The 144179-nt window shown below is 49.1% G+C and overlaps 1 protein-coding gene and 1 long non-coding RNA gene across 2 annotated transcripts; one reads left to right on the top strand and one right to left on the bottom strand.

The window, feature by feature from the left end:
* Positions 1–1545: 1545 nt before the first annotated feature.
* Positions 1546–3284, bottom strand: LOC122383726. The gene is made up of 2 exons (XR_006256879.1): positions 3228–3284; positions 1546–1613 (listed from the first exon to the last, which is right to left on the bottom strand). It is a non-coding gene; the product is annotated as an uncharacterized LOC122383726 (long non-coding RNA).
* An 894-nt stretch (positions 3285–4178) lies between these two features.
* LOC122383718 (solute carrier family 12 member 9-like) lies at positions 4179–73732 on the top strand. Its single transcript, XM_043370445.1, has 5 exons — positions 4179–4204; positions 7530–7745; positions 7980–8103; positions 67617–67828; positions 69155–73732. The coding sequence occupies exons 1-5, from the start codon at positions 4179–4181 to the stop codon at positions 69336–69338; spliced, it is 762 nt and encodes a 253-aa protein (XP_043226380.1). The 3' UTR covers positions 69339–73732.
* Positions 73733–144179: the final 70447 nt, after the last annotated feature.

The raw sequence follows: 144179 nt of genomic DNA on the forward strand, positions 1-144179 counted from the left end.
GTTTTGCAGGATGATAACTACCGTCTAGGTAATATTGGAATAATATTTATTAGATCTATTATTGAAACAATACATAATATCAATGAAAATACAATCAAACTGCGATTCTTCTACATTGAAATTCAATGCACTCAAGCATAAAACTGAAAAGTGATGTGTACTTGCAGTTCCTCCATTTTTCCTAACGCATCAGCCAAGACTACGAGTGCTGCAGATTTTGCTCACCTGTCTTGTTTATTCAACTACAACCCTGTTCTCAATAAATGAATACTTCGCTGTAACGACATTAGCATTGAAGGAATGGTTGGTGGTAAGCATGGGACAATCACAGTGATTTGTGGTCACACATTTGGACCGTGCTTTGTATGTGAAAAAACAGAAAAAAGGCATTCTAGAAATGTAGCAGAAATTCAAATGCCAGAAACGGACCTGAGGAACGGCGAAGCCTACCGCCCACATAAAACACAGGCTTTCATTATGTCAAAAACAGATGCTGTATTATCTAAAGCGCTGGATTGGGGAACACAAGTGTACCCCCCCCCCCTATAACAAAATGCATTTTTCCACACAGTGGATATCACTAAACATGGCGAGGTGACAGTATATGACACCATACGCGCGACCACATAAAAATGCAGCACGCGCGGACACGGGGCAGGGACGGTGGCACAATATGCCGATACCCAAGAAGACACAAGTCTAGGTCAAAGGTGACAATACTGTGACAGAAATCTTAAAATCAGCCTGGACACAGCTCACTCTTTCATGACCGTTTTTATCGAAAATAGACCAACAAAACACCAAGGCTCCTTCGTCCAAAACTCAAAACTCGACATGCCGCTCCAAAGGCCTTGCAAAACAGCGCACACCAACAACGCATAATAGCCAGCAACGCACACGACAGGATTTTCGAGGCCCGAGTCGTCAGCCGCCGCCGCCGCCGCCACCTCCCGGCAGCTGATTGCTGAGTGCCTTGCTCATTGCCCCACCGGCGCCGATCGTGGCGACCTCTTTACTCTGGCAGAATCGACCCTACCGAGCGGCGACAGCATTCAGAAGCAAAATGACAAATGAATTCACTGCACTTATGTCAGAAAATCGAATGCACATGCCATGGTCACACGCGGTGCCGTCCACGGGGCCGGCAGAAGCTGCACACTGTCACCGAACACCACCTGCACCTTGGACGCAGTATGTGAGGGCTTGGCGGACGCGCGCCGCCTCGCGTGCGGTAAATGCCAATATTGGCATCAAGGCCCGGACACGAGGGAGCACACTCGGCGCAATCAGAGCACACCGTCCGGGGCCGTCAGTGTCGATCTCCTGACCTCACAGAAAGTTGTGCAGCACACAGGTGAACGCCGTCAGTGTGGTGACTGGTGCGCAGCACACCATCCCACGGAAGATCGTCTGTGGGCCGTGGTGCAGATGCTGTCTCTAGGCAGAGTCAACAGTGCAGTGGCAGAAGTTGAACATTCAGCTGCTAGACTCCTTTTCGGGTCAGCAATGCCGTCGAGTTGGCCATCAGGTGGTGTTGCAGAATCATCAGGTACTCTTGATCAGGTACATCAGGTACAGAACCTCTTGACTCATCAGGTAACGCTGTGACTTGTCTGCCAGGCACAGAGGGCGGACATGTCAGAACCATACTTCAAAAACATTTTTAAAAATCATTTTTTAACCAAAAGCTCTGCAAATTAGGAAGCCTGGAATAGGCTATTGCTTAGCATCATAAAAACTACCCAAATACCCAAATCAGGTTAGGCTTGGTTTACCCAAATACCCAAATCAGGTTAGGTTTGGTTTTTACACTTCAGGCTAAAATGAGAACTATCTTAAAATCATTATCCTTGATGTAGCATTGTTGACGCTTTTTGTCTTGCACAATTGGCAATCAGTATTCAGTGACACAGAATTGGAATTTGTGGTTCAGAAACCTAGCATTATTTCACACCTAGCATTTTAAGGCAGTGCTCATTCTTTTTGAAAGCAAGTGTATTTTTTAATATAATTTTCTAGGTAATTCATTTCCTACTGAATATGGTTATGAGACCATTGTTACTAATTTTGGTATTGTTAAGGCAGCTGTAGCATGAGTGGGCATATGCTGTAGAGACTGGAGTGATAAGTGTCACTAGAGGCTTGAGGTTTTTTTAGACATTATGCAGCAGCCTGGGGAGATATGCAGAGGCAAGTCTAGGCACCACCAGAAGGGGGACAAGCAGTCGGCACAACACACAGCGGGCACAAGGGGAGAAGATTGTAAAAACTATTGCCTGGATCCACCTCTGTGGACATCCTCAGGCATGCCTCTGTGGACATCTCCAGGCTGCTGTATGTAAAAAAAGTATCAAGCCTCTAGTGACTTTTTCCACACTGCAGCAAATGCCCGCTTATTCTTGGTCTGCTCTACCTTCCTCCAATTATGAGTTTTGTGTGAAAATGACATTTTTACATTGGTGGAGCTTGTGTGCGCATGGTACACATAAGCCATGCCGGCAGCATTGCTGCAATGAATAGGAAACAGCTCCAGGGCCAAAATACATACCACCTAATACCTTGCCAAAATACATGACATACCTACCACCTACCGTGCATACTGCAATTATTTATGTACTAATAAGCCATGGATTATCATTTGCCATGTGAGCATGCACACACATGCGAACCCAATGCGGATTAAGTTTGGCCTGGGTTGTTTATCCATGATACCAAGGAAAACTCCAGCAGAAACAATAACAAAATTGCAAAGCTACCTGTTTGATTTTGATCATGCTAATTAATGAGCAGCAATATAATATTTTGTTGCTATCAAATATTTCCTTGTGTCGCACGAATAGGTAGGCAAATAGCTGACTGATGGGTAGGCACTTTGTCCTCAAGGGCACTGATACTGAATGTAAACAATGTTCTTGTGACACAACAAGCAAGTTTTCATTACCTCATGAAACTAGTGTCAATTTCAATGTCATTGAAATATTCAATTTTGATGAAAAAATACATATTTACCTATCACAAATAAAAATCATGGGTGATCATGGGCAAGTGCGCCACAAATGACATAAACCCTCCAATATTGTCGAATCAAGCTTAAATTCAAGTCACAACAGCTTCACGACAAGCAAACTACAAGATAATAATCCCTATGCTACTGTGCAACAAATTTAAGGTAGCCACACCAACCAATTTAGGAAAAAAATGCATCACAAATCACCTAAACCACTCACCAAGGACAAAACTGTCATGGCGGCGTCCGCTGCTCGAGAAGAGTCGCCGGCGACTGGCCTGTGACGCGGATCTGACGTCACCAGTTGCTGGCGATTGCCCGGCCGTGGCCCGGCGATCGCCACCGACTTGCTTACGTCATACCTACGTCACACACGATCGTTGGCTGGCGGTCGCTGGCGGTCGCCGGCGACTGCTGCTGTCGCCGGCGACTGAAAAGTTGCTACGTGTGAAAGGGCCATAAGTAGCCACACTAAGATCTCCGTCAGGGTCTACGCCGGCTTCTGAGGATCCCATAACGGAGACCGTGAGGGCCCTCAGCAGTGCCTCTGAGGGTTCACAACCGGCACCTCTGAGAGCCCTACACCAGTGGTTCTAAGGGCCCACAAGGACACCGTCCTACTATGTAGTTGTGGACGGGCTACAGCGGACCGGCCAGTGTAGTGGTTAGAGCCTACAATCGAGGGGCGTCGCCACGGATTTTTGAGTGGGGGGGGAGGGGTCGGGCTCCCGGTCTTCGACTTGATGGGTAGGGGTGTTTTTAGCCACACTCCCGGTTTTCGTCGTGTGTTGAGAAAAACCTCGGCGCGCAGCGGCGGTATATCTTATTGTATATCAATTTGGCATCGGGAATAAAAATCAAGCACAGGTCACCTGAAGTCAGGTCACAATGTCATGTCAAGTTCAGTTTTAATGCCTCTAAAAACTGCAATCTTGTCATTCCTATAGATTATCTCCTTTAAGTCTGAATTTGGTGTAATGAATGGGATTATAAGTGCCAACAGTTCAATGACTCTGACTCTGGGATTCAATGACTCTAGGATTCTACATCTGAGAAGTGAAGTCAGGTCAAATATGTGACCTCACCAATCATCATGATAAGATATGGGATGAAGCACGAATGTCCTCTGTTTTGAACGAATATGCTAAAAAAGCTAGATACTTTTGTAGCCATGGCACCTCGGCTCTTTAGGGACAGGTGCAGCTAACGACCAGTGATGACTCGAATGGTCAGTCATTTGGTCATCTGACACATTTTCGACAACTTTTGACGAATTCGCTGTAGAGCGATGACAGGTTGCCTGGAGTGTGTTCAGCTCAGCAACACAGATCGATCAATATGCAGCAGGTTCTTTTCCGGTCAGATCGACATGACCTTTACCTGATGTCAAATTTTATAGGTAAGTTTTTAAGTTCAAATTGTAAGCCATGCGACGCGTTTCGACGAAACAAACACGATGGTGAATGGTGATAACTTGAATATCATACACATTCTTTGAATCATGGGTTGTCACAGAACAAATGTTTCGGCAAAATCCGTCCGCTTATCTGTTTGGCCTCTGTGGTACACAAGCCATAGACCCGAAGTCAAATCTGAGGCGAAGTTGGCGAAAGAGCTTTAAAAAAGTTATCGAATACGCTTTCTGTGTCGCTGTAGCTCTTATTCGTGTTTTACGGGTCGTTGTTAAAGTAAAGATTTTACCAACGTAACGCTAAGGTATGCTTTCGGCCCCTGATCGAGGTAGAGCTTCGCCGAAAAGCGAGAATGCTGCCCGTGATGAGAGAAAGCCGATGATGCCCAATTTCAAGGTCTTGGCCGGGTCATCTTACGTGAACGCCCAAAAGTAGGGAAAATCGGGACCTGCTAGAACTTTGTGAGCCATAGCTGATATCGGGGTCTCGAGTACGGTTTCGATGTTAGTTTTGAACAACGATGATGACTCCATGCATTTGGGGTAGATCGGGTCGGGTCAGGTCAGGCCGACCAACAGGATTCCTGCCGGCCATCTAGAGTAGGTGACAATCACCACCGATAGCTTCGTAACATGCTACATAACCACCATTTATCAAACCTACTTCTTATGTTCAAACGGGCGCTTAACTCGAAATCAGCTCCAAAAACTATGTACAAGTGTAAGTGGAAGCAAATAAAACTCGAAAAAGTGAACCAAGCTTCGCTTAGCGGTGGCTCTGTCCTTGTGAATCCTTCCCATCAAAAGATTCGGACTAAATTTATAAAAAAGGTTATCTATATTCGAATCAGGTCCAATAAATTTTAGGGTAGGTGTAAAATTGATTAACCCGGCGGCCGCTGGGCCTCCGCGCCACCCGCCGGCCGCTGGGGGGCATATAGTTGCCCCCCCTTACTTCTGCGACGATATCGTCGCAACGCGAAGAGATAGAGAAGCGAAACTTTGCACACGTCTTCCTGAATACCTAGCCGAGGTTGTGTCCAAATGTGGTGTCGATCCCATTTGAAATGGCGTCACAGTGACGTCATAAGTGAAATTATAGATTTGCGACTCTCATATCCCTCACGATACATCAGATATATGGGACCGAATATAAAGGGTCGATTATTGGTCAGAAACTAGATGGAAGTGTAGTTAGATGTTTTAGGATGACAGCAGGTGCTGTCTAGTTCATTTACAGTTGAGTTTCATGCTCAGCGTCATCAGAAACGGTCCATATCGGAAAACGACAAAACTTTATGACGTCACTGTGACGTCATCTTAGGTGCTACAACCACCAAACTTTCCTCAAACATTGCCTAGGTATTCACTTGAAGCTATGTCAAGTTTCACGTTCGTAGCTCATCAGGTTTCGGAGATATTTCACAAAACGTAAAGGGGGGGGGCAACTTTATGCCCCCCCCCCCCCCAGCGGCTCGTGGGTTAACTCGAGGTCACTGGAAGTTTCGTTGCAATATGCTCCTTTTGCGCGTCTTATTGGGAAAGCCCGAGAGGGGTCCACTATCTGACCCCCTTCCCCCTATGCAGGCAGGTCGGACGGTAGCCACTAGCCAGGGCTGAGGCTAGGTAGGTACCTCGTAGTTGCTGATACGTCATCCGACGAATCGACTGCAACCATTATTTTGACAATCAGAGTTCAGACGAACGATTGGGTCAGTTTTGGCGCGCCCACTCCTTTGAGGGATAAAAAGGGACTAGAATAGTGACTACTTTAATATATTGTCATGCTGATGTTCCACGGACTAGGGAGCTCTTGAAGCGATTTTGAATCTGACGTTGTATTTGGTGATGTTACTGACGCCAACTTCACTGACAAGATAGCTCAAACAGGCATACTCAGCATCGTCAAAAGTGGGGGGTCGACCCCCCTCCCGGTTCTCATGAGTGGGGGGTCGCGACCCCTGCGACCCCCCCCCCCCCGTCGGCGACGCCCCTGCTACAATCCTACTAGTAGTTATGGACGGGCTACAGCGGACCGGCCAGTGTAGTGGTCCGGCCGGCCGTTTGCCCGATACAGCCGTGTCCCCACTCACGCTGTCGGTGTGTGTCCGTGTTTGTCCCCACTCACGCTGTCGGTGTGTGTCCATGTGTGTCCCCACTCACGCTGTCGGTGTGTGTCCGTGTGTGTCCCCACTCACGCTGTCGGTGTGTGTCCGTGTTTGTCCCCACTCACGCTGTCGGTGTGTGTCCGTGTGTGTCCCCACTCACGCTGTCGGTGTGTGTCCGTGTGTGTCCCCACTCACGCTGTCGGTGTGTGTCCGTGTGTGTCCCCACTCACGCTGTCGGTGTGTGTCCGTGTGTGTCCCCACTCACGCTGTCGGTGTGTGTCCGTGTGTGTCCCCACTCACGCTGTCGGTGTGTGTCCGTGTGTGTCCCCACCCACGCTGTCGGTGTGTGTGTCCGTGTGTGTCCCCACTCACGCTGTCGGTGTGTGTCCGTGTGTGTCCCCACTCACGCTGTCGGTGTGTGTCCGTGTTTGTCCCCACTCACGCTGTCGGTGTGTGTCCGTGTGTGTCCCCACTCACGCTGTCGGTGTGTGTCCGTGTGTGTCCCCACTCACGCTGTCGGTGTGTGTCCGTGTGTGTCCCCACTCACGCTGTCGGTGTGTGTCCGTGTGTGTCCCCACTCACGCTGTCGGTGTGTGTCCGTGTGTGTCCCCACTCACGCTGTCGGTGTGTGTCCGTGTGTGTCCCCACCCACGCTGTCGGTGTGTGTGTCCGTGTGTGTCCCCACTCACGCTGTCGGTGTGTGTCCGTGTGTGTCCCCACTCACGCTGTCGGTGTGTGTGTCCGTGTTTGTCCCCACTCACGCTGTCGGTGTGTGTCCGTGTATGTCCCCACTCACGCTGTCGGTGTGTGTCCGTGTGTGTCCCCACCCACGCTGTCGGTGTGTGTGTCCGTGTGTGTCCCCACTCACGCTGTCGGTGTGTGTCCGTGTGTGTCCCCACTCACGCTGTCGGTGTGTGTCCGTGTGTGTCCCCACTCACGCTGTCGGTGTGTGTGTCCGTGTGTGTCCCCACTCACGCTGTCGGTGTGTGTCGGTGCGCGGCAGTAGCCGGGAGCTGGACGTGCTGCGCATGTCGGACCTCCAGTCAGCCGCCGACTCGGCGTTCCACCCGGACCGACTGCGCACTGGCGCCGACCAGGACGGGCAGCTGTCCGCCGACGAGTACGTCCAGATGGTCCGGGACCTCATCAAGATGGACAAAAACGTCTGCCTCTGTCGCAACTTCCACAACTTCAACAAGAAGGAGCTGGCGGCCCGGCTGTGAGTAGCGGGCGCTGCTGGCTGGCAGACTCTCCCGGCTCGAACCCTAGTCGAGCGTCAGCGGCACCTCTCGGTATTAGCCGACAGTCACACGCTGTGCCCCTGGTGTTGGAATTTTACACTTAGCAAACGAGCATCGGTTAACGAAACTGTTGGCATTGTAAACTGGGTACTACGAGGTTGATTTGTGATCTTGTTTGGTGACGGCGCTCTTCTGCACTGTGACATCTTCAGGAAACGGCGGGAGCCGGTGCACATCGACGCCTGGCCCGTCAACTTCTTCGACACAGAGGCGCCGTGCACCAGCGACGACGTGACGTCACAGTTCCTGCTGCAACTCTCCACTGTCCTCCTCATGGTCAGTGTATGTGCGTGCGCGTGCGCGTGTACGGCTCTCCAGTAAAACAGTGGTTGGTTTTGCTTTTTAACCCTCGCCCGTATAGGGGGGGGGGGTCGAATGGACCCCCCCATGGTTTTTCGCAAATAACTCGCGTAAAAAGCGGCCGATCGCGACGAAACTTTCAGTACCCTCGCGTTCATCAATTTTACACCAACCCTGAAAATTTCATGACCCTGACCCGAATGATCTTTGACCTGTGACCTACTTTTCGAGACCATGTTTGGCCGGAATCGCGATTCGGCGTATGTCGGCTCGCATTAGCCGCGCGTTTGCAGTCTTTTCGTGGTTTCAAGCGTTCAAACATGTGATATGATGTTGCCCCCATGCATAAGGGTGGGTGTCAAGGTCACCTGAAGGTCAGGTCAGGTCATTGACCTTTGATGACCTCGGTTCACTTTTTCGAGTTTTACATGTTACTAGACCAGTTTTTGGAGCTGAATTCGAATTTAGCAACCATACTAGAGGTACAGGTTTACGCGATAACTGTATGTTTTGATTTATATTATGTTACGGGTGCATTAGTTTGGGTGACTGACTTGTATTTTTAGCTGTATTATTTGGGTGGATTTGGGTAGCTGTTTTTAATTGAACTGTAAGGGATGGTGAAAGTTGCGGGGTGTTCCAGTGTTTTGTATGTTGGGCCCTTTTTGAACTCAACCCTACCCCTACCCTACCTCTACCCTACCCCTACCCTACCCTATCCTACCCTACCCCCTACCTACCCTACCCTACCCTACTACCCTACCCTACCCTACCCTATCCTACCCTACCCTACCTAACTCTACCCTACCTAACTCTACCCTACACTACCCTACCCTGCCCTACCATACCCTACCCTACTACCCTACCCTACCCTACCCTACCCTGCCCTACCATACCCTACCCTACTACCTACCCTACCCTACCCTACCCTAGTCCCTACCCTACCCTACCCTACCCTAGTCCCTACCCTACCCTACCCTACCCTAGTCCCTACCCTACCCTACCCTTACACTACCCTGCCCTAACCTCACCCTACCCTACCCTACCCTACCCTACACTACCCTAACCTACCCTACCCTACCCCTACCCCTACACTACCCTACCCTACACTACACTACACTACCCTACCCTACCCCCTACCCTACCCTACCCTACCCTTACACTACCCTACCCTACCCTACCCTACCCTACCCCTACCCTACCCAACACTACCCTACCCTACCCTACCCTACCCTACCCTACACTACACTACCCTACACTACCACCGACAGTCCAACTTTCAGCTAAATCGGCCCAGAAACGGCTGAGATATTGCAAAATCAAATTAATTTGTATTTACTGGCGAATCTCCTTGGCGAGCGGTGCCTTGTGTCGGCCTTCGTTTTCAAAGGTCAATGACCTGCCGGCTCTGATTATTTCCACTCAGTTTGGCAAGCGAACAACTGAGCCTAAAGCACGTGCCTTCTGCTCGGCACCGGTCGCGGCCGCACCACGTGCACACCGCTGAACCCACACCCTCGAAAATTTAATACGACAATTGAGTGCACGCGTCCGACTTACAGCGAAAATTTCACCCCCGTAGCCCTTACCGTTCCCGAGCAATAGCCTGTTGCCGATTCTAGTGTAAACCCTATGGCACACCACGTGAGCACGCGCCACGGGCGCACCCCTGGCCGCATCGTGCCCAAAATTTAATACGACCTGTTGAATGACGTGACCCACGAGCCGTGAAAATTTCACCCCCCTGCGTCAATCGACGGCTTTGCAATGAGCGTTTTTGGGCGTAACCCCGACGGCGGACTTTTTAGGATTTATAATATAGACTAGAGGTACAGGTTTACGCGATAACTGTATGTTTTGATATGTATGATTAACGGGTGCATTAGTTGGGTGTAGAAACTTGCATTTTTATTGGTATTATTTGTGAAGAACTGGGTAACTGCTTTTAATTGAACTGTAAAGTATGATGGTGATGCATGCGAGTTGTTCGAGCCCTTTGTAAGTTAGGATGTTACTCTATTCAACCCTACCCTACCCTACCCTACCCTACCCTACCCTACCCTACCCTACCCTACCCTACCCTACCCTACCCTACCCCTACACTACCATACCCTACCCTACCCTACCCCTACCCTACCCTACCCTACCCTACCTTACCCTATCCTACCCTACCCCTACCCCTACCCCTACACTACCCTAACCTACCCTACCCTACCCTACCCCTACACTACCCTACCCTACCCCTACCTACCCTACCCTACCTTACCCTACCCTACCTTACCCTACCCTACCCTACCCTACCCTACCCTACCCTACCCTACCCATACACTACCCTACCCTACCCCTACACTACCCTGCCCTACCCCTACACTACCCTACCATTCCCTACCATACCCTACTCTACCCTACCCTACCCCTACCCCTATACTACCCTACCCTACCCTACCCTACCACACTACCCTACCCTACCCTACCCCTACCCTGCCCTACCCTACCCTACCCTACCCTACCCTTACACTATCCTACCCTACCCTACCATATCCTTACCCTACCCTAACCCTACCCCTACACTGCCCTACCCTACCCTACCCCACCCTACCCTACCCCTACACTACCCTACCCTACCCTACCCTACCCTACCCTACCCTACCCCTACACTACCCTACCCTTCCCTACCCTACCCCTACCCCTACCCTACCCTACCCTACCCTACCCTACCATATACTACCACCGACAGTCCAAGTTTCAGCTAAATCGGCCCAGAAACGGCTGAGATATTGCAAAAACAAATTAATTGTATTTACTGGCGAATCCCCCTGGCGAGCGGTGCCCTGTGTCGGCCTTCGTTGTCAAAGGTCAACGACCTGCCGGCTCTGATGCTTTTCACTCAGTTTTTTAAGCGAACAACTGAGCCTAAAGCTCGTGCCCTCTGCTCGGCGCCGGTCGCGATTCTAATGCTAACCCTATGGCGCACATGAGCACGCGCCACGGGTGCACCCCTGGCCGCATCGTGCCCAAAATTTAATACGACCTGTTGAATTACGTGACCCACGAGTCCTGAAAATTTCACCCTCGTGCGTCAATCGACGGCGCCGCAATAGGCGTTTTTGGGAGTAACACCGACTGCGTAACCCCGACGGCGGCGTGGGCGGCGGCGGCGGACTTTTTAAGATTTATAATAGTAGATGAATATTTACGAAGTAGTTTTGGTGCCTTCGTAACATGTTACGAAGCTGTTAGAGGCGGTTGCCACCTACTACGAATACCCTTACTGGTTGACCTGACCTGACCTGACCCGACCTGGCCTAAATGCATGAAGACATCATCTGTGATCAAAACTAACATGATATTCGTGATCAGCACCCCGAAAAACCCCATAGCAGCTACACTTTACGATGTTCTAACAGGTCCCGATTTTCCCGACTTTTGGGTCATTGACCTGACCTGCAAGGTCAACCAATGACCTAGGACCTTAAAATTGGGTATCATCGGCTTCCTCTCGTCACGGGCAACACGCTCGTTTTTCCGCGAAGCTCTAGCTAGATCAGGGGCGAAACGGCAAGGGGGGTCCAAAGGACCCCCCTTATGCGTACGCGGCTGGAAAAACACCAATACGGGCGAGGGTTAAGTTATATCTGGTCTTATATCAAGTGCAAATGCATAAGTATTAACCCGATTTGTGCGTATGCACATTTGCCACGACACTGTGAAATTGCATCGTCGTAAGCCAAATACTTTCTGAGATATTTAGCAAAAACCTCATTTTCTGCCGTTTGGGGCATTCTGGCCGCAGTCTTCCTGGGATCGCCTATGACATCCGTGGTGCCACCTAGTGAGAGGGACGCGGTAACACAGAATCATGAATGAATCGAGCGCGTAGTAAACGGAGCATGAAGGGGAGCACAGAACGGGATAGTGGATAGTGCGTATAGCGGAACAGATGTATTACCTTCACAAACTGTGATATAATATTCGTGATTATGCTAGGACTTACAAAAAGGGAAAGGACACTAGGCCAAGAGAAGGGACGGGTGCCGTCCCGGGGGGATGGTCTTTATCTCGATTTTTTTTTAAACGCGCTGCCGATAGCGAGATAAAAGTTGGCACTCCCGACCTTGGGTCGATAGATAGGATAGGATAGGTTAGATTAGGTCGGATCTTATGACACAAAGCCCTATTTTCAGGCCAGACCAGGTCACTGACCGACATAAGTTAGACTTTGCAAGGTCTTAAAATGCCGCAGCTTCGCAAGCCTCATATGTTGCAGGCACTTTAGAAAATCAGTCATTTGTAAAAAAAGACGGCTGTTTGAAAAATGACTGAACGCAACCAGGCTTTTTTCAAAATGGCTAGCCATTTTACAAAATGACTAGGCATTTTGCAAAATGCCTGACCAGCATGGAACGTAGATCCCACTACAGATACTACATATGGCCAACAGTTTTTGGACGTCTTCCTATACCCTATAGGTAGGTACGTGTTCAGCCTGTAGCTGATCGATTTGAAGCTCTGTGATGACGACAATGCTGAGTAACGACCAGGTTGAGTTGCAGACTCGGCTGTAGCATAAAGCATTGTTTAGTTAACGCTGTAAAAACTCCCAAGTACATCAACGCCGTTCATGTTCTGCCTGAAACTAGACTTAACAAAACCAGCCGGAGACCGGCCCTAGTCAATAGGCAGGCCCGGTTGATGTACAATTACATTTAAACGAATGAGTGTAGTCTTTGTTTGACTGTGCCATTACGGACAGAACTGCATTATGTATTTGGACACTAAAAACACGTTCGAATTTAATTATAATTTCCCACTCCTTCTCTCTCACCCTCACATTTTAAGAAACATCGTCGCTGTCAGTTCTATCCTTTTGGCTGTCAAAGCAGATCAAATCGCCTTGCGCCCGAGAGTTCATCTCCTCAGATATGATGGGCTTTACCACCACATTCTTCCGTGGGCGGTTGCGCTTTTCATCGCAGATCAAGCACGTTGACAGGTACAGGTCTACCAGCTTCTTGGAGATGTTGTGGTACGTTTTACGTAGCTCGAAGATCACTTTATCCCTGCCAGCATGTCCCAATGTTTAGTGGCAGTTTTGTATCACATTGAAAAGTTCTTCCACGGGCACGACACGCTTGCCACCGTCTTTTCTGGCTAATTCCAGGTGTCCCGCGTAGTTGGTCAGCGTCAGGGTCCTGATCCACCGGTAGTGTTTACCCTCACGAGGCTGTTCGCTTCCCTGACTGTAGGTTGATAAAAAGTCTACTATTTCTGTCCGTTCCTGGTTCGTTATGAATTGATGGTTTTTGCCAGCACTTGAGTCTATGATCTCCGCCACCTTACGGTCGAATTCTGGACGCGACATAATGCCGGTCCACGAGGCACTCGCGACACGCATGCGGACGCTCACTCACAGCCCACGGATCAACAAAGAAGCCCAGTGTGGACCACCCCTCCCCTCCTCAGTTGACTGGACAGCGCTCATTGGCTCTAAGGAACTTCAACAAGTCTACCCTAGGCCTAGTCCACGCAATTGTTTACAGTATTATTGTTTAGGTTTTCTTCCCAACTTTTCTTTGGAATAAAAAAGCTCTCTGATCACAATGAATATTAAAGCAATAATTAACAAAACACGATTAATTTTGATCTGTGGCAACAGCTGTGAGTACCTACTTGCATGGTCCCAGTTAAAAATATGAAGCTTCACATCGGGAGAATCATCAGGTCGCTTGGCGTAGGACGAGAGCGTTGGTTTCAGAATACACTAACGCCTAAGTGTGTGGGATCGAATCCTCGCGACCTCTAATGGTTTTACAGATACAGGCCGGCATAGGGCCAGTCGTTTGTTGACGCTCCAGATCGATCATTTTAAATCCAGCAGCGTCGCTGACGTGGGGGTTGGAAATGTCGCGGGCCTGCACTTCTCAAAATAAAGGTAGGTATGGACTTCCCACTGCTGGACTCCTCTGGTCATAATGCTGGACTCCTCGGTCCACCTACACGCTGACGCTACCAAAACGTATATAATTAGGTACTCCGGCTGATGTGGCTCTTGGGTCGTGCAGCAGGAGTCGGAGCACAGCAGACCTGAAAAGTCACGCCGCATTAACTATTTCGACCCCGCAAGTAAACTTCGCTTAATGTGCGCGTGCGCAGCGCCTGGGTGAAATTGCCGACCGCCCCTGTTTTCTTTTTATTATTTACTTTAAGAAAACATCCCACCTTTATGATAGGAAACTAAACTGAGGAAACAGTTTTGTAGCTGAGGTCAAGAAAAAAAAAAACGTTAAAAAAAATCCTTATTAACATGCACCCTGGAGAGGGGTCTGTGAGCTACGCGCCCTGGAAGGTGGGTTGATTCTGCCCCCCCCCCCCCCTCCCCTGCTATCTCGGTACAAACGGCGGCGCGCAGCTCCCCCGTTTGTGAGTTATCCGCGAAAGCTAGCCCCTAGCCTGCTAGAGCTAGCCCAACAGGGGCAATATTTGATACCCCGGTGCTCCGCTTTCGGCTGGGGGACCCGGCGTTGCGCGAACCAGTTATTTTTCCGTGTAGGTAGGTTCGATGCGTTCCTAATGAATGGGCATCACTAAAGAGTACCATTATGTCGACCAGGCCGCGGACACTGATAAATCAGGCTCTGCTTCAAAATGCTCGGATCTGTTTTAAGTGAAACAAGTCACGACAACTTATGAGAGCAATAAAACCAGGTTTGACCAACTGTTTTTTTTTTTCCTCTGGTGACAATGCTCGTGCACTAATTCATCTGCTCTGGTCTTGCACTAATGGAGCATTCACTGCATTTAATAAAGGGATGAGAAGGGTTAGGCCCGGTTACCTGCAGCAGGTGGTCGCGATGGGCCTTCTGCGCGGACCAGGCTGGTCTCCGACAAAGGTGCCGGTACGGGACGCTCCGTGTTCCTGTCAGGATAATCATGACTGGATCCTGGCTGGACCAGGACTGGCTCGGATGATGTGCCGGGCTCGGACTGAGGACAGCACGGCAAGGGGTTGCATGATCAGGATTTCAGATTGTTTCCAATTAACAAATTGAAACTAGAACGCGTACGAAGGCACAACAAACCAACCGATTTTCTGAAAGGCGCAGGGCAGGTGGGCGAAAACGAGGCAATGCCAGTCGTCCGCCGATCCCCAATCCATGTGCCGCGTACATTAGGCATAAACAGAGTCGAAAACTTATGATTACATTAACCCTCGCCCGCATTGGTGTTTTTCCAACCGCGAACGTATAAGGGGGGGTCCGTTGGACCCCCCCCCCCTTGCCGTTTTGCCCCTGATCGAGCTAGAGCTTCGCGGAAAGAAACGAGCGTGTTGCCCGTGACGAGAGGAAGCCGATGATACCCAATTTTAATGTCCTAGGTCATTGGTTGACCTTGCAGGTCAGGTCAATGACCCAAAAGTCGGGAAAATAGGAACTGTTAAAACGTCGTAAAGTGCGGCTGCTATGGTTTTTTCGGGGTGCTGATCAGTGATCACGAATATCATGTTAGTTTTGATCACAGATGATGTCTTCATGCATTTAGTCCAGGTCGGGTCAGGTCAGGTCAGGTTAACCGGTAGGGGTCGTGACGGGTATTCGTAGTACCTACCTGTCATCCGCCTCTGACAGCTTCGTAACATGTTACGAAGGCACCAAAACTACTTCGTAAATGTTTAAATGGTTGCTAAATTCAAATTCAGCTAAAAAAACTGGCCTAGAAACATGTAAAACACGAAAAAGTGAGCCGAGGTCATCAAAGTTCAATGACCTGACCTGACCTTCAGGTGACCTTGACACCCACCCTAATGCATGGGGCCAACATCATATGACATGTTTGAACGCTTGAAACTACGAAAGACTGCAAACGCGAGGCCAATGCGAGCCGACATACGCCGAATCGCGATTCCGGCCAAACATGGTCTCAAAAAGTAGGTCACAGGTCAAAGGTCATTTGGGTCAGGGTCATGAAATTTTCAGGGTAGGTGTATAATTGATTAACGCTTGAGTACCTGCTGAAAGTATCGTCGCGATCAGCCGCTTTTTACGCGAGTTATTCGCGATAAACCAAAGGGGGGGGGGTCCGTTCGACCCCCCTCCCCCCTATAGGGCGAGGGTAAAATATTTAGTTTAGTGGGCTCGAGTCCAGTGGGTTCGTTCAATTTCGGCTTGAGCTCCCTTTACCCGCGACCCGCTGGGGCTCCTAGATTTCTTCGCTATGTTGGGGGTCTTCAAACGCCCTCCTCTCCAGCACAGCGAACGTGTTAACTTGACGAGAATGGGCGAGTTGGTTTCCGACCTTCCGTGTCCTCCGTTACCTTCAAAAAGAAAAGAAAAAAACGGTGTCCCACGAATGCCAGGGGCTCGATTTCGAACGTCCCACAATATAGGTAGGTACCCTGGCTCAAACGCGGCTCGTTAAACACTCACCATCTCTGGTTCAGTGCGTCGCTTCTTGAAGAAGGACGTCAAAGTTTGCTGTTTTCTCATGGTCCGGGCTACAGGTAGCAATAAATAATACACCAGCGCATAAGCATTGCACCTCTGCACCACACGGCCAGCGAGCTCAGTATATTGTAGGTATTTATGCACGGCAATCGTTTGTTTGTGTGAGCGCAGTAAAAATAGGTATCAGGAACTATTTTTCGTCAAGAACATTTTGATCCCACCTGTTGCGTCATCTATGGGGAATTTGACGAATCTCTAATACAGGAATTACTATGATGAGGTCTCTGGTGGTCGTCGATTTCAAACTGGTTTCGAACTTAAACAATGGCAATGAATGGACCCCCATTAGGCATTTGACTCCAGAAACGCACCGATCTCAAATATGCAGCTTAAAAACAGGGCAACGTTGGTCTTTGGTCAACGCTGGCACTGACATCTTCCGACTTTTCTTGCTTGAAAAGTGGGGGGGGGGGGGGGCCACCAACCATTAGTGCCCCCCCCCCCCCCCCCACCATGAAAAGTGGGGGGCCACTGCCCCCCCGTCCCCCCCGTTCCTACACCTATGCAGAGGGTAGGGAGACACAACACTTAACGCTGTATCTGACCTCCGACCTTTCCTCGTGCCCTGGCATGGTGTGTCAGAAGTGGAAATGGCCGATGCGCCGTCTGGCAACCCGGTAGCCCGCCGCCATAGGGAAATCCATGCTTTTTGTCGCTTTTTCGCTCCTTATGAGTCACTTGATATAATAACAGCTTAACTAGGAACGAGACGGATCACTTGGACGTATTGGGGAGCCGAAATTGTTGTTTTGAAGGCAATACCTGGGAACCCCTATCCGCCCAATGCGAGTCTTTAAGAGTCTACATGCTCAAATTAACGTTGAGCGCGGCCGTTTTCGATCGGTTTTCCGCGACCTTCAGGCGAAATCGCCTTATTTATTCAACCAGGGTGGACTAATTCGCTTAACCCTCGCCGGACCTATTGGTTTTCTACATACGCGCCGGCCGAGGGGGGGCGGGTACGACCCCCCTCGCCGTTTCGCCCCTGGTGGAGCTAGCGCGTCGCGGAAAAAAACGAGCGTGTGCGCCGTTACGAGATGCAGAGATTGGTACCCGATTTTAAGGTCCTAGGTCAACCGGTGACCTCTGAGGTCAGGTCAAGTGACCTAAGGTACGGTTCAGTTTTTGGTGAATAACTTCGCAAAAAAACGGCCACAGAGCCGCGATTTTGGCAGCATCGTATTCGCCTCGCTCAGGCGCGTCGAATGATATACTTTTTGTTCGGGTCAGGTCAACTTGGGGTGTTGACCTCAGGTCAAGGTCAGGTCAGCACCCCCAGTCACGAAGTTGGTCGAAAGAGGTCATGTCGCATATCATTCGATTCGGCAGGTCTTCATGAGTTCATTGGTGGCTTTTTTCGACTCGCTAGCTCAATTTGATCGGGAGTTATTGACGAAAAACTAATATGACCTTGATGACGTCATAAATGACGTCACGCAAGGTCAACATTTCAAAAGTGACGCATCTAACCTTGCAAGGAGTGCATCAAATCACGATTCTGTGTGCTTGAGATAGTTGGAGATCGTTCCCGGCGCCAGAATAGCAGTTTTCATTTTTCCCCATGTTGAGGTCACGAAAATGACCTGACCTCATATGACCTTTAGGAAAAATCCGAGATATATAAGTTGTGGCACTCATAATGGATACTAGATCCTGCAAGTTTCATTTCCCTGTGACATCTCCTCTGGCAGTTAGGGCGTTGCGAAGTTGCGACATCTGAAGACCGTGCAGAGGTTCACTTATGACGTCATAGGTCAGTGACCTGACCTGACCCAAAAATGCGGTTGGTGTCAAAAGATGCGGCTTGGATCAAAGGTCAGGTATGCCAAGTTTCAGCTCTCTATCGCCAGCATGTTCGGAGCTATCGCGAAAAAAAAAACTATGGGGGGGCGGCACCCGCCCCCCCCCCCCTCGGCCGGCGAGGGTTAACCCTATTCAGGGCGGGCTCTGAAAGGTTCGACTCTGGGCGGAGGGGGCCTTTTCGGCCCCCCTTCAGATCTCAAAAACTACACATCGCAGCGACAAACGGCAAACGGCGTTTGATAGGTCGTTTAAAGACCTACAACTTTTACATAAAACATTTTCAGGTCAGGTCAATATTGAGGTCACCAGAGGTCATCAACGATAAAATGTTTTGAAATTAGTTACCTATATAACTTTTAAACTAAGAAATATGGAGACATAAAATTAATACATTTTTGTTGCTCTCGTCGAGACAATGCGAAATAAGTATGTGATGACCTTCACAGGTCAATTTAAAATTTGACCCAAGGTCAAGGTCAGGTCATTCATCAATGAGGTTGTGGGGTATGGTCATGCTGCATACCAAACGACGCGCCTTGACCAGGCGAGCAGTTTGGTACCACTTACAAGTCTTTAGCACCATCATGTCGTGATTTATTGACAGAAAAACGATTTATGACGTCACCTGACCTCAGATGACCTTTCCCGGTGCCCCTGTCAATAAGCGGCACCAGAGGATCATCACCGATGAGATAATCTTCCATAATACTGAAAGAATTGGGTGGTTTCGACTCGTTTACACGAAGCAGGAGGCGTTTCAATATTTTCCCATAGGCTTGCAATGTAAAGGTCACGAGTCTGGCCTGACCTCAGGTCACAGATATAAAAATTATGAGATATAAAAATTGCACATACGGGTACCTTACCTAAAACCTGAAGAGAAGAAATTGATCCGTCAAAAACTCTAGCTCTGGCGTGATTGCAAACTTTTCTGAGGTGGGGTCACCAAACCGCCTCTGGTGACCTGACCTGACCTGACCCGGCAACTTTTTTTGTCAAAATGTGCGCAATGAATGTTTAGGAAAAGTCACCGAGTATGAGCTTTCAGTCTTGCGGCGTTTGGCAATGGCACAAGAAAAACCTGAGGGGGGCCTTAAAGGTAGTGTGCCACCTTTGAAAGATTCTCCATTTTATTTTTCCTAGGATAAGAAGCTTCTGTTTTTACCTAATATCGCAAAAAAAAATCAAAAATGGGCCTGAAATAGTGCCTTTTTCGCCAAAAGTTTATCGGTTTTTCGATATGTATAACAACTGTAGTGGGCTCACCTGCGAACAGGCGTCGGCAACAATCGCGAATGCGGCGCACATGTGACAATAAGCAAAGGTCATTATAGAGTTACGACGTACGGGAATGAGTTATCAGCTGTCTAATCGTAGACAACACAATGTCGAGCCTTAAACTGTAAGCCTGTATTGGTATTGTTTCTTTTATTTGGCTGACGAACATTATTTATGGTTTGAAATATGATTTTATGTAAAATAATTGATAGGAAAAAGCCGTCTCTTAAGTTATGACCCCAATTCACCACACGCAAGTGGCAGAAATGACAATGATCAGCTGACGCATTTTTCTTGGCCGAAGTCAGAGCGCGCGGCCCGCACGGTTCGTCGGAAGGTCATCTCAGGCTCAAAAGAAACGGTATATACCATTCGAAAGCTGACGGTGAGCTGAATCCAAAAATGTATTTTTTATCAAAATCGATCGATGGCCTTTTTTGAAAATTGCGTTTTTCTAAAAACTTAATAACCTTTTATTCAACGGGCTGTCCCGGACATTCTTGAAAACATACACATGTATTTTTGAGTTGCAGTGAAAGCTGAACGCCAGAAGAACGATATTTAGCGAAGCAATATTTCCAAACATTAATGTGCGTCTCCCACAGCCGACAATAAGGCGCAATCACACATCTCAGTGTCACGATGGACCAAAGTCAGCCACACAGAAGCGTGAAATGACCCTTATCGACTCGCAGACCCGGCGCTCTCGGCCCGTCTGACCGGCCACGGAAGGAACGTTCGGCTCTCGTTCTACTAAACAAATGTAATATTTGCCACTTTAACTGTCCACATCGCTATTAAAGTTACTCAGGATACCTGGGAAGAAAATTCATTGTTCTGCTTGATTTACAACATGCTTTAATTTACATTTTTCTTATACATGTTTTGTTCCATCCAGCTGCGATCAGTGCCCGCGCAGGGGAAGTGAGCGGGGTTTCACTGTCAGAGGCTGTACTGGTGACAGCTGCTCGGCCGTGCGACCGGTCAAAGGTTACCCTGCCCCGCCGGGCGCTACCCCCACTCCACCCGAGCTGAGGCCGGTGCAGCCTCTGACATTTCAGCGCGGCCAATTTTCCTTATATGGGCATGATACCAAGCTCAATTGAGCAAAGTAGACATGAACAGATGCAAATTAATGCATGATGTGAAGATGACAGAACAATGAATTTTCTTCACAGGTATCCTGAATAGCTTTAATAGCGATGTGGACAGTTAAACTGACAAATTTGACATTTGTTTAGTAGAACGAGAGCCGAACGTTCTTTCCGTGGCCGGTCAGGCGGGCCGAGAGCGCCGGGTCTGCGAGTCGATAAAGGTCATTTCATGCTTCTGTGTGGCTGACTTTGGTCCATCGTGACACTGAGCTGTGTGATTGCGCCTTATTTTCGGCTGTGGGAGACGCATATTAATGTTTGGAAATATTGCTTCGTTAAATATTGTTCTTCTGGCGTTCAGCTTTCACTGGAACTCAAAAATACATGTTTATGTTTTCAAGAATGTCCGGGACAGCCCGTTGAATAAAAGATTATTAAGTTTTTAGAAAAACGCAATTTTCAAAAAAGGCCATCGATCAATTTTGATAAAAAATACGTTTTTGGATTCAGCTCACCGTCAGCTTTCGAATGGTATATATCATTTCTTTTGAGCCTGAGATGACCTTCCGACGAACCGTGCCCGACGCACCACCACCGCACCACAAAGTATGAGCAGAAGCCGCGCCCAAAGCCAGGGCCCCGGTAACGTGAGGTAGCCGAGTCGGGGCAGCGTGCGCTGACCCAAGCCGGGGCCGCAGCTTTGGGCGCGGTCTACCGCATCCCCGCGGGCAGCCCCGGGCTATCACATGACACCGGGAGGACGCGCGGCCCCGGCTTGGGTCAGCGCACGCTGCCCCGACTCGGCTACCTCACGTTACCGGGGCCCTGGCTTTGGGCGCGGTCTACCGCACCACCTAACAGGCGTGTTCGAAACCGCAGGAGATGATGATGAACGGGTTTATCGAAACTTGGTTGGATGAGCATATCGGTAATAGCGATTTCAGTGTGTGCATTTATTGTTCATAGTGGTGTGAAATGTGGTTGGGGTACGACCGACAACCCGTCGGGGCGAATTTCGCACTGGGGTACTCAAATTTTGAAGAATTTAAGACGTTTCCATGAGTTTTGAAGGTATGGATAAGTTCTAAAAATCCGGTTCTCCTTATCTGGGCCATTAACTCCATACGGTCCAGGAAAGCTGGCACACTACCTTTAAAGGACCCCCCCCCCCCCCGCCCGGAATAGGGTTAAAGGTAGTGTGCCAGCTTTCCTGGACCATATGGAGTCAATAACCCGGATAAGGAGAACCGGATTTTTAGAACTTATCCATACTTTGAAAACTCATGGAAACGTCTTAAATTCTTCAAATTTTGAGTACCCCAGTGCGAAATTCGCCCCGACGGGTTGTCGGTCGTACTCCAACCACATTTCACACCACTATGAACAACAAATGCACACTTTGAAATCGCTATTACCGATAGGCTCATCCAATCAAGTTTCGATAAACTCGTTCATCATCATCTCCTGCGCCCTGCGGTTTCGAACACGCCTGTTGGGTGGCTTCTGCTCATACTTTGTGGTGCGATGGTGGTGCGTCGGGCCGCGCGCTCTGACTTCGGCCAAGAAAAATGCGTCAGCTGATCATTGTCATTTCTGCCACTTTTGTGTCGTGAGATGGGGTCATAACTTAAGAGACGGCTGTTTCATATCAAATATATTTTACATTAACTCATATTTCAAACCATAAATTAATGTTCGACAGCCAAATTAAAGAAACAATACCAATACAGGCTTACAGTTTAAGTTCGACATTGTGTTGTCTACGATTGGTCAGCTGATAACTCATTGCCGTACGTCGTAACTCTGTAATGACCTTTGCTTATTGTCACATGTGCGCCGCATTCACGATTGTTGCCGACGCCTGTTTGCAGGTCAGCCCACTACAGTTGTTATACATATCGAAAAACCGATAAACTTTTAGGCAAAAAAGAGCACTACTCCAGGCCCATTTTTTATTTTTTGCGATATTAGGTGAAAACAGAAGCTTCTTGTCCTAGGAAAAATAAAATGGGAAATCATTGGAAGGTGGCACACTCCCTTTAACTAGGAACAAGGCGTTGAAGAGAATTATTCAAGGAATAGAGCTGTGCAAAAATATGTTTTGTATTGTTACAACTGTATCCGCCCTCAAACGATAAATATTGGTACTAGAGATGCCACTTTTGAACCCGCGAACCCGCTTTCTGCGGGTTTTCAAAACCCGCAGGGTTTTTGGCGGGTTCGAGAAGCAAAACTTGTCGTGTGGCGGGTATTTGGCGGTCAGACTTAAAAACCTATAAATTTATTTTTTTAGATGCAGAACACAATGTCAAGTGCATTTGCTCAGGTTAACAATACAATATTCATCAAAACAACTTTTAAAACAGAACCAAATATAAAAATATATCAAGGTAGCACATTTCAAATGCAAAACTGAAAACAACCAGCAATAGCATCCACAGTCTAGCAATGACCAAACCAGGGTTCAAGCAACAAACTACAAAGCATAAGTAAATGCTGATGAAAGCATTCCATAAAACATAAAAGAACCTGAAAGCAAACTTATAGGAAGCTGAACTGAAGTCTATGTGCAGTGTGCACTAGATATACATTATGGAAGAACCCAGACTTAAATGAGATGTTGAAAATCAGAGCAAATGCCACATGTTACTTTATTTGCGTCTGGTCGGCATAAAAAAGAGCTATCAGCTAAACAAAATTTGATGCAATGCAAATTCATTAATTACCCATCCTACTCTATGTTCTGTCCCACCCTATATTACGAAAATAACACCAATTACCCTTACAAAAAAATCAAAATATTGACTGGCATGCGGCCCAAACATAACGCAATACAAAACTGGCGCACTTCCGACATTCTGACAAGGATTGGCATTTGACTGCGTCAATTTTGGTCTCTGAGGCGAAGGAAAGCTGACAATTGATGACGCAATAATAATTTTACAATCAATTTTTCTGTTCTGGTTTTTGAATACCTCAAAATAGCAGTTATCCATGTTACAAAACCACGTAGCTGGTCGCATTTATTTCTTTTGTCTTTTTACTTGTCATTTGTATGCCGAGAGATGACCAGCCGGAGAGCATTACCAAGACCATCTTTAAAATTATTACATTTAATTTAGTATTTACTGTCTCTTTATTTTTTAACAGGTGATTAACTCTGAATTGTAAAACTTAAGCTGTTGTGTAAAATAACTTTATCAGAATGGCACATGAATATGCATTATACAACGGCGTTTTCGCAACAAGTTCGCACTAACTACGGCTGCAATAATTTAGTCGCTGTAACATTCCTTGTTGTTGATCAGCTGTTGGTGACGCTTCTGACGCATGTTTCCAGAAACGCGTGGTTCATTGGTGGCTAGTTGGTTTTTGCTGGGATTTTGCATGATTTGTTTTATGTGTAGATCGACTGGATACTCATTATTCAACGTGTCACTATTCATTTTTAACTGGAAATCGCATATCTTTTTGTATCAACATTCATTTTGATAACAATATCATTCTAGAAGGCAGAAGCCTAATATTGAGAGGGAGCTAGAGTGAAATTTTGATCCTCAGCCAATGCTGAAGGGTAAGGTGAGAGAAAGATTTTACTAACTCTTTTCAGAAAGGAATTTCAAATGTATTGATGCATTATTCATTTTCCACTATCCAGTGTGCACTTCCTGAGGACTTAGCATAGAAATTTCAAGTCCTTACTATTTGTTTGGCTGCCTTTTTCTGCACAGCAATGAAGCAAGTAAGGTTTATATAGCTCTAGCGTTGACCCAGCTGTATTTTTTCTTGCAAAAGCATGTTTTTTAAAATTGCGTTTTTTTTTTGCGGGTTCGGCTCAGCCAAAATCAGCTTGCGGGTAGTTGTGGTTGGGCAAGGGGTAGTTGCGGGGCGGGGCGGGTAATGAAATTGCAAATTTGTGGCATCTCTAATTGGTACCTTACCTTACCTTACCTTACTGTTGGCGGGACTTTGGGAGGCCAGAGGCCTATTGGACCCGTTCTCATCGAGCTCTTTGGATCTCGGTTATTGCTCAAGCTTAGGTGGGAATGTCATAGGTATGATCGGACCAGTGATCATCAAGCCGGTTCTTGAACTCGTTTGCCGATGTCGCCATCACGACGTGGGAAGGCATGGAGTTCCAGTCGTCAAGCGCCCGGACGCTCCAGTGGTGTCTCCGAACTCTTGTCTGTGCTGTCGGGTTTGCTAGCTTCATAGAGTGACCCCTCGTGCATGCAGAGGGAGCCGGCTGGAAGAAGTCGTCCTTTGCCATGTTGAGGTGTCCGTTCATCAGCATGTACACCATGATGACGTCCCCTCTGCGTCGACTGTAGAGGAGGGATGGAAGTTTGAGCTTGCTGAGGCGCTCCTGATACGGAAGGTGACTGATCTCCGCGACCAGACGGGTAGCTCGGCGCTACACTCGCTCCACAAGAAGCTGGTCTTCCTTGTTGAACGGTCCCCAGATGATGTTTCCATACTCCAGGTGGGGGCACATCAACGTCTTGAAAAGAAGGGGCAATGTCGTGAGTCCAGCAGCTCGAAAGAACGCCTGATGATCCCGAGGATCTGGTTAGCCTTCTCGATGGCCGTAGCAGCTTGCTTCCGAAATTTCAACTGCTCATCGACGATGACTCCGAGATCCTTCTCCTCAACAACTTGCGCGACAGGAGCTCCGAGCAGAGAATATTCGTGTCTGGGATTGCCAGCCCCCAGATGCAGGACCTTACATTTCTTCTGGTTGAATGGCAACAGCCAGGTCTTGGACCAGTGTTCGAGGGATTCCAGGTCCAACTGCATCTGGATGCGGCCCTGAATTCCTTCAAGCCAAGGACTCGCGTACAATTTCGCGTCGTCCGCGAAGAGCTTGATGTGGCATTTGACACATTCTGGGAGGTCGTTTACAAAGACAACGAAGAGCGTCGGGCCCAGGACCGAACCTTGTGGGATGCCGCTCCTTACTGAAACAGGAGCAGACCTGGCACCGTTCACAACTACCTGCTGAGTGTGTCCAGTGAGGAAGGCTTTGATCCAGTTCAACAGATTCCCACGAACCCCAAGGCAGTGCAGCTTCTGAAGTAGGCGCTGGTGGGGGCGGAGTGGAACGCCTTTCGGAAGTCGAGGTAGGCGACGTCAACTGACTCCTTGTTTTCAATCATCCGTGTCCAGTCCTCCAGGGATGCGAGCAGTTGGGTGGCACATGATCTTCTTGGGAGAAAACCATGCTGAGCATCATTCAGCTGTCCCGTTTCAGTCAGATGCTGAACAAGGCTGTCCCGGACTATTCCCTCCAGTACCTTTGACAAGACTGATGTCAAGCTAATTAGCCGGTAGTTGGCGGACTCCTGCCTGCTGCTGCTCTTGAAAATAGGGACTACAGAGCCCTTCTTCCACTCGCATGGAAGCTTGCCGCTCTCCAGCGATTTCTTAAACAGCGAACAGATGGGAACGCGCAATGGGATGGCCAGCTCACGAAGGACCCTCGAGGGGATCTCGTAGGGGCCTGGGGAAGTTGAAGTCTTGAGATTGAGGAGCTTCCGCTCAACCATGCAGGGAGTCACCTCGACTCTCTCGAGGAGAGGACCCTCCCACCGGGATGCTAGCCCAGGAACATCCGAGCAGTCTTCACTCGTGAACACACTGGAAAAAGTCTCAGAGACGAGAGCACGGTGGCTTTCTCCATATCAGAGCAGGCTCCTCCTTCAACCGGATTCCACCGGCGGTTTATTAAGTGCGAAAAAAAAAATGATGAACCGTACTCAGCAGAGCAAATGTAACAAGTGAAAGAGTGCGAATCGATGGCGTTACCATTGAATATGGCACAAGGAATGTGGACAGTTAGTAGTGTTAGGGGGACAAAATATTAGATATTAGTGTTAAGGATAGGCATTGGTAACGCCATCAAGGTTTTAAACAGAATACATGGTGCGAAGTTAAATTATACAAATATGAAAAGAAACAACAACAGCAACAACATGATATACTGCATTGCAGATCCGGAATGATCAACGCATATCACCAATAGGACACACACGGTCCATGCAGTTGTTCCTGCCCCAGACAGCCGCCAGGGGGCGCAGTCTGGGCCGCCGTAGCCGTCCCTAGCAGTAGTGGTGTTATTTTCCAAAAAAAATGTCTGACCGATACCGACCGAAACCAAAATTTGGGAAAATTTTCCGACCGAATACCGACCGATAACATCCCAAGCCAAAATTTGACCGAAATTTGACCGAAATTCTATTTGCCATTACTCTACCCCAAAATTGAAATGTTTGGTAAAGTCTGATAAAAAATAATGGGAAATGGCATTTCAGACCAAGTTCAGTCAATTCTTAGCCACTGCAAAATACATTTTGTGCAGTAGAATTTACATTGTTAAGGGTAGAAACACATGGACCTCAGCATTTCACAGATTTGGTTAATTAGAATTGTCAAGAATCTACTGTGGTCTATGTATGTAAGGAAGAACACTCATTCACGTTGCAAAAGCACGATCAATTAGTAAGTCTAATGGTTGGTAATAGGTATGTTCATGACAACATTCCCTAGGAGAAAAGGCAGAATCAAAACACCACAAAACACATCAACACTGCTTGGAAACTGGCATTGAGTCTTGAGATGTGGTCTGAGATACTCTACGAAGAATTTGACACTGAAAATCCATCTGAAAAGGCAGGTATTAGGTAGCTCTGAGCCTGAATTTCGTCCAAAAAATGAAACGAAAATTCATTAAACTGGCACTTTGTCTTATCTTTACAAGAAAACACAATATGCAGACAAAATTAATCCAAAGTGGCGCAAAATAATAGAAAAAACCAAGGATTGACTTTTAAGATCCTCTCTTCCCTAACTTAAGGATGTAAGACGATGACGTAATATTTACTTATATGCCCTTTTGGTTGAATCCTTGAAGGGAAATTATTTTTGTTTTGTAGTGAATTACACTCACAATCTTGATTTTATTAGAATTCAATATCGTGTTGGATCATTTACCTACATCAATGAAATCATTCACGATGCAGCATGTAACAATCCAAAACCTTTTTTGCAGCAACTTAATCAGCTTGTTTAAAGTCTCTGTTATGGCGCATCTGCTTCGAAATCCTTAATAACCTTGTGTTTGGAGATTGGAGATGTGGAAGATTCCAGAAAGTGGACATGGCCCTCTGTAGTTTTTATCCAGATTCCTATGTTTTTATGTTGTGAGATTTCAAACATTTGGTTGGTACCTGCAATATTTAAGGAGAATGTGGAATAGTAGAAGTAGAACACCTGTGAAATGTAAATGTGATCACTGCTAAGTGCTAAGTGCTAACTGTCCATTCTTCAGAAACACATTTCAGTAATTCAAGTTCTTTTTGTCCTGGCATTTTTGATGACTGTATAATGATTTTTGTAGGCAATACTTCTTTGATTACAGGTGATATTTTAACAGTTAGACTGGAATTGAGTTTCAAAATTGCATGTACTTGTGGGGCCAACTGAGTCAAAATCAGCTTGCTTGTAGTTGTGGTTGCACAATGGGTGGCTGCTGCCTGCTGGGTGGGATGGGTACCTACTGAAGTTGCCAAAATGTGGCATCTCTTGTAGCTTTTGGGGAAAATTTTGCAACTCTTTATCATTAACATCCCAATAAATTTCATTTTAACTAGGCAAAAATGGAATACTTTATCTTTTTAAAAATGGTTTCACTGGCAGGGTGACCGAAAGTGTCCGATTTTTTGGGGGCCTGAACGACCGATTACCGAATCGGTCACCATATCTTTTCGGTAACCGATTGACATCACTACCTAGCAGCGTCAACGGCGTCAGCAACCGCCTGAACAATCAGCCCAGGCGTCAGCAGCCGGTGCCTCCGGAGGCCGGCATTCTCCTGCCAGCCGCTGGTGTGTTGTGTGTTTCTGGCGCACGAGCGCACCCGTGCCGCCGCCTCGGCTCGTGCCCGAGGCCTGAGTGCGCCCGTGTTGCCGCCGCCTGCCCCGGTCCGTAGCTGAGTGCGCCCGTGCCGCCGGCAGCTGATTGGGCCCGCCGGACGGCAAGACTAGCGCGGATAGGCAGAGACGACGCACGCCATTACGTTTTGTTTACTTCGTAATTGAACGTCCCGACTCAGGAAAGAGTTCTCGGAATAAATCTCGTTTAACTCATTAAATACAACCCTTTCATTCGAACCGACCGAAACACAACATGGCGCGGTCGGTATTGTGATTAAGTGATTGAGTTTTATAGTATATAGACATGAGTGAGAATGAGAGTGAGGTGCAGACACTGTCGGCCCTGCTGCGGAGGCAGGTCGAGCTATCAGCCCAGCGTGAGGAGCGCCTGGCGAGCATGATGGAGAGCCTGATGTCCAGGGAGCTCTCCACGGGGATGGGAACGGACACGACTACCGACGCGGCGGGGGCTGAGCGAGGCGCTGACGGCCGTTCCACCACCGCCCGCCCAGCCGTCCGCCTGCCGGCTTCGGCGACCCCGGCCCCGTACCTGACCTCTTTAGCCTCACTGCGTGAGTTCACACCGTATGGACGGAGAAGGTGAAGGGCTATTTTCTGCTGACCGGAGCCGGTGAACTACACGTGAAAGGCCAGCGCGCCGCGCTGCTAAGCTTGTTAGACGAAGACTGGCACCGAGTAATCCGTTTCGGGCTCGACCTGACTGAGGACGCGACCCCGGACACCGTCATGAACGCCATGGAGGGTCACCTGCGGAAGCAAAGAAATGTGCTGGTGGACCGCAGAGTTCTACGGGCGCGTGCAGGAGCCGGGCGAACGCTTCGACGAGTTCCTGTACGAAATAAAGGAGCTCGCTTCATTTTGTGACCTCTGCGAGCATTGCAGTGACTCACAGATTCGTGATCGCAACATGGGCGTCACCACCACTAGGGACACTAGGGACATTGTCCCTAGAAGTTTTGAAATCATCGAAAACTACTAGGGATTGTCCCTAGAAGTTTTTGGAGTTCCCTCTACTGGGGACACGCAAAGAACCCGGGACACGATAATGGCGCAACTTGCTGAGCTCTCCGAACACATGTTGTGAACGGTCGCGTCAACATCGCCACGGTAAATAAAAAGGCCCGCGAGCGGTGTGCCTACCCACAGATGTGACGGTGCCCTCCGACCTCCAGGCACGTCCGTGTGGTCGCCGTAAAGCTGGATACGGCAGGCCGGCACTCGACCGAGAAATTGGTCGAGTTTGTTTCCCAGTCACCCGAGGAGACACCCGAGCCGATTCTGGAGGTGCCCAGCATGATTGCTGAAACGAACTCGGCTGGTTACATACAGGTCCAGCTTATAAACCCGACCGATGACGATATGCAGCTGCCCGCTGGTTTCGAGCTGGGGCAGACTCAGCTGTATGAGGGGCTGGTCGCCACAGTCTGCGTGGACCCGGCGGGAGGTCAGGATCAGGGCAGTACTGGGCCGCCGCTCTGGGCCGGCCGCTGGTCAAGCCAACATTTCCTAAATCAATTCCCTCTGGAACATCGGAATGGGGATCGGAGACGGCGGGTAGAGGGGGGAGGCATCAGGGCCATGCCCCCCCCCCCCCCAAGGGAAAATCAGGGGTCATCATATAATTTGCCCCCCCCCCCCACCCAAAAAAAAACAAGCGATGGGGCCCCGGCCCTTATTCGATTGTCACGAGGCCAAAGAAACCCACGCCAGCTATTAACAGCTCCATACCGGTCTTCGAGGGTCCTACACTGACCTCTGAGGGCCATTCCGTGGTGGTCAAGCGCCCACATTGACCGTGGAGGACACGCATTGACCTCTGAGGGCCCACCGCTGGCCTTTAAGAGCCCCTAAGCCGGCCTCAGGGGCCCATCCGGCGTCGTGAGGGCCTCACATCGGCCTTTAGTGGCATTTCTGTCTCTGGGGTACCAAGACTAACCTTACGTGTCCCTGACTCCTGAGGGCCCTGTAGTGGATTTTGAAGACTCGATGCCGGCCTCTAAGGGCCTGCATCGGCCTCTGGGGGCCTATTTTGGCCTTTGGGGCCCTCTGCTGGTCTGTGGGATCTAACGCTGGCTCATACCGGTCTTTTAGGACCCAACACTGACCCCAGATGCCCCAATGCTGGCCTGTAAGGCCCATATTAGCCTCTGAGGGCCCCGCACTGGATTCTGAAGACCCGATGACGGCCTCTAAAGGCCCGCATCAACCTCTGAGGGCCAATCTTGGCTTTTGAGGGCACTCTGCTGGTCTCTGGGGTCCAACGCTGGCCCATGCCGGTCTTTTAGGGCCCTACACTGACCTCTGAGGCCCCATGCTGGCCTGTAAGGGCCAATATTAGCCTCTCAGGGTCCCGCACTGGATTTGGAAGATCCGATACCGGCCCTTTTATGGCCTGCATTGGCCTCTGGGTCACTAAACCGGCCACTGATGGCCCTATTTTGTTCTCTGGGGGCCCAAGACTTGCCTTTGAGCGTCATGTACTGGCCTCTGAGGGCCCACACCGGCCTCTGGGGCCCCATAGCGGCCTTTGAGGCCGGTATGGTAATAATGGGACCCCTGCAAGCTAGCACTGGGCCTCCCGAGGGTCGACAGGGCCTCTTTGCCAAGTTGCCCCCCCCCCCCAAACGCCAAGTCTGCGATCGTCCCTGCATGCATAGGCAGAAGGATGTGGGCACGCGTTTCATGATCGAAGATAATGCCTACTACCGCGTAACTTCTTCATTTTTTTCCAACTAAATATTAATTATTCTATTAATTAATAATTAATTATTAATTAATTAATTATTCTCCCTCGTTTTAAAATTAGAGTGGCCGAAATCCAACGGGGAATGCAGATTTGGGGGTAGGTTGGTATTGGCGACCAGACTCAAGCAAAGGTTTGTGGCGACGCTCTGGAAAAGTGTCCCTAGAAGTTCTGAAACCGTGGTGACGCCACTGGATCGCATTGTCTGTGGTGCGCGTGACGAAGACGCTGTGAGGCGTATGCTTGAGGAGCCCGAGCTAAAGCTGAAACGCGCAGTGGACATTTGTCGCGCGAGTGAAAATTCACGGAGCACATGTCGCGGCAGCGAGGGCTACTCAGTGGCGCGCCTGTCAGCTTACAGGCGGGGTCGCAGCCGGCTACGTGCCGCCCCTGCCGCCGCCGCGACCTCCGACCGGCAGCGGTCGGCCCAGCGCTGCCCGATGTGCGGCCGCCGGCCACACGCCGACCCAGACACGTGCCGCGCCGCCAGCGCCATCTGTCGAGCGTGCGGCGAACTGGGACACTTTGCAGCGGTCTGCTGCCCGGTGCCGTCGGACCACACCGTCGCTGCTCCAGCCGGTGGCACCCCGCCGGGCCGCGTATTCGCCAATTGTATTACACGAATCGGCCCATCAACTAGCGACATCTCTAGTGCGACGTCATAGCCATCCGCCGCGACAATGCATGCATTGAGGCTAGATTTGAGTTGAGACTTTTTTGGAATTGTATATGGCTATTACACATGTATGTGTCGCCGTAGCCGAGTAGTTAGAGTCTCGGTGTGGTGGACGAAAGATCGGTGGATCAAGACCTTGCTTTAGCGGTTCTTTTCTCTTAAAAAGAAGTCGGTCGTAGACGCGCATTTTTGGCCCCTACGTTCGCACGCCAATATCGTACGCCCAATAAATCTCTGACAAGTATTCATCTGATTAAGGAATAAGTTGCAAAAGAACTGCAGTTGCAGTCTATACCTGAACTACCAATTTTGTTACGGCACTGTCGATATTCGTCAAAGTCGGAAAAGCTATTATGAAACACACTCGAATGACAACGGATTCCTGTATTATTTCATGGATCAGATAAGACATGTATAGAGATAAATTGATAACAGCCCGCCGTGAGCATGCAACTTAACAACCAGTCCCAAGTTATCTTCATAAACGTCTAATATAATTTATAAATCTTAAGGGGACTTAGGTATCCCCCTGGCGGCTGAAATGTAAGAGTTATAGTTAGGGCATAGCTCCTATAGATGACGCTCTGACGGCTGGAAACTGATATCTCGTCCCGTGATTACGCTAACAGCTATGCCGAACTTTTTTTGTGCATGGTGATTCTTACACGAAAAGCTATGCTTACCAGCGTGCGATTTTTACTTTTCATCTTAGTTTTCGCTACTTTTAGGTACTTTACCTTGCCAAGTGCCCACCTACTTTCAAAAGGTCAGCGCCGCCCCTGTCAATGCTGCGTGCTATCACCCATTGGCAGTGAGAAATATTAATCAATGAATGGCCATCGTCCAGCACCATTTGTCTTTCCATTGGCTACGTTCGCATAGTATGCACTATGCATTAGTGATGTCAATCACAGAAAATCAGAACACCGCTACAAAACCAAATACAAACAAAGACCATTGGAAAATACCGAAACCGAACCAATCGGTTGGACTGCAAATATCTATCTTATGCAACATATTCATTAGAAGAATGCCTACGTCTGATTTCTTAGGTGCACGCCGTTGCAAATGTATAAAAAACGCACAATGACAGATGACAGATGACAGATGACACGAAAATCGAAGTCGCCGAGTGGATTCGAACCACCTACCTCGGAATCACCAGTCCGATACTCTAACCACTTCGCCACGGCGACAACATGCTCTAGACAGCTTAAATGTCATTAAGTTAAAACCTAGCTTCAATAGACGCCACCAAGGGCGAGGACCGAAAGTATGACGCCACGCTGACGTCACTCAGGAGGCACGCTATTGGTCGGCCGATTCGTGTAATACAATTGGCGAATACGCCGCCGGGCCCCGCCCGCGGCCCGCCGGCGCACAGCGGCCGGCGAGGGCCGCACGGGCGAGATATCCAGCGAGTCATCGCGGACATACATATCAGTGGAGTCTGTACTCGTCCCGCGCCTACAGTCGAGATTCAGCTAATGCACCAGGCCGGGAGCAGCACGCTGAAATGCACGCCGGACACAGGAGCTGAAGCAACGGTCATGGGCGACGCCGTGGCTCGGTCGATCGGCATCGATCTCTCCCGACTGCAGACCGACCACCGGGCCAACTTCACCGCCGTTGGACAGCGCCCGCTCGACTGTCTCGGAGCGTTCGGCGCAGCGCTGAGGCTGGGTGACCGCTCCGCTGACGCTACCGTCTACGTCATCAGCGGACTGACGGGGACACTGCTCAGCTGGTTCGATTCGGTCGCCCTGGGGATCCTGCCGGCGGACTTCCCTGCCCAGATCCCGAACGCGACGCAGCACAAAACAGGTGGTTGACAGGTAGCGACATCTACGATAACCGACACGCCGACGGTGGCGCCCGTGACGGTTGCCGCCGGCAACGCCGCGCCGTCGCCGGCAACGTGCTTGCCGACATGGGAGGAGGACGGCGACCCGTCTGACGAGATAATAGCCGCCCATGCAGCCGCGATCGTGACCCACTACCCCCGAGTATTCAGCGCGGACGGCCCGCTGCGGGTGATGGACGGAGGATCGATGGTAATCGAGCTGCGTGAAGATGCCACTCCAACGGCCGTCACCGCCGCCCGTCCAGTGCCGTACGCCTGGAGAGCGGATATCAAGGCCCAGCTGGACGAACTGCAAGCCCGTGGTGTCATTGCACCAGTGGACTACGCCACCGAGTGGTGCCACCCGATGGTCGCTGTCGCCAAGCGGCCGTCCGGAGTGCGACTGTGTGTCGATCTGACCCGGCTGAACCGGTTTGTAAAGCGGCCTACCTACCCAGTACGGCCTCCGCACGACGCTGTGGCCGACATCCCGGCCGGCAGCCGCTGGATGACGACACTGGACGCTGCCATGGGGTACTTCCAGGTACCGCTCGCCGAACCGTCTCAAGATTTGACGTGTTTCATCACGCCCTGGGGCCGTATGAAATTCCTGCGAGCGCCACAGGGGTGCGTGTCCGCCGGGGATGAATACAATCGGCGCGGTGACACGGCCCTCGGTGATATTCCGAACACGGTGAAGGTGGTGGACGACCTGCTGGCGTACGACGCCACCTACCGGGACCATCTGGCGCACGTCATCGCCGTGGTGCAGCGCTGTGACGAACGCGGTATCACTCTGAACCCCAAGAAATTCGTGTTCGCCAGGCACGAGGTGAACTACTGCGGCTACCGTATCACGCCGGACGGATACACCTCAGATGGGGAGAAGCTTCGAGCCATCGCCGACTTCCCGAGGCCCGAGAACGTGACCGATCTGCGATCGTTCATGGGCCTGACGAACCAGCTCGGTGGCCTGTCATCGGAGCTCGCACACGCCGCCCAGCCGCTTCGAGACCTACTGAAGGCGCGCCATCTCTGGAGCTGGACGGCTCAGCACGAGGCGGCCTTTCTGCAAGTCAAAGCAGTGCTGGCCGCGCCACCCGTGATGGCGTTCTTCGATCCGAGCCTGCCGACCATGCTGCAGACGGACGCCGCCCGGACCAAAGGACTCGGTTTCGCGCTGCTTCAGCGACACGGCGACGACTGGCGGCTCGTGCACTGCGGCTCCCGGTTCCTCATGGACACCGAGTCACGATACGCCGTGGTGGAGATCGAGCTGGCCGCCGTGCTGTGGGCGTGCCGGAAATGTCACATCTACCTCGCCGGCCTGCCGCACTTCACACTGATCGTCGATCATCGGCCGCTGGTGCCGATTCTGAACCAGAAGCAGCTGAGTGAGATCGAAAATCCTCGCCTGCAAAGGATGCGTGAGAAGCTGACGCCATACTCCTTCACTGCCAGCTGGCAGAAAGGATCCGAGCACCAGATACCAGACGCGCTGTCACGCGCTCCAACCAGTGACCCGACCGCCGATGACGAGGCCTCAGAGGAAGCAGAGGACACGCTCCACGCGGCTGTGATCGCAGCCCTGCACGTCGAGCGGCAGATGGAGGACGGTGCGCGCCTGGCGCCGCTCGTAGATCCCAGCCTGGAGAGGATCCGAGCCGCCGCCGACCGCGACCCCGAGTACGAGTTCCTGCGAGAAACAATTCTGCACGGGTTCCCAGAGCACCGGCACGAGGTGCCCCCCGCCGTTCGACCGTACTGGGGTGTGCGGGGCATGCTGGCGCTGGACGGTGGCCTGATCGTGTACGGCCCCCGGCTGGTGATCCCTGCCCGCCTCCGACGAGACATCCTCGACCGCCTACACCAGTCGCACCAGGGCATCGAGAGAACAAAGCGCCGCGCCCGCCTCTGCGTGTACTGGCCGGGTATCGACCGTGACGTCACCAACGTGGTGTCATCCTGCCCGCGCTGCCGGCAGCTGGTGCCGAGCCACGCCAACGAGCCGCTGTGGCGGGAAGACGACCAGCCGAGCCGTGTGTTCGAGTCGGTCTCGGCGGACTATTTTCATGTCGCCGGCCGGCCGTATCTGGTGTATGCAGACCGACTGTCCGGCTGGCCGTACGTGACCATCTGCCCACGGACTGCATCGGCAGAGCATCTGACCCGCGAGCTGCGCGCGCTGTTCGCCCAGACTGGAGTACCGACAGTTCTGCGCACGGACGGCGGACCGCAGTTCACGTCTGGGACTCTGCGCCGCTTCCTGGGCCGCTGGGAGGTGCGACACGACCTGTCGTCCCCACGCTACCCGAGGTCTAACGGCCACGCCGAGGCGGCCGTAAAAACAGTGAAAAAGCTCATCATCACGGCGTCCACTGGCGGCCGGCTGGATGACGAGCAGCTGAGCCGGGGACTGCTGGAGCTAAGGAACACGCCGCGCGCGGACGGACGGTCTCCGGCGCAGGTGCTGTTCGGGCACCCGATCCGGTCGTGTGTGCCGACCCACCACCGTGCGTTCGCGCCCGAGTGGCAGCGCGCTGCTGCTGAGTGTGAGCTGAAGGCCGCTGTGAACCGGGAGGCGGCGACGAGCCGCCATGACGGGACGGCCCGTCCCCTGTCCCAGATGCGCATCGGCAGCCGTGTGGACATCCAAGACAGTGACACCGGCCGCTGGGACCGCCCCGGTGTAGTGGTCGGTGTCGGGCAGCGCCGCACCTACCTGGTGAAGACGGGAAGCGGAAGAGTCCTCTGGCGGAATCGGCGGTTACTCCGTCCCTACCGGCCACTGCTGGAGACTGGAGGGCCACCCGCCGCTTAGCCGCCCCGCGCGGGGCCGCAGATGGCGCAACGCCCGGCGAGTCCGTCCCCGCCGCAAATTCCCAATAATGCTACACGCTACGCACCTCCAGCGCTGAGTGGCTGGTTGTCGCGGGAGATGACGTCATAGCCTGACGCCACGCTCATTGGCGTGCGGGTTATGTGACGTCACATCTATCAGCCAAGCAATAGTTAGACGAGGTGGGGTCTATTCGCTAGTCCAGATACAGGTTAAGGAAACTTACGAGGACAATATACGAGTCTATGCATGAACCACACGCGGACCATGGATAATTACCTTGTTAGTTATCCAAGCGCGGACCTAAGGGGCGAATTAAAGGGGGCAATTGCTGGCGTTTGTTGGGTGCGCTGACTCAATCCATCGTCTGTATAAAGATAGGCCCCTCTTGCACGGAGACTCATCCCGAATTCGCAGTCTCCTTGGACGAATATGTCTATTATCTTGGTAACGTATTTAGATTGAGATTCATATTCGATATTGATGGTCTGCGGAGTGCGGAGTGCGGACCATTTAGAATCACTTGAAAACGATTTTGACTTGTGTCTCCGTGCAAGAGGGGCCTATCTTCCTCCAGACGATAGAGCGAGTCGGTGCGCTGGGTGTTGAATTTGACCGTGATGGTGTTAGACCTGTTAGACTGTAATTCTGAATTCGTGTTGGATTTGTGGGTAGTGTTGTTTCTGCACCTGTGGTGTTCGATGGAAAAGGATGTTTTTTTTTCGGGAAAAAAAAAGAATCTTCAGGCATTTTGAACATCCACGTGAACTGCAAAGATTTGGCTTTGAGATGTAACGTCAAAACCCGAGAAGAGTTTAGAAACTGGCTGGAAATTTGCTGTTCTTCTACCTCAACTTACCTAAACCCAGGGACACCGCCGAACACTATGCATAAACGTTCTATAGCCTTGGTATAAACGGATCAGCTACAGCTGCCGTCAAACTCGTAATTGATGCGAGTGCATCTCGTTCACCTACGTTGCAATAACGTAGCATCTCGCTATTCGGTGTCACTTGTTTGAGGTCATTTGCTTTGTCAAACATCTGGTGCGTAAATCATTCACGACGGATACGCTTACTTGAGCCGTGGTGGAATGTTGGTCCTCAAAACCTGCCACCAGCCGTGCACAGCTCGCCCTACCACCGAGCCAACACTCCAACTCGCACCGCACGAGCAGAGTACATTTCGATTACCATAATGCTGCATGACGCAACAACCTCAGGCTCTTTCGCCGCAACTTCCCTTGCGTCGGGACTCGGATAAACCCGATAAATCGTTCGCAGTGTAGTTGACTAATGACTAAAGCATCAGAGCAGTGGTCTTCGAGCATCGGCCGTGCACATCTCGGAACCCCTCCCATCGGCCGTGCAGATCTCTCTGAGCCGCCTGCCGCCGGCGCCTCCAGAGCCGAGCCCGAGCGGGCCCCCATGCGCATTGCGCATGCCCCGGACGCGAGTGACGACACCGTGACGTCACCCGCCCGGGCTGTGCGTAGCGTGTAGCACTATTGGGAATTTGCGTCCCCGCCACCGTCGGAGCAGCCGCACCGCGGCCGCTGCCCTGATCACGATTTCGGTTTTAAGCGCAGTCACGTGACCAGGTCGGGTCACGTGACTTTTCACTGCGCCGATACACAACATGGTGCGCTTAAAAAGTACTGAATCTACAAAGGCTTTTAAGGTGCTTAGAACCGTTTTTGCCATTCACCGCTTTGACACAACCTCTATAAATATTATAAATCTCATGTCCAACAAGAAACAACTCAAAAGATCGAATATTTTTGTGTGGAAACGATTTGGCATTCAGCCATTATACGTGACGTGAGCGCACTCTAAATTCAACGATTGCGCCGGCAGACGACACGTTTTGACCGCTTTAGGCGCACTTCTTCAAGGGCGCGCTTTGTCTGGACTAAAGTTTTGGTTTTCAGCCTGCTCGCCAGATGTCAGCTTTGTCAACAGCCTCAGATTGGTGCAGTGGCGGTCGCAGGGGGGGGGGGGGGGGGCATCAGGGCCATGCCCTCCCAAAGGCAAATCAGGGGGCCATCATATCATTTCCCCCCCCCCCCCCCCAAACAACCGATGGGCCCCCATGGGCGTATGGGGCCCTGGCCCGTATTCGATTGTCACGAGGCTCGAGAAACCCACGCCAGCTACATATTAGCAGATCCCATACCGGTCTTTGAGGTTCCTTCACTGACCTCTGAGGGCCCTTCAGTGGCGGTCAAGCGCCCACATTGACCTCTGAGGACCCACGGTGACCTCTGAGGGCCCTCCACTGGCCTTTGAGGGCCCTTAAACCGGTCTCAGGGGCCCAACCGGCGCCTGAGGGCCCTACACAGGCTCTGGTGGCCTCATTTATGTCTCAAGACTAGCCTTTAATTGCCTCTGAGGGCCCCGCACTGGATTCTGAAGACCCGATGTCGGCCACTAAGAGCCCGGATCGACCTCTGAGGGCTCCTCTTGGTCTTTGAGGGCCCTCCGCTGGTCTCTGGGGTCCAACGCCGGCCTATGCCGGTCTTTTAGGGCCCCACACTGACCTCTGAGGGTCCTATGCTGGCTTGTAAGGACACATATTAGCCTCTATGGGCCCTGCACTGGATTATGAAGACCCGATGCCGGCCTCTAAGGGCCCGCATCACCTTTGAGGGCCCATCTTTGGCCTTTGAGGCTGCCTCTGGGGTCCAACGCCGACCCATGCCGGTCTTTTAGGGCCCCACGCTAACCTCTGAGGGCCCCATGCTGGCCTGTAAGGACCCACCTTAGCATCTGAGTGCCCAAGTCAGTTCTCTGATGGTCTCAAACTGCCCTTTGCAGGCCCTGTACTGGTGTCTGATGGCCCTAAACTGGCCTCTAAGGGCCCAAACCGGCCTCTAAAGGCTCCACACCGGCCTCTGATGGTCCCATTTCTGTCTCTGGGACCCAAACTGACCCTTATGTGTCTCTGAGGGCCCCGTACTGGCTTCTGAAGGATCGATGCCGGACCCATACCGGTCTTTAAGGGCCTCACACCGACATCTGAGGCCCCACACTAGCCTCTGAGGTGCCCAAAACTGGCCTCTATATGCCCCCAACTGGCCTATGAGGTCTCTACACCAGCAACTGATGGCCCTATTATGTTCTATGGGGGCCCAAGACTTTCCTTTGGGCGTCACGCACTTGCCTCTGAGGGCCCACATCAGCCTCTGGGGCCTTTGAGGCCCTTCGCTGACCCTTGGGTCCAAATCCGGCCTCTGGGGGTCTGACACTGTACTCTAAGGGCCACATTGCAGCCTCTATGCGATAGGTATCGCCGAAGCGTTATCCATGGGCCTATAAGTGTAGGAGCCATGGGTGCAGTGGGTGCAGTTGCACCAACAATAATTCTCCAGTGGGTGCAGACAATGTATTCTGCACCCACGATAATCTGGAATAAAAACCCCTTTTCTCATCAACACTACTTTCGATGCAGCACGACAAATTAAGGATATTTTGCCCACTACTATCCATCTTTCGATGCATTTGCTACTGTGATGGTCTTCATAACTTACATTTGTGCTCAAGTAAAAAATAAGAAACGGAACTCATGTGATTGAACACATACCGATGACCCACTGTCAAAAGTTTTAGCACGATATCTTCGAAAATGGCTAAGTTAGCCGGTTTTACTTTTTGCGGTAGCCGGTAGTCAATTCACAGTTGCGTGAATTATTGACATTACACCTATGCTTCAAAATGAACTTACCTTTTCGACATGGTACACCCTTAAAGCTGGCAATGAGCCTCCGCTCGGATGCCGCTCCCTACCCCCCCCCCCCTTCACCGCCCATGGCTAGATTTCTGCCCCCATGCACTACGCCCGTGGGCCCCTTTAAGCTAGCACCAGGTCCCCCAGGTCAGTGCAGGGGCCCCTTTTCCAAGTTGCCCCCCCCCCCAAACGCCAAGTCTGCGACCGCCCCTGGCATTATGTCCAGTGCGCCCAAATCCGCAAGCCAGTTGTCAAAAAGTAGCGCAATGCGCCTGGAATTGACATGCTGGTGTTGCCAAATTGAAGTTTTCCCTTCATCGGGAGTTGATTTGAAGCGCATTATGTCCAGTGCGCCCAGATCCGCCAGCCAGTCGTCAAAAAATAGCGCAATGCGCCTGCAATTGACATGCTGGTGTTCTGCCCTGGCGCAAAAATTGAATATTGCGCTCGTCGTTGACTTGTGAAATATTTAAAATCAAAGATATTGGCGAAAATATCGAACGGCCAAAGATAAAAATACCATAATCGTGATCCTTGCACTGCAATTAACAAGTTCCAACTCTTCGATTTTTGTTTGGATCAGTTTTTAAGAAATTGAAAAGTCATGATTTCGTGATGAATGCCTAGGTACTTACTATAGATCTCACTTGACCGTGAAGGCCAAGTCGTTCCTCGAAATTTATTTTTGCAAATAATGGATTTTACATAATACCAATTGGTTATAAACGCACATCACATTAAAGAGCGCAAAAAACTGTACATTTCTGTTTTTAACATTCCTTTATACGTTCATTTTTAAAGAAATACAAGTCAAATGAAATTTTTCACGACCACTAAGCACTGATTCGAAAGGGTCGGATCTTGGCGCAAAATTACATCCAAAAGTCGAGTTGTGGAGCAATTCAGCAGTCATTTACAAAACAGCGCAGCCGTGCGCGCCAGCCCCCCGATCGCTTGTCCGTGCGCTGGGGTGGTGTGACCTTTGCTGCATGCTGCATGATCTGATCTGAATCCTGTTGGTGGCTACAAGTTGGCTGCCACGGGCCACCTTTGTCATCTCCAGTCATCTATCATCCTTCCTTCCTTCCGTGTCTGTCAATCTGTATCTTGACTTCATCTGTCCTGTCTTCAAAGAGGTCTAAATACTGTGTCAGTGACAGCAGTTTTGCCACCACTGAGCCTGTATAGTGAAGGGAGATGGCAAGCAAGGTGTCACCTCACTCAACGAGAGCCCGTAAACTCCTTCCCCGGGAGGTAACGGCATCACCTCAGAACCAGAAAAAGGATGTGACAGCTCTTATTGAGACAGCAGTTAAAGCTGCAATACAAAAGGCAGAGGTCTCACTAAGCACTACATTGAAGGATACCTTGAAGACTGCTGTTAGTCAGATGGCAAATACCATCGGAGAACAGCTGGCGTCTGATTTGCGTGATGCACTGCGAAACATCAGTGAAGAAATGGAACGCTTGTCACGAAGGCTCAAAGAATGTGAAGCAAAGCTACAGGAGCAGTCAGCCCCAGTGCCAGCTTCAGCTTCTGTCGAGATTAGACCACCACCATCAAACACCACCATTCAGCGCCAGACGTTTGATATTGACAGGCTGGAGCAGTACTCCCGAAGGGACAACATCCGAATCAGGGGAGTGCCCCAGGATGAAAGAGAGGACACTGACCAGATCATCATTGATCTAGCAAAGGAGTGTGGAGTCGTGATGTCCAAGCAGGACATCAGCACCTCTCACCGGATACAGACAAAAAAGGACACAGGAGGACCGCCACCAATCATAGCAAGGCTGGTTCGAAGGGAAGTAAAGATCAGTCTGATGAGGGCAAAAAGGATCCTGAAAACCAAGCGCAAGAACGTGTATATTGACGAGGACCTCACCCCTCTCAGAGCAAAGATGTACTTCGCTCTACGGAAGGACCCGGATGTCAGCGCAGTCTGGACCATCGACGGACGGATCCACTGCAAAGTGAACGGGAAGGATGAAAAAAATCATCATAGACTCTCCAGTGGACCTCTTCACCATCGGGTGGTCCGACGATAAGGTGAAGCCATTCTACTAGGACATCAGCGACCCCAGGACACCCACATCCCGAGGAAATGAAGTGAAACAAGTAAAATCCCAGACTGTTAATAACACTGATCCCAGCCTTTACAAACAGAGAGTGAAATTCCTCAGTCTCAACGTTAATGGGATCCGTAGTAAACTTAAGTATGGACTGATTGATAACTACGTAATGCTGTTTGACATTATCTGTCTGGTTGAAACAAAATCAGATGAATTCCAATTGAATTGGTTTCCAGGTTATACGGCAGTACCCTTGGAAAACAGATCAAAACACTTCCCTTATGGTGGTGTACATGGTGTGTGTATTCTTTTTAGGACATTGTTTTGTAGACATATCAAAGTTATCACTGGAATGCGTTCTCCATTCGTTCAATGGATTCTCGTTAAGAAAGAGGCTTATGGGAAAGAGTTTATTGTAGGAGGAGCATATTTTCCTCATGAAGGTTCGAAATACGCACAGGAGGAAATGTTTGATGATCTCATGTTTGACCTTACTAACTTAAATGGGAGGTATGAAGCACCCATAATTCTTCTGGGTGATTTCAATGCCAGAACTGGAGTAATTGATGACATTTTGCCAGTCGACAGTGCTCATGTGCCTGGCTTCGCATCTCAGGACACAAATTGCTTCCATTCCTATGAGCACTCGTCCCTCTTAGGAGCTAACATGAATCGTAGTAGTCAGGACCAAGTGTCAAATAGCCATGGCCACCAGCTTATTCAGTGTCTCAGAGCTGCTGACATGAGGATTGTTAATGGCAGATTTGGAAAAGATGCTGGTGTTGGCAGCTACACATGTATGAATGCAAATGGACAAAGTGTCATTGATTATATTATAATGTCAACCTGCCTTCTCCCTGACATATTATCTTTTGAAGTAGATGTACTGGACAAATGTTTATCTGACATTCACTGCCCCCTTAACATGGACATTGCTTTCAAAGACCGAATGCCGGAGAAGAATGCCCATGCCCCTACCTATGACGATATCTTTGAGTCCGACCACAATGTCAGTGACAACCCAGTATTACTTACTTCCTGGAAAAGCGAACTGGCAGGTGCATTTACCGCTGGTTTTAGTAATGATAATATACAGCTTTTAACTGAGGAAATGGACAATGCAATAGACAACATGCAAACACTTTCCAATGCTAGTATAGATGCACTGTCAAACAATATATGTGAAATTTTACTATCACCTGCCAGGACACTTGGAATGTGCAGGCTGAAACAGTGTAACCAATCTGAAGCAAAGTGGCATAAACGTCAATCAAAACATAATGCTAAAATGCAAAAGACAGATAAACCATGGTTCGATGATTTGTGTAAAACCAAGCGCAAGGAATACTTGTCGGCCAAACACAAGTCCAAGCTGAGTAAATGTGACCATGACAGAGTTAATGTGGGTAAACTTGCTAAATCTTACAAAAGACTTATACAGAAAACCAAGCTTAGGTATAATCAGGAGCTGCATGAACTCCTCAAGCACCTGAAACCTCACGACCCTAAGGAATACTGGAATATCCTTAAGAAGCCAGTCCAGAGTAAAGTAAAAGACCACCCTGTTCCACTCCAGGCTCTTATGGCCCACTTCAAAAAGATAAGTTATGATGCTGATGCAGTTGTAAACACTCAGCCAGACCCGCTGACTCTGGTGGACAGCTTCAGCATAAATGAAGCAATAAATGGCCCTTTTGATGAAAAAGAAGTTGCAACGCAGTTGAAAAGGCTTAAAAACAACAAAGCGTGCGGAAACGATGGAATTCGTAATGAGTTCATGAAGTACTCCCCTAACTCGTTTGTAATGTGTGTTACTAAGCTCTTCAATGTGGTACTCGAGTCTGGTCTAGTACCTACAGACTGGACTGTTGGGGTAATCAAACCTCTTTTCAAGGGAAAGGGTTCTCCCGATGATCCTGACAATTACAGAGGGATTACCCTCCTTAGTTGCATAGGGAAACTGTTTACAGCTGTGATAAATCACAGACTTACACTATATATTGAAGGACAAGGTCTTATTGGCGATGAGCAGGCTGGATTCAGGGCAAACCACTCCACAATTGATCACATATTTGTTCTCAAGTCCATCATAGAGTTATATTCATTTCACCACAAGCGTTTGTATTGTGCTTTCATTGACTACAAAAAAGCTTTCGATCTAGTGAATAGGGCAATGCTTTGGAGGAAGCTTATTTCCAATGGCATAAATGGTAAGATATTAAGGGTCATTTATAACATGTATGCCAATGCCAAGTCATGTATACAAGAAGGGTCTAATGTCTCCGATTTATTCACTTGCAATATTGGTGTAAGGCAAGGCGAAAATCTCTCACCACTTTTATTTGCACTGTACCTAAATGATTTTGAATTAACGATCTCCAAAAAGTTCAAGGGTCTAGAATTTCTCAGCAACGAAATCAAAGAGGCTTTGAGCGATGATGACGTGGAGTACTTTATGAGGATATTTTGCCTGCTTTATGCTGATGACACGATAGTCCTTGCTGAAACTCCAATAGAACTACAATCTGCCTTAGATGCTGTTCATCGTTACTGCCAGGACTGGCAACTGACCGTAAATACTGCAAAAACGAAAGTTGTAATTTTCTCAAGAGGTAGAGTTAAAAAAGCACACACTTTCTGCTTTGGTAATGAACCACTTGAAGTGGTACGTGAATATACATACTTAGGGACAGTCTTCTCATCCAATGGCTCCATGAAAGCTGCCGTACTAAAACAAGTAGCACAAGCTAATAGAGCCCTCTTCAAACTGTGCTCAATAATATCATCGCTTAACTTGCGTATCGACACATGTTGGGAACTTTTTGATCAGATGGTGGTACCTGTTTTACTATATGGCTGTGAAGTCTGGGGATTAAGCCATATACAGTACATAGAAAACTTTCACAAAAAGTTTATGAAGCACCTGTTAAAAATAAGCAAGTACTCAGCCAATTGCATGGCTTATGGTGAATTGGGCAGAACTACACTAGAAGTAGTTATAAAAAAACGAGTCATTGGCTTCTGGATCAGACTAATAAATGGCGATAAGCACAAGCTTTCCTACATTATGATGCAGCTTCAGATTGATAAGCTCCAAAACTCAAACTTCAAGCCTCAGTGGGTGTCCAGCGTAAAAGACATTCTTGAAACTTCCGGACTTGGGAATTATTGGCTTAATGCTCCTGGCAAGAATGAAGGAGCATTAATGGTCATTGAAACACGCCTTACGGATATGTTTAGGCAGTCATGGTCAGATTCTGTACAATCAAACTCACTATGCCTTAATTACAGAATGTTTAAAGACGTACTTCATGCCGAGCCTTATTTGACACTCCTTGATACAAAGGATCGAGTCACCATAACCAGATTCCGTTGTGGAAACCATAACCTACCAATAACAGGGAGCAGAAGGCAGCACAATGCTATCCTGAACAAATGCTCACTCTGTAAGCATAACGCACCGGGTGACGAATTCCATTACATTTTAGAATGTCCAGCATTTAAAATACAACGTACATCCTAACTGCCATCATATTACTGGAAACGCCCAGATGCAAACAGATTCAAACACCTTTTCTCGTCTGATAACAAGAAGCTGTTGTATCAGCTGTCCAGATTCATCCGGCACATAAATGCATCCTTTCAGTGACTATTCCAGTGAGTGAGTGACTACTTGAGTGAGTGACTACTTTATTGACTACTCCTTGACTATTTCTTTTCTGACTATTTTTTATTTTCTTGACTATTTTGTTTCTGACCCTCTCCTTGCCTTCCCTCCCTCCCATAAAATGCAATACACGTTGTCCATTTCAACTTTACATGTAGTCCATCTTGCAGTTAATCCATGGCCCATCTCAGAGTCTCAGGAAGTGCACCTTTAATTACTTAAAAATGTCCTGTAACTGTGTATATGCTAAATGTGTATGTGTAAATATTGAACCACGGTCACTTTGAGCAAGATGTAAATGTGGCACGATGCTCGTCACGAGGTTCGCCATCTCACTATGCGTTGCTCATCACAAGGCGTGCGATGCTCGGTTATTGTGTTCGTTTATGTGTGTATGTGTGTTCATGTGTATGATCTTCCCATACCCCAGATGGGGTCGCGGAAATAAATTTGAATTGAATTATCCGTAGTGAAGACGACCGCAGTCGTCTTGGGGGGAGATGGTGTGTTGTTGTGTGTTTCTGGCGCACGAGCGCACCCGTGCCGCCGCCTCGGCTCGTGCCCGAGGCCTGAGTGCGCCCGTGTCGCCGCCGCCTGCCCCGGTCCGTAGCTGAGTGCGCCCGTGCCGCCGCCAGCTGATTGGGCCCGCCGGACGGCAAGACTGGCGCGGATAGGCAGAGACGACGCACGCCATTACGTTTTGTTTACTTGGTAATTGAACGTCCCGACTCAGGAAAGAGTTCTCGAAATAAATCTCGTTTAACTCATTAAATACAACCCTTTCATTCGAACCGACCGAAACACAACAGCCGCCATCAGCGCCTTCAAAATCAGAAAATCAGCGGACCTGTTCCCGCCCCGGACAGCCACCGGGGGGGGGGGGGGGCACCTGGGACGCCGCAGTCGCCTGCAGCAGCCTCAACGACGTCAGCAACTGCCCGATTGCCCGAATCATCGACCCAGGCGCCAGTAGTCAACGGCCCAGGAGGAGACCAGCATTCTCCTGCCAGCGCCATCAGCATCTCCAAAGTCGGCGGAACTGTTCCCGCCCCGAACAGCCATCGAGGGGGGGGGGCTGCCGCAATCGCCCGCGGCAACCTCAAATGCATCAGCTGCCCAAATAACCATCCCGGGCGTCAGCCAGCGCCCCAGGAAGCCGGCATTCTCCTGCCAGCCGTCATCAGCGTCTTCAAGGTCAGCAGACTTGTTCCAACCCCGGGCAGTCGCCCGAAGGGGGGGGGGGGTCCGCCCCATTCGTAGTTGCCCGCAGCAGCCTCTACGACATCAGCAGGTGCCCGAACAACCATCCCGGGCACCAGCCAGCGCCCCAGGTGGCCGGCATTCTGCCAGCCGCAATCAGCGTCTTCAGGGTCAGCAGACGTGGTGCTGGAACAGGTATAGAATGGACATTAGGAGAATACTAGACAAGTTTAACTTGGGAAAATAAGCAGGTATGGTGTGTGGAACTGTGAATCAAGTGGCTATAACATAAGAGTAAGATATTCATAACTTTTCATGTTAAACACGAAAAATACGCACGAGGCATGTAAACTGGGTAGGTACGAACAAAACAAGGCAAAACAAATCAGACTCCGGATCATTTTTGATTGCTTTAAAGTTGGGGACATCATGAGGTGTGGTAAAGGTCACGAGTTTCCCGAGGCCACACCCCATAGATGTACTTATGTCATGACAAAAGCTTTAACAATAGCGAATACGCGGTGGCGCTAAAGGTGAAAGAGAAAATGCCCTGTCTCTGCAATCACCAAAATGATGAGTGTTTATTTTCATAAATCAGTAAGTGTCAAAAAAACAAGATCTTGATACATCTCTTGAAAGACGCTTTCGACAATGGAATATTTCTGATGTTGGGTATCTTAGACGCTATGAGGTTATTCCATAACAAAGGCCCCCTATAAAATAGTACAAATTGGCGGTAGTTAGTTAAACGGTAGTTAGGTGTTCTGGCACCTGAGCTCCCAGGGATGGACTCATTAAAATGTTTGACATTCCTGGCCGGTTGATTACTTTCATTTAAAGTAAACTTTGCAAGTGGTCGCGGGAGACGTTCGAACAGGTAGTCATGCATGATGAGTAGGATTTGGTTTTTGATTATGTCACACAGTTTAAAGGGACCCTCCCACCTTCAAAAAAGTTTATGAATTAGCATGAAAGTGATGTCGCTCGGTTCAGAAAGAGCGAAAACGAATATCTATCAAATTTCACCGAAAAAATATTCACCGGTTTTCAAGATATTAGACTTTTACTTTTGTTTACATTTTGGGATCTCCGCTGTTCCTAGCGACATTATTTGGAAGCAATAGTTTGGCAGCTGAAAGTGCGGCACTTGTTGCGCGCAAAGCAGCATATACCACCGCGTGCTACAAAACGTTTTAGTCAAACATTTAAAAATCGTTAGATATCTGCGCTGACGTCACACATTCAGAGGGGCATTCCTATGCATTAGCCCCTCTGAATCAAAATGCTGCAATTTTGAAATTCATTATTTCCGATTTAAGGCATTTCTCGATGTTGTGAGTGCCGAAACCGGTAATTGTGAGCCAGGGACCCCATTTTGGCTATCTCAACTCAAATCTAATGTTAAGGTGGGAGGGTCCCTTTAAAGGTAGTGTGCCACCTTTGAAAGATTTCCCATTTTATTTTTCCTAGGATAAGAAGCTTCTGTTTTTACCGAATATCGCAAGAAAAATCAAAAATGGGCCTGGAATAGTGCCTTTTTCGCCTAAAAGTTTATCGGTTTTTCGATATGTATAACAACTGTAGTGGGCTGAACTGCAAACAGGCGTCGGCAACAATCGCGAATGCGGCGCACATTTGACAATAAGCAAAGGTCATTATAGAGTTACGACGGACGGGAATGAGTTATCAGCTGTCTAATCGTAGACAACACCAAGGACAACACAATGTCGAGCCTTAAACTGTAAGCCTGTATTGGTATTGTTTCTTTTATTTGGCTGTCGAACATTATTTATGGTTTGAAATATGATTTTATGTAAAATAATTGATATGACCTCTTAAGTTATGACCCCATTTCACCACACGCAAGTGGCAGAAATGACAATGATCAGCTGACGTATTTTTCTTGGCCGAAGTCAGAACGCGCGGCCCGACGCACCACCACCGCACCACAAAGCATGAGCAGAAGCTGCGCCCAAAGCCAGGGCCCCAGTAACGTGAGGTAGCCGAGTCGGGGCAGCGTGCGCTGACCCAAGCCGGGGCCGCAGCTTTGGGCGCGGTCTATCGCATCCCCGCGGGCAGCCCCGGGCTATCACATGACACCGGGAGGACGCGCGGCCCCGGCTTGGGTCAGCGCACGCTGCCCCGACTCGGCTACCTCACGTTACCGGGGCCCTGGCTTTGGGCGCGGTCTACCGCACCACCTAACAGGCGTGTTCGAAACCGCAGGAGCTGATGATGAACGGGTTTATCGAAACTTGATTGGATGAGCATATCGGTAATAGCGATTTCAGTGTGTGCATTTATTGTTCATAGTGGTGTGAAATGTGGTTGGGGTACGACCGACAACCCGTCGGGGCGAATTTCGCACTGGGGTACTCAAAATTTGAAGAATTCAAGACGTTTCCATGAGTTTTGAAGGTATGGATAAGTTCTAAAAATCCGGTTCTCCTTATCTGGGCCATTAACTCCATACGGTCCAGGAAAGCTGGCACACTACCTTTAAGAAGCTTTAGGTCACGGAAAAGTGGATAGGCTAAGTGAAAAGGCTAAGGATAGTAACCATAAATAAAGTTATTTTTATAATTGAAGCCTGTTTCAAATAGCCCCATTGTGTGGGGCTATTTGAGACAGTTTTAGTTGCAAGAAAATTGAAGAAAATTGGTCATGCTAGGGATAATTCATTTAATGCCATGCGAATTGCGATTGGAAATTAAATTTTGATACTTCTGGCAAAAAGCATTTCTTTCAACTACAGTTATATAACCCTTATAATCAATTTTTTTCGTTTTTCGTTGGACATAGCATTTCGGTCTGCTAAAAATTGCATTACTTTATGCTAGAGCTGTCATAATATGATGTGATCCTAAGCTCTAAAAATCACAGGATGACTATCTAGGACTATTTCTATGTAACCGATAGTGACATTTTCAAATAAAGTTGTGTTTATATCTGGTGGCGTAAAACAGATACGTCGAAAGTTGGTGGAGCTATTTGAGACAGGCTCGCAACCGCATTAAACGCACGGTAATGCATTAAAAAAGGGAAAGCAGTTTCCAAAATGGTTGAATGAATGACGGTTTTTCTCTCCTGCTTCAGTTTCAGCAAGTTTTCTCTGCCGGCCCAAGTGATCTAGGAAGAACGGAACTTGTCCAGCACAAAATCGACACAAGTGACGCTCGCCCCGTGCGCATCGCTCCGCGGAGGATTCCGTTGGCAAAACGAGCTGACGCACAACAATGTGTGGAAGAGATGAAAAAACAGCAAATTATCGTGCCATCGAACAGCCCATGGTCGGCGCCTATCGTCTTAGTGAGGAAAAAAGACGGCACCACGCGCTTCTGCGTGGATTACAGGGGGCTAAACGAAGTTACCAAGAAAGATTCGTTCCCACTGCCCAGAATCGACGATGTGTTGGACTCTCTGGCGGGCTCTTCCTGGTTCAGCATCCTGGATTTAAAGAGCGGCTATTGGCAGGTCGGGATGGACTCCAGAGATCAAGAGAAAACGGCCTTTTCAGCCCTCAACCAGCTGTGGGAATTTTGCGTGATGCCCTTTGGACTCTGCAACAGTCCTGCTACATTCTCAAGGCTGATGGAGCAGGTGCTACGGGATGTGCCACCGACTGCCTGCCTCGTTTACCTGGATGATCTAATTGTGCACGGCAGCACGTTCGATGAAATGGTTGTCCATCTTCAACAGGTGTTCCAGAAGCTGGAGAGCGCCGGACTGAAACTTAACCCTAAAAAGTGCAGCTTGTTTCAGCGGCAGGTCAGCTATCTCGGCCATACGATCAGCGCAAAGGGTGTCTCCACAGATCCGGCGAAAATCCAGGTGGTCATGCAATGGCCCCAGCCTAAGAACAAAAAAGAAGTGAAAAGCTTTTTAGGACTCTGTTCTTACTACAGGAGGTTTGTGCCAGAATTTGCGGATGTCGCGAGGCCTCTGCACGAAGTGGCTGAGGAGCGCAGCTCCTTCGTCTGGACAGAGAGATGTCAAAAGGCCTTCGAAGAGCTGAAGCAAGGCCATATAACCAGGTATGGTCATCAGGCTTTTTTTTACCGTCCCCCTACCGGGCCCGAATGACGTCACTGGGATGGTAACTCGCCGGCCGCCGTCCGTAGCCATTATGGAGGACGGACGTTTAAATACGTTTTCAGCGGATTTTAGTGCAGTTTTGATGTCCGATGCAAGGCAGAACGGTGTGATGTTTCCTCAGTGAAGCAAATCAGGACCAGCTGTTACTCGAACCAAAGATTTGGCGACATTATTGGGATCGGACCGAGCCAACGTGCGCCCCGCCGGTGATCCGGCCAGCACATCGGCGGCTCTCTCGTAGATGAAAATCGCCATAGTTTTGCGCCAGGCTTCGGAGTCAATGGATTTCTGGTGACTCTGACTCCAACCGCGACTTCCAAAAACCAACTCCGACTCCGACTCCGGGCTGGGTAATCAACTCCGACCGACTCTAACTCCGACTCCGCAGCCCTGCCAGATCTGCGGAGCGGCCAGGGCTGCGGAGTCGGAGTCGGAGTCGGTCGGAGTCGACAGTTGTGACCGGAGTCGGAGTCGACTTTAGAAACCCGAGCCGGAGTCGGAGTCGGAGTCACCGAAAATATGTCGACTCCGCAGCCCTGCTAGGTCTGCGGAGTCGGAGTCGGGAGTTGGAGTCGGTCGGAGTCGACAATTCTGCCCGGAGTCGGAGCCGGAGCTGGTTTTCGGAGTCGCCGGAGTCGGAGTCGGAGTCGCCGAAAATCTATCGACTCCGCAGCCCTGGCGGAGCCGATGGATTTTCGGTGACCCCGACTCCGACTCGGTTTCCAAAATCGACTCCGAGTCCGGTCAGAACTGTCGACCCTGACTCCGACTCCGCAGCCCTGGTTTTGCGTCTATTTCGCCCCATAATTAAGAGAGGTGTGAACTGCACAAACCGAAATTGTACCGTAACACAAGTATATGTACACATTCCAAACTTCTGACTGGAACGAACCAAATGCGTACACAATATACCGGTTTATGTCATACCATAAATCGTAGTTATAAAAACCATATTGGACAGATTGGTAGAGGACAAATAAGGCACAAGCCTCTTGCGACTTGAGTAGGTACAATAAAATGCTCCGAACTGTCGGAAAGTTGTACAAGATGTCGCCTCTCCAAACACAATGTGCCGATTGACTCCGCGACAGCCAGGAACCGGGCAACATAACACGTGAAACAGAGCGGTGGCACCTCAGCACAAGCTCCCCAAGCTCGTCAAGGCGGCGAGAAAGGTCCGGCAAGTCGGTAACAGGTTCACCACGGCAGCGACAGGTCAGGCAGGTCGGCAGCAGATTCACCAGGGCGGTGGCAGGTGCGACAGGTCGGCAGCAGGTTTACCAGGGCGGCGACAGATCCGGCAGGGCGACGGCAGTTTCACCAGGGCGGAAGCGTAGACGCGGCGGCAGGTCCGCCGGGGTGGCTGCAGGTCCAGGGCGGCCGCAGGCTCACCAGGGCGGCGACAGGTTCGGCAGGGCGACGGCAGTTTCACCAGGGCGGCAGCGTAGACAAGGCGGCAAGTCCCAGGGCGGCTCAGGCTCACCAGGGCGGCGACAGGTCCGGCAGGTCGTCGGCAGGTCGGCCTCAGCAGCAGGCAGTCAGCACTAGCAGATTCTCGGGGCAGCCCTGGCTGAGGTGGGATGTCATCAGAAACTGCACGTCTGGGTGCCGGTGTCGGATGTCGTACAGACCACGCAGCGAGGCTTTACTGCGCAGCACGCCCTGCTGGCAGCGCAGGAGTGTCGGCAGCCCAGCGGGTGCTTTCGGGTCGCCTTCCTCAAATTCCTTTCGGAAACTGGCGCTCGCCACTCAGGGAGTCGGGCGACGTCTCCAAAGCTGGGAGACAGATGCTGAAGTCGATATGATGTGATTTTATGCCCTCAGCTCGGTGCCAGTCATTGTGTTGTTATGTGCAGGTAGCCACTCCTCGCCGTCCTGCACGCCAGAGGACCAGCCCCGGACCTGCAAAACACATTACCAAGTTTATTAACACAATGCAACATGAAAAAATTCACTAAGCGATGGCAAGCAAAATAATCACATCAATGCCCAAAGGTGCCTTTTCTTCGATTGCCTTTTCTATGTGCTGATATGAAGCCTCAAAACATGTACCATTTTATATTATGTATTGATTGCAGGCCTGACTCAGAATCCAGTTGAAACAAGCAAATAACACAATTTTTCATTATTATTTTGAATTTGGGTCTGGCATTACTGTTCCATGCACAGGTGCGTCTGCGTATAAAATCATATGAAGCAAATGCATTAGGTAAATAGTCTCAACAAATAGAAATTAGTAGTAGCACAGGTGGTATAAATAGAAACCAATATATAGACATTAGACAAGGATGAGCTTGTTTAGTTAACAAATGTCAATGACATAACATTTACATAAACAAGAATGGGATTTTCAGTAATAAGCATGTCAGAAATCCTTTTAAATTCAATTTTGAAAGTTTAGATACAGATTATAAAATCTGGCAACAACTAATATTGAAAAGAAGTAACAATGAGCTTCAACTTTGCACAAAAGATGTGCCAAAATTTTGGTGAGAAATCACTTGCGCTGAATTTTGAGACCCGAAAGCCCCTGGGCCCTGACGCATCTGACAGTGAGTGAATTTTTTCCAGTCTGGGAGGTAAGCATAGATTGATTTGTTATTTGATACTATTTAATTTGACAAATAAGTTGTTATTTTCACAAAGCATTAAGATTTATAGAAGCTAACCACTTCCGATCCGAAACAATTTACAACTATTCCATCTCCATTCTCCTTCTCATTATGTTTTAAACAATGCTAAGGTATTTTACAACTTAATATGAGATTATCATGCTCCCTTTGAAAGCCAAAAATGACAAAAAAGGTTAAACCGGGTTGAACTGAAACGTGGCTGATCTGCCTATGATACTCATGCTTATACAGTTGAATTAATTGAATACCTGAGCTGAACTGCTGAAGCTGGTCATTCTTCGTGATCTCTGAGACGACAAGTGTGTGAATGCCACTTATGTATATGCTTTTCCGATCTTCAAACACATAAAAAGTGATATTATTATCAAATAAACAATATTCAAACTCCGTATAACAATACACGCAACGGCTGGAAAACACTGCGCCGGTGCGCCAGAATTGACAGCATCGCCTGAATCTCAGCGACCAATCAGCTTTCGACCATCCCAGTGACGTCACATTGGCAGCATTTGGTAGCAATTTTCCTCCTATGGCCCGGTAAAGGGACGGACCCCCCCTGAGCTGAAGAGCAGGCTTACTAGCGCGCCGATCCTGGCACTCCCTGGAGATGGGGAATTCATGCTGGACACCGATGCCAGCGATGTCGGAGTGGGGGCAGTCCTGTCCCAGTTGACAGATGGACAGGAGAGGGTGGTGGCGTACTACAGTCAGGCGCTGAACAAGGCGGAGAAAAACTACTGCGTCACCAGACGAGAACTTCTTGCAATGATAAAGGCCATAAGACATTTTCATCATTACCTGTATGGAAGGAGGTTTGTCATCAGGGTAGATCATTCAGCGCTTCAGTGGCTAATGAAGTTTAAGAACCCTGAAGGTCAAATAGCCAGATGGATCCAGGCGGTTCAAGAATATGACTTTCAGATCATCCATCGAGCTGGACAGAAACATAGCAACGCTGATGCTATGTCGAGGAGGCCATGTCCTGAAAACTGTAAGCATTGCAACCAGGCTGAGGCGAGCCAATCGACAGAATTGAAACGGAATGAGACAAAACTGCAAATCAATAGAACGGCACTGCTCCCGGAGGTGAAGTCTACTCGCTCTCTGGAAGAGTTAAGAGTGCATCAGCAACAGGATCCAGCACTGAAAGCAATAATTTCATTGATTCAAGAGAGACAAGAGCGGCCGGACTGGAAGGAATTAGGACCGCAAAGTCAAGAATTGAAAAGCTATTGGAGGCTATGGAACTCATTGCAGCTGCAAGATGGAGTGCTCTTCTACCGGTGGGAGTCTGCATCTGGCACCCGTCCTGTACTGCTCCGAATTCTACCTGAAACGATGAGGCACGACGCGTGGGAGCAGCTTCACGCTGATCCTGTGGGAGGCCATCTGGGGGTCCAAAAGAACCGAGCTCTGAGTTTGCTCATTGTCTTTTGGACCCCCAGATGGCCTCCCACAGGATCAGCGTGAAGCTGCTCCCACGCGTCGTGCCTCATCGTTTCAGGTAGAATTCGGAGCAGTACAGGACGGGTGCCAGATGCAGACTCCCACCGGTAGAAGAGCACTCCATCTTGCAGCTGCAATGAGTTCCATAGCCTCCAATAGCTTTTCAATTCTTGACTTTGCGGTCCTAATTCCTTCCAGTCCGGCCGCTCTTGTCTCTCTTGAATCAATGAAATTATTGCTTTCAAGAGAGACAAGAGCGGCCGGACTGGAAGGAATTAGGACCGCAAAGTCAAGAATTGAAAAGCTATTGGAGGCTATGGAACTCATTGCAGCTGCAAGATGGAGTGCTCTTCTACCGGTGGGAGTCTGCATCTGGCACCCGTCCTGTACTGCTCCGAATTCTACCTGAAACGATGAGGCACGACGCGTGGGAGCAGCTTCACGCTGATCCTGTGGGAGGCCATCTGGGGGTCCAAAAGACAATGAGCAAACTCAGAGCTCGGTTCTTTTGGACCCCCAGATGGCCTCCCACAGGATCAGCGTGAAGCTGCTCCCACGCGTCGTGCCTCATCGTTTCAGGTAGAATTCGGAGCAGTACAGGACGGGTGCCAGATGCAGACTCCCACCGGTAGAAGAGCACTCCATCTTGCAGCTGCAATGAGTTCCATAGCCTCCAATAGCTTTTCAATTCTTGACTTTGCGGTCCTAATTCCTTCCAGTCCGGCCGCTCTTGTCTCTCTTGAATCAATGAAATTATTGCTTTCAGTGCTGGATCCTGTTGCTGATGCACTCTTAACTCTTCCTGAATGGTGCGTACTGGCGCGCTGGCGCTCGATTTGTTCGATCCACTGCAGCAAATCCTGATCGCGTCCTCGGTTGCTACGATTTTAAGAGCTTCTTGGAGTGTTTTTGGCTTCTGCCTGATGATTTCCGACCGCGCTCTTGCGTCCACTGCGTCAGTAAGATGGTGTAGTGCTAAGGCGTCCTGCATGTCGCTGGCCGCGCTTGGATAGGCTAGCATGACATGTCGCTTTAGACTTTCCGCAAACTCTTGCAGAGGTTCTTCGTGCCTCTTGCTAGTGCTGAGAAACATCCTGCTCTGCTGTTGTTTATGGCGCGCACCAAAACGGTTTTCTAGCGCATCCACTAGCTTCACGAAGACCTTCCTGTCCAGCGGTGTCATGTTGGCCAGCACCGTGAGCGCTTTCCCGTCGAGGCTGGTGCTAAGGAAAAACGCCTTTTCCTCATCAGACCAGCGGTGTTCCTGCGCTAGGATGCTGAACTGAGCGAGGTACGCTTCCCATACAGCACTTCCATCGTACCTTGGTACCCGCTGTTGGTATCTCACCGGTTCGTGTGTAGTCATCAGTGTAGGTGTTTCCATCGGCTCGAACGGTGTCGCTTCGACGGAAAAAACCGTCTGAACCGGATTACGTTCATTAAAATCCCACTTCTGACACCAGTTGTTACAATTAAGTGAACGTTTATTGCATAATGAACAAAAGACTGTACCGGCAATTAAAAGTAGCGACACGCTAATCTACACAAAACATGCCCATTTTTCTTCTCGGCCATATATCACTCCACACACCACTTCCAAGCCATCACCCCTTCAATCCCAATAGTCTTTCCTGCATGAGTAGTTAGCCGTCCGCGAGAGAAATATACACAGGCACTTCTCTCAACCGGTATCTGGAACAATATGATATGCATGATCGATTGTTCCATTGCACAACAACCTGTGAAGAAATACCAGAAAAAGGTCAAACGGTTGTGATTTTATACCGATTTTCCTAGATCACTGCATGTTGTATCGAATGGCCGGTTACCGCACTGCATCAAGTACGCATACTGAAGGCTCACCCAACAGTAAGTATGTATGATAAATAACCTTCAATGGTGCTTATGGTCAACGAGAGTAGACATGGGTCGATTACCGACCACGTCAGTGACTGATGAAACACATTCTATGCACATTGCACATATTCATAAAGGTAACTATACTCTGTTCCGTTTCAAATTTGCAGCCGAAGTGCCCTGCTGAAAGCAGTGCGTGATTTCTGTATATACAGCTCTTACATATTAACCCTAGAACGCCTAGGGGGGGGGGTTGTATCAACCCCCCCCCCTGAGGTTTTTTCGAAGTGCACGCTAAACGGCTTGTCGTAGCGGGCTGAAATTTTCAATACCCTCTGGGGCAACCTTTGCGCATCTTTTGCCGAAAAAAATTGATCGGGTCATGTCAGGTCACGGAGTTATGACGTCATAAGAGGTACAGCCTCCGGCCGACAGTTACCAAACGTGTGCGCCGAATCCCTAGGTTTTCTGCCGGTGATACCCACATTGTTTGATGGATCATGATGAAACTTCCCATGCATGTTGGGGCAAGCATTGGCTATCGTGTGGTGCAAGAAAATTGACCGGGTCAGGTCAGGTCACGGAGCTATGACGTCACAAGAGGAACAGCGTCCGGTACTATTTTTGAAAAGCGCCCGAACCACTATTTTGCTCATTCTTGTCACCTCAATGGGAATATGCAGCAATATTAGCTTCTATAGGGAGCAAATGGACCTCCCAAATCCAAAAATACAATCAGATTTCAAAAATTTAAATTTTGATTTTTCGAATTTCTGCCGCCGACTTTGACCTTGCCGACTTCCGGCGCTCCCAACGCGCCATTTTTAGAGCTAGGGAAACGAAATACATACCAAACGATAGAGAATTGATCAAGGAACACGATAGTGAAGGTTTCAAGTCGATATCTCCCACCGTTTTGCCGCAATCGCCGCGGAAAGTTGAAAAAGTTTGATTTTTTCGGAAAATTTGACCTTTGACCGGTCATAAGTAGGTCAAATGTTGACCTAGGACCAAAAAATATACCACCAATCGCGAGATCTCGTTGAGAGCAATCCGTTGGTTTTTTCCGCTAATCTCTACGACCTTCCGTTTCGAAACGCCAGGGGGGGTCGTAACAACCCCCCCCCCCCCCTGGTCGTTCGTGTTATGAGAAATGGCCTGGTCGTGCGAGGGTTAAGAAGCAAATTCTTGAGCGGAGGAGCGATCAGCCGAAGAAACTCCGACTGCAAGCTTGATATGGAACAGACTATAATAGGTATCGTCACAAACTGGATGGTCGTACTAAGTTACAATGTGTATGTCCCGTCGGAACACTCTCGTGTTTTCCGGACCGGCCATTCCCCGGCGACCGGACGGACGCGCGCGGGCGCCCGGGGCGCCCCCGAGTCACGTGCCCGGCTGTGACGGCCGGCCGGGGTCAGCGGGCGCGGCCGGTGCACGCTGGGCCGGCGGACCGGAAAAGCGCTAGAAATACCCCCAAGAGTGACTTTCCACACTATGAACAAAATATGTATCATTCGATCCCAAATTGATCAAAGCCTACGATTCTGATGCCATTTTTGCCCTAAGGTCGAAATTGAGGTGGTCAGTTGTCACCAAACACAAGACTATTTAGACCCGCTAGTGGCCACCACGTTCGCCGATTTTAATGCCAATCTTTAGTTGATATTTATTAGTTGACCAATGACCAGTTGTCGTTTTGAACGCAATTTTCTGTCAGACTAGTTCAGGGCACTGTTGTTCACTCTACCAACAACATTCTTACATATTGCATCACTTTTCTGCAAGATAAGCTAGCTTTTTGCAAGCAGCTGCAAGACCTAAATAAAAATCATATCTAAATTTTTAAATAGACTTTTATAAAAACGTTATTTCGAGCGGCTAAAAATGAACATCTTATACTAGCCTCTGATTACTCATCTTTCGTTCCATATAGGTGCTTTGCTGCTTTTCCCTGCTACTTTTCGAGATATGCGCCAGTCAACCATATGATGTAGGGGCAATTGTCACCTCGCCGCTCTACTGACGGCCCGATTTAGATATGATTTTTATTTAGGTCTTGCAGCTGCTTGCAAAAAGCTAGGTTATCTTGCAGAAAAGCGATGCAATATGTAAGAAAGTTGTTGGTACAGTGAACAACAGTGCCCTGAACTAGTCTGACAGAAAATTGCGTTCAAAACGACAACTGGTCAACTAATAAATATCAACTAAAGATTGGCATTAAAATCGGCGAATGTGGTGGCCACTAGCGGGTCTAAATAGTCTTGTGTTTGGTGACAACTGACCACCTCAGTTTCGACCTTAGGGCAAAAATGGCATCAGAATCGTATGCTTTGATCAATTTGGGATCGAATGATACATATTTTGTTCATAGTGTGGAAAGTCACTCTTGGGGGTATTTCTAGCACTTTTCCGGTCCGCCGGCCCAGCGTGCGGTGGCCCCGGACCGGGTGACGTCGCTCCGACTCCAGATGACGTCACCGACACCGAGACCGCCTCTCGGCCAGGGCGGTGTTTCACGGGCTGCTGCTACCACGCTGCTATCAAATTGCGCGAGCTGACGTCACACTTGTTGTAGTGTTGGAGCAATGGGCCTGTTGATGTCTCCATGGAAACCCAATTTGACAAGTCGTAAAATCGGCGTGCTGCTATCACCGGTGAAACAGGGCCCGGAGCGGGCGGCAGCAGCGGAGAGGAGCGAGGCGACCTTGACCTCGCCGGGAGAGGGTCAGCTGACGGGCGCGGCGGCGGGGCGCGGCCTCGGGCCCGGCACCGTCCGGTGGGACCGGTTCCCGCCCCGCCGCTGGCGCTGAGAGTGAGGACATCGAGGCTGTTTTGATAGAGGTGATTAAAAACAACCTCGGGATTCAGGTGAGAAGGGAGGACATTGACCACGCCCACCGGATGTCTGCAGGCGGCAGCAAGATCGTTTGTCGTTTCACCCGGGGTGGTCCCTCCTCAGTCCGTCAGCGTATTTATGATAGTAGAATCCCTCGCGGTGACCGCCCCAGACTTCAATTATTTGTGAACGAGTCCCTGAGTCACAAAAGACAGGAAGCCTATCTGAAGCTGGTAGAGCTAAAGAAGGCAGGTCGTATTTACACGGTGTTAAGTCGAGGAGGAGATGTCTTCTTTAAGGAGCGAAAGTTTGGAGTCAGCTCCAAGGCCAACTCTATGGCAGATGTCAATACGCGTCTCAACATCTCCCATCGTAATGACGGCTAACGCCTCAAGGGAGGGACTCTGGTGTGATTGACCTGTGGATGAATCCCTCCGGGTTTGTGCCAAGTTTGTGTCATGTGTGTGTGTGTGTTTTTTTATTGTGTACCGTTTTGTTTTCCTTTTACGGTGTCTGAAAGTTGGAGAGAAGTAAAAGTGTATAAAGAGCCTCGCTGCAGCGATTTCGAAAAATGCAGTGCCCGAGTGAAGACCACAGTTCTTTATCTATTTTCGTTTCTTTATTTATAGGACAAGTATCGGCTTGTTTTCGAGTTTGTGAGTTTTTGGAAACTTAGCAGACGGGTGTTAAAATGTCACCGCTTTTTCTGTACAAATCTGTCAGTTTTGGCCGCTGCGGTCGGGCCGGTATGCCGCGCCCCGTGAGCTATGCCGGTGCGACTGCGTGCCGGAAGTAGTTGTATGATGGTAAGAGTGCATAGAATATGTCGCACAACACAGCACGCCCCTGGACAGTGGTATAGTACTGTTGTATTGGGAAGTTCTCAATTCAGCTCTTTGTTCACACCTGACAGCCTGCCATCGGTGCAATGTGCGGGTGCGAGTCGCTGCGCGTCCGTTTTCACAAACGGCGTTTTAGATGGCTTCTCTTAAGGTGTTTTCAATGAACTGCCGTGGTCTTGGCCAGTATAAGAAAAGGAGAGACGTGTTTGATTATCTAAAGGGTACCGATGCCGATCTGTTCTTCTTGCAAGACATTCACTGCAATGAGCAAAAACGAACGTATTTCAGGAGTAGTTTGGGAAAGGAAATATATATCTCGTCAGGTACTAATAACGCGAGAGGGGTTGCAATTCTGTCCAATGAAAAGATTCAGTTTGACGTACTGGCAACAAAACAAGATGACATTGGTAATTTGATTCTTGTTAAAGCAATAATTAACAAAACCTTTGAGGTGCTACTTATATCGATATACGGTCCAAACGAAGACTCCAACATTTTTCAAAAAATTAGCAACGATGATTTACGACTTTACAAAAAAATGATGAGTCCCTGCCAATAATCATGTGCGGAGATTTTAAGATCGCTCTCGATCAAACGTTAGATACCCACAATTACGAAAAACAAAATAACCCAAGAGCGAGGAAGGAGCTGAAACACCTCATGACGAGTTACGAATTAGTGGACTCTTTCAGGGAATTGAATCGTGACACTAGTAAATTTACATGGAGGAAATTAAACCCAAGCGTTAAACAAGCTCGCTTAGACTATATTATGGTTTCAACGAGCATATTGGGGAGAATGCAGCGGGCGGAAATTGTATCGGGATACCGCACTGATCACAGCGCGGTATGCGCAGAATTTACGCTGAATGATCATCGAAGAGGAAAAGGATGGTTCAAATTCAATTTGACCTTGCTCAAGGATGATGAGTATTTGTCATTAATGAGAGAAACGGTACATGACACACTCGAAACACACGCGCTTCCAATATACACCAGGCAGTTTGTGCGGGAAGACCTTGGCAAGTTAGTACAATTTAACATATCCTTTTCATTTCTTTGGGAAACGCTTATACTTCAGCTACGCACTCGAACTATATCGTATGCTATTGCGCGGAATCAATGTAAAAGGAGATATGAAATAGAATTGATAAGTGAGATCAGCAGATTGGAGGATGAGTTTGGTCACGACCCACAAAATGAACTTAAGCGGCAACAGTTAGATGCAAAGAAAACGGAGCTTGTAGAGTTACGTAACGAAAAGGTGGAAGGCATCATTATTCGTTCTAGATGTAAGTGGTATGAACAGGGTGAGCGAAACAGTGGCTACTTTTTTGGCTTAGAGAAACGAAATTACATACACAAGTAGGTTAATTCCCTGCCTGAAGGTAGAAGACAAGGCTATTTACAAGCAAGAAGATGTCATGAATTGTCTAGTTGAATACTATCAGGAAGTATTTCGTCAAAGAGAGGAAGTAGAGCTCAACACCGATACTTACCTCGAAGAGAGAGTTACTAGAGTTTTGTCAGATCAAGAGAAAGAGCTTCTTGAACGTCCAATAGAACTGGAGGAGTTAGAGAAGACGTTAAGGTTATTAAAAGGAAACAAGTCCCCCGGAAGCTCCGGGTTTCAACCTGAATTTTATAAAATTATGTGGCCATACATTAAGTACTGTTTTCTTAATATGTGTCATGAAAGTTTTAAAAATCAGAAACTCCCACCAACGTTGAGAGAAGGAGTTCTGATCCTCATTCCAAAAACTGGAAAACCAAAAAATGATGTTAAAGGGTATCGGCCGATAACTCTATTAAATACCAGTTACAAAATTATTTCGGCTACTATTGCACGGCGTATTAAAAGAGTGTTAACATCGGTTATAGGACCGGAGCAGACTGGATATGTTCCAGGGAGATATATTGGAAGGGCTATCCGACTTGCATATGATGTAATACACAGCGTAAATGAAACTGGCTCGCAAGGATTAATGGTATCACTTGACATGGACAATGCGTTTAACGCTGTTGAATGGCATTGGATTAAAGCGTCTCCAGTAGCTCGTGGTTTCCCCCAAAGCGTTATACAATGGTTTTGCACTTTGTACAACGAATCGTTCTCTCGTCTAACCTATAATGGGCATATTTCGAAACCGATTGTTTTGAGCAGATCGGCAAGGCAAGGGGACCCCATTAGTGGTTACCTATTTATAATTGCCTTGGAACATTTGCTGGATAGAATTCGAGGAAATCAAAATATTAAGGGTATTAAAATAGGTCTGACCGAAATTAAACTGTCAGCTTACGCAGACGACGTTCTCTGTGTGCTAGACGGCGATCCCAACTCACTCAGACAGCTCTTTGCCGAACTTGGCACCTTTGCCAAGTTTTCAGGATTAAAACCAAATATAGAAAAAAACGTCTGCGATGAGGATCGGGAAAACGAGCTCAAACACCTTTGTATATGACGAAATTCCATTGAGAGTGGTCAATACGATTAAACTTCTCGGTGTAGTATTTAGTAACGCATTAACTGACGTGTTAAATGCAAATTACGAGGCGAAAATAGATAAAATGGAAAAACTGCTTCACGAATGGCAAAAAAGAAACTTGACGATAATAGGGAAAATAACAGTTTTGAAAGCACTTGCGCTTTCACAATTAACGTACTGCTTGACATCGCTGCCTCAACCAAGTGATGAAATGATCACACGTATAGCTAGCTTGATGTTTAAGTTTATCTGGAATGGAAAACGTAGCAGAATCAAACGAGAAGCACTGATGCAACCACTTGCTTGCGGTGGCCAAAGCATGACTAATACTAGAATGTTTATAGTGTCCTTGAAAATAGCGTGGGTTAAGCGATATTTTACAACTACACACCCTTGGACGACGTATATTGCTGACCACGTACTTTCTTTAAGCGAGACCAACTGTGTGTGGGACAAAGGAAGTGCTTTCGTCAAACAGCTTGGTGAAAGGGTAGCTAACCAATTTTGGAAGGAAGAGCTTAGAAGTTGGGCCATGTATGTAAACACTTTTAGGTTAGAGGATTTGGAAATGGGTTGTATTTCACTTTGGAAGTCTGATTATACGAAATATAAAACTTCTGAAATCAAACAGTGGGTAGGTACGCAGTGGAGTCATGCACTTTAATGACCTTCGAAAACCTTCCGGGGAGTTAATGTCATACAGTGAGGCCAAAAACATTTACAAAATAGAGGGCACCTTTCTGGATTACGAAGGCCTGATAAACAGCTTACCGAGAGAATACAAAACGATGCGAGAAAAAAAAATAGAAACACCTTGCATTCCAAATCAGATTGATTACTTATTTAAAGCAAAGTCAGGAGCAAGGCATATTTATGATCGCCTTATAAGGAGCAGACAGGTGTTGCAAGCATTGGGAATGCAAGTGGACCCAGTATTACGGTGAAGTGAATTGGCCCTTCAATTGGTGAATTGACTTATCAAATGGTGTGGTCTGCAACCCACTCATCCTATTACAGAGCCCTACACTACAAAATAATTACATTTACAGCTGTCACAAACAAGCTCCTTTACAAAATGGGTATAACGGAAACAAACTTATGCGAAAGGTGTAGAGAAGATCCAGAAACTTTGAGACACAAGTATTGGATGTGTGAATCTGTTACAAACTTTTGGAGGCAAATCGAGAACTGGATGAATCTTCAGTTACGTGAACACCCAAGGGTGAAACTTAAAACAAAACGTAATGCTGGGACTGAGGGATTCTGGCCAACTTTGGAACCATGCAATAATCGTCGGCAAATATGTAATTCTGCGTGCGAAAATTATAAACATTACGCATTTTATCGCCAGAATGCACGCAGATTTCAGAACAGAGCGATTGGCAGCCTCAATGGTCGGTACCTTTACAAATCGAGAAGAAATGGGGACCATTGGTCCGGTTCTTCGGACAGGACCACGGCAGTAGCGTTTGAGTGACGTAAACCTTAGAGGCGACTTGGTAGGCACTGAAAGTGAGTTTGCGCACAGGCTTGATGCGTGATAACTGTCTGAATTGAATAGTGTTACTGTATGGATGGTGCTTCGTGCTGTGGTGTTATCGTGAATAAAAATCAGTCATATGGGAAAAAAAGTTACAATGTGTAAATATTGCTTGCGCTAAAAGTACCATGAAATCATGGGCGATTTATCGGTGTTCCTCAGGTCGTACGTTTGATGCACCTTAGGCAGATGGCGGTAAGTTTTTAGGATGCATCACATCACCTGTTTTTTGGGGCCTTGGCATCACAATCATCGGTATACCTACGTTGAGATTTGACGAGGTGGGTATCATCGGGATTCTGAGACATCGGGTTACACAATTGTCACTACCGCTAACAATATATAATGTCTTCATGTAAAATGTGATCAGCCCATAAGTAAAACGATAGTTACGATAGATTTGGTTGCAAAATTTTTTATAACTTCAACCATGTTAAGCTGCAGGTAGGGGTGCTTTTCGTATAACTTAAATTGTGTTTTTTTCTGTATTTCTCATTTAATGCCGAATTTCTTTCAAAAAATTTCAGAATTTTTAAAAACCCTTTCCATGGAATTCATTGTTCAATTCCACATCAGCTTGAGCAAAAATTGATCAAAAATATCAAACGGTTTTAATTTTACGGCAATTTTACTGAGCCACTGCCGTACTGTCTCAAATAGCCCCACTGTCTCAAATAGTCCCACTTTACGGTACTCCAAGCAGTTGACAGGTTTTAGTGCAATGCAAAGTCGGAACCGTCCCGCGCCGGCAGTCTCAGGCGGCGCGTAACGGCCGCCGCGCCGCCGCGCCGCTCTGGCAGGGTGTTTGACTTTATACCTACCCCTGTTGTTTGAAAAGTTGTGGACCGATTTACTTGATTCTTGCATGACAAGATCCGCCATTCACTTCTTAGCAGGTACCGAAAATTTGACGTCAATTGCACGATCCGCCACCCATATTGCGGTGCTGCCATCTATTGACAAGGCTGGAGAATTAAAGCCGTGCGCTTCCACTTCTGACACACCACTGACCTGACTTCTGACCCCACTGACCCCGCTCCATGTCGCTGCCGCGCTGGGCGGCGGCGTGGCGGTGGAAACCGGTTCTAGCCTCTACACATGCCACCACTCTAACCCTCCCCTCCCCACGCTACTACGCGGCGTGGAGTACGCTCGTGCGTAACTGGGCGGAGCAAAGGGTCACCGATACAGGGGCGGACTGGTTACCCTCCCGCTCGCCGAGCGACCAATTATTAAATCACTGGAGAGCTGTACGGTACGTGTGCGTGTTAAAGGTAGTGTGCCACCTTTGAAAGATTTCCCGTTTTATTTTTCCTAGGATAAGAAGCTTCTGTTTTTACCTAATATCGCAAAAAAAATCAAAAATGGGCCTGGAATAGTGCCTTTTTCGCCTAAAAGTTTATCGGTTTTTATATATGTATAACAACTGTAGTGGGCTCACCTGCAAACAGGCGTCGGGCAACAATCGCGAATGCGGCGCACTTGTGACAATAAGCAAAGGTCATTATAGTGTTACGACCATACGACGTACGGGAATGAGTTATCAGCTGTCTAATCGTAGACAACACAATGTCGAGCCTTAAACTGTAAGCCTGTATTGGTATTGTTTCTTAAATTTGGCTGTCGAACATTAATTTGTGGTTTGAAATATGATTTTATGTAAAATAATTGATATGAAACAGCCGTCTCTTAAGTTATGACCCCATTACACCACACGCAAGTGGCAGAAATGACAATGATCAGCTGACGCATTTTTCTTGGCCGAAGTCAGAGCGCGCGGCCCGACGCACCACGCGTATTTGGAAATTCCGACCTCGACGAGCATCAGAAGCCACCTAACAGGCGTGTTCGAAACCGCAGGAGATGATGATGAACGGGTTTATCGAAACTTGATTGGATGAGCCTATCGGTAATAGCGATTTTAGTGTGTGCATTTATTGTTCATAGTGGTGTGAAATGTGGTTGGGGTACGACCGACAACCCGTCGGGGCGAATTTCGCACTGGGGTACTCAAAATTTGAAGAATTTAAGACGTTTCCATAAGTTTTGAAGGTACGGATAAGTTCTAAAAATCCGGTTCTCCTTATCCGGGTCATTAACTCCATATGGTCCAAGAAAGCTGGCACACTACCTTTAAATGCTGTGTTTAATGCTGTGGGCAGCCGAGCAGGGTGTGTTCCAGCAGTGTCCGTTTCCTCGTCATTGGCCATTGCATGTGCGTGAGCTTTTGCGTGCGTGTGGCGTGTTCTGCTGCGTCTCGTGAGACTTTCTAGTCAGTGTGTAAGAGTCCTAAGTTAGACGGCGGCGTGTTCTGCTGCGTCTGGTGACGTTTGTTCGTATGTGTGTGTGTCGGCCAGACGGCGGCGTTTCGTGGCACCTCCATGCGGCTGCGGGTGCTGCTGTGCGCCAGCTCGGCGGTACCGGCGCACGTCGTCACTCAGTTGCACGACCGGCTGCAGACCAGTCTGCGAGAGATGCGCATCCGCGGCCAGATCGTAGTGCGGGTGCTGGATGAGATGCGCCAGCAGGTGACCAGCGTGGAGGACGCCTCGGACCAGTATCTGACCAGGTGAGTGTCAGCGGGGCCTTTAGCCCTTACCCTCAGTAAAGACGTCTGCTGGTGAACTGCATGTATTGGCGTCAGATACAGGACTTTATATATGATGAGACACACGTCCTACGTTTACGAAAGTAGGACGCGGGCCGACACGCGTGAATGTAGGACGCAGGGCGGCCGGCTGGGCGCTGCAAAGTGTAGCGTCAATCAACTTTATTATTGTACATGCGAGCGGGCCGGGCCGCCCCGTCCATCACACGGTAAGCGTAGCGAATAGGATTTTGCAAGGTTCAATTATGACTGTAGTGTAAGCTGTGAGGGTGCAGGATGGAGTAAGGCTGTGCGAGATGAGCCAGGAGCGTGCCACCGGACCCAACACTGTTCCACTCAGCCGTCAGGCTACATGTTGTTGTTGTTGTTGTTGTTGTTGTTGTTGTTGTTGTTGTTGTTGTTGTTTTCCTGTGAGTTGTCTCAAATGGTTGATTCTGGGCCTCGTCTTTGTTCGTAGACGGCGGCAGTGCGGCCCGAAGTGCATGAGTCTGTCAAGTGTGACGCCTAGTAGGTGGAGAGTCTCCGGTACCTCAGCCGTGTTCTCGGCTACCTTGACGCGGCAGAGTTGGGTTTTCTCGCCCTCGCTTGGTTTTGCGAGCCCATCCTGTCAGCGCGTCGGCAGCCTGTTGGGCTCTCTCCTTCGTCACTTCAATGGTGTTACCCACGAAGAGCACCGCCGTGTCATCCGCGTACATGTAGAGTGAGCAATGTGCATCCGGGGATCTTCTTGATAGCCGCCACCAGCGGCGGCGCCGCCCATAACACAAACAAGCTGGGCGACAGCACGCTGCCCTGGGGTAGTCTGGCGCGGAATATCCTCTCACCGGAGAGAGCCCCGCAGACCTCCGTTCTTGTCCTGGAGTCCCTCAGCCACTGCCACACCGAGCGGACGAGACACAGCGGCAGTCCCTGCTCGGTCAGGCTGAGCCGGAGGAGGCGGTGGTCCACAACATCATACGCTCTGAAAAATTCGAAGGCCACGAGGATGTATTTCTGTGCCACGCTTCCGTCAGGCCGCCGTTTTCTCATCGACCGCCGGTCGCTGCCATCCGTCTAGCACTTCTTGGACGAGGCGGCCGTTGTCAGGCCAGAATGCTGCCCAACTGGACAGACTGGTGTTGGCTTTTACCTGCCCTATCCGTACTGCTGGCTATTAGTCCGTACTGACCACTGTCCGTACTGACCACTGTCCGTACTGACCAGTGTCCGTACTGACCGCTGTCCGTACTGACCGCTGTCCGTACTGACCATTGTCCGTACTGACCAGTGTCCACCGCTCGCCGCCAGCATCAACCGCCGCATTCGGAGCGAGTCGGCGGCCACGGCTATCACGTACCTGTACCTGCCGCGGCCTGCGTCAGACGGCGGCGCCGACAGCCGCTACCTGCGCCACCTGAGCGCGCTCACCGACCGGCTGCCGCCCTGTGTGCTCGTACACGGAGTGAGCCGCGTCACCACGACAGCGCTCTGAGAGCCACCGCGTCCGTCCGTCCGCAGCCAGCCGGCCGGACCAATCGGTCAGCCGAGCGGCGGCCGCAGCGGCGCAGCGGCGGCCGGCCAATGGCCTCCCTCCTGGACACGGCAGTGACAGATTATTGGGATACCGGCACCACACCGAATACCAATCAAAACATTACGAAAAAGATTCGGGATATTGAAAAAAAATCCATTTTTTACCGAATTTATTAATAGCATTTGATACATTAGTTAATGATGATTCATAAAACTAACGAGAAACCAAAAACATGTGTGTGAAATACCACATACCTGACTGGTATCGGTTAACCCGCGCCCCGTACGGCTGTCGTTGGACCCTGCCACCCGAATGGGGGGAGGGGTCGTTTCGGCCCACCTCCCCCTAAGATCTCGAAAAGTTACCGGCCGATTTTCAAAATACAAACGGCGTTCGATAGCCGCACCGAGGAACTAACTACCTGGTGACCAAATTTCATTGACCTCGGTCCAACCGATGACGTTACAGGTCAGGTCAAAGGTGGAACTTTCACCGTTCACAGGCATTTCAAGAAATGTGTTGTAAAATCGAGGAAAAGGCATGTTATTGAAAATCATCGATAAAGAATTGTCCGCCAAACACATACCGTAAACGGGGGTGACTTTGCCTCGCCGGGTGACTTTGCCATGCTTCTCGAAAAATGCTTTAGGGAGATCTCGCATGATATTTTATGAGGAATGTAGTAATGTTTTATGCACAAATGAAAGGTAATTGATGGGCCTCCCAATATAACTAACACTGTTAAGTAAGTTACCACTAAATACCTAACTGGGCTCCATTTTATTGGAGTCATTGAAATGGTCAAATTTGAAGAGTTCCAAACTTTTTATTATCTAACCATGTCAGACCACCTGCGATGCTGAAGCTTGGTATGGTTGATCATGACAAGGCTGTTAAGTTAGCATATCCAACAAAACTGGCATTTGTCACTTCATTTAGCTAAAATTTTTGGTGGCGATTTTTCCAAGTGAATAGCAGGCCACATGGGGTGACTTTGCCACCATGTTATTTATGCAAAAATTGAATGCTTATCCGATGCAATTCAAAATAATTTTTAAGGTAGCATCATTTTGACCTCCAAACTGGTTTTTAAAAAAGTGATAGTTTATACGTTTAAAATGAGCACAGGAATGCACATTGGGAGTATAGAAAGGCAAAAATTACCAAACTAAAAAATGGATGAAGCTGGGCCCAACTTTTCAGCACAGTCATGATCATCTACAACTCCTGAGTTTGCCAGTAAGACTAGCTGAAGAAATCTGTATCATTTTATAGATCAAGACGCTGATAATAAGGGTGCCGGTAAGTTGCCGCAAGAACGTCTTCTTTCTGTTCCTCTCAATGCCACTGCAGGAATGTGGCACGGTCCTAGAGTACCGATACAATCATATTTTTGCTTATTTATCTATTCTTAACCATTTTTCAGTTTCTATTTACTATCATTGTCAATAATTTTCAACAAATGTAATGTATTATAAAAGTAATGTATCTCTCCTTTTACATATGTACATCATTTAAGAGCAAAAAACTTTGAATTGCTTCATTTTTTCCTATTAAACAATTAAAGATGGTTGCCCTCCCCCATACAATGGAACAAAACTGCTTAAACATTATTTGTAAGCGTTAAACAACCATTTTTTGACATAGTGGCAAAGTCACCCCTTTTTCAGTTTAACTTTGCCACGACTCATTTTCTTAAAAAAATTATGCTTTTAGGCAAGATATAGATACGATAATAGCAAAACCAAAAGAGCTAATCTTCATACGTGTTTTGAACATAGAGTCATTCCAACAAGTTAAGAAGTGTAAAGAACACAAGCGTCTAAAATTGAAAACATGGCAAAGTCACCCCCGTTTACGGTATTTTGCTATTTGAGTTCACTGATAATAGGCCAGGTCACTGAGGTCAGGTCACTGAGGGTCACAATACGGAAGTGTCGTGTGATGCATGTTTTATGGTCCATTTTACATGACAAATGCGATTATGTGGGTCAGGCAACCTATGGGGCCAGTTAAGGTTATGTTCTGGTGAAGATCAGGTCAAATTTCAAAGTTGATGTTTTGCATAAACTGGGTATCGATTCGATGCAGCTCGTCACGGGGAGTCTAATGGTGGTCTTTGTTTTGCGCCACGTGGTCTAGAATTGCTAAAAATTGAGTTTGGAAATTTGACATCAATTTTGAAGTGTTTCTGCTATAACTTAGCCAAAAAAAGGTATCGATCTCAAATTTAGTAGGTGTATGGATGGAAGACTGTAGGGACTATCATGTGCAGACAGGTGTAGGAACGTTTTCGAAAGTGGGGGGGGGGGGCAGGCTCCCAGAGGCACAAAACCTCACCTACCCCCAAAATCCAATTTCTCCTCGGATTTCGGCCACTTCATTTTCGCAAACATGCTCAGAGGTAAAAAAGTGACAAGAAAAAAAATCGACCAAAATCTCAGGGAGACTCCCGTCCAGATATTAAATCTCATGGACGCGTCCCCCTGGCCTCCGCAGCCGCGTTGGCACCAGGAGCGGATCCAGGAAAACTCCAAGGGGAGGGTCATGAATCGAAGTAGTGCCCCTACCTATACCCAAAATTAAAACCTCAACGGATTTCGGCCACTTAATTTTGGTGGTGCCCTATTTTCATTTTTTTATTTTATTTTTTTTTTTTGCCCTGGCAGGCCTGTGGTGCCCCTGCTAGGCCGCAGGTGCCCCTGGCAGGTTTGTGGTGCCCCTGGAAGGACTGTGGTGCTTCTTACGAGCCTGGAGTGCCAGCGACAGGCCCATGGTGCCTCTGCGATGCCGGTGGTGCCCCTGCGAGGCCGTGGTGCCCCTGCTAGGCCGCTGGTGCCCCTGGGCCCTGACAGGACTGTGGTGCTCCTGACAAGCCTGAAGTGTCCCCGACAGGCACGTGATACCCCTGACAGTCCCAGGGTGTCCCTGCGAGGCCAGTGAGTGCCCCTGGCAAGCCTGTAGTGCCCCTGGCAGACCTGTGGTGCCCCTGCTAGGCTTCTGGTGCCCCTGACAGGCCTGTGGTGCTCCTGAAAGGACTGTGGTGCCCCTGGGCCCTGTCAAGCCTGAGGTGCCCGTGACAGGTCCGTGGTGCCCTTGACAGGCCCAAGGTGCCCCTGCGAGCCCGGTGGTGCCCCTGGAAGGCCTTTGGTGCCCCTGGAAGACCTGTGGTCCCCCGGACAGGTCTGTGGTGCCCCTGGCAGACCTGTGGTGCTCTTGCTAGGCCGATGTTGCTCCTGACAGGCCGGTGGTGCCCCTGTCAGGTCTGTGGTGCCCCTGATAGGTCGGTGGTGCCCCTGGTAGGCCTATGGTGCCCCCGGGCCCCAAGGGGGCATGACCCATGTGACCCCACCTTGGATCCGCCACTGGTTGGCACCCATGCGAATTCCAGAAGCATCCAAAAACATTTTTTATTACGAGCGAACGTGAAACGTGAGAAGTAAACAGTCAGCAAAAGGTGTGTGTGAGTGTGTGGGAGGGGGCAGTTAACATTGCTGGCCCCCCAGTCGAAAGTGGGGGACCATGGCCCCCTGCCCCCTGTTCCTACGCCTATGCCAGTAACCGATCAACTAATGCAAGGCCGCCTAACATAAATTGTTAGCTTACGCCGTTTACGCATTCTGCTGAGCCAGTATTTGCTGCTCTTTGCAGCGCGCGCTGCCCCTAAGCTGCCACTTATTGCTTCTGACAAAATTTCCTTTCATTGGGTGGAGGAAAATTGCACTCAATAACAGTGAAGCACAAATGGAAATCGTCATGGAAGGGCAGGCCGGAGAACCGTCAAGTTTGTTCTTCGGGGTGGTACCTACAAATGCATTAATGTTCGGCAAAAAGTGGGGGGGGGGGCAGTTAACATTACTGGCCCCCACTATGAAAAGTGGGGGGGGGCACCGGCCCCCCGTCCCCCCTTGTTTCTACACCTATGGCTCGGAGTCAGAGACTTGGTCCCAGCCACGTCTCAGTCAGCGCGATCACATCATAAGCGGCAAGCTCTCCAACCTGAGAGCTTCCCACTTCCCAGCTTATTCTTAACGCTGCACACATTCTGTTGGAAGACACAAAGTGACCGCAGCTTGTCCGCCGACCTCGGGTTGACCTCAACATCACCCGAGACGAGCAGACTAATTAACAGCAGCCAGCAGCAGCCGGCCGGCTTGTTCCAAACATTTAAAGAAAAAAAACATTTTAAAGATCCGAGATAGCACTTTCATAGCCCTGCTAATTGTACACCTTTGGTCTTCAACGTTTTTTCATTATCTTTAACCTTCCAGGCGGAGGGGGGCATTTTTTGCCCCCCCCCCTTTAGTTTTTTTCGATATATCTCCAGAACCGCTGTGCCGATCGTCACCAAACTTTCAGTACCCTCCGTGAATGGCTTTTACACATTGTGACCAAAAAAAATCCAAAGGCTTTGATAGGTTGGCCGCTAATGACGTCAGAGTGAGTGACGTCATTTCTGCCATTTTCGACCCAAGAAATGGTTTCGCGGGAAGAGCTGTCAGGCCTACAGCTTTAGAGATACATAAAAATGCTTCAGACATAAAAGGTGTAGAATTAACAGGGCTACAAAACTGCTATCTCGGATTTTTGAAATTTCTGGATTTTGATCCCCAAAAATCAAAACAGATTTTTTTTAAATATCATAGCCGAAAAAATCCAAACACTTTTTTGAATTTCGAAAAACCGGAATATATGTGATATTCCCTACCGCTTTCTATCCACATAACAAATTTGAGATCGATACCTCTTTTTGGCGAAGTTATAGCGAAAAAAATGTTCAAAATTGATGCCGTCAAATTTTCAAACTCAATTTTTAGCAATTCTAGACCACGTAGCGCACAACAAAGACCACCATTAGACTCCCCGTGAAGAGCTGCATCGAATCAATGCCCATCTTTTGCAAAACTATCAACTTTGAAATTTGACCTTTTTTGACCTGACCTTGACCTGACCTCGACCAAAAAGTGACTGGCAAAAAGTATTATATAAACCGTACCTGATGGTCTTATAACCAACACCATTGAGTTGGAAATGAAAATTGGCCATAAAACATGCACCGCACAACCTTGGTAAAGTTGGGTTCATGTGCTTAGTGACCTGACCTGTGACCTGACCTGGTATTATCAGTGACCTCTAATAGCAACATTTGTACTAGGCAACTGACGCCCTATCGCTGATTTTCGACAAAATGCGTTTTACTCGATGTTATAACGCATGTCCTAGAAGACCGGTGAACGGTGAAACATTTTATCTTTGACCTGACCTCTGACGTCATCGGTGACCTCGAGGTCAATGAAATTTGTTTTTTTTTTCGACAAATTTGACGGGGCTATCGAATGCCGTTTGAATTTTTCGGATCCGTCCAGTAGTTTCGGAGATACGGGGGGGGCGAAAAAATGCCCCCCCCCCCCCACCGCGCGGAAAGTGACCGGCAGGCCCACCGCCTGCCGGGTTAAAGCTGTAGGGTTGACAGCTCTTCCCGCGAAACCTTTTTTGTGTCGAAAATGGCAGAACATGATGTTATTCTGACGTCATTTGCGGCCAACCTATCAAAGCCTCTGGAAAATATATTTGTCACAATGTGTAAAATTGATGCCCGGAGGGGTCCTGAAAGTTTGGTAACGATATAGACAGTCGTTTAGGAGATATCTACGGAAAAGGATAGGGGGCCGTTTCGGACCCTCCCCAATACGGGGCGCGGGCTGCATCGGTTTACCAGCAGTTGGTAACCGATTTACATCTCTCTTCTTTTCCTGTAAACATCTGAGTTTGCGTCCAGTCCGAGTCTGCCCGCGGGCATTCCCGATAGACTGTGGCGCCGGGCCGCGGCGACCGACCGAGCGGGCCAGCCGGCCCGGCGTACCGCTCGGTCTGCTGCGTCGGCTGAGTGGAATGGTTTCCTTTCTAGTATTGAGCGCAGTGGTAGAATATGACCACGTAGAGTGCCTTAGACCTGCTAGTTGTGTGGCGCTGGCCGGCGCTGCTCTGATGGGCCGCTCCCTCCCGCCCCCGTCGTGTATAGGGCAGGGGATAGTGTATGTGTTACAGTTAGTATGCGAAATCCGTTAAGTTGCAACGTAACTAGTTACGTTGCAAACTACCTGACCGGTCAGGTAGTTTGCAACCTAACTAGTTACGTTGCAAACTAACTGACCGTTCAGTTACTTTGCAAACTAACTAGTTAGGATGCAAACTACCTAGGTACGTTGCAACGGAACTGGTCATGGTGCGAAATGGACGGCTCAGTGGCAATAATTGTACATCAATTCCAATGTTCAGTCGCGGGTTGCTAGCACAAAGTTCTGTGATTGTCCCAAGGGTTGCGCTCAACGTTTCTATTGGTTTAATCCGCGCCGGGCCGGTGCTTGGCGCCAACTGCACCAGGCCAAGAGTATTTGAAAAACCCCTCTAACTTGCCCCCTGAGCCAGGTAGCGACTCGCGGTGAGCGGCATCCGAAAGAGCGTCAAAGATCATCCTAGAAGCACTCGGCCATTTCTCAGGTCAGTTCGAAAATCGAGTCAACGAATGTCATCAAAGGTCAAATTTTGTCAATTTCAACATTTCAACAATTTCAACAATTTCAACATTGTTTTCAGATTCAGCCTTTGAACAAACCCGAGAAATGACCGAGTGCTTCCTTGATGATCTTTGACGCTCTTTCAAATACCCGGTCACCGCGAGTCGCTACCTGGCTCAGGGGCCAAGTTAGAGGGGGTTTTCAAATACCCTTGGCCTGGTGCAGTTGGCGCCAAGCACCGGCCCGGCGCGGATTAAACCAATAGAAACGTTGAGCGCAACCCTTGGGATGATCACAGAACTTTGTGCTAGCAACCCGCGACTGAACATTGGAATTGATGTACAATTATTGCCACTGAGCCGTCCATTTCGCATCATAACTAGTTCCGTTGCAACGTACCTAGGTAGTTTGCATCCTAATTAGTTTGCAAAGTAACTGAACGGTCAGTTAGTTTGCAACGTAACTATAGTTCGTTTTTTTTAAGTTTGACCTTCACTGTAAACGTCTTTTTGAACATAGCACGAGAATTGCTAGCTGAATTACTGAGAAAACTGGTTGGCGCACACTGATTTAACCAGATTTCACAGACGATCAATTTCATCAAATTTATTTACTATTTCACAGACTCGTAAATCGTATCTGCCAATACCTACAGCCTCACAGGGATAGACGACTTCTCAGGACTTATGTCTGAACTAATAAATAAATTGCACGGCGCTTAACATAACGTTAAATCGTCGATGTTCAAAACTTATTTTTGAAAATATTATTCATATCTACAATACAATGTGCGCTTACCAGTTTTCTCAGTAATTCAGCTAGCAATTCTCGTGCTGTGTTCAAAGAGACGTTTACAGTGAGGGGCAAACTTAAGAAAAACGGACTATAGTTAAGTTGCAAACTACCTGGCCGGTCAGGTAGTTTGCAACGTAACTAGTTACGTTGCAACCTAACGGATTTCGCATACTAACTGTAACATATGCATGGCCTTACTTGCTGAGCTGTCCGTCCCCGACCGGCAACAGCGGGATGGTGAGAGATGGCGGCGGCTCGGGAAGCCGATACCGCACCACCAGTGTGGGCCTGCCGCTGGCGCCACTCTGCTGGTAGAGCGTGCGCGCGGACGGACCAATGAACACCGTTCATGAGCCAGTTTTATCCGGTTAAAAAAAAACGTCCGGCATCGTCAGGTGCTGGCTCGGCTGCTTCCTCCCCGATTATTAGCCTCCTGTTTAGCCACCTTATAGCTGCTGTTTCTGAGCCCCCTGTTTAGTCAATTTATAGCTGCTGTTTCTGTTCCCTTCGCACGCCGTATTACTGACATTTCATGGATTGTACGCTTTGGTTAGCTGGGTGTATTTTTACTATATTTACTGTTTTATTCCAATACACAGAGCTTTAACCTGTCACTGTTTTATATCAATGTTATCAGTGCGGCCAGTGCTCTAAGGTTCGTTGATGGATTGACTCACGTTCGGCTGGGGGAACACCCCCTCCCCTCCCCCTCCCCCTGCAGTTTTTCGCAAATATCTAAAAAAAAAACGTTGGCGCGGAATGCTGCCAGTTTTCCACACCTCATTATACAACTTTTCCGCATATACTGTGAAAATTTGGACAAGGTCAGGTCACTCAAGGTCACCAGGTCACGGCAAACGACATGAGACGAACAAGTATTTGAAAATGATGAAAAAGTGGCTTGTATTGTATACGTTTTGCAAAGAGGAAAGTGAGACGCTGTACCATATGTTTTGGTGCTGTCCTGTAGTTAAATCCTTTATCGAAAGTGTGCAATCAGGTTTCGTGAGCGAATAGCGCAACATGCTAAATATAGCAAACATGTTTTTTCTAACAAATTTAAAGACTTGGGAAATAATGGTTATCACATTAATGAAATCGTAATATACGAAGCACGTCTGAAGGAAACAGGACCGAGCATTATTCATCTGAAGCACAGCCCAGTAAACATGTCGACGTCGGCCCAACGTCGGTTAACCTCGGCTGGACGTCGGGTACGTCCGCATATACCGACGCCCAGCCGAGGTCCAGCCGACGTCAGGCCGAGATCGTTTGCCGAGAGGTTGAGCGGAGATGACGTCGGGCCGACATCTCCCCGCTGTCAACCCGACGCTCAGCCGACGTGGGACCGACGCCCAGCCGCTGTCAGCCGGACACCCCCCGCTATCACCCCGACGTCTGTCTGCTGTGCTCAGCACTCGCCAAAAGCCATACATTCTAAAAATTAAGAAATGGAGATAGTTACCACCCCGTTTCCTTCATGTCAGACATCTAAACTATTGTATCTGCATTCTGCATAGCATTTGATTCCTTTCGGAATTTGTTTTGATTTGTTAGGTGAGGCCCTTTCGGTATGACAGTACCATTCCAGAGACGGAACTCGGAAGGATGATAGGTATTAGGGGGGGGGGGGGCATTCCACGATAGATCGACCAAAGCCGTACACCCTCATATTTTATTTTTTGCTGAAAATTGGTCTAATGGGTTGTTATGCGCGGGGAAGCCAGCTGTGCCAAGGATTTTTTTCTTCGAAGAGCGGTTTCCGAGCTATAGCCTCAGGCAATTCCTGGAGGTCACGCTGCAACCCTATGTTTGGCGGCTTATAACACAGAAACTATTGGTTTTCTATGGTAAAAACTTATATGGTTCAACTCGCAATCAACCAGCAAACGTTTTGTCTATCTCGGATTTTCGATTTTTGAAAATTTTGGTCACGTGACATCTTGATCTTTTTTTCGAAGAGTGACTTTGATATTTTCCCAACTGAAAGTCACAATTTTGTCTGATGAGGATTAAAGCCTTATCAATTGTCATTCATATGCGACAATAAAAAAGTGGCTTTCGGCCTGCATTGACCTGAAATCAGGTCATTTTTTGACCTGTCCTGTATAAGTCAATGGCAGAAATATCGGCTACCACCGAAACGCATCTGACCGGTTCAAATACTTTTGAATCATGTTGAGGTAGGCTATTATTGATGGCACTGGTGCAGCTTTGTATCAGTGACCCGCTGAAAGGTCATCCGAGGTCAAGCGTTGAACACACAATAATTTTCCGTTTTTGGCTGTACCTTTTGATCTAATAAAGAAAGAGACGTAGAATAGGCACCAATCCGTTTGCTTTCGCCTAGCGCCAGTTCGTTTTGAATTTCGATACCGATGACCTGAGGTCAGGTCAATTTCTTGACCACCCCATTATAAGTCAATTGGGAAAAAATCAGCCCCCTTATTTTTACACTAAAACGCGTCGGAATTGCCTAATATACCATGAGTGACTCCATATGCGACTAACTTTGACTACCTTAAGACCTTTTTTGCTCTTGGTTAACTGTGACGTTGCTCTTGGGTCATGTGACGTCATTAAAGGTCACCAAATGTTTTTTTTTTTTTGCTAATAACTCCTTACAGGTTTGAGATGCAGCCGCGCGGATAGGCTCATTGTGTTCAGTTCGTCAAGGCCCATCGAATGATATATATGATGACCTTAAGGTCACGTGACCTAATGTCAACTTTTGACCTTGACCTTTCGAGGTCAACATACACATGTTTCGATGCGGATCGACGAGAGGATCACGATGGTGCTATTAGTTTGTTCCTAGCTGGGATACTTTGAAAGTTATTCGATAAAAAAACTTCATATATATGTAGTGCCGCCATTTAGACTTTCTGTTTACCCCTGTGACGTCATCTTTGACCTGACCTGAAAATGACCTGATTGAAAATTGTAGACCTTATCCATGTGTACCTTGTGCCGTTTACCAATTGTCGAATGTCGCTATCTTGCTTTGTTCTCGAGATCTCGCTGTCGCTCCTGCTCGTAATAATGGGAAGGTCATAAAAATGACCTGACCTGAGGTCAACGCAGGCCGAAAGCCACTTTTTTATTATCGCATATGAATGGCAATTGATAAGGCTTTAATCGTCATCAGACCAAATTGCGACTTTCAGTTGGGAAAATATCAAGGTCACTCTTCGAAAAAAGGTCAAGATGTCACGTGATCAAAATTTTCAAAAATCGAAAATGCGAGATAGCCAAAACGTTTGTTGGTTGATTGCGAGTTGAACCATATCAAGTTTTTACCATAGAAAACCAATAGTTTCTGAGTTATAAGCCGCCAAACATAGGGTTGCAGCGTGACCTCCAGGAACTGCCCGAGGCTATATCTCGGAAACCGTTGTTCGGAGAAAAAAATCCTTGCCACAGTTGGGTTCCCCGCCCATCACAACCCATTAGACCAATTTTAAGCAAAAAAAAAAATAAAATACAGGGTGACACAAAAAAAAACGGTCATCACCAAATTTCGAATAACTTCGGAAGTTTTATTTAGATCATCACCAAACTTCGGCCACTTAAGGTCACACCTATGTAGCAGACATCCACCAAGTTTCAAGTCTTCACTACGAATACTTTTAGTACAGTGTGTGTTTTACTGACGCTCCACAATGTGCTCCAGGTGAGCGCCCCGGCGCTGCAGGGCGTAGGCACACCTGCATCCGGCGGGCAAAGTTGCCGTTAACCCGATAAGAATAACGTTTCAGGGATAGCACACCCCCTGAGCACTGTCTCCAGAGGCCATTGCACTCTGTAAAGTGCACAGCCATCGGGTTATCGACAACTTTGCCCGCCGGATGCAAGTGTGCCTACGCCCTGCAGCGCCGTGGCGCTCACCTGGAGCACATTGTGGAGCGTCAGTAAAACACACACTGTACTAAAAGTATTCGTAGTGAAGACTTGAAACTTGGTGGATGTCTGCTACATAGGTGTGACCTTAAGTGGCCGAAGTTTGGTGATGATTTGAATAAAACTTCCGAAGTTATTCGAGATTTGGTGATGACCGTTTTTTTGTGTCACCCTGTATGTGGGTGTAAATTTTAGGAAAAGGGGGAATTTTAGTTTCCCCAGGGGGAAATTGGTCTGAGCAGACTCCCTAGATAGTCGTCGGGGCTGAGCCCGTCCGAATGGACAGGCCGCCCAGTCCCCCAAGCACTCTCTGCACCTGGCTACGGGGTGCGCTCCCTCGGGAACAGCGCTTTTCCGTTTTTTTTTGGGGGGGGGGGGTAGGCCAATTAGAACATTTCAGAGCCGGGAGGATGATAGGGAATAGGGGGAGACATTGGTCTGGGCATGCACCCTGGAGAGTCAGCGGGGCTGAGCACGTCCAGACGACAGGCCAACCAGCCCTAAAGTACTCACTGCACCCGGCTACGGGGTGCGCTCCCTCGGTATTTATTTCCGGAATATTTTACTTTTAGTTGAGTAGGTGCTTCGGCCCTTACAGGCCATTGCGCACCGTGTGTGTTCATATTATGTTGAGAGAGATAGAGAGAGAGAGAGAGAGAGAGAGAGAGAGAGAGAGAGAGAGAGAGAGAGAGAGAGAGAGAGAGAGAGAGAGAGAGAGAGAGAGAGAGAGAGAGAGGGAGGGAGGGAGAGAGAGGAGTACATGCGTTTGATGTCCAATACTACTCTGCATTGATGACAAATAGGTCTTGGTTGGTGAGCAAATGTAGACCGTGTTGTAACTTGCAAAGCGAATGTTGCATTGACTTTGCTGTATTGTGGGTGACACCACAATCTCACGAGCACTAGAGCAACATCACACCGCGAGCACTGGACGGCTCGACCTGGACAACCGTCCGACACAGCAGTAACCATCAGAATCCCTCCCGAACACTGAGCACTCCCGCGCGCCGCCTCGGTCACGCACTCGCCCGGGCCGCCGGCCGCCAGCATGCTCCCGGCCCCAGAGATGTAAATGCGGTGCACTTGCGCTCCAAGAGATGCACTCCAACTCCTACACTCTTCCCCTCCGTGAAGACGCAGCTCCCCTGGGGACCAGAAGGAAATCACGTATTAGTGAGGCCAACCACCAACGGTCAGCCTTAGGCACAAAACAAGGAACGCAATCAGACAGAATGAAGTGCAACGATCGATCACTGCCGAAGTATAGCGCTTAACACCGAGCCATGCGCAACACTGCACTAAAACGAGTCATTAAAAATGTACAAACACAAGCGATCAGGTGGTTTTCGACTCCCAGTGCAGGCAGCGTTCGTTCAGGAAGAGTCCGCTGGACCCCCGAGGAAGACGCCCGAGGCCGAGGAGGACGACGCCCGAGACCGAGGAGGACGACCCCGAGGCCGACGAGGAGCACCAGATCCCGAGCCGCCGGCCTGGTTACCATGTGCCATGATCCCAGACACTCTCCCCCGGGAGACCACCAGAACCCTCGCCGCCGCCACCCCGGGAACCACCAGGACCCACAAGGTCGTCCGGGGAAGAACCAGGATCATCAAAAATGTTCTCCCGGGCATCTATTTATTTATTTATTTATTTATTTATTGAACGTCTTTGGACCATCCACAGGAGCCGTGGCTATTCTCAGTCCAGTGTCACAATCGCTGAACAGTAGTAAAAGTGGGTAAAAAGGTACATGCATTCACATACACACATAAAACGCATAGTAAAAGAAAAAGAGAAACATCACAGCGCAAGTTACAAGTTTCACAAGCGGTAAATAAGCCTCACAGACGATAGGTAACTATACCGGAACAGCACCTACTCGTACTCTCTCTTGAGGTAAAGACGCAAGTTCTTTTTGAAGGCATCATGCTTGAGGGCAGTCAGCTCCACCGGCACACCGTTGTAAAGCTGCGGTGCCCGGTACGCAAACTGGCGTCTACCTGCCTCCGATCGGATGCGAGGTAGGTAAAAACTGTTGTCCTGTCGCGTTTGTCGTATACGTAAATTCGAGCTTTTGATAAAAAGTGAGGCAAGTGGAGCCGGTTCTCCCCACCGGAGTGTTCGGTGGACTAGAGCATCACTGGGATCCACAACACCAACACCCGGGGAAGCACCAGCATCCCAAAGACCTTGAAACTTGAAACTTATTTATTCACAACGAGTCCACTACAATCAGTGGCTTTTCGCCATTGCACGTCACAGAAGTAAACAAACATTGTTGATGGGGGGCACTCGTTCACAGTCTCACAGCTCACTGTACAATCAGACACAACACACCACTCATGCCCGAATAACGTCTGCGAACGATACGAGTACATACATCAATCTCGGCGGCTAAACAGATGCCGCTTGGTAGCTGTTTTAAAAGACATTCCGGGTGGCCTCGGTACGTCGTTGTACGCCTTCACAGCACTGTAGCATAAACGACTGCGTCCTGCCTCGGTGCGGATGCGCGACACAGAGAGGAGACCCGCAGACCGTGTATTGTGACCGTGCTGATGGTGAGCGGGAGGGCAGATAGTCTGAGCTATGGGTGACGGCACATGTAGTCTAACAGTCGGTGAATGACTAGAACTCGGTGGTAAGTTATGACCTCTTCAGCAGTAAACGAGCCCAGCGCTCGTACTGCATCTGAAATGTGATCAGTTTTCCGGCGTCCGGTCACATAACGTGCGGCAAAGTTGACTAATTTTTTGATACGACGCACCTGGGTTTTGTTGCAAATTCCATCGACAGACATGCAGTACCGCATTGTGGGAAACACTTAGCGCTTGCACAAGGTACTTCACAGTCGCGATGGGAATAACATGTTTGGCATGATTCAGCGCGAGCAGCATTGCAGTACATTTTGGAATCAAGTCATCGACATGTGGCTGAAAATCTAAGTTGCGGTCGAAAATCACACCAAGATTGCGAACCTGGCTTGTGGATCTGATCGTTGCATGGTTAAATTTAACACTTACATTACCCTTACACCGACACCCGGGCAATCACCAGAGCCCCGCGGGTCCATATTCACATTTGGAAACTGGAACGTTTCCTGATCAGAGTCACTGGCGGTCACAGCCGCTAGCAAAGGGGGGGGGGGCAAAGTCACACTCGCGGGACATAACATTTATCCGTCACCGGGAGGGGAGGGGTGATCGGCTATTTTTTTACGTCCACGAGGCGCCGCGCAGTTGGCATTACTTATGCTTCGTCCATCTCATTCTTACGTGAAATATTTAAGCTCAATTTAAGGCAAAATCACCAGTTCCATTTCCCGTCCCACGGTGCTTCCATCGGACGGGACACTGCACCATGACGACGGATCGGCGTAGCATATGTATACTGGAAGGTCAGGCACGCAGATTAATGACCTTACCACTATAAAATAATTCGGAAAAGTACAGATACCTCTTGCTTTGAACAAGCATGTGAAACCCAGAGAGCATTTTCAGACTATGACATTTACCCATATAGGTACGGTTCTCCAGGGTATTAGTCGTTGGTCGCTCGGCGAGCGGGAGGGCAACCAGTTCCGCCCCTGTATCGCGTGACCCCTTGCTCCGCCCAGTTACGCACGAGCGTACTCCACGCCGCGTAGTTGCGTGGGGAGGGGAGGGTTAGAATGGTGGCATGTGTAGAGGCTAGAACCGGTTTCCACCGCCATGCCACCGCCCAGCGACATGGAGCGGGGTCGGTGACCAGGGCGCAGGGAAAGGTCAGAGGTCAGCTATAACGTAGAACTTTGTGTCTCTCTCCCCTCCGCGGGTAACGACCGCACGACAGCGGCCGGCCGCCGATCAGGCTAGACATGTCAAGGTCACCCGCAGTCAACGGGCTCAGAGGGTTGGTCGAGTGCGCGTCCGTGGCTGACGACAGTCTCGACCATGTGCTATGGTGCCGATAGACTAGCGTGGGTAATAAGTTTTTGTTCAGGCTGCTGGGGTGTGTCATCTTGATATGATGCTTTGTAACATGTATGATACGCAACCTCGCTGGCAGTGGCCGAGAGGAGGGGGGGGGAGGCGGGTGCCGCCCCCACATGTTTATTTTTGTTGATAGCTGCGAGAGCTGAAATTTGGCAAGCCTGACCTTTGGTTCAAGCTGAATTTTTATGACAGCAGCTGTATTTTCACCCTCGCCCATATTGGTGTTTTGCCAGCGTCTATCGTACAGAGGGGGAGGAGGGTCCGTTGGACCCCTTTGCCGTTCAGCCCCTAATCGAGCTAGAGCTTCGCGGAAAAAGAGCGTGTTGCCCGTGACGAGAGGAGGCCGATGATACCCAATTTTAACCATCGCCGGCACAGGGGGGTTGATGCAACCCCCCCCCCCCCCCAAGGTTTTTCGGGAATAACTCGCGCAAAAAGCGGCCGATCGCGACGAAACTTTCAGTACCCTCGCATTGATCAATTTTACACCTACTCTAAAAAATTTTCGACCCTAACCCAAATGAACTTTGACCTGTGACCTCTTTTCCGAGACCATGTTTGGCCGGAATCGCGACTCGGCGTATGTCGGCTCGCATTAGCCGCGCGTTTGCAAGCTTTTCGTGGTTTCAAACGTTCAAACATGTGATTTGATGTTGCTCTCATATATAAGAGTGGGTTTCAAGGTCAGCTGAAGGTCAGGTCAGGTAATTGACCTTTGGTGACCTCGGGTGACCTCGGTTCACTTTTTCGAGTTTTACATGCTTCTCGGCTAGTTTTTGGAGCTGAATTCGAATTTAGCAACCATTTGAACATTTACGAAGTAGTTTTGGTGCCTTCGTAACATGTTACGAAGCTGTCAGAGGCGGTTGACACGTATTACGAATACCCGTCACAACCCACAGTGATGCAAATGGGGTTCACGAGTGGCCATAAATACGAAAAAGGCCCAAAATTCAAGTTTGCTTAATCGAATAAATCGTAATATGGTCAGTCAGGCAAATGTTTGGGGTGTCTGAAAAAGTATGATTTTAATGTTTTTGTCAAAACCGGCCTCGTGTATGATTGTCAGAAGTCGAGACATTTTCGATGTCGTAAAATGACTGTCAGGTACTTGAAATTCAAGTGCCGCTAGCGTGCGTTCATGTCATACAAACTGCAAAAATTACACATGAAAATGATCCCCGAAACCTGCTGCTTCTCATGCCATGTCATAAAAAGCCGTATCTATTTTGGTTTGGCGGTCAGCTAACTATTTGTAATCATGTTGCAACCGCAGTTTTTTACCAAAAATATTTGCTTTCAATTCACCTACAGCACTTTACACAGTGTGTGCCCGTTAGTGCACCATATCATAGCATTCCCTAATCATTTCTTTGTCGCCTAGTGAAAGAATTGAGGCACTAGCACAGGGCTGACCGGCGCTACAGAAGTTTTCGTCTGGCACGTTCGGGTGCCGCGGCGCAGCGGGCGGCCCGGGTGGCCGCGCCGCCGCGCCGCCCGGACGCCGCGCGGCGGCACCCACCCGCCCACTGCGCGCCCATTGCGGCACCCGACCGCCCGGAGAAAAACCTCTGTAGCGCCGGTCAGCCCTGTGCTAGCACCTTAATTCTTCCACGATGCGACTCATAAATGATTAGGGAAGGCTATGGTATAGTGGAATAACGGGCACACTTTGTGTTAAGTGCTGTTGGTGAAACGAAAGCATTTTTTTATTAGTAAAAAACTGCGATTGCAACATGATGATAAATAGTCAGATTACCGCCAAAGCGAATGAGATACGGCTTTTTGTGACCCGGCATTAGAAGCAGAAGGCTTTGGGGATCATTTCCATGCATAATTTTTTCAATTTGTACAAAATGAACGCAAACCAGCGGCGTTTGAACTTGCGAGTGTCTGACCGTCATTTTACGACCTAGAAAATGTCACGACTTCTGACAATCATACGCGAGGCCGGTTTTGACAAAAACATGAAAACCATGTGATTTCAGATGCCCCAAACATTTGTCTACTCGGCCATATCGCAATTAACTCGATTTGGTAAACTTGACTTTTGGGTATTTATGGCCACTCGTGAACCCCATTTGCATCACTGTGCAGCCCCTACCGGTTGACCTGACCTGACCTGACCCGACCTGGTCTAAATGCTTAAAGACATCTCTGATCAAAACTAATACGATATTCGTGATCAGCACCCCGGAAAACCACATAGCAGCCACACTTTACGACTTTCTAACAGGTCCCGATTTTCCCGGTTTTTGGGTCATTGACCTGACCTGGAAGGTCACCCGATGACCTAGGACCTTAAAATTGGGTATCATCGGCTTCCTCTCGTGATGGGCAACACGCTCGTTTTTTCCGCGAAGCTCTAGCTCGATCAGGGGCCAAACGCGAGGGGGGGTCGTACCAACCCCCCTTGTGCCGTCGAAGGACGCAAAATGGCCTGTGCCGGCGAGGGTTAAGGTCCTACTATGCATTTCAGACCCCATGAGACCCTGCTTTTCGGCGATAATTTCTTTAATTTTTGTCCAATTAGCTTGAAATTTTGGCAAACGATATTTCAGCTCAAGCGCCAATTTTTGTCAATATGGTCTCTTAACAAAATCTCAAAATTTAGAGCACTTGTCGTTAGCTCGTAATGTTAATCAGTTTTTGCACCCGGATAGAGGCTCGCTCGCTACCGCAACAGATTGGATAGGAGCGCTGGCCAATCACGTTGCGCCGGGCCCAACTAAACTCCGCCCACTGGCCGTGACCGCGATGGGTCTATGCCGCTTCAGTCGGTGTCAGCACCGCGGAGAGGTCGGAGCGGGACCACATACTGGAGACAAGGGAAGCTGGCAAAGTTGTTTCGGGACGAAAGCCAAAAAAATTATCCGTTTGAGGGCATTTGGTATCCTCTTCACCTTATTTTGGTATTTAAACGTCGAACCAGCTCAGAAGTCAGAATATTCAGAATGATCAGAATCAAGGTAGGATCTATTGGAACGGAACCGGCCGTAGAAGGAAAGATGGATAGACTCTTGGACTCTAAACATTTATTTAAGCCGGAGTTGCACCTATCTCATCGTCAGGTTGGGTCAGGTCACTACCCGATTACCTATAAGATCATGTTTAAGCCTGTGCTTAACCCAAAAATATTGATATATTTGGCAGTGCCAATAAATGTTTCTGAGGAAAGCGCAGAAAGCAACAAAGTAGGATGAAGAGTCTTGGGCACGGCCGATTGCCTGGGGCATCGCTCCAGCGAAACGACCGTATTCGTGATTCGTGAAGCGGTGCGGGGCGCCGGGTGGGGCAGAAGCGTAATGTGTCGTATGGTAGAAATGGCCTTTATCGCGGTGTCATGTGTGTGTTATATTGTTAAGACGTGCACAAAAAGAAATAGCAATATGGCAGGCGGACGTTGGGCACTACACGAGAACGATCATCAATAAACTCGGTATCTTTTTTGTAAAACTTAAGTAACAGTAGGTATGTCCTCAATGGTGAGGAAACTATCTCTAGGCTTTTACTTTTCATGTTTGCATTTCAACACACAAGATCTGGGGGTAAAGTTAGTCCGGCGACCTCCTCAACCTAAGTCGATGATCAAATGGATTAGTCCTGAAGTTGTTCAATGCTTAGTTGCACCGGGATGATATAAATCGATCACGCCGGCATACATTCCTAATCAAATTTCATATATCAAACACATAAATTGCATCATGTTAATGGTGATTCTGTTTTGCAATTTTGACGTAGTCTGACGCGATACATAATCTTACGCAATAATTTGAAATCAACAGCGTCTTTTATGCGCGTTTTTTCACAAGCCCCGAATTTTGTGTGGAAATATATATTTTTTGTGACTGAACAAGGTGTACGTACATTTGTGATAGATACAATTAGTCGAGGGCTTCAGCTGGTGCGTTACTTATGCGCGCTATTTAGCTCATTCGATGAAATTACGGCTGCAACGACAACTGCACGGCAGCTCTACCCTATTTTTGAAGAACCTAGTAAGTGTCAAGGTGACGAAACGGAGAAAAACGAGGAAACGTTAACGTGTGCTAGCCTAAGCAAATGCGCATAACATGCATCAACCTGAATAGTGTTTCTATATGTATTTTATGTGCGCAATTCAGAAATGCTATCCAAATTTTTCAAATGCTTACCAATAAAGTAAATGTGGACTTGCTAGATTAGCTGTGGCATTGGACGAAGAGGGAAAAACCTAGCATGGTTACTTACGTTTTTCTGTGCCAGATGAGATGTGCTTTAGGTATGTATGAAATAGGTTGTCAACAAAACTGAAACAGTTGTCATTTCAAGAATGCCCCTATGAAGAAATTATTTGCAGTTTTGTGCTCATCTTACCTTGCTGAACCACTTCCTGCTCTTAATTTTGTATTTAAATAAAAAATAAAGATTTTCTAAAAAATAAAGATCTTTCTAAAAAATAAAGAAAGCTGAAAAGTGGGTGAGGGGCCATGGCCCTCCGCCCCCGGCCCCCCTGTTCCTACGCCTATGCACCAGACGGCTCATAAAGAAGTGATTTTCACGAGTGCTGTTCACGGGCACGTGCCGTAGCTGCAGCTCGGTGTTTACCCTGGCCATAGATCCCGCGGTTGACCGCGGAGCCGCAGCTACCGCAGGTCCCGTCAACAGGGCCACGGTCTTTTTTTAGAAGTTATACCTGCATATCTGCAGTGTACGCCATCTCATCATCATGCTGGCTGACCACAGTGCCTCGGCATGCATCAGTATCTCTCGCTATACTTCAACACAACCCAAATCAAAATGGTTTATCCCACTAACGCACTTCACACACACCCTGATATCGTGCTTTTTAGACGCATTCGGTATCGCAGAGGCAGACGTAGATTACACTGGGTCCCTTAGAAACTCCTCGGGAACGTCAGGAAGAGGTGCAGGGATACTGGATCCGGCACCCCTGCCACTCGTACCAACGTGGCTCGGCGGCTCGGCACACGCAGCAGATGTCGGCCCGCTCAAGGACACCGAGAAAGTTTGTAAGTGTGGCTTTCCACAGTTCAAAAATCGGGATTCACACTGATAAGTTGCAATAGGGACTCCGGGGCGGTGAAGCGAAGTTTAGGTTTTCTAGAGCACATCAAGTTGCTACATGCATCAACCTTGATGTGCCATCATGGCTCGCTCATGTAGCCAGCAGTAACAGACAGACCCAACCAGGGGAGTGGGCTTCCTAAAGCGCGGAAGTCGCGAATGGGCGAGAACCTAGTATGCGACACTTTATCACAATGCACATCAGCGCAAAATAGGATTCTCAGCAGTCTCTTTGGTCGAGGTAAAACCTAGCATGCAACAACTTGTCACATGCTGTGTTTTTCTTTGCCAAACGGAAGACGCCACTGGACTTGCTATATTCTACCCCTTTAATATCTCAGTTTTGGATAAAGTTATGAAAAAAGCGATACCAGAAATGAATCCGTCGTTCCCGAAAACCCCCGTTAGCATCTCTAACTCATTTTTGTTTACATTGGCGCTTACTATGTTTTTCCTTGACACGGTAGATGCTACGGTCCATGCGAGCCGCCCCGGTGCGACAGCTACTGCCCCGCCCGCTCCACGCAGCCGACTGACCGGCCAAGGTCACTACCCCGTCCGCCGGGAGGGCGGAGCTTAATGGTCACGTGTTTGTGACGTCACACCTACGCACGGATAGCCTCTACTCCACTGACTGATTTACGGAGCCGATTTTAACATTACGAGGCAACGACAAGTACCCTAAAATTTGATATTTTATTAAGAGACCATATTGGCGAAAATTGGCGCTTGAGCTGAAATGTGCATTGTGAAAATTTGAAGCAAATTGAACAAATAGTAAATAAATTATCGCCGAAAATTAGGGTCTCATGGGGTCTGAAAAGCATAGTAGGTCATTGGTTGACAAAACAATATAACTCAAAAGTCGGGGAATCGGGACCTGTTAGAGCTTCGTAAAGTGAAGCTGTTAAAGGGTTTTGCGGGGTGCTGATCACGAAATTCAAGTTAGTTTTGATCACAGATGATGTTTTCGTGCATTTAGGCCTGGTCGGGTCAGGTCAGGTCAGGTCACATGTTACGAGTGAACCAAAACTACTTCTTAAATGTTCAAACGGTTTCTAAATGCGAAATCAACTCCAAAATCTACCCTAGAAACATGTAGAACTCGAAAGAGTGAACAAAGGTCATCAAAGGTCAGTGACCTGCCTGATCTTCACGTGACCTTGATACCCACTAGAATCCATGCGATCAACATCCTTTTACATGTTTGATCGCTTAAAGCCACAAAAAGACAATAAAACGCGTTCTACTCGAAATACGCCAAAACGCGATTCCGGCCAAACATGGTCTCGGAAAACAGGTCACAAGTCAAAGGTCTTTTGAGTCAGGGTCATGCAAATTACAGGTTAGGCGTAATATTGAATAACTCGAGGGTACTGAAAGTTTCGCCGCAATCAGCCGCTTTTTGCGCGAGTTATTTGCGAAAAACTGAGGGTAGGAGGTCTGTTCGACACCCTCCTACAAGTGCGAAGGTTAAGGTCAGGCCGTTGACCAATGGCGTCAAAAGTGAACCTCTGTAAGGCCCCAAAATGTCGCGACGTCGCAGCACCCTTCGTGCCAGGGGACTTTTCAACGGGGAATGAAGCTTATATGATCTAGTACTATCTCCCAGAGGCCTCACAACTTGTATGTAGCCATCTCGTATTTTTCTTAAGAGTCACCTGAAGTCAGGTCGGTCACGCAACCTCACGATTATATTTATTAATCAATTGGGAAATAGGAAAACTGTTATTTTGGCGCCGGGAGCCATCTAAAGCTGTCTCAAGCGCATGAATTCGCGATTTTATACAATTTTTGCAAGCCCCAGCATTCACTTTTCCATTCTTAAAGTTAGGCGACTTCATTTATGACGTCACTAAGGTCACAGGAGATTTCACCAAAAAGTCCCGATCAAATTGAGCTAGCGAGTCGGGAAGCCACCAGTGGACTTGTAAGGACCTACCGCATCGAAGAAGCGATATGACCTCCTTGAGTCAGCCTCGTGGCCTGAGTGGCTCTGCCCTGACATGACCTGAGGTAAACACCTTAAATTGACCTCAACAAAAACAAAGCGTCAACTATTCGACGCGTTTGAACATGCAAAACTCTTGGCTCTGTAACCACTTAAGGTGAAGTTGTTTACCAAAAACCGATCCCGCGACTTGGAGCACTTATACTGACCTCAGAGTTTATCGGTGGACCTGAGACATTCAACTCGGGTACCAGTTGCTGCATCTCATACGACGCACGCGCTCAGTTTTATCCGCAAGGCGCTAGCTCAATTAGGGGCAAAAAGACGGAGTGGGGTCATAATCGCACCCCCCCCCCCCTCGGCCGGGGTATATGCAGAAAACCCAAAATTCCGTTGAAGGTTAAGCACTGAAGTGATATATTATGATGCGAGAAGGTATAGGTAAAAACAAGTATGCACACGAGAGGATGTGAATTAAACTGTGTTTGAGGTATGCCTTTTTTATTATACATTCGATTTGCTTTAGTTATTGGTAAGAACAGATATAACCAAGAAGAGCGCCCCTGAAGAAAAGGTTGCGCACCGGACGGGTGCGATTTTAAGGTCCAAGGTCAGTCGGGGACCTCTAAGTTCGGATCAAGCGCTGCATGTTAGGGTTAAAACTTAATAAATAAAAAAAAAATGGGAGCAAACAAGCATCCCGATTTTGGCAGCGTCGTCATGCTTTGTCACGGCACTCATCCACTCATCCACTCCCTCGGCCGAAATATTAGTTCCTTTTTGTATGAGTTCTGGCATAATCCCGCACATTATGCTGCATGTTGTTTGCCATGAAAAAAGCATGTTCAGCTACGTTCTACGCAGTACGCACTAACCTAACCACCATCCCATCATCCACCACTAGCCACCATCCCGTTCTGTGATCCGTTCCACCCCACACGAATCAGCCGAGATACTAGTCAGTCGGGCTAGCGCTATCCTCCCCTCCCTTCCTGACTGCACAGCGCTAAAACCCAGAGCCGAGACTTCCCGAGCGCGACCTCTGACCCCACGCGGTCCGAAGGGTCGGCCGATGCCTAAGGGCGCGCCGCGCGCCGGCCACCCGGATAGCCTCTGCCGAGTCTCCCTTCCATACACCGTTTACGCTCGATTCATTCATGATTCTGTGTTTCCGCGTCCCTCTCGCTAGGTGGCACCATGGATGTCATAGGCGATCCCAGGAAGATTGCGGCCAGAATACCCCAAACGGCAGAAAATGAGGTTTTTGGTGGATATCTCGGAAAGTATTTGGCATACAACGATGAAATTTCACAGTCTCGTGGTAAATGTGCATACACATAATCCGGGTTGATACTTATGCATTTAAACATTATATAGGACCAAATATGTCCGAAAAAGCAAAACCAACAAGACTTTTACTGGAGAGCCGTACCTAGTTGTGTGGCGGCGGGAGAGAGTAGGTACACCGACCTCTGGAGACCCCCACAGGTTCCGAGCTTTCAAAATTGGCATCTGAGGGCCGCGCGCGACTCCTGCGGGGCTTCGCAACGGCTCTATTGGGGCTCACTCAACCTGTCTAGTCCTACTGCTAAAAAGACTGGCCCTGAGCCCTAAGGACTTCATTGGTCTCTGCCAGCCCCAGGACCTACACCGGCCCATGGGGACCCGACGTCGAAATATGAGGGAATCTGCGCGGGACCATCAGGACGTCAAGTAATTTCGATCAGGACCAACGTAAGGCTGTGCCGGAGACTGCGTGAGCCCTCTGATTTTCAGAAACCCACCCATGTATGTTTTCACATAGAGGCCAGTTTAGGGCCCTCAGAGACCAGTACAGGGCCTTCAAACCACAAAGGCCAGTAGTTTGAGACCATCAGAGACCGAGTCGGGCTCTCAGAGGCTAATGTGGGTCCTTACTCATTACGGGCCAACATGGGCCCTCAGAGGTCAGTATGGGGCCCTAAAAGACCCGCATGAGCCGTCGTTGGACCCCAGAGGCCAGCAGAGGGCCCTCAAAGCCCAAGATAGGCCCTCCTCAGAGGCCAATGCAGGCCCTTAGAGGCCGGCATCGGGTCTTCAGCAGCCAGTGCGGGGCACTCATTGGCACCTAAAGGTTCGTCTTGGGACACCAGAGACAGAAATAAGGCCACCAGAGACCGGTGTGAGACCCTCAGACGCCGGTTGGGAGCCCTGAGGACGGTTAGGGGCCCTCATAGGCCAGATGTGGGGCCTCAGAGGTTGATGTAGGCTCTTAGCGGTCAACGTGGGCGCTTGACCGCCACTGAAGTTCCCTCAGAGGTCAGTGTAAGACGCTCAAAGACCGGTGTGGGAGCTATATTAACCCTCGCCCGCACATGGGGGGGGTGGTTGCCACACCCCCTCCCCCCCCCAGGTAGTCTTTCTGCGCTGCACTCAACTTTTTTAGAGCTAGAGGCCTGATTTTTCGTATAGCTGCTCCTCTATCCTTTCTTGATGTCCACTGAAAATTTCAGGTTTCTGTGGTTTTTGGTTTCGGAGATATGACCTTGTTTTTCAGGTCATGTCATGACCCAAATGGCCAATTCTCAACATCTTGCGTTGGCCATGGGCCTTGTGAGCTTTTGACACCTTGATTTCGACCTTTTTTGCCAGTCTTACCTCCCACCTATCATGGAACATGTTGTTCGACGATGTACAGATGTCAAGGTCAAGGTCAAGGTCAACCTAGGTCATCTAAGATAATTTTTTTTATAAATTTAGTCCGAACCTTTTGATGGGAAGGATTCACAAGGACAGAGCCACCGCTAAGCGAAGCTTGTTGCGATGACCCTGCCCTCTACCCTCCGATCGCGCAATTCCGATTCTATGGCAGAATTTAGAGTCCAAAGTTTAACGTGCGCACATAGCCGCGCACGGCCGGTCCCCTCGCTGACTTCGCCTGGCTACGGCCTGCCACCAACCGCAACCATACCTGTCAGGAGGCCCATAAATGTCGAGCGCCCGTCGCGCTTCGAACCCGGACTGTCATAACCGGGAACGCGTGCTCTCACCACGCGGAGTCCAACGCTCTAACCAACTGAGCTACGGGACCGGCTGTCTTCGCTTTTCGAGAATAAAAGAAAACTTCACAACTTTTCTGAGGAAATGTTGGTTAATCACACTGCACAGCAGTGCGCAAGGAATCGAACTCATACTCATACTCATACTCATATATTTCGGAAACATCCATAAGTACATGGGTTTTCAGTTTTCCACGTCAAGCTCAAGATTAAAGTACATAAAAAATATCCAAGTACACATCCCTCAAATTTAAAACAGTACATAAAAACACGAAAAATAATGACACTGACGGTATTGCAGCTAGGCCATAAGATGCTAAACTCGAGTGTTATGTCTTGTGATCTCTTTCCGCATTCTTTTCTTAAATGCAAGGTAACTGGGCGCGCATCTCACTTGCACAGGCAGGCCGTTCCACGCTCGAGTCGCGCGACACACAAATGATCGTCTCGCAAACTCTGTTCGCAGTCGCGGTGTTTGCAGCTGTCCGTCACTGGCTGCTCTCGTGCCGCGGCTGGAGACATCGGCACGGCGCGCGACGTGACAGCGGATCGGGTCGGGTGCACTATCGCTGTGCAGCAGGTTATACATGACGTGCAGATCGCGTTCTCGTATCATTTCATCCACTTTGAGCCAGCCCAGCTCCCTGAGTGGCGAAGTTACTCGATCGCGCCGGCTCAAGCCCATGACTATACGGACACCGAAGTTGATGCATCTCTGCACGCGTCTCTGCTCAGTGACCGTGCTGCTCCCCCACACAGACACACAGTACCTGATAAGAGGGAACACAAGTGACTCTACAAGCAGCCGCCTTGTTTCGCGCGGCATGCGACGTCGTATCCGGGCCAGTCCGATCAGCACGCCATAGCACCGCCGTAGGATACTCGATATGTGCTTGTCCCAGGTCAGCGCAGTGTCCACGGTGACGCCCAGAATTTTGACATGTTGAACAGGAGAGATGTCGGTGTTTCCAAAACGGATGTGGAAGTCTTGGTCAGTGTTCAAACGCCGAGATTTGAGAGTCATCATCTCTGTTTTTGAGGGATTTATTTTTAGCCTGTTTTGGGTGAACCAGTCCAGTGTGACCGAAAGGTTGCTTTCTACGCGTTTCTTTAAGTCTGAGAGATTTTGTGGAGTGTCTGAATCTAGGAACTGTGCGTCATCCGCATACATCACTGTTTTACCGTGGGGCACGTGCTGTGGCAAATCGTTCGTGTAGAGCAGGTAAAGAATCGGGCCCAAAATAGACCCCTGTACGACTCCGTGCGTCACGGGCAGCTCGCTTGATCCGCCCCTGACCGACTGAGTCCGGTCGCCAAGCCAGGCACGGAACCAGCGCTGGTCGATCCCATACCACCCCAGCTTCTCCAGGAGACGGCCATGCTCGACACTGTCAAAGGCCTTTGAGGTGTCAGCTGTGACGAGTGACGTCACGCGTCCACCATCGATATTGTTCGTGACGTAAGTGACAGTATCGAGCAGGGCCGCCTCGGTGGAGAGACCGGGGCGGAAACCATATTGTTCGGGGCACAAAATACAATGGCTAATGAGATACTCCATGAGCTGTGAGCACACAACACGTTCACAAAGCTTCGCCATCACAGACAATATCGAGATGGGTCGATAATTGTTCGGTTCATGCACGTCACCACCCTTGTGCAGTGGAACAACGACGGCGGTCTGCCATGATGGCGGTAGCTCGCAACGCACGATGGAGCTGTTGATCACATTCAAGATGTGTGGCCCGACAACACTGAACGTCATTCGGAGCATGCTGATGGTTACACCGTCAGCTCCACTCGCTTTGGATGACCCCATGCGCTGCAGGGCCGCGGAGAGCTCGGGCAGGGTCGCCGGCCGCGGGGCGAACGCTCCGCTGCAGACTCGTGGCGGCCGCGGGTGGAGCCTCTCCCCGGTGTCCGACGCCGCCAGCCCGTCCGCCACAGTGGAGCCGATGGTCGCGAAATGTTGGTTCAGTCGGTCGTACCACGCTGCATGTTGGACCAACGGGCCATCAACTTTCGGTTCTGGTTTTTTACTCGAGATAAGGTGTCGGCGGATGTCGCGCCAGGTGGCAGATTTAGAGCGCCTGAATGACGAGAGGAAGTACTCGGAGCAAGCGCGGTACTGGGCCGATTTCACTCCGAATTTTTTAAATTAACCCTCGCCCGCACATGGGGGGTGGTTGCCACCCCCCCCCCCCCCCCGGTAGTCTTTCTGCTCTGCACTCACATAATTGTGTGAACTCACATAATTCACACAAAACGCATAATTGCGTTTTAGGCAAGCGGAATTTACTTTTTGTGAAGTTTTTTGACTGCATTTTTTGGTAAAAGCTTCTCAGATCATGCTTTCATGTAATATGGACAGTGGACACATAACCAATCGGTGCACACATCAGTATACACACAGACACACACAGACATACAAACACATATAATTGACCTTGACCTAACTTGACCTGAAATGACCTCAGCAGCAAAAACCTGATCGGGTAGTGTGACAAAGAGGTTCTAGCTGGCTTGGCACCAGAAAACGGCATCGTCATCGGTATATGACAAGCAGCGCACTTGATATTCAACGGTGACCCAAAACAGCAACATTTTATAGTTTGACCTGACCTTGAAGGTCAATGACTGACCTGAGAAGGTAAAACTGGGTATCATTTGATTCGTCTCTTCCCAAAGAATCTTTTTGGTCTTTACCGCGAAGCTCTATCTCCAACAGGAACGAAATGGCGCGGGGGGTTGGCAGCCCCCCCCCCCCCCATGTGCGTTCTAGGATGGGAAAATGGCATGTGCGGGCGAGGGTTAATAGCTGGGCGTGGGTTTTTTGAGCCTCGTGACGATCGAATAATTGCCAGGGCCCCATACACCTATTGTAACACGGCGGTTTCTCGTGCCCAGGGCGGGGCGCGCCGGTGTTGTTGTCAGCCCTTGCCAGAAGAGATACTCTGCCGGTCCAGGTGTATTGTCTCACGAGCACAACACAGCGAGATGGTCAGCTACGGTGTCGGTCGAGACCGATGCAGAAACACGTCCGGCGTGGTCTGAGGCTGGGGTCTTCTGCCCTCACCCTCTGCCGGCTGGTCAGAGCTCCACTCCGCTCGACCCAGTTCCTACCCTGGGCGGTGGCTCTCTAACCCTGCGTGGCGGCTCGCTATTGGCTTAAGATTCTTTAAACACAAAACGAACGCTCGTGATTGGTCGTCTACGTCACAGTCTCTCGATCGTACTGGAGACATCTAGAAGTGAGGTATGACGTAGGCAGCTAGTGTCACGCGCCGATCTCGTGACTGAAGGTGTCCGGCGCAGCAGAGTTCCAAGAAACACGTCAAAACCATTAGCGGACATTTAGCAGGCTAAAAGTGTTTCTTGATAGGTATGCGTGTGTTGAGATGTTCAGAGAGCGCCGGCTCCGGCCGCTGAGTGTCCAGGCGCCGGCCGCAGAGTGCTGGAGACGATGAGTCACTCATGAATAACGTATGACACGTCCCGAGCCGGCCGCGGCGTCGGCTGCGCTGAGCTGAGCGCGAGCGGAGAGCGGGGAGCGGTAAAGATAATGAGCGTTGAAAATGCGAAAATGAAATATAGCCACCACGCAGGTATAATTAGACTACGAACTAATTAAGCCTAAACCCATAAAAATATAAGCAGCAATTAATGCAAGGCAACGGCGATAAACAATGACACACACTTTACACACCTCCCCCACCCATGGCAAGAGCTTTGGCTAGGACAAAGCAGAGTCCGACGCCTGAAGGGCGAAGGACGCAGCAGGTGAGACATACGACTAAACAACCGCGACGATAACGCGACGCAGCGGGTGGGAGGGCGGGGAACGCGACGGACGAACGCGAAACGCGACGGACGAACACGGAACGCGACGGACGAACGCGACGAATAGCACTGGTGCACTCGCTGCAGTGCACGGAAGCAGTGGTTGTAGTCCATGACGGGAGCCATCGGAGCCCACGGAGTCAGGCGGTGACCCGGATCGTGAGCCGTCGAGTCAACTGGTGACCCGGATTGCTGGTGCGCGGGGCACTTCACTTGGTAGCGCACGGTTACGCTCGGTGCGGCGACTGAGTAGGTCAGTGACCCGGATGGTTTCTCGGTCCATTGTGATGCAGGCTCGGTGCCATGCATTCACAATCACTCACACGCACACTGGGGGAGGGGAAACAAAGAGGCCTCACACCTCTGGCGACAGTCGCAGAGACGGCGTCGGTCGGTGGCCGTACGTGGCCCGTCGCGGCATATCCGTTGTGGCACTAGGCTGAGCGCTGAGTGATGCCGGTACATCGTTAACAGGGTCCATTTGCAGGCTCTGCTGGCTGCCCGGTGGGGCTGCTGGCGGGCCGAGACCAGGATGACGCTCGTGGAGTTCAATGGCTGGCTCACGAAAGTCTCGAGTAGCAGAACCGGGTGCGAAGCGGGGTAAGCGTTAGGTAGCCATGGGGCGTGGGCAGCAGTGTTTAATGCAGAAGCACGTGCAGCAAGCGGCAAGAACGCTGATGATGATAATTAGTAGCCAAGTATAAGAGAATGCAGATGGTGTATCGTCAATAACCTGTTCAAGGGGAAGGGCTTCGACACGATTGAAGTAGTCATCGGCTGGCATACCGTCTACGTGAAGCTTGGGTATAGCTGAGACGTTAGATTGCAGGGCGGTTGGAATAGCAGTGGCCCAGTGTGAACGCCAGATTGGGACCAGGGAAGAATCATTGGATATTGTGAACGCATCATCGAAATCAGGAAAGTCGAGGTGAGTCTCACTAGCATAGTAAGGGGGGAGATATAGAGAGTCGCTAGAAGCTGAGCATTCCATGTGCGTAATGTGACTGCCGTCGTTAGACAATACGGTCAATAGGGCTGAAGCGGCATTGCTCCCCTGTGGTAAGAAGCAACATATTTTTAGACAAAATAAAGGCAATGACAACTAAAGTGAGGTTACTAAAACGGCTCTGATCACAAAAGTAGTTACTAGGAAGGCTTTCTAATCCATTTTTATTTAGTTCCTCGCAGGGGCGTCGCCACGGATTTTTGACAGGGATTTTGACGGATTGGCTGACTAAAAACCCAAAATTTATTTACCGTACATTTTCAGGCCTATGCATTATTTGTAACGCATACACATGTTCTTCCCGCGTGGAGGCGTCATTAGTCACAATGTCTCTTTTCTACTTGGGTAAGAATTGGCGGCGCGAAGCGCCGCGAAAATTGGCAAAAACGCCTGGGAAAACAGTTCCAAAACGCATGAATTTTGCATCCCGTGTAATAAGTTTGATACCACGACAGCTAAGCTCTGGTTACCAAGTTAAGCAGCTCTACCTCTAAATAATCGTGTTGGTCCTCTGCCAATTGCACAGCTTATTTCCAAGAAGTTGGAAACCTTTTGCACTGTGCAGTGTAGGTACTATTGGTCTCAAGATAAGGGTCCAGGCGACCTGTAGGTTTGATGCGGTGAATACCCCCACCTTCGCCACACTCGCTCGGTGCTACGGAGCTCCGATCTCGCGACCGGTCACCTGTACTTGTAGACTGTGCCGCATGACATAGCAGTCGAGCGGGCCAGCGGAGCTTAGGCGGAAACTAGCGCCGCGTTTGACAGAGAAGGACGCTCACCATTCCGGCGGGAGGGCCGCTCGCCATTTTAACTCCATGTAGCGTCTCGCTGACAATGAAATACACTACAGGACGACAATATATCGTTCCGTAAAAGTTATGTCCACTATGACAACACTTTCCTGTTCCTAATCGTGTCCACACCTGAGGGATTTGGGATGACGATTCAGGCTGCACTCCTGCATTGCGCGGTCCTTGGCTGCAGAGCATGAGGTGACGAACGAACCTCGGGTCAGGATCACGGAGCTACGGCCAGTTCCATGGGTGGAGAACCTGCCCCGGCCACCCCGGCCGTGGCCGGGGTAACTTTCAGCCGACCCCGGCGCGGCCGGGGTAACTTTTTCCACTTTTGCAAATCCTAAAAGCTGTCTCCATACGAAAAAAGCTGCCATCTATAAGAGTGTCTCTCATTTTTCTTATCTACAGGGTGTCCAGAAAAAAAGATACTGCGGAAATTAAGTCGCATTCATTAACGTACGTGCCGATTTTGTTCCAACTTCATGTGCTTCTAGTGCAAGATTTGGCAAAACTCATGAGCACTGTAATGCGTCGTTGGGAAGTTGTCTGTCTGCCCTCCGAGATGATCAACATGACCATCAGTCACCTGCAGACCGTGGTAGTGCTGGAGCTGATCCGCCGGAAGGCCGCTCACATTGAGTATCTGCTTTGAGGAGCTGCCGCGACTAACCAAAGGGTTTATATGCCATGTGGCACCTGCTGTCTGTTTTGCCATATTTTTACGAATACAAGCATGTGCCATTTTAAAATGTGCGGTGTTTATTTTCGGAATTACAGCAAATAATAATAGTATCCGTTTTTTTCTGGACACCCTGTACCTTGAAAAGTTCTTGAAAATGTACTTATTTTCATTTTGGAGCTTCTATGTTTTTAAGTCTTTTGATCGCGGAGCCCGACATGTTTCATCAAACAGAATTAAATCATATTTAAGGGCCGTTATCGTAAGATGGCACTGTAATAACATCACAAGACAGGACGAGGGTAATATCAGTGAGAAAGAAGGACGAGGTGCTGGGGCTCAAGGCTCCCCCAACTTAACCCGCGCCAGGGTGGTGGCCTTATCAACGGGTAGGTAGGTACCTACATCAACAGAAAACATAAACAACAAACCAGAATACAAGCACTAGCAGTGTAGACATCTAATGCCAAATCCTGAAGCATGGTTGTGGGACAGAACAACAGACCCTGATTGTGATGCTTTTCATTATCAATGTTAGGTACCGTAAAGTGGGGCTATTTGAGACAGTGGGGCTATTTGAGACAGTATTTAAAATCGCTATAAAATGAAGAGCGTTTGATTTTTATGTGATATTTTTTATCAGGAAGGTGTGGAATCGAGCAGTAAATCGCCTCAGCAAAAATTAAGCATAAATTTGAAACGCTCTTCATTTTATAGCGATTTTAAATACTGTCTCAAATAGCCCCACTGTCTCAAATAGCCCCACCTTACGGTATGGAAAATGAAACTGAAGTTGATGGACTGTCAAACAGTGATTGTCTAGTCAAAACTCTTGCTTCTTTCTTACCTTGCATATTTTTTGGGGTGTGATATGCCAGGCTTGAAGCAGCCAGGGGCCCGGGAACGATTTTCAAGTTGGGGGGGCGAGCCTAAAATACCTGACATGATGCATATGAAACAGTGGCGTAGCTAGGGGTCTAAGGGGACACTAAACCATCGGGATAAAGGGGACCCTCGGGTCCGAGGGGCCCTGCGGCGCCATTTGACCGCTGTGGGTTAACGATGGCCATATTTCTACTCAGAAGGGCCCCATGGGGCTCGTCAGAGCACCTCATGGGCCCTAAATAGCCACACTAAGATCTCCATAAGGGTCCGACGCCGGCGTCTGAGGGCATCTTGCGGCTTTTAAGGACACCTCGGTGATCTCCAAAGGCCCGTTACTGGCCTCTGAGAGGTCTTACCGGCCTATGAGGTGCCAGTTCTAGGGGCATTTCCCGCCGGTGATGGTCCCACACTTAATTTTCTGAGGGCCCCATAACGGCAACTGTGGGGCCCTCGTCGGCGCCTATGAGGGCCGGTCTTTAAGGACCCCACAGGACTTCTGCCGGCGTACGGTCCCCTTGCCGGTCACTGAGACTCCCTGCCGGCTTGTAGAGAGTTCGCGTCAGCAGCACTAAAGGCCCCACACCCGTCTGTAACGGCCCCACACCAGCGTCTATGAGGATCCACAGCAACGCCTGTAAGGACCCTCATCGGCGCCTCTGAATCACACTAGCACCTCTGAGCGTCCACACCGGCACCTGCATGGCGGCCCCACACCAGTGCCTCTAAAGGCCCCTTACCGGCGGCTCTGAGGGCCCTACGCCGGTGATTCTGAGGGTGCTACCGATAACCGAAGGCACCACACAAGCCCTTAGTGTCGCTGAGCTTTAATCCCATACCGGCCCTCCGAGGGCGCCACGTCAGTGCACTCATTGCCCCACACCCCTCCATCACATCCGGAGCGGGTAAACTGTGTTATACCTATATACGAGGGGGTACCCAAAAGTAACGGGAATCGTTGTCTGTAGGCCAAGCCAGTTGTAGCTCGGCATTGCCCTGCTAGGGGCAAACCAGTCTGGCCCCTGGGACTTAGTCTGCACCGTGAGGTGACGAAATAAAGAGGCGCGGCCGCGTGGCGCACGTATTTATTGAAGCACTCCCGCCCGATCCGTCGTTTTTTTATGCATAGCGGAACTGAGCAACAACGCGCATCTGTGAAATTTTGTTTCCTGCTGGGGAAGTCCGCGACTGAAACGGTTCCAATGCTTCAAGTAGCATACAAATATGCTGCCGTAAGCAAGACGCGGGTTTATGAATGATTTTCGCACTTCAAAAGTGGTCAAATGTTATCCCAAAAGCGCCCCCAAAAAGCTTGCCAAGTGAAGTCAAATGTCAAGACAATGCTGATTAGTTTTTTCGATGCAAAGGGAAGTGTGCAAAAGGAAATTGTTTCTCCCTGGTCAAACTGCCAATCAGACGTTTTACTTGGACGTTCTGCGGCGTGTGTGAAACACGGTGAAACGAAAACTCCCCGACAGGTGGCAAAGCGGGGAGTGGTGATTTCATCGCGACAGTGTGCCAGCGCACACCGCCTTGAGTGTCAGACAATTTTGGACAAAAAATGCATGACCCCACGGATCCACCCTCCCTATTCACCGGATTTGGCACCCTGTGACCTTTTCCTGGTCCCCAGAATGAAAAAGGCCTCAAGGGAAACCATTTCGACGACTTTGATAAGGTAAAAGCAAAAACGACGATGGCTCTGCAAGGCATCACCTTGCAAGAGTTCCAGAGCTGCTTTGAGAGCTGGAAAACGCGTCTGCATAGGTGCATTGTCTCGCAGGGAGAGTACTTTAAGAATGACATGAGTGACGATGTGTAGGGATCAGTGAATAAACAGATATGAAACAATTCCCGTTTCTTTTGGGTACCCCCTCGTAATAGCAACGATTTTACCACCTTGTACGTTATGTATTTCTCAAAGTTGACTCAAGCTGGTGCAGTATAAAATCTGGCCTGCCAAACTTATGGCCACGATCAGGCCCAAATAAAAGCGGGATGACAATAGTCAATAGCAGATGTTGTCAAATCGATGCCTAAGCTGTATCAGCAGAAACCATTCAGATGACAAGGAAAATGCCATGTGTTGATGCGTAGATGTATAAAGGAAACAAGAAGGAAAAAAGTCCGGAAAAGGGAGGAAAGATCTTTTCTCGCTGCCTCAATGTTGAGGGGGCGCCGCCCCCTCGGCTCTCAAGTTGGGGGGGCAAGCGCCCCCGCTGCCCCCCCCCCCTGTTCCCGGGTCTATGGAAGCAGCCTTCTGAGCAAGTCTCAAACTAATTTGATATGCAAGGCATCAAAACACTAGTGAGCATCCAAGAAAGAAAAACATTCATCTATTTTGATTTTTCCAAATAACGATCTTCGCTCAAATTCCCAAGAACGTGCGAGCCACAATTGCCTCTTTCAATCAAAAATTTTACTTGAGTTTTTTATGACGCCAATAGCAAAGAAGTGGCAATAAATTGTTTTGAATCACTATAAACAGCCATGAAAACTATAATTAATAGATATTAATGTTATACAGTTAAAAAGTTGCTCTCAAACAAAAAGATTAGGTATCAAATTTTTACATTTTTAGAAGAAGACGTCATTTTATTAGTAAAGTCAACAGCTCGCGTAAGAAATATTGTGTTCAGGGTTTTCACCGTAAGTAACCGTAAGTAAGGTTCATGCTCACTTATAATCTAATTCCATTGGCTTCGTTGATCAGCATTTTCTGTTAGCGGTCACTCGCACACCTGTTAGAACATAAAGCGCCAGTTTTATATTATATAATTGGACTTGCCGAAAATCCAGAAATACATCAAATAGTTATTACGGAGCGAGCGAAGCGAGCGAAGTCTTTCCTTAGATTAACGGAAATTTCTGAGTATGAGCGGCCGGCCGGCCGGCCGGCGGACGCTTTTGCGAGGCTTATATCTCAGCAACCACTTGACCGATTTACACGCGGTAATTTTTGTAGGGTAGCTTCATTCCTTCTACCAAGTATTGGACTATTCCCGATGCATGTGGGTGACCCCTTATGCACGTGCCACGTGCAAAACGAAGAGGTGTCAGTTTTGTAATTGTTGCAATATCTCGGTAACTACTTGGCCAATTGCGCTGAAAGTTGGCATGTAGGTAGGCACCCACTAGGCACTGCATAGTGCATATCCATGTGCCAGAGTTGGGGTGCTGCTGCACGTGCGCACGTGCAGGGGTCGTTTCCAGATCTCGAGAACGGCTGGACCGATGGCGCTCAAATTTGGTACACGGTTAGGGACCAGTTAGTAGGGTGCCGTGCGCAAGTCAGTTGGGACCCATTTTGCACGTGCGCACGTGCAGGGTGCCGCTCCCAGATCTCGAGAACGGCTGGGCCGATTGTGCTCAAATTTGGCACATCGCTAGAAACCGGTCAGTAGGGTGCCGTGCACAAGTCAGTTGGAGGTACCCCTCGAAATTTCGCACGTGCAAGACTCACCCCCTCGCTCGCTCCGTTAGTCGCCCCAAAAGGCGCTATACTGGTTTTAGATGATTACGGAGCGAGCGAAGCGAGCGAAGTCTTTCCTTAGATTAACGGAAATTTCTGAGTATGAGCGGCCGGCCGGCCGTGCGGACGCTTTTGCGAGGCTTATATCTCAGCAACCACTTGACCGATTTACATGCGGTAAATTTTGTAGGGTAGCGTCATTCCTTCTACCAAGTATTGGACTATTCCCAATGCATGTGGGTGACCCCTTATGCACGTGCCACGTGCAAAACGAAGAGGTGTCAGTTTTGTAATTGTTGCAATATCTCGGTAACTACTTGGCCGATTGCGCTGAAAGTTGGCATGTAGATAGGCACCCACTAGGCACTGCATATCCATGTGCCAGAGTTGGGGTGCTGCTGCACGTGCGCACGTGCAGGGGTCGTTTCCAGATCTCGAGAACGGCTCGACCGATTGCGCTCAAATTTGGTACACAGTTAGGGACCGGTTGGCGGTTAGTAGGGTGCCGTGCAAAAGTCAGTCGGGACCCATTTTGCACGTGCGCATGTGCAGGGTGCCGCTTCCAGATCTCGAGAACAGCTGGGCCGATTGTGCTCAAATTTGGCACATCGCTAGAGACCGGTTAGTAGGGTGCCGTGCACAAGTCAGTTGGAGGTACCCCCTCGCAATTTCGCAAGTGCAAGGCTCACCCTCTCGCTCGCTCCGTTAGTCGCCCCAAAAGGCGTTATACTGGTATTTTATGAAGCCTTTACCTGCCTTTACCTAGGCGTGATTTCCTTTTCTATTACCTGAAAGAATTATTGAACGCTCGTCTTCAATAGCTGTAAGGTGCTCTCCCAATGACCAGGTGAGATTGATTTGAGAGGGATGTGACAATGCAACATGTTGCATTTTCTGAAGCTGTCAAGCTCTTGATGATGAAGGAACAATTGGTACCTATAATTAATATTCTGTACCAGAGTGCAAACTCTCCTACAGCAAATGGTAAAACCATTACAGGTTTTCAAAGGCTTCACCACTTTCAATGTTGCTGGGCATTCTTTGCATGATTTTTACAGGCCTTACAGGCCTTAATCTTACAGAATGTAAGATTAAGGATTTAAGATTTTATATTTGAGTACTTAAGATTGAGCTTGAAATCTCACAGCCGTGGCCACAGCCGTAGCCGTGTTCTTGGAGATATTTGCAGCCGCCCCGGCCCACCAGCCGTGGGGCTGCAGCCAGCCGCGGCTGCAGCCGACCGGTGCAGACCTCTAGTGGCAGGGGGGTTGTTTTCATCCACCCCTCAGGTTTTTCGGGAATATCTCCGAAACCGCTGAAGCTACGATGCTGAAATTTTCTGACTTTTCCTAAAACTAAATTTGGCACATTCCCTGAAAATTTCAAGTTCATAACTTTACCAGGGGCGGCTCCAGAGCACTAGGAATTCGGGGTCCTATTCGTGAAGCGAGTCATTTGGGCGAAGATCACGATGCTGATGTATTATAACTGTATGCACCAGTTTTACGAACAGTGAATGAAAGGTATCATGTGATAACATATACAAAGTTATTGTGCATCCTCTTTTGACACGTTTTTGCTATAATAGGCGGATCCAGGCGTCCAAAAAGGGGGGTTATGTTTTACCTCCCAACATAGGTGCCCTGACACCGCCTATGCATGACCAATACAATTGTAGTCGTTCTCTCATAAGAAAATTAACAAGACCATTACCACCCTTTTTAGAAACAGTACCAACAAAAACCTTATTTACTATACATTTTGTGTACCCCCAATCTCAATGATCTGTATCCGCCTATGATTTTTGAAAATGCATATTTTTAGGATCCATGTAAATTCCTGGTTCATTCTCTATCGATCGGCAAAAGTTGCGTTAAGATTGGTTCAGAAACCTGGCCGTGATAAACAGTCTAAAATGTATCTGCAATTTGCCCGTTTTTACCCCCCTCTACCTCCCTATTGACATTTTTTTAATTTTTATTTTTTAGAAATGTAGATCACGTTGAGCGAAATCGAATGCCCTTTGAATTTTGAAAATCGGCCCGTTAGATCTCGAGATATCAAGGGGGGTCGTAAACAGCCCCCCCCCCTTGCCACTAATAGGGGTAGCCAGGAGCCTGCCACTAATAGGGTTAAGGCTCGGTCGCGAATAATATTTCAGGTGCGAGCTCAAATCTATAAGAGGGTCAAAACGGTCAAATTTTACACTTTGTTTTGTGTGGGAAGGTTGCAACTTCCACGGAATAAGCTTTGCAAAGGTCATGATGGCATTTTTAGCACGATCATCCAGCAAATTTGACCTGATGACCTGACCTAGCACTAGGTGACATGCGTCCGAAATTTTAAGGCGTGTTGCAAAATTGTTGTTACAATTACGAAATCTTCCGCACCTGCGTGCAGCAGTTTTCCCTAAAAACGTACAAACGGCAGACATCCATTATTCTATGCCACAGAATAAGGGTTTGTTGATAACCGTTGACAAATATTTGAGCATCATCGTCTTTCTGACTTTCGGTCGCCGGCCGGGCCTTTTTCAAACATTCTCCACCCGTGTTCACAGAGATTGTCCACCTGAACGGCTGCGTCGCTACGTGAATGTCTGAAATTTCTATCAAGGGAGCTGAACCAAACAGTCGGCATGCTCCAGGCCGAAATGACACAGCGTGTCATTGCTGATTGGTTGGGACATCTGCCTGTTGTTTTTGTTTGCAAGTCTAATTATAGACGAACTGTCTGCACAGTCCGGTGTTGGTGGGATAAGCATACGGCTGCTGGCAGTGTTGCTGATCGTTCCAGTTTGCAGGCGTGCGCCTACCATTTCAAACGTTACAGAAATCGCATTGAAAAAGGCGGCCGGGAAGAGGGGCCAGTAGTTGGCGACAAAATTGGCCTAGCGGCTCGCGCTGAAGCGCTGTCACATCTCCAAACAGGAGGTCTGTAGTTGCTCACTACAGCTTTATTTCCTCCTTTAAAGATTGGGACCGTAAACTGCCCTCCGCTCCACAGAGCACAGCAAATCAACGTCGTATTCTTCAAAGGGAAAGTTCTGCACGCCTGTTTGTACTATTGGTCTCAAGATAAGGGTCCAGGCGGCCTGTAGGTTAGATGCGGTGAATACCCTCTCCCTCGCCACAGCTGGAGTGGGGGTAGGGGAGGGGGTGCGTTCGGTCTGACAGCGGGGTCGCTCGCCGCAGTGTGGTGTCCAGCGGTGCAGTCGGAATCAGGCGGAATTATGCCGGCGGCGGTAACCGGTCGAAGGGCCTGGCTCAGTCACGTCTCGAGACGAGTTACCGAGCAGGGTGTCAGCGATAGATGGGAGGGGTGTGGTCAGGGTGCTGTTTGATCACCAAATCAGCATGCTGTCAGTTTGCTGGCGTTTCTCATCTTCTCATTGGTCGTTGATGAACCACACGTGGTGTGTGCGATTGACCAATGAGAGACTAAGAGACGCCTGTAACTGGCTTCCATATATTGGAAAACCGACAGCAAGCTGAAAACATGATAGTGCATGGGGCGCACTAGCTTTGAAGGTCGCCCCGCAAAAGCATAACTTTCCATAGATGAGGGTGACGGGTGTTACCTACCCCAGACTTCTTGCGATTGCTCTCAACAAGGAAACCTGAAAGCTGAAAAATAGCACAACTGACTTGATTCAAGCCGATTCTCTGGTAACACCAACGACCAATTACATTTTCAATTCTTGTCAAGTCACTGACCTATGACGTCATAAAAGACTTCACTCGGTCCCAAAATATTGCGGCTTGGCAACTCCGCCATTGCTAGGTCAACTTCTGCAGATAAATAAAACTCACAGGACTTCATATTCTTCCGAGACCTTGCAACTTTTATGTCTCGTAATTTCTAGAAGTTCACGTAAAGCTAGGTCAATGACGTGACCTCCCTCACCATCATAATTCAACAAGGGAAATATTAAAATTCATGTTGGCCGTTCCCAGTAAACATGCCGATGTCGGCCCGACGTCGGCCGACGTCGGGGTGACGTCGGCAACTCGGCATCGGCATGCCGACGTCGGCCCGACGTCGGTCCAACCTCGGCACGACGTCGGCTGGATGTCGGATATGCCCGCATGTTCCGACGTCCAGCCGAGGTCCAGCCGACGTCGGGCCGACGTCGGACCGAGATCAATTTCTGAGGTCCAGCCGACGTCGGGCCGACGTCGGGGCGACGTCGGACCGACGTCGGCCGCTGTTTTGACCGTTAAAATAATATAAAATACATGTTTCATGTTTCATAAAGAGCTTCTGTATTCAAAATATCCTCAGGAAACTCAAATCTTCCTCCACGCCGCAACCCCCTGATCCGGACTGGGCGGGAAACTTTATCCCATTTGGGATTGCCCGTAAGCCGAGCTCGCCCGTAGCCGGGTGCGGTGAGTGCTTGGGGGCTGCTCGGCCTATCCTTTAGTCAGGCTCAGCCCCGGCAACTCACCAGGGCCGGGCCCAGCTCATATAGAAAGGCCAGTCGGCAAGTGTCACTTTGCCAAAGTGCCACTCATCAAAGGGACACTTTGGGAAACGTTGGTGCAGGTGTGTAAAGAGTGGCTATATGAATCCATTGTGGGGTCGCCCTTTCCAATAAGTGTCACGTAACAGCAATGGGACCAGGGACTCTATATGAACTGGACCCAGGGTGCTCGCCAAGAAGACCAAGTCTCCATCCTATGATCCTTCCGGCTCTGAAATGGTCTTGTCAGACCGAAAGGGCATAACCGAACAAAACAAACCAAAGTCGTTAGCTGGCTGCGTGGTGTAGTGGTTAGCGCACTAACCTCGCGTTCGAATGACACTGGCTTCGAATCCCATCGCCGGCTGATGCTTTTGGCGTGTTGTCCCAGTAAACATGCCGACGTCGGCGACTGGGGGGCTCGAATCCCGCCGCCGGTTGATATTTTTGGCGCGTTGTCCCAATAAACATGCCGACGTCGGCCCCATCGGTCCAACGACAAACGATCTCGTCAACCTCGGCAAACGATCTCGGCCCGACGTCGGCTCGACGTCGGCTGGACTTCGGCTGGACGTCGGAACATGCGGGCATATCCGACGTCCAGCCGATGTCGGGCCGAGGTTGAACCGACGTTGGGCCGACGTCGGGCCGAGCCTCGGCCCGACGTCGGGCCGACGTCGTCATGTTTACTGGGTTTTCACGACGGAATAGCAGGCATCTATTTAATCCCCATTTGATCCTTTGGTTCCTCAGGAATTTTAGTAGTTCTTTTTAGTAGGTTCCCCAGCTTTCGAATGAATGGTGCGTTAGTTTGCTATTTTTCTATTAAATATCACATCGATTTACTTTATCTAAGGATTTATCACTAATATCAACATAAAGCGTAAGCACAATTATAAAATTATGAAATTATTAAATACTAGTACAATAGTTAAAAAAAGATGCTGAGTTGCCAGGCTACAAAGAATATATTCATTTATGGCGCACGACAGACATTTAGAAAGCAGCGCCCTGTTTTATTGCACGCTGCAGCCGCTTCCATTGGGTTTTGCAGGCCGACGTCATTGGTCGTTACACGTATGATGTCACGCGACTTGTGGCCTGTCACGGCTCTTTAATGATCTCCACTAAATGAATGCAACAATGGCCTTTTAAGTTGATCTCTGTGGCCATCTGTCTATGGAGCGAACAATATGAAAGTTGGGTGAATTTACCGGGGCTACATGACTATGAGCAAGCAAATGTGTATCAGGAATGGATTTAGGTGGAGAATTGCGCTGGACCATGAGTGCTCGAACGCTCCCAATTCCACGCCGGTTTGGCTTTGGAGCCGAGACAGACGATGCGGGTCAAGGTCACCGCTGGGGTAACGGTGGATTGGCTGCGCCCGAGCACCCGTAACGCGGCACAATTCTCCATCTATGGATTTTCCTATTCGCTCAGCATTGTGATAGGCGTTCGTAATAGCATTTACTCTGCTCATGTACCTATCCCCGGTTATTTAAAAGAAGTTTTTGTGGGGGAATATCACGGCTTTAGGTACTCGGTGGCCCTATTCACGACTTTCAAAGAATGCTCCGATAACTAAACACCGCACAGACCTACTGCATTAGTGAATCTGACAGAAGGTCTGTGGAATTACATCCCCCCTCACCACACCCCTAAAAACTCATCCAGTGTCCAAAATATCGACTCGCCAAAAAAAAAAAAAAAACACACACATACACACACATACACACACAAAGCATGGGGCATGTCAGCTCTCAGTTCATTTATCATTGTCTTTACCATGGTTCAATTGCATTGCGCGATTTAAAGCACGTGAGTGCCTATATAGTATATATGTAGAAAATAATATCTACAGCAAAACATCCAAAATTACAAAGGCTACAATGCTTAAAAAGTAGGTTCATCAAGGAAGCCCATTTTTACTTGCGTTGTGTTCCCAACCATGCGATTCCAACGCGGGCTATTCGCAACGTCTGTTAAGGCACGTTAACAACTGACAAGCCGCCACCGCTGCCACTTATTCATAGATGGTTGCAGGTTGATATCGCAGCTTGGGCGTCAGCAGCGCGGCCCACAACGCGTCGGCGCCAGCGCACGCAGCTGTTGGCACTCGGCAGCCGGTGTTGCGACTTAACGGCCGGCCGGCCCCATGAAGGAGAAGCTCTTGGTGAAGCTTTGTGATCGCCTCATAGCCGCCTTGGATGTCATCTTTCTTGGCAGATCCATCCGTTCAGATGGTACGGTGCAGTCTGGATAAAGGACGAAGTCCAACGCCACTAACCCCGCGACCGCCACCCCACAACGTGGCCGCAGACCGAACGGGCGTGAGGGCAGTAAGGACCACCCCGCCATCCGGTAGGTGGCTGAGCAGCCGGGCGCAGCGGCGCCTGGGCGGCGGCCGCGCTGAGATGAAGTCCCAAACCGCCATGTCGCCATCACCGCCATCACCATTGCTGCAGCTGTTCCCAACCGCCTCAATCGCCGCCGTTTTGCCAGCAGTCGCGCCGCGGAATGGCAGAAGCTCCAGAGTAGCCTCCAGCGCCCCTCTCCGCACGTGTGCAGGTGCACTGCGGCCGCCGGGTCCGACGTCCAGACAGAACATGATATTTCCATGCTGCTCCGACGGTGGGCTGGTCTTGTTTGGGCGTTCCTCCACTGTGACGTCGGTCACGCCTGCCCCGGCCAGGGCGCAGAGGCCGACGTGTCACCATCCGGTTGCAGTCCTCAGTCGGGTCGCAACGTGTACCTCTTCCGCAGCGTGGAGCGCGCTCCCGCTGGGCAGCGATACAGCCAAAAGTAGCATAGCATGCGGGCGGCCAGCGCTGCGCCGGACAGCGGACCCATGCCGGGGGTATGCCGGTCTCGGCCATTAGCGGGGTCGTCGGGGCCGAGGCTGTACATACAGCTGGTGACCGCGTGAGCCGCCAATCGAAGCTCACGGCTTATAAGCTCGACGCGGGCATCACACGCCGTCCCGATGGGAGCTCCACGACGCCGCCGCGAACTCCAGCGCGGCTCGCAGCGCGAAGACCAGTACGGACGGCCGGGGCAAACGGCGTGCGGGAGTCGCAGGCGACGTTCTGCGGACAGAAAGGGTTGGGCATAAGCTGGTCGGCAGGACACTCTTGAGCCGAGCCTTTGATGTAATTACAGATGATCCAGAAGCATGCACAAAAATTCATGACACACTATTCTCATTTATGTATTTGCTACATATGATATGATATACCAGCTCATGATCAGTGACGTATTCTGGGCAATATGTTCTAAAGTGAAGTAACTGATGTTACAGCTTAAAAGCTTAAAAAAACAGCTTAAAAAAACACACACATTCGATAGCTTATGAGAATAACTTGCCTTGTGTGCTTAATGCAGGAAAATATTTTTTCGCTCTTTTAGAAACAGCAAAAGAGTTGTCAACAAGCCCTGTCAACTATCTAAACAATTTTTATGGAAACTGCTCTAGCTAGCTTTAAGTTCCACAACGTTTCCGGAGCACCGTACCCAAACTCAGTTCATGTTACAAGAAAAAACAGTAATAATGCCTCCTAATTTTGAATGAAATATAGGTATGAGTAATTTGATTTTGAAAGCAACAAATTTCCGCACATCATTTTAGCAAAATTACTATTTTCTTCAGCCATCAGGTTACACAAAACTATAGTAAACTTTAGGTATGATCTAGTTTACACAAAACCAAAGCCCCGATTTTAACAAATGTAGATAAAATTTAAACAATTTTAAAAAATGTATCGTGGAGAAAATGAAAAGTGTAGATTTGTAAAGCCGGGATATTTCAATTTCACGGATTAGGCACTTAAAGAAATATCTTCACCTTTCTTTGAGCCACCAGCCTTCACCCAAGTTTTACACGAATGTAGTGAAGCAGACAATGTGGCAACTCAAAATTGTGATGGTTTGAGATAATTATGACGGTAAAAGAAAAAGCAACACAAGGTTCCTTACCCTCGTTTTTTCACATGGGTTCAGATGAGGCTTCAACTGTTGCCGACCTGAGGAGCTATAGGGACTTGAGCTTTCCAAAACTCAATTTCTAAAGGCACTGAGCAGTGTTTGGCTTTCACACGAATGCGATAGTAAGTTATATGAAGTTGACAAAGCAAGTAAAGCAAAGCATGATGCCCCGCGCGTCCGCCCGCGACCACGCCCCGCGTCCGACTCCCGACCGCCGCGTGACCCGAGGCGCCCGGCGGTCACGTGACCTACCGGCCGGGACTGTAAACGGCCTTCACCACCATTCTTGTATGACGTCATATCCTACTGAGGTGCTGATTGGTCGGAATTAGATACCTGAAGGTAATTATCTGCCGTAGTTATTTTTGTTTCATTGTTTTGCGTGTTTTCTTATATGAAATGTAATTAAAAAATTTGTCATATTTTAATCACCATTAAAACATAACTGAATAGGTATAAAAGAGAACTCGATATATACTTTCCTTGTTTTTAAGAATTCCGGAATTAGATACCCGAGGGAGCAAAGAGGGAGCAAGTTGCCACGCTGATTTAATACCTCATAGTCGGAAGGTGGGCTACTAGAACCAAAAATTGCTGTGTTTGTAAATAAATAAGTGATTTGAGGGCAAAAAATGCCCGGATTTAAACTTCTAAAATTATTTTGAACATAAAATATTTCAGTTTGAGGGATGTTAAGGCCTCTAAGGGTAGGTACTTTTTAGGTATCAAATAAGTTCCTCTGCGAAAGTTCCGTCGTGAAAACGGCCGTTGATGACAAAAAAATTATTTACGACTATCGTTTGCACATGGAGTCGTGCTCGTGTCGCTTCACTCCTTGCAAGATCGATGCTCAACTTTTGCGTTATGAACCATGTGCAACGTCATAAACGACGTTACATAGATATTGGAGTTTTTTGTCATTATTCCGCACCGTAGACAGTGTTTACCATTGCTTCACGTGCAAAGGGAGAAAATTGTCAGATGTCGTTTACCTGATTTGTTAAACGTCTAGACGTTTGTCTAGTCTGAAATATGCCGTATTTTTACATAAAATGTATTTTTAAATATGGTGACCGAAAGATGCCAGCGGTACGCGATAAAATTATTAAACCACTCGTAGGTAGACAAATATTTTAAACGTCTCGCCTATCGACTCGACGTTTTACGCGGTTTACCTAATATATAGTAACTACCGTTCCAACTGAAACACTATCGTTCCAACTGAAATACAAGGTGGTTATATATTAAACCGCGAGTAGGTAGAACAAATATTTTAAACGTCGAGCGGTTAGGCGAGACGTTTAAAATATTTTTCTACTTACGAGCGGTTAAATAATGTTATCCCGTACCGCCGATATCTTTCGGGCGCGTAATGATAAAGAAAACATTTTATAAAAAAAAATACGACATATTTCAGACTAGACGAAATGTTTACTAGACGTTTAACAGTTTGTTAATCGTCTAGACGTTTAAAAAATCAGTTACACGACATCTGATAAGTTTCTCTCTTTGCACGTGAAGCAATTGTAAACACTGTCTACGGTGCGGGATAACCGCATTTAAACATCCACGCGCTATCCTCTAAATTACAGGGTCATCAATAAAAGATGACATAAAGTCAGCCCCGCCAGAGGCGTAAGACATATTGCATAAACAGCTCACCGTTGGAATGATAAATCTTAGACATTTTACATAGCACAAACAGAAATCAGTTGTGTCGCTCGAAGAAAACTTGCTTCTCCGTGGGGCAGACCTCGGCCAACACCTTGGCTCCGTGCACATTTACATATATAAAAATCAAAATGTCCGTATGTATGTATGTATGTGACGCGTCCGTCACGCTTGGCGGGCTATGGCTCCGGAACGGTGCGGGCTATGGGGGTGAAATTTTCGACACAAGTCGGACGCGTGCATCTGTTTGTCGTATCAACTTTTCGAGGGGGTGCGTGCAGCGGTGTGCACGACTTAGGGTGGTTCGAAAAAATCGATTTTTGGAAAGTGCAGCCTACAACAAGTGGAAAAGTGGCCTCATACCTTTAGAACACCACATGCAAATTTTTAGTGCGATTGGAAGTGTCTACATGGGCGCTTTGCTGTTGAGCAAAGGTCTGCACTCACGTTTCAGGCGTTGCAGTCTCCCATAGTGGGGCGGGCCGGCGGGTTGTATCTAACACCAGGTGGTGCGGCAACTTCTGTTAAGTATGCTGGGAAACGTTTTCCGGGCCAGATTGGTGATTTATTGTTACATTACGACTAAATGGAAGCATAATCATGCATTTATGGGAATTTTTAAAGTACAATTAATTATATGTAGTAAGCTTGCATTGTTGCTAAACAGTCAATAATAGTGGCTTCGCTGAGCAGCCATATGCTAGCAATCCTCCTGGGGTTGCTTGGTACAAGTATATTAATGCCCCTTAACGAGTAGACCATTAAGAAATTTAAAATTGTCCTCATTTGTAAAATCTTATGAAGCATTTATCCATCGATAAACGGTGTTTGCGGGAGGAGATTTTCTCCCATTGTGCTCGCTGTTTTCATCACTCCTCGTCACACAAGGCAGCCGGCAGCCGTCCCGTGCCCTTCTCGCCGTCACATGCCCGACCTCCAGGCGGCTGCACGAGCCCGTCGTAGCCCATGCCAATACAAAATACAAGCTCACTGCATGTGCCAGAAAAAAGGCAAGGTGCCTCCCGCTGAATGGATTTTTTTACGAGACCATAGAGGAAAAAGACAGCAGGTAATTGGAGCAATAGACGTGAAAGGGACACGAGCCATAGCTAGAAGGAGACAACGATCAGCAGGTCGGGACAAACCTGCTGATGCCAGTGGTAGCACAGCACAGGATCTGCAGGATCACGCTGATATTAGCGTGGGTTCTGCACACCCAAGTCCTGCTGACTCTGTCAACGAGGCTGAAAATACGATATCAGGTACGACAGCGACGTCCTCCGGGCTCCGAATCGGTGCAGAGCCGAATCGTCATATCAAACTTCGCTCGAGAATGCGACCGGTACTAGCTCAGTGACGGAGCTGCTGCCGCACTGGGTTCTGCACTGATGACACGTCGAAATAGTTTCAGAGATGGACCCAGGGGGGCGACACGGCTATTCGCGCAATGTATTCGTTTATGGGCCGCGCGGGGCCTCGCGATGACGCGGCTGGAGGCAACTGCTCAGCGCGCTAGGATACTTCTGGCGGGGCCGGGCGCTGAACGGTGTGCAATGAATGGGTTATGGTCGGGCAGACAGAGATGAGGCATTGAATTTGAATTGACATCAGCAATCGGGTGGGGAAGGAGAACGTTTCTAATCGAGCTTGGGATGGGGAAAGCCGAAAATATCACGATCGGCTCATAGCTCCGACAGGGCCGGGTGCTGTACCATGTGTAGTATATTTAGGCGGGCAGACAGAGATGAGTTATTGGATTTAAATTCACCTTACCATCGGTTTCTGGTGAGGTTTGAAGACGTCTTTAGTCAAGCTCGGAGTGGGGCAACGGCCACTGTCGGATCCAGGGGAAGGCATTTGGGGCAAATGTCTTCCCCAACAACCAGGGCAGCGCCCGAAATCGATTTTCGAGAATAAATGAAAACTTCACAACTTTTCTGAGGAAATGTTGGTTAATCACATCGCACAGCAGTGCGCAAGGAATCGAAATCCGAGTTTTTTTAAATTAATTCCGAGAAACCTTTTTGGGGTAAGCCCCCGCAGTGTCCAATACCGCTTCCTGGATCCGCCAGTTGTGAATAAGTCACGGTCGATACCGAGCTTCGGCGGGACCAGGCGCTGTACAGTGTACACGTTGTTCTTTGAATGAAGAGGTGGACAGATACCTAGCCCCACATCCTACTGCTATGCCCGTGCTTCTGTGGGTGAAGCACTAAAGCATCACGGAATCCCAGAGGACCTGCGAGTCGACGAGGTGGCCGCTTTGGCCGCCGGGTACTGCAGCTCCCTGGAGTTACCTGGGACCGATGGCAAAACAACAGCTCCGGCGGTGCCCCTATGGGCCGTAGTAATTAGTGAATTCCCGTAATTTAGAGATCATATCCTCAATGATCTCCATTACCATTTTATATTCCTTAACAATATGACAGACCAATTATGCTTGCCTACGTTCAGGCATTACCTCTGATGGTCATACGCCCAGTACAACATGTGTTGTCTGTCAAACAACAATCGACGACGGGATCCCTTCTCATCATCTCTTAAAGGGACCCTCCCACCTTCAAAAAAGTTAATGAATTGGCATGAAAGTGATGTCCCTTGGTTCAGAAAGAGCGAAAACGAATATCTACCAAATTTCACCGAAAAATATTCACTGGTTTTCAAGATATTAGGCTTTTACTTTTGTTTACTTTTTGGGATCTCCCCTGTTACTAGCGACTTTATTTGGAAGCAATAATTTGGCAGCCTTAAAGTGCGGCAGACGTTGCGCACAAAGCAGCGTATACCACCACGTGTTAACGATAGGTTTAGTCTAAGATTTAAAAATCGTTAGATCTCCGCTGACGTCACAAATTCTAAGGGGGCATTCCAATGCATTAGCCCCTTAGAATCCGAAAACTGCAAGTTTGAAATTCCATATCTTCGAATTAAAGCATTTTTCGATGCTGTGAGTGCCCAAACCGGTATTTGCAGGTCATGGCCACCAATTTGGCTATCTCAACTCAAAACTAATGTTAAGGTGGGAGTGTCCCTTTAAGCCATCGGTTGTCAATTCACCCACCCCGTTTCCCTAAAAATAGACGGTCAGATTCGGCCTGGGTCCTTACGACCCCTCTAAATTCGCCAGAGACGGGATCGGATCGCCGTTATTGCACCCGTCTTAGTGTCTTAAATACTATGACAGCTTCGACCACGGACGTCGGACGGGGTGATCGTTCCACGAATGTACGCACCATCCAGGCCTAGGATGCATCGAGGTTTAAAAGGATGCAGTCTGTAGATCAATCAACAAACAATGGTGGTATGCAACCACTTTAAAATATCTCCCTGGCTCCCGCAACGTTCCAACGCCCCTCCGTTATGCATTCGCCCTGTGTGTCCGCCGAGCCGGCTTGCCTCCAATGACGTCATCGGCCGGCCGGCGGCGTTCAAGGTCAAACGGCTGGTGTCCTTACCTGGAGTTCTATAGCCTTGGATGGACCAGTCGAGCCTTATTACCAGGTCCAAGGTGAGGAGGTCTACATTAATAATAGTGTACAGACACCTAGAGAGAGAGAAAAAATACTGAAGGAGCAGCTCAATGGAAAGCTACGTATGTGGGTTTTGATGGTAAACGAGACATCACAAGTGATAGAGGAAACCGTCGAAGGTGGTGAAATTATTCAACCTAAAAACACTAAACGGGAAGACCATCCAGTACATATACGAGGCAGAGCCTGGCTGCACATATATCGACCACAGCACCCGCGACTCTGGCACCAGCAAGACTGTAGCGAGAAATGTGACTGACCGCATTCGAGAAACAGAATCTAAAGACACTCTGCAAGGTGTTCTAGCGGATGGAGCCAATGTGAACACTGCAGGCTGGAGAAACGGCGCAATAGTCTAAGTAAGAGGGACATTGAGATTAAAAACTTCCAGTGGCTGATATGCTTACCTAACGCGAATGAGCTGCCACTCAGACACTTGTTTACGGCAATGGACGGTGGCCATGGCACTACTGGACCAAAAACGTTAAAGTGTCCCCTGGGACAGAGGCTGTGCGGGGACGTCTACCAGCTCCCCGTGGTTGAGTATCAACCCATACCCACCTACGTCTAGCAACCGACCGGTGACGCACAGTCGGATCTCTCCGCCGATCAGCAGTTACTACTGAGCTATTGCCAGGCACTCGCCGCTGGGCGGATACCAGTCACCACTGCTCGAAGAAAGCCCAGACCAGTAAACTACTCCCGCTGGTTAACACTGGCCACCCGGCTGCTGATACTGTACACCCGAACAGACGAACCCAGCGAAAGCCTAGTACACCTGGTAAGGTATACACAAGTCTACGCGCCGATGTGGTTTGCCGTGAGGTCTAACCCGCGCTTTGAAAAGTTTGATTGAAGTTTGATTGATATATATACACTGTGGATTGAAGTTTGATATGACAATTCGGTTCTGCACCGATTCGGAGGACGTCGCTGTCGTACCTGATTACTGATATCGTATTTTCAGCCTCGTTGACAGAGTCAGCAGGACTTGGGTGTGCAGCACCCACGCTAATATCAGCGTGCTCCTGCAGCTCCTGTGCTGTGCTACCACTGGCATCAGCAGGACTGTCCCGACCTGCAGATCGTCGTCTCCTTCTAGCTATGGCTCGTATCGTATCCCTTTCACGTCTGCTGCTCCAATCACCTGCTGTCTTTTTCCTCTTTAGTCTCGTAAAAAATTCCATTCAGCGGGAGGCACCTTGCCTTTTTTCTGGCACATGCAGTGAGCTTGCATTTTGTATTGACATGGGCTACGACGGGCTCGTGCAGCCGCCTGGAGGTCGGGCATGTGACGGCGAGAAGGGCACGGGACGGCTGCCGGCTGCCTTGTGTGACGAGGAGTGATGAAAACAGCGAGCACAATGGGAGAAAATCTCCTCCCGGAAACACCTTTTATCGAAGGATAAATAGTTTCATAAGAATTTTACAACTGAGGAAAATATCAAATTTCTTAATGGTCTACTCGTTTAGGGGCATTAATATACTTGTACCAAGCAACCCCAGGAGGATTGCTAGCATATGGCTCCTCAGCGAAGCCACTAGGTTGGTATTATTGACTGTTTACTATAGCAACAATGCAAGCTTACTACGTATAATTAATTGTACTTTAAAAATTCCCATAAATGCATGATTATGCTTCCATTTAGTCGTGATGTAACAATAAATCACCAATCTGGCCCGGAAAACGTTTCCCAGCATACTTAACAGAAGTTGCCGCACCACCTGGTGTTAGATACAACCCGCCGGCCCGCCCCACTATGGGAGACTGCAACGCCTGAAACGTGAGTGCAGACCTTCGTTCAACAGCAAAGCGCCCATGTAGACACTTTTCCAATCGCACTAAAAATTTGCATGTGGTGTTCTAAAGGTATGAGGCCACTTTTGCACTTGTTGTAGGCTGCACTTTCCAAAAATCGATTTTTTCGAACCACCCTATGCACGTGGCGGGCGCATCTTTGGGGGATTTTGGGCCGCGGCCGTCGCCGATCAGAGAGCACGTGCCGTAGGCTCACTTTCTTCGCTTGCAAAACCACGAGCGGAAACATCGCTGGGGGTCATTGACCTTTGGCAATGAATACCGGAACAGGGCACCGCCGGCCAGGAGGAGACGCCAAATTTATTCTGGCCATAACTCGGCCGCTACTGGGCCGATTTTATTGAAACTTGGTTTATTACGCTGCACGTAATGCTATCCTTCTTTACGCTGCGCGTAATGCTGTCCCTCTAGTTACATATATAAAAATCAAAACGTCCGTATGTATGTATGTATGTATGTACGTATGTATGTATGTACGTATGTATGTGACGCGTCAGTCACGCTTGGCGGGCTATTGCTCCGGAACGGTGCGGGCTACGGGGGTGGAATTTTGGGCTCAAGTCGGACGCGTGCATCTGTTTGTCGTATTAAATTTTGGTGGGGGTGCGCTCGCCGGTTTGCACGTGGCGGGCGCATCTTTGCAGCATTTTGGGCCGCGGCCGGCGCCGAGCAGACGGCACGCGCCTTAGGCTCAGATTGTTCGCTTTCAAAACTGAGCGAAATCAGAGCCGGCAGGTCGTCGACCTTTGGCAATGAATACCGGAACAGGGCACCGCCGGCCAAGAGGAGACGCCAAATTTATTCTGGCCATAACTCGGCCGCTACTGGGCCGATTTTATTGAAAATTGATTTATTACGCTGCGCGTAATGCTCGGCACCTAGTCCTTGTATGGAATCAACTTTTGTGGATTCTTCGGCGAAGGAGCCTGTATTATTCTTGCGGGTGCTTGCTGTACCGCGAGCCACTTTTCGTCACTCAATATCACCCTTTCGAACCGTTCGAACCATTCTTCCGCTTCACTGAGCCGTGCGCCGAAAGGTGCACGCTTCCAGCCTCGACACCATGCTGTCAGGGGAGATGACGGTAATTAGGATCGGACGATAATGTTTCCAGTTTAGTTTCCTCTTGTGGAGGATGTCCATATTAGAGATGTCAATAAAATACCAACTTTTTGGCATACTGATACCAAACCGATACCAACTTGGTATTTGGCGTTTCGAGGCTAACATATTTGGTATTTTATTGGTATTGTGAATCCTCGCTACTGTAAAAGAAACTGTGACTTTGGTAAAAAGTTGGCATTTCCCTGATATTCCCAAGTCGGTTCGGTGTTTTCCCACGGTTGCTTTTGGCATTTGGTTTGGTATCGGTATCACGACTTTCTGTAATTGACATCACAAGTCCATATATTAAAAAATGCCTTCCCAGGTTTTTTTAAGCCATTGTGAACGTGAATACTGGACAAATTACTGAAGAGTTGCTAGACTCTCTTCACCTTCGAGCAACTGAGCAAGATCCCAGCACCCCTGGTCACTCTGCAGTCTGGATTTTTCCTGCTTGGACTTCACCGTTTAACCTCAAGCAACTCAAATTGCGGAGCGAACTCAAGAGTCCAAAACCCTTGATGAACTGAACGCTGCCGTGAGTCGTCGAAGGCTTCGTCTACACGATGGCCGGCGATCATTTGGGGCTCCAGCGGGGGCTTACTTTACGTCATTCGCTAATGAACACCCAGCACTTGTGCACGTGACCTGACCTCAGAGGTCACATGCTGACAGTGGCGTAGCCAGAGATCAGCGAAAGGGGGGGCCATGGTGTTCGAGGGGGCGACTTTTTCCCTTGAGAGGGGCGCCATTGTCAGCTAGTGACAGGGGCGTCAGTCTAAAATGTAACGTCATGTTCATGCATGATTTATTAGGTGTTGCAAAATACGAGTATATGAACCAGCTTTCGCCGATTTTTCATAAAATCCAATGCATGCAATTTGCAGCCCGGTGTTTTTTTTTATCAAAAAACCTTGATCTTGATGAATTTTTAGCATGATATAGGAAGCGAGCTCAGGCTGCAGACATTTTATTCTCAAAATACGCATCCATGCGAATTCGAAGCGGTAAAATATACGTTGATCAATAAGCAGAATCTATATTCTTTGCAAAAAAAATACAGGCTTACTCACTGATCCAAAGTGACCTGTGGGCTGCAGCCTGTGGTCGACCGGGGTGGCCGTGCTTAGAATCTCAAACCGCACGTATGTAGGATTCACGCTGCGACTGCATTGCCTAAATTGGGATCAAGGAAAGACTTGAACATTTAAGATCATGAGATCCACCATGAGATCCCAACTCATTGTCATACCAGCAGCCACTGCAGTCAGAGGCGACCGAACGCTGACATACCTACGTTCTGGATTTTTTTCTCTCCACAAATCACCTTTACAATTCGATGTCTAGTGCGTGCAGCCCCTACTTGTGGACATGCATGACTGCCTCCAGTGACTGACTGTCACTAGCCTCCAGAGGGCAAAAACTCCAAAATTGCAGTTTTAATCAAAAACATTTTCTGCAATAACTTTTGACTCAAGACAGTGACGACATTTATTTTGCCAGCATCGTCTTCCTCTCGTCGAAACGCGTCGAATGAACTATTCGTTGACATTGTAAGGTTATTTTGAAAGTTTGACCTCAGGTCAAGGCCATGACCTGACCGGAAACGGCCATGCTGTATATCAGTCGATCCGTATCGTCGACCTGAACACATCTGACGTGTTTTCACCGCTCTAGCACGTCTCTATCAAAAGTTATAGCCAAAGAACTGCTGGTGACCGTTCATGACCTGAGATGACCTCAGGGGCACACAGAAGGGTCGCCAGGTGCATTTTTACGATTCAGTGTGTTGTGTTTACCCATGAACCGATGTTTGAGAGGGTTTTGAACCACATTCGTTCAAAAGAGGGGCATTTCAATTTTCTCCAATTGACTTATGATGGAGAGGTTGCAAAATTGACCTGACCTTAGGTCATAGATATCAAAAGTCCGAGATAAACATTTTATACATATTTTTTATCTTATCAATCTCTGAAAGTTTGAAAAGTGATCGTTCAGTCGGTGTAGCTATAGCGAGCCTTTAAACTTTTTCTGAGGAAAGGTCACTTGACGTGAGCTGACCTTGAACGACCCGGATCTGAAATTTTCACAAGATGTGTAGAAAAGATGTATGAACAGGTGTACCAAAAACGGCGGCGCTGCGCGACGCCGTTTTGGAGATATTCGCAAAAAACCTAAGGAGGGGGCGTAAAAACGTCCCCCTCCCCCAGCATGGCGCGGGTTAATGGGAGAAAATTGAAATGCTCTTCTTTTGAACGAAAACACCCTCAAACATCTGGGTACAGGTAAATATGACACATGTAATCGGAAAATTTCACTCGTGATGTGACTGGAGATGTCAATCGGATACCAACTTTTTGGTATACCGATACCAAACCGATACCAACTTGGTATTTGGTATTTCAATCCTAGTGTAATCGGTATTTTGTTGGTATCATGAGCCCTCGCTAATGTATAAGAGGCTAAAAAATTGGTAAAAAGTTGGTATTTTCATCATGATTCCAAATTGGTTTGTTTTCGGTATTTCCCCACGGTTTTGGTTGGTATTTGGTTTGGTATCGGTATTCCGATTTTCCGTAATTGACATCACTAATGTGACCCCTTTTATGTTACTGAGGTCATATCAGGCCATGAAAGGTCTTCAGTAGTTTTGGGACAATAACTTTTGATAGAGATATGGTAGAGCAATGAAACACTTTATATAATTATTTTCCTTCTCAACAATACGGTTCGACTAATATGCAATATGACCATTCCCGGTTAGGTGATGACCTTCACCTTTGGTCAAATTCTCAAAATGACCTTTTATTGTCAAATACTAATTCATTTGATTCGTGTCGAAAAATGGAACACGATGCCGGTTAAACTAATCTCGGGCAGGTCTGAGTCAAAAGGTATTACAGATAAACGTCCTCCGCGAAAACGTATATTTTGAGGCTAAAACGTTTACCTTAGGTCAAATCTGAGATAATTAATAAGAAAGAGCTATCGAATGCGCTTTGCTGCGGGGCTGTAGCTCGATCTCTTTCTGAATCCTAATTTACGCCTTGAGCTTTGTCGAAAAATGTCAAAATCGGCGAAATTTGATTTTCGGTTGTCTCTGGTGACCTGACCTTCGACCAGTTCGACCTGACCTTAAAAATGGTCTAAGTAGTTTTGCAAAAGTTTTTGACGCTCTTTCGAACGCCGCCTACTGCGGGTCTCAAGGTGGCCCACAAGCTGAGTTAGAAGTGGGTGCTCAAACACCCCCAGCAGGTTCAATTAAAAAAAAAACGCATACGCTGGAGGCGGCACCGCACTGCTAGGCGGGGGCGGTATCGCAATGATGGGCGGCACTGTGCTGAGACGCACCACTTGCATTGAGGGGTGGCATTGTACGGTGAAGGGGCGGCGTCGCATTGAGGGGCAGTATCGCAACGAGGGGTGGCACTAACGAGGCTGCCTTATAAGAAACGCTTGGCACATCCTAGCCCAGCCCTGCGCCGCCTGGCTGCTGTATCTTCAAAAGGGCCCTTGGTGTCGATGAGAGAGCCCCACTGTCAAATAATTACCTAGCGTCAGTGGTTTCTGAGGGGGGGGGGGGGAGCGCTATCGATCTTGAATGGGGCGGGGCGAAATTGATCTCGGATGGTCCGACTGGGATTTTCAGAGGGGCGCCAGTGGTTGCATAGGGTCGCCATTGATCTAGGATTGGCCGACTGAAGTCCCGGCTCAGGCGGGCGCCAGTGGCTCTTGAGGGGCGCCAGCGATCTCTGATTGATGGGGCGACTATGATCTTTAGACTGTGTTGAATGCACCATTGGGCATGGATGGGGCCACTGTTGCCTTCAGCAGGGCGCCGGACGCTCTAGAGTCTAGAGGGGAGCCTTGAGCTTGGGTGGGGCGACTGTAGTCTCAAGGGGCGTTGTCTCGGATGGGGCGAATATGATTTTCAGAGGGGCGCCGGGTGCGAAGAGCGCCATTGGTTTCAGAGGGTTGCCATCGATCTTAAGATGGGGCAGCTGTGATCTCCGTTTAGATGGGCGCCAGTGACTTTTGAGGGGCGCCAGCGACCTCGGATTCTGTGTTCGGATGGACGATGCATCTGCAGAGGCCCTATACTTCGTTCCATTCCATATCAAGCTCGTGGTCGGGGTGTCTTCGGCAGCTACTCCTAAGCTCAATAATTTGCGTATTTGAATGTTACTAGCTGTATGTACAGAAATCAGGCACTGCTTTCAGCGGGGCACTTCGGCCGAAGACTTGACATGGAACAGAGCATTAGCATCTGTCCCCGACCCAAGAGTATGGCTTCAAGTAGTGAGCCGCGGCCAGCTGTATGTGCCGTCCGTCTGGTGGATGTCAGTCGTGCAGAAGTTTGAGATCAACTTCTCCCAGATCACGGTGTTCTCCGCTGACCGACAGCCGGGAATCGTCCGGCGGAACCATATTTGAATAAAGTCACAAGTGATAACTAACAGTCTTGTTCGATTTTAGCATTGTCCGTCCGATAAGATGCTCGTTCTTTGTGCACGCGGTGAAGTTCCAGCCCCGCTTCAGCGTGTGTGGCTGTTACAGCGGCTTAGGAGGGAGCACGGGAAAGCGAGTAGAGAACCTACAGCGGGAGTCTGGCGCTGCGCGCATGAACATTGGGAATGGAAGCAAGATTTGCAAATCGGTGAACTTCTACGAAACTCGACTACGACCACGATCCATGAAGTCATGCACACATCAGCTTTTCTTTTGTCAAGTTTTCATTTCTTAGGGCCCGGTGATATCCTCATACTTATCCTTCTTGCCAGGCTGCAGATGTACGCAGCGCCAACTGGGCAGCAGCTGCACTCGCAGTCCTGCACAATCCTATCACAACGTCCCGTATCCTATCCGTATCCTTGCCATAGTATTTAACGCATCACCTCATAATCACCTCAACTGAAAAGCCACGATGCTTGTGGATGTTGTTGTATGTATAAATATAAATATAAAAAATATGTGTCGACGAGGTGGCCACAGGTGACGACGATTGTTAACCCTCGCCCTGGCAGGGCATTTTTCATAACACGGCCTGGCAGGGGGGGGGGGGTCGATGCGACCCCCCCCCCTCGCGATTGGCTCCTATGGCACCTAGAAACATCAAATTTGGTAGGTAGGTGGGCCCCCTGGAGTTCTCGCCCCTGTGCAAATTTGGTTGCTCTAGGTCAATATTTAGGGGGTTTTGGGGGGTATAAATGTAAAAATTTCGCTAAAAACAGGTCAAATGTTTTTCGCTTATAACTTTTGATCTAATTAAGATAAAGCAAAAAGAAAAGCACCAGTGAACTCAGCACGTCAAGGCGCGTCGAATGATATACTTTTTAGCTTGCTTAAGTGTACTTTAAGTTTTTCTTAAATTTTAAGTAAACTTAGATTAATAAATTAAGTTCAAGTTAACCAAATTGCGTCATATCGTACATCATTCGATTCGGCTGATCACCAGGAACACAATGATACCATTTTTTAAGCTCTAGCGTCATTATGTGCCAAGTTATTGGCAAAAATGTCATTTGACCTCAGTTGACCTCATTTGACCTGACCCATGGATAAGTACACCAAACAAAGAAGCACCAAGTGACCTGCTGTTAAGTACTGTGGTTTCAAAGCACAAAAATGATAGAACGAAGCGGATATCTCCATTATTTTCCGAATTTAGTATTTTCCCATAGGCTTAACATTACGACGTAATGACCTCTAACTGACCTCAGGTCAGTGACCTCAAAAATCCCGAACTATATGCTATACAACTCGGTGAACTTAGCACATCCTGAAAGTTTGAAGGAAATCAGTGAAAAACTGTGAGTTGGACAGGTGCAAAAAGAAAATTGAAATTTGACCATGACCTTGTACCGGTTTTTCTGACCTGGTGACCTGACCCAAGGTCACCCGGACCTGAAATTTTCAGGTCATATGTAAAAAGGTTGCCCCATAGGCTGTGCCAAATTTGGCGGCGCTGCGCGCTGCCGTTTTTACGCTATCTTCGAAAAACCTTAGGGGGGGGGTCGCATCGACCCCCCCCCTGCCAGAGCGAGGGTTAATATATCACTATCCGGCGTTTCGAGGCACCGAGATGCAGGACGCCAACGAGTTCCTGTTGCGCCTGCTGGACACAATGAAAGACGAAGTCGACGCTCGACGATCGACAGACAACCCGGTCCGCGACAACTTCCATTACCAGACCCTCGAGAGTTACAGGTGCACAAAGTGTCATGAGACAGTTCTGAAGCGCCAAGAGAACATCAGCTGGTTTGTGAGCGTACCGCACCACCAGGGCACCGAGGCGCCCACGCTGCAGGACGCGCTGCGGCTGAGCATGCGACCCGACCGGCGCCACCTGCTCTGTCAGCACTGCCGCCACGATGAGTGTTACGTCACCACCAAGATAAGTCAGCTTCCCAGGACACTGATCCTCCAACTGAACCGGTGTGTCTTTCTGGGGGATGAGGCGAAGAAGATCCGGACCAAAGTGAGCATCCCCAAGTTCCTCTCGCTGAACGAGTTTGTCGCGGACGACGTCACCCGGCCTCCCGAGTGGAACTGCACAAATCCTTCCCTGTGTACTAGGGAGTCGGAGGTTCCCTCAGGCCCACCGGTCGCCACCGCCGCCCCAACAGCGCCCACCACTGCAGGCTTTCCAGTGTCGGCCGGAGCCACGGCGCCGGCTCGTCCTTCGCCATCGGCGACTGCTGCTGCTGAGTCGCCGCCATTGCCGCCACCCGAGCTGCAGGTGTTGGACGCCGCCAACTCAAACTCGAAGCCGGGGCGGACCCGCGAGGACAAGGGTCGCGAGCTCCATGTTATCAGGAGGTCACAGGAGAGAGAGCCGGCCGGCGCCGTGGAACAGGTGCACCTTTCCGAGTTTTGCGTCCAGGAAGATCAGTCGCTCCGTCCCGTCGACCTGGTCGGCGACTTTACGTATCGGCTGGTGGGAGTCGTCAGCCACTACGGTGGCGCCACGCACTCAGGACACTATGTGTCTGACGTGTACAGTGTAGGACGGGACATGTGGTTCCATTACGACGACCAGCGAGTCAGCTGCGTGGGCGAGGGGTACGTCCTGAATGAAGGTCACCAACGGGACGGTTATACCTTCTTTTACCTCCACAAGGAGCTCTGCAGCCAGATAGTCAGGATGGAGGGTGGGGACTGTAACTGCCGCACGGAGGATTGGCGCTTGAACGCCTCCTGACCGTGTCCGAGCGGGCATGTGTGTATGGGTTTGTGTTTGCGTGTGTGTGAATATGTACCGGAAATGTTTTGAAAATGCAAGTGAATATCATATATCACTTTTAACATGGGAGTTTTAACTGAAGTAGCAGTTTTACAGCTTGGATGCGTACACAGCCGACTAGCTCTTAAATCTTCCATCTGCCGGCGCCTGTCGACGTTGACAGGAGTAATCGATGTTGACAGGATCATATTTAGGATGTAAATGCGTGAATAAGAACCGTCGTAGCATATCAGAAGGTAAGGTTGCTTTTATATTACCTTGTGATGCATTTAAATGCATCTCATTTTAAGACAAACTTACCATTACGAGGTTTGAAATAGTCGGTTTTAGTACGTCGCCGGCCGGGGCCGCTGAGTGGCTCGCCGCCAGTGACGTCACCCGCCGGCCGGCGGAATTCAAGGTCAAACGCGTGTTGTCGCTACCTGTAGTTTCTATATCTTGGTTTCTATGGCCTTGGTGTTGTCATAGGTAGTGGACATAACTTTTGTGGAACGATATATTGTCGTCCTGTAGTGTCTTTCATTGTCAGCGAGACGCTACATGGAGTTAAAATGGCGAGCAGCCCTCCCGCCGGAATGGTGAACGTCCTTCTCTGTCAAACGCGGCGCTAGTTTCCGCCTAAGCTCCGCTGCACAGTGATGCAAATGGGGCTCACGAGTGGCCATAAATACCGAAAAGGCCCAAATTTCAAGTTAACCTAATTGAATAAATCGTAATATGGCCAGTCAGGCAAATGTTTGAAGTGTCTGAAAAAACATGACTTTCATGTTTTTGTCAAAACCGGCCTCGTGTATGACTGTCAGAAGTCGTGACATTTTCTATGTCGTAAAATGACTGTCAGATACTCGCAACTTCAAACGCCGCTAGCGTGCGTCCATTTCATACAAATGACAAAAATTATACATGGCAATGATCCCCAAGGTCTGCTGCTTCTAATGCAGGGTCACAAAAAGCCTTATCTTTTTTGGTTTGGCGTCGATCTAACTATTCGTCATCATGTTGCAATCGCAGTTTTTTATTTAAAAATATTTGCTTTCGTTTCACCTAGAGCAGTGTACACAGGGTGTGCCCGTTTATGCACCATACCATAGCATTCCCTAATCATTTCTGAGCCGTACTGTGAAAGAATGAAGGCGCTAGCACAGGGCTGACCGGCGCTACTAAAGTTTTCGTACGTTGCGGTCAGGTGCCGCGGCGCGGTGGGCAGCCCGGGCGGCCGCGCCGCGGGCGGGCGGCCTCAGCGCACAGTGATGCAAATGGGGTTCACGAGTGGCCATAAATACCAAAAAGTCAAGTTTACCAAACCGAGTAAATCGCTATATGGCTAACCAAAGAAATGTTTGGCGCATCTGAATTCACATAGTTTTCATATTTTTGTCAAAACCGGCCTCGTGTATGATTGTCAAAAGTCGTGACATTTTCTATGTCGTAAAATGGCTGTCAGATACTCGCAACTTCAAACGCCGCCAGCGTGCGTTAATTTCATACAAATGACAAAAATTATACATGGCAATGATCCCTAAAGCCTGTTGCTTCTCATGCCGGGTCACAAAAAGCAGCATCTTTTTTGATTTGGCGGTGATCTAATCATTTGTCATCATGTTGCAATCGCAGTTTTTTACTAGGAAATATTTGCGTTCGTTTCACCTACAGCAGTTTACACAGTGTGTGCCCGTTAGTGCACCATACCATATTATTCCCTAACCATTTCTGAGTCATACTGTGAAAGAATTAAGGCGCTAGCACAGGGCAGACCGGCGCTATTGAAGTTTTTGTCCGGCGCGGTCGGGTGTCGCGGTCGGGGCGGATTGCTTTCACCGCGGATCGCAATTTCGACAGACGTTTAACTTTGAACTGCTATAAGTAGGTCAAATATTGACCTTAAGTCAAAAGTAATATGCTCACTCGCGAGATCTTGTCAAGAGCAATCCATTGGTTTTTTGTCGCGAGGCGATAGGACACTTCAATTAGGAACAGCAGAGGGATGCACCGACGAACCCCCGCTGAGGCCGCCCGCCCGCGGCGCGGCCGCCCGGGCTGCCCACCGCGCCGCGGCACCTGACCGCAACGTACGAAAACTTTAGTAGCGCCGGTCAGCCCTGTGCTAGCACCTTCATTCTTTCACAGTACGGCTCAGAAATGATTAGGGAATGCTATGGTATGGTGCATAATGGGCACACCCTGTGTACACTGCTCTAGGTGAAACGAAAGCAAATATTTTTAAATAAAAAACTGCGATTGCAACATGATGACGAATAGTTAGATCGACGCCAAACCAAAAAAGATAAGGCTTTTTGTGACCCTGCATTAGAAGCAGCAGACCTTGGGGATCATTGCCATGTATAATTTTTGTCATTTGTATGAAATGGACGCACGCTAGCGGCGTTTGAAGTTGCGAGTATCTGACAGTCATTTTACGACATAGAAAATGTCACGACTTCTGACAGTCATACACGAGGCCGGTTTTGACAAAAACATGAAAGTCATGTTTTTTCAGACACTTCAAACATTTGCCTGACTGGCCATATTACGATTTATTCAATTAGGTTAACTTGAAATTTGGGCCTTTTCGGTATTTATGGCCACTCGTGAGCCCCATTTGCATCACTGTGCAGCGGGGGTTCGTCGGTGCATCCCTCTGCTGTTCCTAAACGAAGTGTCCTATCGCCTCGCGACAAAAACCAATGGATTGCTCTTGACAAGATCTCGCGAGTGAGCATATTACTTTTGACTTAAGGTCAATATTTGACATACTTATAGCAGTTCAAAGTTAAACGTCTGTCGAAATTGCGATCCGCGGTGAAAGCAATCCGCCCCGACCGCGACACCCGACCGCGCCGGACAAAAACTTCAATAGCGCCGGTCTGCCCTGTGCTAGCGCCTTAATTCTTTCACAGTATGACTCAGAAATGGTTAGGGAATAATATGGTATGGTGCACTAACGGGCACACACTGTGTAAACTGCTGTAGGTGAAACGAACGCAAATATTTCCTAGTAAAAAACTGCGATTGCAACATGATGACAAATGATTAGATCACCGCCAAATCAAAAAAGATGCTGCTTTTTGTGACCCGGCATGAGAAGCAACAGGCTTTAGGGATCATTGCCATGTATAATTTTTGTCATTTGTATGAAATTAACGCACGCTGGCGGCGTTTGAAGTTGCGAGTATCTGACAGCCATTTTACGACATAGAAAATGTCACGACTTTTGACAATCATACACGAGGCCGGTTTTGACAAAAATATGAAAACTATGTGAATTCAGATGCGCCAAACATTTCTTTGGTTAGCCATATAGCGATTTACTCGGTTTGGTAAACTTGACTTTTTGGTATTTATGGCCACTCGTGAACCCCATTTGCATCACTGTGCGCTGGCCCGCTCGACTGCTATGTCATGCGGCACAGTCTACAAGTACAGGTGACCGGTCGCGAAATCGGAGCTCCGTAGCACCGATCGAGTGTGGCAAAGGTGGGGGTATTCACCGCATCAAACCTACAGGTCGCCTGGACCCTTATCTTGAGACCAATAGTACCTACACTGCACGGTGCAAAAGGTTTCCAACTTCTTGGAAATAAGCTGTGCAGTTGGCAGAGGACCAACACGATTATTTAGAGGTAGAGCTGCTTAACTTGGTAACCAGAGCTTAGCTGTCGTGGTATCAAACTTATTACACGGGATGCAAAATTCATGCGTTTTGGAGCTGTTTTCCCAGGCGTTTTTGCCAATTTTCGCGGCGCTTCGCGCCGCCAATTCTTACACAAGTAGAAAAGAGACATAGTGACTAATGACGCCTCCACGCGGGAAGAACAGGTGTATGCGTTACAAATAATGCATAGGCCTGAAAATGTACGGTAAATAAATTTTGGGTTTTTAGTTAGCGGAGTGTAATCGCCACGCCGATTGTGGATTGCTCTTGATCGTCAATACATACATACAGGGTGTCCCATAAGTTCGTTCTCACATTATATTTGCATGTGAAACAGAGTACATTGCGTTTTGATATATTTATGACCCCTCATTGTGCTCCCCAGTTAATAGGCAAACACATGAATACATGCTGCGGCATGCCAACTGGCAGGTTTGGCTGCTTAGCAGGCTTGAAGTTAGCCCAGACTGAATTGACGTGCGCCGTGAGCTCCTCGAGGCTGGAACAGCGCTTCGCTTCGACGAGCCTCAAGTTCAGTATAACCAACGAATTTTTATGAAATTTTGATCCGATGAGTTGCCTGGCATGTGATCTTGCCACAAACGCCTGTCACAGTCACCTTGCACTGCTTTTAACACGCGCACTGCAGGGGGGGGTTGTTTTCAACCCCCCCCCCCTGTGGTTTTTCGCAAATCGCGAGAAAACGGCGGCGCGTAGCGCCGCCAAATTTTGCATACCTGTTCTCCCAACTTTTGCACACCTTGAGTAAAAATTTTGACCCCAGGTGACCTATGGTCAGGTCACCAGGTCAGGTCAAGTGACCCTACCTCGAAACGTAAATTTCGAAGTTTGCAATCCCACCAAGCCCACAGTTGTTGAGATATGATCTTGAAACCCACAGGAAATAGTAAAGTCATCACGAGCTACAACTTGTATATCTCGGAATTTTTATATCGATGACCTAAGGTCAGGTCATTTTTGCGACCGGCCCATTATAAGTCAATGGGAGAAATTTCAACTTACTCTGAATGCCATCCTATGACTTCAATACGCTCAGGATCATAGTATTACAGGTCCCTGTTGGTGATTTCACCGAAACATATCACTTATGACCTTTGGAAGGTGATTTCCAGGTCATCTTAGGTCACCTGAGGTCACCAGCGGTTTTTCTTCAATAACTTGAGATTGAATAGAGATAGAGACTCCGTTCGACGTTTATCGTGTTTTTCTCGTCAATGCGGATCGAATGATATGCAACATGACCTATTTCGGTCAGGTCATGACCTTGACCTGAGGTCAATTTTTCAACTTGACCTTTCGAGGTCATATTATATATCATTCGATGCGCCTTGACGAGCTAAGAACGATGGCGTTCGAATCGATCCTCTGTCTTGTGTGCAAGACAAGTTATTCAAGAAAAACTACCGCGAAATTCCTGTTGTGAAAATCGTAACATTTTGTCTTCGGTGACCTCTGGTGACCTCGTTTTTGACCTGACCCAAAAATGATCTTAGTATTTCTTGTAGATCTCATCTTAACCTATCCAACGCCGTTACCGCTTGTCGCTACGTTGCGCCGTTTTCGAGATCTCAGGGGGGGTTGTTTTCAACCCCCCCCCCCCCCCCCCTGCAGTTCGTGTTCGGCTCAGACCCGCTGCAGTGCGCGTGTTAAGCTTTGCTTGACCTGTGCACTGATGCACTGTCTTGCCTGAAGCTGGGCCTACGACCTTCCGGATGCCATTTTCTCCTCTATAAATGTGTTCATACTCGCGGTTCGAGCTCAGCTTGAAGGCTGAAACTCCTCCTAGATGTTCTTGGGAAAGCATTCTGCTTCCTAAAACTGTTTCTGGAGTACCAATCGGAACCTGGTCAGCGTCTGGACGCCTATAACCTCACAATACCGTGACCCTGGCCTTTTGCATATGAACATAACGGGACGGAACGGAGGCCTCCTCCTTCGCCCTTATGGGGTTGTTTTCGGGTTTGGACGGGTGTTTCATCTCGAACGTGGACTTGTTAGTCCAGATGACCTGATTGATGTCCTCAGCCCTCTAGTTTTTTAGCCTCAGGCATAACGAAACTCATGTTTGGCCATTTTAAGACGTTTTTGACTGTTTTAAGCCCTCCGGTAAGCAAAGCTTAAGTACCCTTGAGTTATGTACCCCGAAAGAATACTCTTAGACAGCTGGTAATCCATCCTGAAAAGTCTGCTTACCAACTTTCTAGCCCTTTGACCTTTTTGATGGCCACTTTGGCGCCACACAGTTTTGGCCACATGGCTCACTCCTGAGGGCTGACTGGAAAGAGAATAAACTTGCAGTGATTGACTCCCGACAAATCATCGGCGCCACTTGCTGACTGTGCGTCCAGTTAGCGATGGACATTGGCTACAGACTGGTAGGCCTCAATCACCCTCAATCGTGGAGAATGGTCACGTGCTGACTAAATACCGAGACGTACCCGTATCGGAGACCTTAATGTTGCGGCGTTAGCCGTCTCTGTAGGAAGCGGGCTCTCTAGCAAAAACGATTTTGTCTACAGAAATTAGTTACTGTGGAGCATATTGCTACCAGCCATGGCAACCACGTAAGATCAGTTACGAACCAATTTTAGCGTGCCTTTAAGCAAGAGAGCCTATAAACGTAAAATTTAGGTGAGAACGAACTTATGGGACACCCTGTACATACATACATACATACATACAATCCGTCAAAATCCCTGTCAAAAATCCGTGGCGACGCCCCTGCGAGGAACTAAATAAAAATGGATTAGAAAGCCTTCCTAGTAACTACTTTTGTGATCAGAGCCGTTTTAGTAACCTCAATTTAGTTGTCATTGCCTTTATTTTGTCTAAAAAATATGTTGCTTCTTACCACAGGGGAGCAATGCCGCTTCAACCCTATTGACCGTATTGTCTAACGACGGCAGTCACATTACGCAAACCAGGAATCGGCCGCCGCCTATGCTTGGGAATAGGGACGGTTAGAATACGATTTACCTGTATGGCCGCAGCCAGCGCAGCGTAACCGGGGGGTGGGGGGGGGGGGCACAAGGGGTGCGTGCCGCCTCATTAGAAGCATGGTGCCCTTTGGGCCCGAGAGGTACTGTAGTGCCAATTGGCCGCTCAGGGTCCAAGCGTGCCTTATTTCGACTGAGATAAGACCCGCAGGACTCGTGAGAGCACCTCACGGAGTCACGGGCTCCTGAGCCGCCACACATCACACATCTCCGTAAGGGCCCCACTCCGGCTTCTGAGGGCCCTTTGCTGGCCTCTGAGTGCCCTTGCTGACCTATTAAGCGTCAGCTCTAATTAGGGTCCTGGCCCATACCCACATGGAACGGCTTCACACCATGGTGTCTCTGAGGGCCCATAACGGCGCCCGTGAGGGCCTCACACCAGCGCCTCTGAGAGCCCAACACCACCAATCTGAGGGACTAACACCAATGTTTCTTAAGGTCCTACATCGGCGGCGGCTCTGAGGGCCCCACACTGGCGCCTCTGAAGGTCTTACACAAGCGCATCTGACGGCTACGTACTCCTGCAACTACCTATCTACCTGCAACTCTGTGGGCCCCACACTGGTGACTCTGAGGGCTCCCAGCGACGCCTGAGAGTACCACGCCGGTCTCCAGGATCCCACAGGGCTCCTGAAGGCCTCTACCGACCCCTTGCTGGCTCCTCGAGGACCCCTTGCCCCCATGCCTGTGTCTCTGAGGAGTGAAGACCCCCACAACGGTGCCTTTGAAAAATGAAAGTCCACCGGCGACTGTTAGGGCTCCACACAGACACATCTGAGGGCCCTACACCGCTACCTGTGAGACACCGGTGTCTATTTAGGCCCCACATCGACGACTCTGAGGGTCCCACACCGACGCCTCTGGCAGACAGCCACCGGTAACTGTAGGTCCTTCACCGGTGACTCTCAGGGGCCCAACCGGCGTCTGAGAGTCTCATGCGATCTCTGTTGAAGAATGAAGCTCCAACCCGGTGTTGCGTGTCGCCCTGCACCCCGCTTGCTGATCGGCCCGGCCGGTCCTATGTGTGATGGGTTGTGCAGTCTAAATGGAGCTCATTCTGTGTGGAGATGACAGCAGTGGACTGTATTTATTACTGTTGGGCAGTCGGGTCCCCTTTGATTTTTCCCAAGTCAAAGTTGTTAAGTATACAAATCACATATATATTTGTGAAGCAAAATAAACATGTTAACGGTTGGTCGGGCCTGTACCCGCTCAAGCACGATCACTAATGGGAGGGAGGAGCGATCCTCTAACCGCATCCGCCGCTCCGTTCAACACCGCTACGGTAACAATCACAGCCAACAGGCACTTAATGTCTAAGGCAATATCGCTGTGCAATGGTCGGTCTTGAGACCGGACCACTGAACAAACAAAACAAGGATATCCTGAATGGGGACGGAGCCCGGGCACCGCGCCAGCGAGCAGTCTTTTAACCGCGTCTGCGCAGAGTCCGGCTCAAAGGATGCAGGCAGCAGCCCGCGAGCACCACATCAGCCAGCGGTCCTCTAACCGCATACCGGTGCAGCGCCCACGAACTCCTGCCGGCCGCCCCGCGCCCGGACCCCAGGTCGGCTCGGCCCGCCCCCGGGGCGCCCCTGCCGCCGACCGGCCCGCAATACACGGGCGCCGCCGCTCGCTCGGGCCGGCCGCCCGGCCCGTACGCCGCGCAGGGCGGAGGGCCACAAACATATGCCGCGCTAAACGAAACAGTGACAAGCAAATCATATCGATAAATTACAAATCATAACACATAAACATTGCTCATGACGGGCTGGGCCCCACATACCCCCCACCAAAAAAGAGACCGCTTTTTTACATCACACGCACTTACTCGTCACCCACTTTGAGCCACTTGGGGAAGTAGTCGGACGCCGTCAGCTTGACGTACCCGCTGGGGGAGGGGTGCACTCCGTCGAGGAAAAAGTGTTCGACACCCCAAATCCCCCGCTCGTGGCGACCCATCTTCCGAACAAGTGACCTCCCGATGGGCAGGCACTTCAGACGGTCGCCGAAGTCGATGCGCATCAGCGTGCGCTCGTGGTGGTACGCAGCAGTGATCTGCCAGGGAGTACCGAGCAGTTCTCCGGCCGGCCTCGGCAGGGGGCCAAGGACGCACACGTTCTCGGCCACGTTCAGAAGGCGCCCGATGACGCGAGTAGCGCGCTCCCCGATGCTGCTCAACTCCTCTGCGCTGAAGGAGGACATCTGCGTGTACCGGGTGTACAGCTCAGCTCCGTTCAGCCAGATGAGCGCGCTGCCGAGGCGCTCGCCGTTTGCGGCGGCTGCCACCTGCCATGCGCTGATGTCCGTCTCGAGGTTGCTGAGGACCGTCAGCCAGGTCGCGCCCTCGCACGCACGGTTGCAGGTTGAGTCCTTGGCGGAGCGCAGGCCGGATCTCCTCGCGACCGAGTCACCCAGGACCAGATGCATCCTTGGGTCCGGCACTGGCTCCAGCGGCACCGCCTGCTCCGCGAACCACTGGTCCGCCTCGTCGTTTTGAAGGCAAATGACCTCCATCTCGTTTCTGAAATGAGAAGGCATCAGCAAACAGCAAAAAAAAGGGTGTTTTTTCAAGGGCATCATGACAAGCAAAACAGAGGCAGAGTAAACGAAAGGGGATAATTATGAAATTTGTAGAGTGACATTGTAAATGAATATGATTTCAAACGTCGGAGCCCTCTCCGCACTGATAAATCCCGCCCAGAGTGAGTCGGACACTAATCCGTACTCCAGCATGCGTTTGATCGTTGTAATTTTGGGACGGGAAGTCAGTGAGCCCTATGTGGTGCAGTCGGGGGATGCCTCCAGTCGGTATAGTTTTGTCACCGGTCTCCGTGTTTGACGACCCCGCAATGATATGGTCGCAGCTCTCGGGATTCCATCCCGTCCATGAATGAGAGCTAGTACACGGGCCAGGGGCCAACGACCTCTGCTCCCTTCACCGTGTACCAGGACGATTTCTCCAACTTGAGGAGTGCGGACCGAACGTCCGCGAGGACTTGTGCTCCAACTTCTCAGTGTCTGTAAATACTCATCGGTCCAGCGTTTGATGAGGTGTTCTGCGACCCTTTTGCGGTTCTTCCACGCTCGGTTCAGGCTTGTGGTCGGATCCACCGCTGGTGAGACGACTCCCTTGATGTGTGTAACGCCAAAGAGAAAGTGGGCAGGTGTCAGAAGCCCGTCCGTGGTTTCTTCCGTCAGTGGCCTGAGGTTCAGATGCATGGCAAGTTCGTAGAAGAGTGTGACCAGTTCCTCGTGTGTCAGGTGACACTGGTGAAGCGTGATCCTCATGGCCGCCTTTACGCTTCCCACTAGCCTTTCCCAGAAGCCCCCCCCCCCACCATGGGGATGCTTCAGGAATGTAGCGCCACTTCACGCTGGTTGGCAGCAGTCCTAGTATTTTGTGGAAGGACTTGGCGTTGTCACTCACTATCAGTGATGGAGTGCCTCTCAAAGCGAAAAAACGCCTCAGAGCCGATTGCAGATCCTCTGTACTCTGACTTCTGACGACTTCCAGGTGAATGGCCCGTGTAGTGGCGCAAGTGATCAGCAGAGCCCATACCTTGCTGACTTCATCAACATGCAGGGGCCCAAAGTAGTCGATCCCAATGCTCTCGAACGACCGGGAAGGCTGAGTCCGGAAGGAAGGAAGTGCTCCTTGTGTCTGTGTGTAGGGCAAGGCCAAGGCTATAGAACTCCAGGTAAGGACACCAGCCGTTTGACCTTGAACGCCGCCGGCCGGCCGATGACGTCATTGGAGGCAAGCCGGCTCGGCGGACACACAAGGCGAATGCATAACGGAGGGGCGTTGGAACGTTGCGGGAGCCGGGGAGATATTTTAATGTGGTTGTATACCACCATTGTTATGTTTATTGATCTACAGACTGCATTCTTTTAAACCTCGATGCACTCTAGGCCTGGATGGTTCGTACATTCGTGGAACGATCACCCCGTCCGAAGTCCGTGGTCGAAGCTGTCATAGTATTAAAGACACTAAGACGGGTGCAATAACGGCGATCCGATCCCGTCTCTGGCGAATCTAGAGGGGTCGTAAGGACCCAGGCCGAATCTGACCGTCTATTTTTAGGGAAACGGGGTGGGTGAATTGACAACCGATGGCTTAAGAGATAATGAGAAGAGATCCCGTCGTCGATTGTTGTTTGACAGACAACACATGTTGTACTGGACGTATGACCATCAGAGGTAATGCCTGAACGTAGGCAAGCATAATTGTTCTGTCATGCTGTTTAGGAATATAAAATGGTAATGGAGATTATTGAGGATATGATCTCTACATTACAGGAATTCGCTAATTACTACGGCCCATAGGGGCACCGCCGGAGCTGTTGTTTTGCCATCGGTCCCAGGCAACTCCAGGGAGCTGCAGTACCCGGCGGCCAAAGCGGCCCACCTCGTCGACTCGCAGGTCCTGTGGGATTCCGTGATGCTTTAGTGCTTCACCCACAGAAGCACGGGCATAGCAGTAGGATGTGGGGCTAGGTGTCTGTCCACCTCTTCATTGAAAGAACAACGTATACAGCGCCTGGTCCCGCCGAAGCTCGGTATCGACCGTGACTTATTCACAACTGGCGGATCCAGGAAGCGGTCTTGGACACTGCGGGGGCTTACCCCAAAAAGGTTTCTCGGAATTAATTAAAAAAAAACTCTGATTTCGATTCCTTGCGCACTGGTGTGCGGTGTGATTAAAGGGACCCTCCCACCTTCAAAAAAGTTAATGAATTGGCATAAAAGTGATGTCCCTTGGTTCAGAAAGAGCGGAAACGAATATCTACCAAATTTCACCGAAAAATATTCACTGGTTTTCAAGATATTAGGCTTTTACTTTTGTTTACTTTTTGGGATCTCCCCTGTTACTAGCGACTTTATTTGGAAGCAATAATTTGGCAGCCTTAAAATGCGGCAGACGTTGCGCGCAAAGCAGCGTATACCACCACATGTTAACGATGGTTTTAGTCTAAGATTTAAAAATAGTTAGATCTCCGCTGACGTCACAAATTCTAAGGGGGCATTCCAATGCATTAGCCCCTTAGAATCCGAAAACTGCAAGTTTGAAATTCCATATCTTCGAATTAAAGCATTTTTCGATGTTGTGAGTGCCCAAACCGGTATTTGCAGGCCATGGCCACCAATTTGGCAATCTCAACTCAAAACTAATGTTAAGGTGGGAGGGTCCCTTTAACCAACATTTCCTCAGAAAAGTTGTGAAGTTTTCTTTGAATCTCGAAAAGCGATTTCGGGCGCTGCCAATGTGGGGGAAGACATTTGCCCCAAATGCCTTCCCCTGGATCCGCCAGTGGGTTGCCCCACTCCGAGCTTGACTAAAACCATTTTCAAACCCCACCAGAAACCGATGGTATCCAATAACTCATCTCTGTCTGCCCGCCTAAATATGTATACAACACATGGTACGGCACCCGGCCCTGTCTGAGCTATGAGCCGATCGCGATATTTTCGGCTTTCCCCAACCCAAGCTCGATTAGGAACGTTCTCCTTCCCCACCCGATTGCTGATGTCAATTCAAATTCAATACCTCATCTCTGTCGGCCCGACCATAACCCATTCATTGCACACCGTTCAGCGCCCCGCCCCGCCAGAAGTATCCTAGCGCGCTGAGCAGTTGCCTCCAGCCGCGTCATCGCGAGGCCCCGCGCGGCCCATAAATTAATACATTGCGCGAATAGCCGTGTCGCCCCCCTGGGCAAGGCCCTGTACCTTCGACATCTGGTGCAGGTTTGGACCACACGTAGCACCGTTTTCCGCCGAACAAGGTACTCGGCTGATAGGAGGGCGAGGGTGCTACGTACGCCTTGGTGGAAGGAGAGAGTGTGGGCGTGATCGACGATCAGGGTGGTGATGTGTCGTAGATCGGGAAGGATGATCACTGCGGGTTCGCCGGTGCGAGGTGTAGCCCGAAGTAGACCGCTTTCATCTAGATGCGGTCGGAGGGTTTTCAGAGGAGAGTTGAGAGGGATGGAGTGATGAGCTTGGAGCGCTTCCATCTCCTTCGAGTATGTTTCCTCTTGTGCCAGTTTGATCCAGAGGTGAAGAGCGTCGCGCTTTTCCTCCGGTCGTAGTGGTCCTGCTACTCGCTGTTCTCTCGATGAGCGTGAGTTACGGATGAACCGAAGCATCCACGCCGTTCGATTGACCGCTTGCGTGAGTTGGGAGCAGTCTGTCAGAATGAATGGCCCTCTGTTCTGGATTGGCTCAGGCGCTCTTTCAGTGGGTGTCGTTACCACGTGACATCTGGTGTCATGAGAGACCGCCTTCTTGAGCTCCTTGATGGCATTGTCGCTCTCTACGATCTCGCATTCTGGGCTACTTCTTGGAGCCCGGTCTGTCAGAAATGTGGGACCCTTCCACCACATTGTTGCTGCAGCGAGGTTGTTCAGCTGGATGCCTCTTGTTCCGAGGTCCGCTGGATTTTGTTCCGTGGAGACGTGATTCCAATCTTGCGGAAGAGTGTGCTCCAGGATCTCCGAGATTCGGTTCCCTACAAAGACCTTCAGCGGCTTCTTGCTCTTGATCCAGTACAGCACGTCCATTGAGTCGGTCCAGAACGCCATGTGACTTCCCTCTACTGCAAAGGTTTCCTTCACGAAGCACATCAGGCGTACCCCTATCAGTGCGGCCATCAGCTCCAAGCGGGGAATCGTGAAGCTGGGTTTGAGAGGGGCCAGTCTTGATTTCGCGATCACCAGTTGAGACTGTTCACCTCGGATGGCGTAAACCACGGCGCAGTAGGCTTTGCTGGACGCATCGCAGAAGACGTGAAAGGATGTCTCTTCATCCAGGTACGGAATCGAGCGCGGGATCTTGATTTCGCTGATGACTTTCGTGTCTTGTAGCCATTTCTCTACCGCAACGCTGATGCTGAGCGGCAGGTCGGAGTTCCAGGATGAGCACTCCGGGTGGCACCAGGTCTCTTGGAAAAGGATCTTTCCCTTGATGATCCAGGGGCTGAGAATACCCAAAGGATCAAACGGCTGAGCGATGACTGACAGCAGTTGACTTTTCGTCCTGGGCGGTGCTGTTCTGGGTAGCGTGGCAGCCAGAGTGTCGTGTTCGGTGTTCCAGCGCATTCCCAGTATCTTGCAATCCTCAGAAGGCTGTCCCGACAAGCGAATCTTGTGCATTTTCATGCCAGCCTCGTGGAACATGTCCTGTACCACGCTCATCTCTGTGCTGGCCTCCTGTTCAGATTCAAATCCAATGGCTATGTCGTCCATGTACAAGCCAGCGGTGATTTTTCTGCACAGCTCTGTGTGAGTGTGTTCATAACGAGAGAGGTGTGTCTCGATTGTTCTCAGGAGCATGTACGGTGAGTAAGTCAAGCCAAATGGGACTCTTCGGAAGCGCAGAGCTTCACCTTCCCAAATGAATTGAAGATATTGACGATCCTCTTCTTTCACCGACACTTGGTGAAACGCGGCTTCTATGTCAGCTTGACATGCCACCGGCTGCGTCCTGAAGCCGAGCAATACGCCGACCAGTCGACGGAGGAGGTTTTCTCCTGGTTCCAGGTACTCATTGAGGCTGACGCCATTCCCATCCTTCGCTGAACCGTCGAAAACGATTCTCAGCTTGCTGTTGCGATACAGCCCTCGGTGTGGAAGAAAGAAGGCGCTCTCGTCGGAAACCGAGGGGGACTGCTCCACCACGCCGTTTCGCTTCAGCTCGGTGATGTTGTCTTGGTACAACTGCAGCTCCTTTGGATCCAGCTTTCCTGTCATCCGTTGCACTCGAGCAGAGGAGGGCTGAACGTTCGTGATTGGGCGCTTCTTCGACGACCACAGAAGTCCCATCTCATAACGCTCTTCATCAGTGTTCCACTCAGGTTCCGGAGAGGGTTTCTCGCCTTCTGAGCTTGGAGAGATTCCGATGGAGTCAAGATCCCACATGTTTTCCACTTGACGACAGTGGTACACGTGCCGTATGGGCTGTCTGGTTGAGCTGTCTTTGCCATGGATTACATATCCGAAGATGGTGTCCAGTGCTCGCAAGGATTCGCTGATTTCAACGCAATCCAGAAGCACGACCTTGTAGTATTGGTCGGTGCCGATCAGAAGGTCCACTTGACCACCGTTGAAGTCGTCCGCCAGTTGGAGGTCCTCTTGAAGTCCGGCGGGTCTCTCCACTGATGGCAGAGGGGCGCAGAGACGATCACAGCACCATAGCTCGAACCTCTTGCCTTGGCCTCCTTGACGGTTGTGTAGATCGATTTCTACGCGGTTGTAGCTACGATGCTCTTCAGCTCGCTCTTGGAAGCCAATGCACGCAAACGTATCAGTGCCAATCACTTCAAGTCCCAGCTCTTCAGCCACCGTCTTCCTGATGTACGATGCGTCTGATCCACCATCCAACAGTACCCTCA

The sequence above is a fragment of the Amphibalanus amphitrite genome, unplaced genomic scaffold (assembly GCF_019059575.1).
Source record: "Amphibalanus amphitrite isolate SeventyFive unplaced genomic scaffold, NRLGWU_Aamphi_draft 000171F_arrow, whole genome shotgun sequence".
Classification (NCBI taxonomy): domain Eukaryota; kingdom Metazoa; phylum Arthropoda; class Thecostraca; order Balanomorpha; family Balanidae; genus Amphibalanus; species Amphibalanus amphitrite.

Bases quoted from the DNA above. Each gene is read 5' to 3' on its own strand.
- LOC122383718 (XM_043370445.1), top strand. From the start codon at position 4,179: ATGGCACCTCGGCTCTTTAGGGACAG. The intron at 7,746-7,979 runs GTGAGTAGCGGG...TGACATCTTCAG, and splicing joins AAGGAGCTGGCGGCCCGGCT to GAAACGGCGGGAGCCGGTGC. The intron at 67,829-69,154 runs GTGAGTGTCAGC...GCTCGCCGCCAG, and splicing joins TCGGACCAGTATCTGACCAG to CATCAACCGCCGCATTCGGA.